The following is a 144,179-nucleotide window of genomic DNA, read 5'->3' on the forward strand; positions in this document are numbered from 1 at the left end:
TGGTGAAATTGAATGAAAAATGCTGAGAAATAGTCGGCAGGATTCGAACCTACGCTGGAAAACCCCAATGGATTTTTAGTCCATCGCCTTAACAACTCGGCCACGACTACTGTGTTGCTGCCTTTTGCAAACGTTACTCAGAAAAAACTCAGTCATCCATCTCTGTGCAGCAGACGGCCAAAGATTCCTGAAAAAGTCTCCATCTGCTCAAACTCTGTAAGAGGCAATCTCCTTTACCTATATTTTTACAGCTCGATATTGCTCTGCAACTTTTTAATATGAATCTCTTCCAAGAAACAGAAGTAAAATTCTACATTTTGAAACAACTGCCTCCCCGTCAGGGAATTGAACCCCGGTCTCTCGCGGGACAGGCGAGATATACCCACTAAACGAACGAGAAACTAATGGGTACCAGATCTGTCAGAGCAGGAATCGAGCTGTGAACAGAACTGGACACCATGAGAAGTCGACAGATTGAGAGACAGAGACAAACCGACAAACAGGGAGAGACAGACAGCGAGATAGAGACAACGATAGACAGAAAGTGTGAGACTGAGAAAGAGAGGCAGACTGAGTGAGAAAAAGAGTCAAACACAAACATATACAGACATGTGTGTGTGTGATCTATTAAGAGAGAAAGGGAAAGAGTGAGAAAAAGACAATGAAAGAGACAGTGACAAGGAGAGAGACAGGTAGAGATAGAGAGATAGAGACTAAAACAGAAAATGATGGAAATACTTTTCAGGTTAGAGACAGGCAAAGAGATGGAAAGACCGAAATGATGGGAAAGAGAGAGCCAGTCAGATAAAGAGTCTGAGAGAATCCCTTTGGAACAGAAGTGGACACCGTGAGGAAGAGACAGATTGAGAGACAGAGATAAGCAGAGAAACAGGGACAGACAGAGTGAGTCAGACTGAGAGAGACAAAGACTCAAACATACAAACACAGACACAGCTCTCTGAAGAGAGAGAGAGGCAGAGACCGAGCGACACAGATATATTTCACAATTTCATTTCGTTATCAGCTCAGAGTGTCACATACCTACAGAAAATTGCAGATTCAACAGATGAAAATCCGGGATCACTGAACAGAATGGGAGGAAATCCGTGTTAAATTAAAGGATAGAATAAAAGGAAAAGGAGGTGGGGTAGCATTGCTGGTTAAAGAGGAGATTAATGCAATAGTTAGGAAGGACATTAGCTTGGATGATGTGGAATCTATATGGGTAGAGCTGCAGACCACCAAAGGGCAAAAACGTGAGTGGGAGTTGTGTACAGACCTCCAAACAGTAGTTGTGATGTTGGGGAGGGCATCAAACAGGAAATTAGGGGTGCATGCAATAAAGGTGCAGCAGTTATGATGGGTGACTTTAATATGCACATAGATTGGGCTAACCAAACTGGAAGCAATACGGTGGAGGAGGATTTCCTGGAGTGCATAAGGGATGGTTTTCTAGACCAATATGTCGAGGAACCAACTAGGGGGGAGGCCATCTTAGTCTGGGTGTTGTGCAATGAGAGAGGATGAATTAGCAATCTCGTTGTGCGAGGCCCCTTGGGGAAGAGTGACCATAATATGGTGGAATTTTGCATTAGGATGGAGTATAAAACAGTTAATTCAGAGATCATGGTCCAGAACTTAAAGAAGGGTATCTTTGAAGGTATGAGGCGTGAATTGGCTAGGATAGATTGGCGAATGATACTTAAGGGGATGACTGTGGATTGGCAATGGCAGACATTAAGAGACCACATGGATGAACTACAACAATTGTACATTCCTGTCTGGCATAAAAATAAAAAAGGGAAGGTGGCTCAACCGTGGCTATCAATCAGGGATAGACAGGCTGAATCACTGTCGTAACTTTAATTGATTGTTGCGTATTTCTCTCCGTATGTATCGTGAATATTGCAGATTAATAAAAATGAGAAAAAATGTCAGTGTTGAAAGGTGTGGGACGTTATTCCATCGATCCCAGGATCAGTTTTGCAGGGACCGGGTTCACTTGTGAAATGGAATGTGAAATGCTGAGATCTGTAGTTATCAGGATTTGAAGCTGCGCCAGAAAAGCCAATGGATTTCGAGTCCAGCGCCTTAACCACTCGGCTACGACTACTGCATCTGGGCCTTCGTAAACGTTACTCAAAAAAAACTCAGTCATCCATCTCTATGCAGCAGACGGCCAGAGAATCCTGAAAAAAGTCTCCGTTTGCTGAAAATCTGGAAGAGGCAATCTCCTCTACCATTATTTTTACTGTTCTATCTTGCTCTGGAACTTTTTAACATGAATCTCTACCAAGAAACAGAAGTAAAATTCTACGTTTTGAAAAAACTGCCACCCGGTCAGGAATTGAACCCCAGTATCCCATGTAACAGACAAGGATATGCACCACTATACTAACGATGAATTGAGGCTGATTAGCTCTGTCAGAGCAGGAATCGAGCTCTGAACAGAACTGGACACCATGAGAAGTCGACAGACACATTGAGAGACAGAGACACACCGACAAACAGTGAGAGACAGAAAGCGAGATAGAGACAACGAGAGACACAAAGTGTGAGACTGAGAAGGAGAGGCAGACTGAGTGAGGAAAAGACTCAAACACATACATATACAGAGATGTGTGTGTGTAATCCATTAAAAGAGAGAGGGAAAGAGTGAGAGAAAGACAATGATAAAGACAGTGACAAAGAGAGAGACAGATAGAGAAAAAACAGAAAACGATGGAAATATTTATCAGGTTAGAGACAGGGACGAACAGAGAGAGGCAAAGACATGGACAGTCCGAAATGATGGGAAAGGGACAGCGGGTCAGACAAAGAGAATTCCACTTTGAACCGAAGTGGACACCGTGAGAAAGAGACAATTTGAGAGACAGAGATAAACAGAGAAACTGGGACAGTCAGAGTGAGACCAATACTCAAACATCGAAACACATTCACAGCTCTCGAAAGAGAGAGAGAGGCAGAGACCGAGCGACACAGATACATTTCACAATTTAATTTCATTTTCGGCTCAGAGTGTCACATCGTTACAAACAATTGCAGATTCAACAGATATCACTGATCAGAATGGGAGGAATTCCGTGTTAAATTAAAGAGACAGCAGGAGTGGAGTACGAACTCACGCGGGAAAAACCCATTGAATTTCTTAGGCAAACGTCTTAACCACTCGGCCATCCTGGTCCTGTCAGCATCTGGATTCTGTCTATGTGTGCATGTGAACCTGGGCTTCAACTCCAAACCCACATACACACACACACACAGAGGCTTTCAGTCAGCATTTACGAACATTTTTCGTCACATTGACATGGGGGCAACTCTCCTATTCTTTTTCGAGTAATGCTCTGGGACCTTTCACATCCACCCGAGGGTGCAGACGGAGCTTCAATTTTACATTTCATCCAAAAGTCAACAGCTTCAACAATGCAAAATTCCCTAAGTGGTGTACTTGTGTGTTAGCCAAGATTATATGCTCAAGTTTCAAAAGTGAGGCTTGAACACACAAACTCCTGATTCAGTCGCGAATGCTGTCACTGAACCAAAGCCGATACAAAAGTTCACCACCGTATTATTTTCCCCAAGTCTTTTTTGTACGTACCAGGACATACAAAATTCATAGCGATGATTTCCACAGACAGTTGCACATACACAGAGACGTATATACAGATAGACAGACAGAGACACACACACATATATAACCAAACAATTACACGCACCAACAAACATGCACAGATGCCTTAGACATTTCGAGGGATAGACAGGCTGAATCACTGTCGCAACTTTGACTGATTTTTGCGTTTTTCTATCCGTATGTATCGTGAATATTGCAAGTTAATATAAATGAGAAAAAATGTCAGTGTTGAAAGGTGTGGGACGTTCTTCCATCTCTCTCAGGATCAGTTTTGACGAGATCTCGTTAAATTGTGAAATGGAATGAAAAATGCTGAGAATCGTAGTGGGCAGGATTCGAAGCAGGGCAGTGAAAATCCAAGCGGTTTCAAGTCCATCATCTTAACCATTCGACCACGGATAGTGCTTCTCGGCTGTCTTAAAAGTTTCTCAGAAAAAACTCAGTCATCCATCTCTATGCAGCAGACGGCCAGAGAATCCTGAAAAAGTCTCCGTTTGCTGAAAATCTGGAAGAGGCAATCTCCTCTACCTGTATTTTTACTGTTCTATATTGCTATGGAACGTTTTAACATGAATCTCTACCAAGAAACAGAAGTAAAATTCAACATTTTGAAAAAACTGCCTCACCGCGTGAGAGGCGAGGATGCGTAATACTCTACTAACGAGGAACTGACGAATATCAGTTTTGTCAGAGCAGGAATCGAGCTATGAACAGAACTGGACACCATGAGAAGTCGACAGATACATTGAATGACATAGAAACATAGAAACATAGAAAATAGGTGCAGGAGTAAGTTATTAGGCCTTTCGAGCTTCACCGCCATTTAATGAGTTCATGGCTAAACATGCAATTTAATTACCCCATTCCTGCTTTCTTGCCATTCCCCTTGATCCCCCATCTAACTCCTTTTTGAATACATTTAGTAAATTGGCCTCAACAACTTTCTGTGGTCGAGAATTCCACAGGTTCACCACTCTGAGTGAGGAAGTTTCTCCTCATCTCTGTCGTAAGTGGCTTGCCCCTTATCCTGAGACTGTGACCCCTGGTTCTGGACTTCCCCAACATTGGGAACATTCTTCCTGCATCTAACCTGTCTAAACCCGTCAGAATTTTAAACGTTTCTATGAGATCCCCTTTCATTCTTCTGAACTCCAGTGAATACCAGCCCAGTTGATCCAGTCTTTCTTGATATGTCAGTCACTCCATCGCGGGAATCAGTCTGGTGAACATTCGCTGTACTCCCTCAATAGCAAGAATGTTCTTCCTCAAGTTAGGAGACCAAAACTGTACACAATACTCCAGGTGTGGCATCACCAAGGCCCTGTACAACTGTAGCAACACCTCCCTGCCCCTGTACTCAAATCCCCTCGCTATGAAGTCCAACATGCCATTTGCTTTCTTAACTGCCCGCTGTACCTGCATGCCAACCTTCAATGACTGATGTATCATGACACCCAGGTCTCGCTGCACCTCCCCTTTTCCTAATCTGTCACAATTCAGATAATAGTCTGTCTCTCTGTTTTTACCACCAAGGGGATCATCTCACATTTATCCACATTATAATTCATCTGCCATGCATTTGCCCACTCACCTAACCTATCCAAGTCACTCTGCAGCCTCATAGCATCCTCCTCGCTGCTCACACAGCCACCCAACTTAGTGTCATCCGCAAATTTGGAGTTACTACATTTAATCCCCTCGTCCAAATCATTCATGTACAATGTGAACAGCTGGGGCCCCAGCACAGAACCTTGCAGTACCCCACTAGTCACTGCCTGCCATTCTGAAAAGTATCCATTTACTCCTACTCTTTGCTTCCTGTCTGACAACCAGTTCTCAATCTATGTCAGCACACTACCCCCAAAACCATGTGCTTTAACTTTGCACATTAATCTCTTGTGTGGTACCTTGTCGAAAGCCTTCTGAAAGTCCAAATATACCACATCAACTGGTTCTTCCTTGTCCACTCTACTGGAAACATCCTCAAAAATTCCAGAAGATTTGTCAAGCATGCTTTCCCTTTCACAAATCCATGCTGACTTGGACCTATCATGTCACCTCTTTCGAAATGCGCTGCTATGACATCCTTAATAATTGATTCCATAATTTTACCCACTACTGATCTCAGTCTGACCGGTCAAAATTCCCTGTTTTCTCTCTCCCTCCTTTTTTTAAAAGTGGGGTTACATTGGCTACCCTTCAGTCGATAGGAACTGATCCAGAGTCTATGGAATGTTGGAAAATGACTGTCCATGGTTCCGCTATGACAGAGTCAAACCGACAAACAGGGAGAGACAGATGGCGAGATAGAGACAACGAGAGACAGAAAGTGTGAAACTGAGGAGGAGAGGCAGACTGATTGATAAAAACACTCAAACACATACATTTTCAGAGATGTGTGTGTGTGTGATCTATAATGAGAGAGAGGGAAAGAGTGAGAGAAAGAGAATGATAAAGACAGATCGAGAGAGAGAGATAGAGACAAAACCAGAAAATGATGGAAATACTTATCAGGTTAGAGACAGGGACTAACAGAGACAAGCAAAGAAAAACAAACAGACAGAGACAGAGACAGATAGAGAGAGACGATGGGAAAGAGAGTGACAGTCAGACAGAGAGGGATAATGGGAAAGAGCGAGCCAAATAGACAGGGAGAATGAGAGAATCCCATTGGAGCAGACCTTTGTCACCGTGAGAAAGAAAGAGACAGATTGACAGACAGAGACAAACAGAGAAACCTAGAAACTTAGAAAATAGGTGCAGGAGTTGGGCATTCAGGCCTTCGAGTCTGCACCACCATTCAATAAGATCATGACTGATCATTCACCTCAGTATCCTTTTGCTGCTTTCTCTCCATACCTCTTGGTGCCTTTAGCCATAATGGCCATATCTAATTCCCTCTTGAATATATCCAATGAACTGGCATGAACAACTCTCTGCGGTAGGGAATTCCACAGGTTAACAACTCTCAGAGTGAAGAAGTTTCTCCTCATCTCGGTCCTAAATGGCCTGCCCTTATCCTTAGACTGTGTCCCCGAGTTCTGGATTTTTTATGTTTCTATGAGATCCCCTCTCATCCTTCTAAACTCCAGCGACTACAGGCGCAGTCGATCCAGTCTCTCCTCATATGTTAATCCTTCCATCCCGGGAATCAGTTTGGTGAACCTTCGCTGCACTTCCTCAATAGCAAGAAAGTCCTTCCTCAGATTACGAGACCAAAACTGAACACAATACTCCAGGTGAGGTATCACAAAGGCCCTGTACAACTGCAGTAAGACCTCCGTGCTCCTATACTCAAATCCCCTAGCTATGAAGGCCATCATACCATTTGCCTTCTTCACCGCCTGCTGTAACTGCATGCCAACTTTCAATGACTGATGTACCATGACACGCAGCTCCCGTTGCACCTCCCCTTTTCCTAATCTGCCGCCATACAGATAATATTCTGTCTTCGTGTTTTTGCCACCAAAAATGATAACCTCACATTTATCCACATTACACTGCATCTGCCATGCATTTGCCCTCTCACCTAACCTGTCCATGTCATCCTGCAGCCTCTTAGCATCCTCCTCACAGTTCACGCCGCCACCCCTGTTAGTATCATCTGCAACCTTGAAGATATTACATTCAATTCCTTCATCTAAATCATTAATGTATATTGTAAATAGCTGGTGTCCCAGCACTGAGCCCTGCGGCACCCCACTAGTCACTGCCTGCTTTTCTGAAAATGAACCGTTTATCCCGATTCTCTGCTTCATGTCTGCCAACCGGTTCTCTATCCTCGTCAGTACATTACTCCCAATACCATGTGCTTTAATTGTGCACACCAATACATGTGTGGGACCCTGTTGAAAGCCTTTTGAAAGTCCAAATACACCACATCCACTGGTTCCCCTTGTCCACTATACTAGTTACATCCTCGATAAATTCCAGAAGATTAGTCAAGCTTGATTTCCCTTTCATAAATTCTTGCCGCTTGGACCGATCCTGTCACTGCTTTCCAAATGCACTGCTATTTCATCTTTATTAATTGGTTCCTACATTTTCCCCACTACTGATGTAAGGCTAACCAGTCTATAATTATCCGTTTTCTATGTCCCCTCTTTTTTAAAAGGTGGTGTTACATTAGCTACCCTCCAGTTCATACAAACTGATCAAGAGTCGATAGACTTTTGGAAAATGATCACCAATGCATCCGCTATTTCTAGGGCCACTTCCTTAAGTACTATCAGGCCCCGGGGATTTATCAGCCTTCAATCCCTTCAATTTCCCAAACACAATTACCTGACTCATAAGGATTTCATTCAGTTCCTCCTTCTCGCTACATCGTCGGTGCCCTAGTATTTCTGGAGGGTTGTGCGTGTCTTCCTTCCTGAAGACAGAACCAAAGTAATTGTTCAACTGGTCTACCATTTCTTTGTTCCCCATTATAAATTCACCTGAATCTGACTGCAAGGGACCTACGTTTGTCTTCTCTAATCTTTTTGTCTTCACATATCTATAAAACTTTATTATGTTCCCAGCAAGCTTCCTCTCATAATCTATTTCTCCCCTCCTAATTAAACCCTTTGTCCTACTCTGCTGAATTCTAAATGTCTCCCAGTCCTCAAGTTGCGGCTTTTTCTGGCCAATTTATATGCCTCTTCCTTGGATTTAACACTATCCTTAATTTCCTTTGTTAGCCACGGTTGAGCCACCTTCCCCGTTTTATTTTTACTTCAGACAAGGAAATACAATTGTTGAAGCTCATCCATGTGATCTTTAAATGTTTGCCATGGCCTATCCACCGTCAACCCTTTAAGTACCATTCGCCAGTCTATTCTAGCCAATTCACGTCTCATACCATCGAAGTTACATTTTTTTAAGTTCAGGACCCTAGTCTCTGAATTAACTGTGTCACTCGCCACCTTAATAAAGATTTCGACCATATTATGGTATCACTCTTCCCCAAGGGGCCTCGCACAACAAGATTGCTAATTAGTCCTTTCTCATTACACATCACCCAGTCTAGGATGGCCAGCCCTCCAGATGGTCCCTCGACATATTGGTCGAGAAAACCATCCCTAATACGCTCGAGGAAATCCTCCTCCACCGTATTGTTTTCTGTATGGTTAGCCCAATCTACATGTAGAGTAAAGTCGCCCTTGAATAGCTGCTGTATCTTTATGGCACGCATCCCTAATTTCTTGTTTGATGCTGTCCCCAACCTCACTACTACTGTTTGCTGATCTGCACGCAACTCCTCTTGCGTTTTCTTCCCTTTGGTATTCCGCAGTTCCACCCATACATGTTCCACATCATCCAAGCTAATGTCGTTCCTTATTATTGGCTTAATTTCCTCTTCAAGCAGCAACGCTACCCCACCACCTTTTCATTTCTGTCTATGCTTCCTGAATGTTGAGTTCCCAGCTTTGGTCACCCTGGAGCCATGTCTCCGTGATGCCAATTATATCATATTCATTAATTGCTGCTTGTGCAGTTAATTCGTCCACTTTATTACGAATACTCCTCGCAATGAGGCACAGAGCCTTCAGGCTTGTTATTTTAACACACTTTGACCCTTTAGAATTGTGCTGTAAAGTGGCCCTATTTGATTTTTGCCGTGGGTTTCTCTGCCCTCCACCTTTACTTTTATTCTTTCGCTTCTGCGCCCATTCCACTTCCCTCTGTCTCCCGTCGTCCTGCCATATTATTTTAAACCCTCCCCAACAACACGAGCAAACACTCCCCCTTGGACATTGGTTCTGATCCTGCCCAGGTGCAGACCGTCCGATTTAGTACTGATCCCACCTCCCCAAGAACGGGTTCCAAAGTGCCAGGAACTTGAATCCCTCCCATCTGCACCACACTTCAAGCCACGTATCCATCTGAGCTATCCTGCGATTCCTGCTCCGAAGAGCAGGTGGCACTGGTAGCAATCCTGACTTTGCGACCTTCGAGGTCCGACTTTTTAATTTAACTCCGTGCTCCATGAATTCAGCTTGTCGGTCCTCAGACAGAGTGAGTCAGAGAGTGACAGAGACTCAAACACATAAAGATACACAGAGCTCTCTAAAGACAGAGAGTGAGAGGCAGATATACACAATACCATGTCTTTGTCAGTTGCGAGTGTGACAAAGTTTCAGATTCAACAGAAGGCATTCGGGTATCACTGAGCAGGATGGGAGAAAATTGGTGTTAAATTCAAGTGTTACCATAAGAGGGGTTCGAACGCACGCGGGTATAAACCCATTAGATCCTAAATGCAACAACTTATACACTCGGCCATTCTGGACTTGGGAACCTTCGCATTCTGTCTCTGTGGAAATCTGGGCTTGAGCTCCACCCTCACAGACACACGCATACACACAGGTTTTCAGTGAGCATTTCCAGTAATATTGACACGGAGGCAACTCATATTCTTTTTCGAACAATGCTGTGGGTACATTCACATTCACCCGAGAGAGCAGACGGAGCTTCCATTTAACATTTCATCCGAAAGTCAACAGCTTCAACAATACAAAATTCCCCAAATACTGCACTTGAGTGTCAGCCAAGATTATATGCTCAAGTCTCAGGAGTGGGACTTGAAGTCGAAAATGCTGCCGCTGATCCAAAGTCGATATCAAATGTCACAACCGTATTATTTTCCCCAAGTCTTTTTTAAAAGTTCCAGGGCATACCAGATTCATGGTGATGATGTCTACAGACAGTTGCACAAACACAGTGACATACTATACAGATAGACAGACACAGAGACACACACAAACATAACCAAAAATATACACGCACCAACGGACATGCACAGAGTACCTTAGACATATAGAGGGATAGACAGGCTGAATCACTGTCGCTAATTCGGCTTATTTTTGCGTTTTTCTCTCCCTATGTATCGTCAATATTGCAGATTAATGAAAATGAGAAAAAAAATGTCAGCGTTGAAAGGTGTGGGACATTATTCCATCTATCTCAGGATCAGTTCTGCAGGGATCTGGTTAAATTGTGAAATGGAATGAAAAATCCTGAGATTCGTAGTCGGTAGGATTCAAACCTGCGCGGGAAAACCCCAATGGGTTTCTAGTCCATTGCCTTAACCACTCGGCCACGACTACTGGATTGCTGCCGAATTAAATGTTACTCAGATAATACACAATCATCCCTCTCTCTGCATCAGAACGCCACAGAGTCCTGAAAAAGTAACCATTTCCTAAAAATTTGGAAGAGCCAATCTCCTCATGCTGTATTTTTACTCTTCTATGTTGCTCTGGAACTTTTAATATGAATCTATACTGAATAACAGAAGTACAATTCTACGTTCCGAAAATGCTTCCTCCCGCGTGACAGGCGGGGATACTCACGACTATACTTAAGAGGTACTGACGGGTGTAGATTTTGAGACAGCAGGAATCGAGCTGTGAAAAGAACTGGACACCATGAGAAAGAGACAGACTCATTGAGAGACAGACACAAACAGAGAAACAGGGAGAGACAGACAGCGAGCGAGAGAAATAGAGAGAGAGCAAATGTGAGACTGAGAGGGATAGGCAGACTGAGTGAGACAATGTCTCAAACACACACACATACACAGAGATGTGTGTGTGTGTGCTCCATAAAGAGAGGGAGGCAAATAGTGATGGAAAGCCAGAGACAAAGACAAAAACATGGACAAAGAGAGCGACAAAGAGAGAGCCAGATAGTGAGAGATGAGACAGAGAGAGAGAGAGAGAGAGAGAGAGAGAGAGAGAGAGAGAGATAAAAACAGAAAATTATGGAAATACTCAACAGGTTAGAGACAGGGTCAAGCAGAGACAGGTAAAGAGAGACAGACAGGCAGAGACATAGACAGACAGTGATGATGGGAAAGCGAGAGACAGCGAGACAGAGAGACTGAGAGAATCCCATTGTAATTTAACTGGACACTGTGAGAAAGACACGGGCAGATTGAGAGACAGAGACAAACAGAGAAACAGAGAGAGACGGAGTGAGTCAGAGAGAGGCAGGGTGAGGGAGACAAGGACTCTAACACGGAAACACATGCACAGATCTCTAAAGAGACAGAGGTAGAGAGTGAGGCAGAGACTGAAAGGCACAGATACATTTCTCAATTCCATTTCTTTATCGGTTCAGAATGTCATCGAGTTACAGTAAAATGCAGATTCAACAGATTCTTACTACAGTTGCACAGGGCCTTGGTGAGGCCTCATTGGAAGTTTTGGTCTCCTAATCTGAGGAAATACATTCTTGCTATTGAGGGAGTGCAGCGAAGGTTCACCAGACTGAATCCCGGGATGGCTGGACTGTCATATGAGGAGAGACTGGATCAACTGGGTTTTTATACATTGGCGTTTAGAAGGATGAGAGGGGATTTCATAGAAACATAAAGATTCTGTCGGGACGGGACAGGTTAGATGCGGGTAGCTTGTTCCCGATGTTGGTGAAGTCCAGAACCAGGGGACACAGCCTTAGGACAGCCATGTCTCCGTGGTGCCAATTATATCATATTCGTTAATTGCTGCCTGTGCAGTTAATTCGTCCACCTTATTACGAATACTCCTCGCATTGAGGCACAGAGCCTTAAGGCTTGTCTTTTTAACACACTTTGTTCCTCTGACTTTAGCTGTAATGTGGCCCTTTTTGAAAGGAATGAAAAGGGTGTATGTGGTTACAGGATGATGTGAGGAGAAACAAACATAATACGAGGGGAAGAGTACATCCGCGATGGACCAGTATGAGATCAAAACGAATGGAAATATAAGGGGAATATCTTTATCCATGTGCCGGAGAGGGGAAGCCTAACTATAGGCCCTCACCCAGTGGGAGATGGGAGCAAGGATAGCTGCGGGTTTGAAAATACTACGGAAGGATGTGTCATTGGAATAAACTCTGCCCGAACCGAACCCACACATTACAACTATCAAGTGTGAGGAGAATATGGTGTGGTAACTAGCCTCTGAATTTATGTTACTCCAAGACTGTCGGTGGCAGTGGGAAGAGCACGCATGACATGCCAGGAAGAAAATGACATGAAATATAAGCGGTGAGATTAAGCAAGATATTGATGTTTACATGGAAGAGCAAGCACAATCAATTCCCCTGTTACTTGAAGATTTAACTGAGCTCAAGAAATAACATTAAAATATATTAAAAACTGAAGGATAAAGCAAAAGAACTGGACAGTGAAATAAAGGATGACCTGAAAAACCCGCCTTGGTGCTTGAGATTCTATGTCCCTGGATAACGATCCTTTCACATACCCTAGTGGCAGTAAGATAGTAATAGCTTTGAGTTGGTTGGTGATGTTATGTAACAAGTGCAAAGACAGGCGAGGCTTACCCGAGCAAAGTTACAAGATAGGGATTAGAATTATATCCCATGTGTTAGTCCTAGTGCAGCTGATAGTGGTGTTGATGCTCCTGGGAGACTGTGCAGGCAGATACAAGAGACGCAGAAAGAAAAGGTTGGCCAAGGTCCGTAACCAAGAACACAGAAAGCCTTTGCTAGATCCAAAGAGGGTTAATCAAACAAAAAGACGGCATGAATACCTGATCTGAGTCGTGAGTGTCACAATCCTATCGCCTGATCAACGAAACCGAGGCGGGACACTAACGAATCAAGACAGGATAAGGCAGGGAAAGGAAAATTGTTGTTCATGATGGGATATTTTTAAGGGCTGGTCACCTAAAGCCTACGTGGTCCTCAAATTGATGTGGCATTCAATTGTGGCAATAATGGTAGACTTAGGGATATGTATCGTGATCCAACTATATCTGATGTGTAAGATCAGAGAGATATCCAACCACATGGTTCGAGCCGAACAGCAAACAGCCTCATTAATTATGTAATGTAGGCATGATAGGGATGCGAATGACTTTGTAATGCGTTAGGGAAACAACCAAGACCCCCGAGCTTATGCACTGTATGTACACAAAGAAATATCAGTGGCGTGCCAATATCCCAGGGAAATGGTCAGGGGTAGTATGTAAAGACTCCACAAAAGATGGAACTACAAGCGAGCCCAGGGAAAGGGACTTGCTATCATCATTTCCAGCAGATGACTCAGAACATATATGTGGTCAGCTGATTATTTAGAAATAATCAGGGAGCAACAGGAGGGACTGAAAGGGCAGATTACAAATTGTAATTACAATTAATAATAATAATGGCGATGTTTTAAAATGGAGTTAACAGGTTTTTAAAATGGAACCCACAGCCTGTTTTTCAGACTGTGGTAAGTGTGTGTGGGATGCCTTCCACAGAGGAGCAGTGTTCCAATTCATAGACCAAAGGCCTTGGGAGCTGGGCACGGACACAGATAACATAGAATTTGAATTGTATAACAAGATAAGAGTTAATTAAAAAGAATCATAACAACATGTATTTGGAATTACCAATTAAGGCATATAGAAGCCAGATTGGAGGAAGCGCTGTACCAATCAATCCTGTATTAATCAATCAGCATGTATTAATTGTAACTTGTGTAATGACGTAATGCTATAATCTGAAACTGTATTATGTAAGATGTCTCTGGCAGTATCTTCGAGCATTCCTTCAAGGATAGCTCCCCTGCCGGCTTGTATTAATAAAACCTGCATTTACTTCAAGTCTCACAGAATCCTAGTGGTGTTTTGAAGTTAATCCTAACAAGGTAAGAGAGACAGGGAGGGGTGTAGGGCTGTAGGAGGTTACAGAGATAGGGAGGGGCGTAGGGCTGGAGGAGATTATAGAGATAGGGAGGGGTGTAGGGCTGAAGGATGTTACAGAGACAGGGAGGGATGCATGGCTGGAGGAGTTACAGAGATAGGGAGGGGTGTAGGGGCCGGAGGAGGTTACAGAGATAGGGAGGCGTGTAGGGGCCGGAGGAGGTTACAGAGATAGGGAGGGGTGTAGGGCTGGAGGAGGTTACAGAGATAGGGAGGGGTGTAGAGGCTGGAGGTGATTACAGAGATAGGGAGGGCGGAGCCATCGAGGGGTTTGAACAGGAGGCTGAGAATTTTAAAATTAGCACCTCGCTGGGGCCGAGGATGGGGGAGAAGTGCAGGAACACAACCCCCTCACTACCTACCCTGCACTGACCCCCATCATCTGTTATATCACCTGGAGTTCCAGCGACACTCCTCCCCCTCTCTCTCGGTATTTATCTACTCACTGCCTCACTCAAAGCTTATCTCCCATTGACAGTCCGTGTGAGAGCCCCGTTGTCCCAGAATTGCTCCCCGTGGACACCGACTGACCTTCCTCATGCCTCCGTCGCCCTCCTCCTGTTCTGTGACGGCCGACAAATTCAGCAAGCAAAAGATAAGGGCTGGGGGGAGGAGGGGTTATATAAATTAAAACACGTGGCGGCCGGAGGAAGGGGCTTGCGGGATCGTGTACGGCCTGCGGGCCGTATGTTTGACACCCCTGATCTACACTGTCAAATCCTATAAGAATTGTTAATGTTTTAAAATTAGATCACCTGCCATTCTTCTAACCTGTACAGAATATAGGCTACTCAAACTCTCCTCACAGGACAATTCCCCCATCCCAGGAATCAGTCTGGCGAACCTTCATTGCTACCCTCAATGGTAAGTACATCCTTCCTTAGGTAAGCAATCAAAACTGTATACAATACTCCAGGTGTAGTCTCACCAGGGTCCGATATAATTGCAGTAAGATGTCTAGGAGCAAGTTATTATTTAAATGGAGAAAGATTGCAAAGTGCCGCAGTACAGCAGGTCTGGGGTTACTTGTATCTGCCTGCACAGTCTCCCAGGAGCATCAACACCACTATCAGCTGCACTAGGACGAACACATGGGATATAATTCTAATCCCGTGGTCATAACGCCGTTCAAGTCAGCGGAGTAAAGAGGAAAAAATGCGGCATCTTTGTGCGGGGTAACATCAGAGAGCGCGGCAGAGGGAGGGAGCGGGGCAGGAGGGAGGGAGCAAGGCAGAGGGAGGGATCGGGAGCGGGGCAGAGGGAGGGAGGGGGAGCGGGGCAGAGGGAGGGAGCGGGAGCGGGGCAGAGGGAGGGAGGAAGAGGGAGGGAGGGAGGAAGAGGGAGGGAGGGAGGAAGGGGGAGGGAGGGAGGAAGGGGGAGGGAGGAAGGGGAAGGGAGGGAGGAAGGCAGAGGGAGGGAGGAAGGGGAGGGAGGGAGGAAGGGGGAGGGAGGGAGGAAGGGGGAGGGAGGGAGGACGGGGGAGGGAGGGAAGGTTCTGTGCTGGGGCCCCAGCTGTTTACATTGTACATTAATGATTTGGACGAGGGGATTAAATGTAGTATCTCCAAATTTGCGGATGACATAAGTTCGGTGGCAGTGTGAGCTGTGAGGAGGATGCTATGAGGCTGCAGAGCGACTTGGATAGGTTAGGTGAGTGGGCAAATGCATGGCAGATTAAGTACAATGTGGATAAATGTGAGGTTATCCACTTTGGTGGTAAAAACAGAGAGGCAGACTATTATCTGAATGGTGACAGATTAGGAAAAGGGGAGGTGCAACGAGACCTGGGTGTCATGGTACATCAGTCATTGAAGGTTGGGATGCAGGTACAGCAGGCGGTTAAGAAAGCAAATGGCATGTTGGCCTTCATAGTGAGGGGATTTGAGTACAGGGGCAGGGAGGTGTTGCTGCAGTTGTACAGGGCATTGGTGAGGTCACACCTGGAGTATTGTGTACAGTTTTGTTCCAAACATGAGGAAGGACATTCTTGCTATTGAGGGAGTGCATCGATGGTTCACCAGACTGATTCCAGGGATGGCGGGACTGACCGATCAGGAAAGACTGGATCAACTGGGCTTGTATTCACTGAAGTTCTGAAGAATGAGAGGGGACCTCATAGAAACGTTTAAAATTCTGATGGGTTTAGACAGGTTAGATGCAGGAAGAATGTTCCCAATGTTGGGGAAGTCCAGAACCAGGGGTCACAGTCTAAGGATAAGGAATAAGCCATTTAGGACCGAGATGAGGAGAAACTTCTTCACCCAGAGAGTGGCGAACCTGTGGAATTCTCTACCACAGAAAGTTGTTGAGGCCAATTCACTAAATAGATTCAAAAAGGAGTTAGATGTAGTCCTTATAACTCGGGGGATCAAGGGGTTTGGCGAGAAAACAGGAATGGGGTACTGAAGTTGCGTGTTCAGCCATGAACTCATTGAATGGCGGTGCAGGCTAGAAGGGACCAATGGCCTACTCCTGCACCTATTTTCTATGTTTCTATGTTTCTATGAAAATGGTTGTGGTTGGGAACATTAATTTTAGGGGGATAGATAGGGTTCTCTGCAACCTAGAGCATGGGTCCTGAAGATTTTGTTTCATACCCGGTGCCAGGATAAAGGACATCTCTTCCGGGCTGAAGAAGAAGTTTTAGTGGGAGGGGGAGGGTCCATTTGTCGTGTTGCACGTAGGTACTAATGATATAGGTAGGACTAAGAAAGAGTTTTTGCTGAGAGAGTCTGAACAGCTAGAAACATAGAAACATAGAAAATAGGTGCAGGAGCAGGCCATTCAGCCCTTCTAGCCTGCACCACCATTCAATGAGTTCATGGCTGAACATGAAACTTCTGTACCCACTTCCTGCTTTCACGCCATACCCCTTGATCCCCCGAGTAGTAAGGACTTCATCTAACTCCCTTTTGAATATATTTAGTGAATTGGCCTCAACTACTTCCTGTGGTAGAGAATTCCACAGGTTTACCACTCTCTGGGTGAAGAAGTTTCTCCTTATCTCGGTCCTAAATGGCTTACCCCTTATCCTTAGACTGTGACCCCTGGTTCTGGACTTCCCCAACATTGGGAACATTCTTCCTGCATCCAACCTGTCCAAACCCGTCAGAATATTAAACGTTTCTATGACGTCCCCTCTCACTCTTCTGAACTCCAGTGAATACAAGCCCAGTTGATCCAGTCTTTCTTGATAGGTCAGTCCCACCATCCCGGGAATCAGTCTGGTGAATCTTCGCTGCACTCCCTCAATAGCAAGAATGTCCTTCCTCAAGTTAGGAGACCAGAACTGTACACAATACTCCAGGTGTGGCCTCACCAAGGCCCTGTACAACTGTAGCAACACCTCCCTGCCCCTGTACTCAAATCCACTCGCTATGAATGCCAACATGCCATTTGCTTTCTTAACCGCCTGTTGTACCTGCATGCCAACCTTCAATGACTGATGTACCATGACACCCAGGTCTCGTTGCACCTTCCCTTTTCCTAATCTGTCACCATTCAGATAATAGTCTGTCTCTCTGTTTTTACCACCAAAGTGGATAACCTCACATTTATCCACATTATACTTCATCTGCCATGCATTTGCCCACTCACCTAACCTATCCAAGTCACTCTGTAGCCTCATAGCATCCTCCTCGCAGCTCACACTGCCACCCAACTTAGTGTCATTCGCAAATTTGGAGATACTATATTTAATCCCCTCGTCTAAATCATTAATGTACAATGTAAACAGCTGGGGCCCCAGCACAGAACCCTGCGGTACCCCACTAGTCACTGCCTGCCATTCCGAAAAGTACCCATTTACTCCTACTCTTTGCTTCCTGTCTGACAACCAGTTTTCAATCCACGTCAGCACACTACCCCCAATCCCATGTGCTTTAACTTTGCACATTAATCTCCTGTGTGGGACCTTGTCGAAAGCCTTTTGAAAGTCCAAATATACCACATCAACTGGTACTCCTTTGTCCACTTTATTGGAAACATCCTCAAAAAATTCCAGAAGATTTGTCAAGCATGATCTCCCTTTCACAAATCCATGCTGACTTGGACCGATCATGTCACCATTTACCAAATGCGCTGCTATGACATCCTTAATAATTGATTCCATCATTTTACCCACTACTGAGGTCAGGCTGACCGGTCTATAATTACCTGCTTTCTCTCTCCCTCCTTTTTTAAAAAGTGGGGTTACATTGCCAACCCTCTACTCGATAGGAACTGATCCAGAGACAATGGAATGTTGAAAAATGACTGTCAATGCATCCGCTATTTCCAAGGCCACCTCATTAGATACTCTGGGATGCAGTCCATCAGGCCCTGGGGATTTATCGGCCTTCAATCGCATCAATTTCCCCAACACAATTTCCCGACTAATAAGGATTTCCCTCAGTTCCTCCTCTTTACTAGACCCTTGACCCCTTTTATATCCGGAAGGTTGTTTGTGTCCTCCTTAGTGAATACCGAACCAAAGTACTTGTTCAATTGGTCTGCCATTTTTTTTTGTTCCCCGTTTAAGACTTCCCCTGATTCTGACTGCAGGGGACCTACGTTTTTCTTTACTAACCTTTTTATCTTTACATAACTGTAGAATCTTTTGCAATCCGTCTTAATATTCCCTGCAAGCTTCTTCTCGTACTCAATTTTCCCTGCCCTAATCAAACCTTTGTCCTCCTCTGCTGAGTTCTAAATTTCTCCCAGTCCCCAGGTTCGCTGCTATTTCTGGCCAATTTCTATGCCACTTCCGTGGCTTTAATATTATCCCTGATTTCCCTTGATAGCCACGGTTGAGCCACCTTCTGTTTTCTATTTTTACGCCAGACAGGAATGTACAATTGTTGTATCTCATCCATGCGGTCTCTAAATGCCTGCCATTGCCCATCCACAATCAACCCCTTAAGTATCATCCACCAATCTATCCTTGCAAATTCACGCCTCGTACCTTCAAAGTTACCCTTCTTTAAGTTCTGGACCATGGTCTCTGAATTAACTGTTTCATTCTCCATCCTAATGCAGAATTCCACCATATTATGTTAATTTATCCCCAAGGGGCCTCGAACAATGAGATTGTTAATTAATCCTCTCTCATTACACAACACCCGGTCTAAGATGGCCTCCCCCCTAGTTGGTTCCTCGTCATATTGGTCTAGAAAACCATCCCTTATGCACTCCAGGAAATCCTCCTCTACCGTACTGCTTCCAGTTTGGCTATCCCAATCTACGTGCATATTAAAGTCACCCATTATAATTGCTGCAACTTTATTGCATGCACCCCTAATTTCCTGTTTGATGCCCTCCCCAACATCACTACTACTGTTTGGAGGTCTGTACACAACCCCCACTAACGTTTTTTGCCCTTTGCTGTTATGCAGCTCTCCCCATAAAGATTCCACATCATGAAACTAACATGAAACTAAAAGTCTAACACATCATTGTTGCGTTTACATAGGATATGGTTATACATCACACTACTGGATTAATTCGTTCATATTATTGGTTATTGTCATGTATATTTATTGCTTTATGTGAAGATATTATAGAATAGTGTCATATATCGCTATTTACTTTAAGTAGAGGCATTATTGATAATTGTCATGTATCTGTATTGCCTATGTTTAGACGTATTATAGAATATTGTCATTTATCCTTATTGCTTTAATATGAAGGTATTAAAATTCATCATGCATTCTTTACCTGTAACACAAGTTCGAAAAATGGAAAACAATTAAAAGATTATTTAAAGCTCCTGCATTTATATAGCGCCTTTCATGAACCGCAGATGCACCAAAGCGCTTTACAATCAATAAAGTTCTTCTGAAGTACAATCGCTGTTGTAATGTAGGAAATCAATTCAAAGAGATAATAATACACACCAATTATGCACAATGCATATGAGATCGGTAGTATTTATAAATAATTTGCAAATGATTGGTCATCAGGAGATTACATGCGTGTTGTGTTTGCTTTTTACACTAGCCTCAGAAGAAGCAGATTGAAGATTTTCCAGCAGCTTCAGACAGTGGTATTTTTCTAAAGAATGTTTGTACCAAATGTTAGGACGACCTCTCTGCGTAAATGCTATTGATACAGTTGCACTCATTTTGTCCTAAGTTTAACTGTCACTATTTGTTGTGCATGTGTTGATGTCTTATCTCTTCAAACCTTTATTTCATAATATTGATTTTCTCTTTTCTAAGCTGGCAATCGAAATTCCTTCTTCACACTCCCCTCTGATAAAAGCTCACTTCTACAGCTTTGCATCTCGCTGTTGTCTGTTTTAACCTTACAATCTTACAGTACTTTCGTTTAATTACACACAATACCAACTAAGTTATTTTATTTCATAATCTATACGTGCATCTGCTTATATTCAATAATCTGACTATCTCAATTATTAATGTCGAGATTGTCAAGGGTGATTGGCGCTCTAAAATCTGTGCAAAAGTAAGACAGCGCCTGCAGAATGGATAGAATTACATAAAACCTAATCAGAGCTTTTTACACGATTCGATTTGGGAGAAATAGTTAAAATACCCTCAAACATGCCCACGTTGTGTGTATGTGGAACAATCTTGGAGCGAGAGGCAATCTGGGAGTTCCGTGTGAAAGCAAAGGTAGTGAGTGCATATGTTTGGTAAAGGTCTGCATCGTGGGATATTGGACAGAATAAATGTTACAATCTATGTAATTATGTAAATCATTTAACAAGTAGATTGAGAGGAAACGTCACCATATTCTTCAACTGTTGTCTGAATTTATTCTGGATAATGGCATAAATACAGGTTTTGGTGTAGGAACTCAAAAGCTTCAGCATAGTTACAAATAACCTGAAAATAAACTTTGGCTCATTGAAGTTGAAACCCACGGAATAATTACCTTTTGTAATTTCAACAAATAATACCTTTGCAACATAGCCATCAATAAAAAGTTAAAACTTCATGACATGGCGAAGAGTAAAACGATGGAATTTCTGCGGTTCTCTGTTTCTAGCTCACTCTGAGTATCTTCATTGCCGTGGGCTCGAAGTCTCCTGCGGGCTCTACTGGCCTAGAATGCGTCTAACGGTCAGAGCATTGAGCAGCAAGATCAGAATCAACGGGAGCCACGGGGCTAGAATGCAGCCACTCCAGTTAAACGCTGTCCATAAAGGAGGCGTATAAAAAAGTAACTTAACGTTGCAGTAACACGATATCTTGTTAATTATATACGATGATTTATAGATAAAATCAAAATGGATGTAAAGCACAGCGCACAGACCGTTCAAAAACCACAGCCGCCGTTTTCTCGATGCTGTATTTTGTTTTACGATTTTGCAAGAAATGGCTACAAATTGATCGAAAGTGAAAGCGATGTGTGAACCAGGCCGAACTGGCTGCAAATATTAATACACTACTGACATTAAACAGCGGGGTAATGGATAGGAAGCTACCTGGGGAATAAGTAATACTGATCCTATTTCATATTACAGCGATGATAATGACCAGGAGATCGGTCAGCCCCATCGACACCAGATACAAAATGATACATCTGGAGAGACCACACCTTCCTTGGGAAGGGATCCCTTTCGTCACAAAATTCGCTGCAAGTAAGAGAAATGGCAGATTAGAATTCCAATATGACTTTGTGTGAATGATGTCTGAAGTTAGTAGCCTCTTTATTTTACAGAACTAACATAGTGTCCATTGATACCGATGCATGGCATATAACCAAGTGGTATAAGTGCGAAAGTAAATTGTGAGGACGACATGAAACATTGCAAAGACCTGCAGTACATAGGTACCTGTGGGGTCCTTGTGCATGAAAAACAAAGAGTGAGTATGCAGGTGCAGCAAGTAATCAGGAAGGCAAATGGAATGTTGACCTTTATTGCAAGAGGGATAGAACATAAAGCAGAGAAGTTCTCCAACAACTGTACAGGGTATTGGTGAGGCCACACCTTGAGTACTACGTACAGGTTTGGTCTCCGTATTTAAGGAAAGATATACTTGCATTAGTCGGTGTTCAAAAAAGGATATTTCCACTCATAGGGGAACTTAAACTAGTGGACAGAGATTCAGAATCAAGGCCGACCATTTAAAATTGAGGTGAGGAGGAATTTCTTCTCTCAGAGTGTTCTAAATCTAAGGAATTCTCGACCCCGGAGAGCTGTGAAGGCTGGGTCATTGAATAGATGTAAGGCGGGCAGAGACAGATTTTTGAGCGGAAGTGGTTATGGGGAGCGTGCAGTGACGTCCATGATCACATCAGCCATAAACTCATTAATTGGCGTTGCAGGCTCGAGGGGCCAGGTAGCTTAATCCTGCTTCTTTTTCACATATTCTTATGTTTTTATGGAATAATACAGTAACATTTGAAATTACAACTGAAGTTTGTCAAAAGACCTGAGTGAAAGTAAAATAACGTGAAAAATAATGGGTTAAAAGTGAAGGTAGTTTGTTGCAGTACATGGAACATTGAAGTTAATTGGAAAATAAGAAACTGTGAAATCATAATAAATTAAAAAGCAACGGTAAATGATGAAAATATAAAAACAGAAAATGAGCTTTCAACGTCAAGGTAAGAATTAATAATTTAATGAATCATCAATTCAAAATCAAGCAAATAATTTGGCCAGGATTTTGTCTTTTTAAGAATGACGAAACTCTCAGCGTTTGCCTTCATTAACGTATGAAACTACCAGCACATTCTAGTGTCCAAAGACGCAGATTTAAATGTCGAAATCTGGAAGTTGCTGCAAGTAATACCCTGCTCCTCCATAGGGTGCACTGATGAAGCTCTCGAAGAAAGAAATCTTAAAATCATCGGAATTAACGTGAACTTCCACTTTTACACTCTAAAATCGCATCTAAAAAACTGAAAACGTTATGCCTTGTTGAATGCGGCGAACGGCGGGTTTAAAGGCATAGCAAGTCATAATTACTGTTGAAAACGCTCTCTTGCATTGGATAAATACGTAGTAGACTGTTAGATTTCTGCATTGTGAAAAAAATCCTAGATTGTTAAATTAATACAATATATATTTAAAGTTTTTTTATTTATATTTCAACTTCATTCTTAATGCCATGAGTATGTCCCAATATCATTTGCGCTTGCTATTAAATGAGTAAAAAGTGAATGATAATCCATGCTTTCTACTTCCTGGGTTGCTGTTTAAAGAATTATTCATTGTCACCGTCTTCTTAGCCTGCTTGATGACATCACTGTCGCTGCACGCCAGTGATCCCCTATAGGTAACACCAGAATGAAATTAATGTTGGGAAAGGTGCAATCCATGCCACAGTGATCGCTAGATGATTGTGGGCAGTATTAATTGAGGGCAGCTAACTGCAAAATCCGTGCCTCTCCTTTATCCTCTCCTTTTTTTCCATCACTTTCTTTTGCTTTGTGTCCATGACTTGGCTTTTGATTAACTATTATAACTTACACTTCCTGGATCAAACTTGGCATGTCCGTGTAAGGATTTCTTTCAGTCTGGTTGGTTAAGGAGATACGCAGTTACTGGTCCTCTACACACACTGATCGGCGCTGTTTTGGATTTCTGCAGACCAAAAGTTCCAGTGCAAAAATTCATATAAAGTCTGTGGGCAAGTGTAAGTACAATGAACGGCTAGCGTTGTTCGTTGAACGCTGTCCACTATTAACCAATCAGATCGAACAATCCGCAGAATCTGAACCAAGAAGTGTAGTTAGAATAGTTACTTCAAAACCAATCAGGTAAAGCGAAATAAATTGAAGCAACGAAAGCTAGGATAAAGGGAGAGAGATAAAAGTGAAAGAAATAACAAATATTTATCTTTTACACTTATTGAACATCTCCAACAAAAATTAACAACTGAAGGAACAGGACTCTGCATATGTAAACGTTATGTTACAGTCCCAGAGAGATAGCTTGCCTGTCATTAATAATTATCTCGCCGTTAAAAATAATTTACATATCAATTGACTTACCCTAAATGATTCTGCGGTGTAAAGTGTGTATCTATCACATAACTATTCCTACTTCACGCCGTGTATTTGAAAGCCGAGTCTGTCGGCAAGTACCGGTTAAAGGATACAGGAAGCTCCTGTAGGAGCCAAGCAACTCGGATGGCAACTTTCTGATTTCACCATTTGATTCTGCATGTGTGGACGCCGCAAGTTGATGTCCGATTTACTTTTAATAAGAGTAAGCACTGATAGCCTCGCCTTTAATTGTTTTAGCAAAGTCAGGGCCAAAGCTTTTAAACCTCATTTCAAGGCACTGATCAGAAGTAAGACACAATGTCTCGGATTTTCCTGTAGAAACAACGGCAAGGCTATCAGTGCTGTGTTCCATAAACTGGGCGGGTTCAGATACGAGGCTGCAAATCGGTTGTGAAGGAGAATAATCCTGTATCCATTGTGTGCATGAGTGTGTATGAGTGTGTGTAAGAGTGTGAATCGGAAGTTAACTAATTGTTTAAAAAAAATAAAAAACAGAAAGCTGGGATACATTATTGTCTCAAAGGATACAACTTTAAGGGAGGAATTGGTGGTTAAGACAACGAGACAATTATAACTTAACTCCAACAAGTAAGCGATTTGTATCAATAATAAATTAATACAATAACTTACATGGCACTCCGAGAGCTGCAAGAACGATGTAGTAAATGGTATAAATCAGGCTCTTTTGTGGTGCATGCATTTTCTGTGAGCCATTCTCTGTGACACATAAAAAGGTACCTTTGTTTATATCTGGTGTTACTCGTCCGAGAGACGATTTGATCACATCATAAATTTATTTTTGTCAGTTATTTAAACAAACAAATTAACAATGATTTTCACGCATGGGAATTGAATACAGTGAATGAAACAAGCAGATGTGAGTCACTTTTACTCGAATGGGTTGGATGCATTAGACTGGATTCAAATAGAAATTATACAGGCCTAAAGCGATTTTAAGAGATTCTATGAAAAGCTTGTTGTGGAGTTGCCATGGTGAAACAAAGAGCCAAACATGAAAGGAGGTCACAGTAACACTGTTACTGTTCAAACCTATTTGGCAGAGGGAGGGAAACAAGGGTGATGTGTCAGAGAGGAGAAACATATCAAGAATATAACTGGGAGAGAAGGTACGTTAGTATAAAGAGTAGTCTAGAAAGAGAAGGAATCAGACAGAAGTTGCTGTCAGATTCACAGGATAAACGTGGTGAACGCTGACAGTTTCGCTGCAATTGCAACCGCAAAATCCGAGCCATTACGTCTACTGCATTACCCTTTATTTACTTCCTCAAATAAATTAAGCAGATTGGTTAGACATCATCGGACCTTTTGTATTCCGCAACGATTAATCTTTATGACATCTAGTTTCTAGTTTATAGATGTTTTTCTACTACATCTTTTGGTAAATGTTGAGGAAGTAGCAAGAAAGATAAAAACAGATTGTAAGACCTTTTACAAGTATGTAAAAAGGAAGAGATTAGCGAAAGTAAGTGTTGGTTCCTTACAGACTGGAACAGGTGAAATAATGAAATGGCATAGACTTTAAACAAATATTTTATTTCTGCCTTCACAGTAATAGACACAAAAACATAAAAAAGCAATGGAAAAACAAGGGAATATTAAGAGTGAGGAACTTTAATTCATTAATATCAGAAGAGAAAAAGTACTTGAGAAACCAAAATGACTAAAGGCCTACAAATCCATTCGACCGGATTGCCTACACCCTAGCGTTCTAAATGGGGTGATTGCAGAGATAGTGGATGCATTGGTTGTCATCTTCCAAACTTTTCTGATAATAGAATGGCCCAGTGGATTGGGAGGTAATAAATATAACGCCACTATTCAAGAAATGGAGCAAAGATTAAAAAGAAAGGGAACTACAGGCCAGGTAGCCTGAACTCAGTCGTCGGGCCCATGCTGGAATACATTACTGAGGAAATGATAAAAGAATATCATAACTCAAATAAATGTGTGAAACGTGATTTCCTTGGAGCAGCTGACTCCATCCCTCTGCCCAACTTCTGTCTGAGACTGAAGCAAACCTTGATATCATATTTTGACCCTGAAATGAGCTTCTGACGACGTGGCCACAGCACTTGCCTCAGCGCATCCAGTGCTGTAGCCCTCATCCATGTTTTTGTTACCTCTAGATGTGTCTGTTCCAATGCACTCATAGCTGGCCTCCCACATTCTACCCTACATAAACGATAGGTATCCAAAACTTAGTTGCCCGTTTCCTGCTCACCCATCGTCCCTGGGCTCACTGAGCTACATTGGTTTCTGGTTAAGTAATGCCTTAATTTCAAAATTACCATCCTTATTTTGAAATCCCTCCATGGCATTGCCTCTCCAATCTCTCTAATTTCTTCCAGCCTCTAATTCTGCCCTCTTGCGCATCCCTGATTATAATCGCACAACCATTGTTGGCTGTGGCTTCAGTTCCCTGAGCTTCAAGCTCTGGATCTCCCTCCCTAAACCTCTCCGCCTCTCTACCTCCCTTTCCTCCTTCAAGGCGCTCCTTAAAATCTACCTCTTTACCAAGCTTTTGGTACCTGCGCTAATTTCTCCTAATGCGGCTCGGTGTCAAATATTTCAGTAGCAAAATTCACATTCGGGTTTCTGACAGTTGCCCCTATCAAGAACCAACAAAGATTGGTGGAAAATTAGGTTTAATTTATTAACAAGTTTGATTATTGACATACGCATGCACTGCAGTCAAAGGTTAGCTGCGGGTGTATAGTTTTGACAGCTTTATTAAAACAAGATTAAAACTTGTAACCTCTACAGGGCATCAAATCCTGCAGTAGATTGATTGTACAGCCCGCCCTAATTTATTTATTTGTTAATGGGAATCAAATCGGATGGGGTATATGCTCTCTTGTAAGATCCATGCAAATTTGGGCGAAAGTTACTGGCGCCCAGATTGAGGCATATACTGGTTCATAGTTCAGCGTGATTGTTAAGTAACTAGGATCCAGGAAATTCCTGCTCGAAATTCAGGAGGAAGCCATGTGAAATACATTTTAAATGCAAATCTAGCAGTTAACTGGTTTATGTTGATGTGGGGTGAGGGCATTATGCGGTCTGGTTGCAAAGTCTAAAACCCACAGTTCCTGGATATAGCTCCTTGACCTAATCTGCAAGGGGAAATGATTTCCCAGCCCAATGGAGATCACACGCCTACAATGCGAGATGAATGGGAAAGCACTCTATTGGAATTGAACTGTATTGATGCAAAGTCTGGCAAAGAATGCTGAATATCATAGAACATAATAAATAGGCGCAGAAGTCGACCATACGGCCCCTTGACCCTGAGCGCCAATTAATAAGATCATGGCTGTTCTTCGACCTCAACCCCAATTTTCCACCTGATCCCCATATCACATGATTACATTTGCGTCCAAATATCTATCACTCTAAGCGTTGAATATAATCAACGACTGAACATCCACAGTCCTCTGCGTTACAGAATTCCAAAGAATCGCAACCCTCTGAGCGAAACAAAATCTCCTCATCTCAGTCCTCAATGGTCGACCCTTGTTCCTGAGATGAAACATCCTATTTCTAGACAATCCAGGCAAGGGAAACACCGTCTGAGCATCTAGCCTATCAAACCCTCTGAGAATCTTACGTCTTTCAATGAGATCATACTTAATGCCAATGCATTGAGATATAATCCAAAACCGGGCAAAACTGTGGCAGTTGGAGTTTAACGTGAGTATGTTTGAGATCATCCAATTGGACCTAAGAGAGATAGATCAGAGTATTTACTAAATTGTGAGTAGCTTGGAACTTGAGAGGAACAGAGAGGTTCCCACGTACAGGGAGCACTACAATTCAGTGGACAGGCACAAAATATATTCAGAAAGGCTAATGGAATATTGGCCATTATCGCAAGTTATTACAAGCGAACTGGAATACAAAAAGGTGGAAGTACAAGTACATATAAAAGACTGTAGGTAAAACACATTTAGTGTATTGTGTTCAATTCTGGACCTCTTTCAATTCCCATTCCAGCACTGTTACCTCTGGAGTTCCCCAAGTATCTATCCTTGGCAACTCATGCTTCCCATCTCCGTGCTGCCCCTCGGCGATTATATCCGAACACAATATTACAGATTGCACATGTATGCTGATGACACCACGCTTTACCTCATCATCTGGTCTCTCGACACCTAAACTCTCTCAGATTTGTCAAACAGCCTGTGCTACATCCAGTACTAAATATCATTGTCTTTGGTCTCTGGCACAAACCCCGTTCCCTAATTACTGACTCTACCTGGTAACTTTCTGAGCCTGAACGAGACTGATCGTAATCTTGGTGCCATAATTGAACATTGGATGTGCACCCTACCACATTACTGATCCATCACCACGACCGCCTACTCCGTACTCCATAACTTCGCAAAATCTATCTCTGCCTCAGCTCAGCTGCTGCTGAAAACATGAGCCATTGCTTTTTGACATCTAGACTTGACTTTGCAATGCACTCCTTGCAGCTTACCTACATTCTACCCCACCGTAAACTTTAGATCATCCAAGACTCTGCTGTCCATGGCTTAATTCGCTATAAATCCTGCTTACCAATCATCCCTGTGCTCGCTGACCCACGTTGGCTCCTCGTCTGATAAATGCTGGATTTTATAACATTAATTCTTGTTTTCCAATCCCTCTACGGTCTCGCCTCTCCCGACATCTGTAGTCTCCTCCAACCCGACACTCCTACGAGATCTCTGCGCTGCTCCAGTTCTGGCCTCTTGAATATCTCCGGTAACTGGGAGGCCAGAGGATTGGGAATTTTTTTTTAACAGCAAAGGATGACTAAAACAAAAACTCAGAGAGGAAAGATAGATTATGAGAGTAAATTAGCAAGAAATATAAACAAACAGATAGTAAGAGCTTCAACAGGTATAAACAAAGGACGAGAGTAGCAAAAGTAAATATTGGTCCATTACATGATGAAACTGGTGAAAAAATAATGGGGAACAGGGAAGTGGCTAATACTTTGAATACATATTTTGTATCGGTTTTTATGGTAGAATAAAAACATCGCAATAAAAATAATCAAGGGGGTATAGGGAGAGAGGAACTTTAAACTATCCTTATCACTAAAGTAAAAGCACTCGGTAAAATATGGCGACTAAAGATGGACAAGTCATCTGGACCTAGTGGCCTGCATCCTAGGATCTTAACAGAAGTTGCTGCGGAGATACTGGATGCATTGGTTCTAATCAAGTAAAATATCCTGGAGTTTGTAGAGGGCTCGGTGGATTGGAAAACCGCAAATGCAACACCACTATTTGAAAAGGAGGCAGATAGAAAGCAGTAAACTATAGACCAGTTAGACTAATGTCTGACGTTGATTAATTGCTGGAGTTCATTATTAAGCAAGCAATAGCAGGACATTTGGAAACCAATAATAAAGTCAAGCAGAGTCAGCTGTGTTTTATGAAAGGGAAATCATGTTCGACAAATTTTTTGGAGTTGTTTGAGGATATAAAAGGGGGAACCAGTGGATGTGATGTGTTTGGATTTCCAGAAGGCAGTCTATAAAGTGCCACATAAAGGGTTACTGCACAAGATAAGAGTGCACGGGGTTTGGGGAAATATATTACCATGGATAGCGGACTGGCTACCGAACAGAAAACATAGAGTCTGGAATAATGCAACATTTTCCGGTTGGCAAATGATAAAGACTGCGGTGCAAGTGTCTCAACTATTTACAATCTATAATAATTATTTGGATGAAGGGTCCATGTAATGTTGTCAAGTTTGCTAATGATACAATGATGGGTGAGAAAGCAAATTGTGAGGAGGACACAGAAAATCTGGCAGGAAACATAAAAAAGCAAATTATTATTTAAATGGAGAATAATTGCGAAATGCTGCAGTACAGAGTGAACTGGGGTCCGTGTGCATGAAACATAAAAATTTGGTATGCAGATACAGCAAATAATTGGGAAGGCAAATGGAATGTTAACCTTTATTGCAAGGTGTAAAGAGTATAAAAGCAGACAAGTCCTACAAATCTGTGTAAAGTATTGGTGAGAACACTCCTAGAGTACTGTGTACGAATTTGGTCTCATTGTACAAGCAGGGATATACTTGCATTGGAGGCTATTCAGAGATGGTTCACTAGGTTGCTTCTTGAGATAAACAGGTTGACTTGTGAAGAAAGGTTGAGCAAGTTGGGCATATACTCCTTGGCGTTTAGAAGAATGAGAGTTGATCTTATTGAAACATATAAGATACTGAGAGGGCTCGTCACGGTAGATGCAGAGAGGATTTTTCCCCTCGTGGGTTATTCAAGAGCTAGGGGGCATAGTTTTAAAATAAGGGGTCGCCCATTCAGAGCGGAAATGAGGAGGAATTTTTCTCTCTGTGTGTCTTACATCTCTGGATTTCTCTGCCAAGGAAAGCTGTGGAGGCTGGGTCACTGAATATTTTTAAGCGGAGATAGGCAGCTTTTTGAGTGATTAGGGTGTAAAGGGTGATGGGGAGCGATCAAGGAAGTGGAATTGATTCCGTGATCAGATCAGCCATGATCTTAATAAATGGCGGAGCAGGCTCGACGGGCCAAATGGCCTATGCTTGCTCCTATTTCTTGTGTTCTTAATCGCTCAACCTTTGACAGCTGTACCTTCAGCTGAAAAGGCATAAGCTTTCTAATTCCCTCCCTAAACATCTACGCCTCTCTGACACCTTCTCCTTCTTTAACACGCTCTTTATACCCTACCTCTTTGTCCAAACTTTTGATCACCTGCGCTAATATCTCCTTAAGTGACTCGTTGTCACATTTTGTTCGATAAAGATCCTGTGAAGTGCCTTGAGATTCTTTACTATGTTAAAGGCGCTGAATAAATGTAATTTATTGTTGTTGTGCACCGCGCAAGAGGAATGATATATTAGCCAGAATGACACGAAGCATTTATTTTTTGGTATCAGCGAATAGACACGGAAGAGAAACGTGTTGATTTGGTGAATTGCAAACATTCCTTTAAAGCCATAAAGTTCACAGTGTATATTTATACATTGAAGAAGTGCCAGTCAGTGCCTGGTAATCAGTTGGCCCAGTACATCACCATGTTTTCTCTAACATTTACCCTTCACGTTCCTATTTCACAGTCTCAGTGTATATATTCTTATCATTTCATTGGAACAGAGGCAGCTGGAATGGATAGGGGAGGTTCATCACATGTAAGACTGAAGAGTTGTTCTTCAAATTACAACAGGCAGAGATTGCGATGTCAAAGTGCGTGCTGTTTACATTAATCAACGATTAATGCAACAGAACAACATTACGAAAAAGCTGCGACCGAGATGTAGTCCCACTTTTGTGTGTAGACACTTTACAGTTTTATTTTTCGGAGATTTCTAGCGAAATATTGTACAAACATTCTTTCAATTTCGCTAGAACTAACGATGGAGAATATATTTTCTTATATTTACTGTATCAGTAATGGAGCAATTATTCCTTGCCCGTTTAGGCTATTCCAAGTGAAAACAACGAGGGACATTTTGTACATCCAAGTGAGCTGGCAGTGTTATGTTTAAGATTCGGGCCCATAGCTCTCTCATTAATGGATACAGCTACTTGTGTTTAAAGTGGAGACAGCAAATTTGGTAAAAAGGAGAACGAAAGAGGGATAATAAAATTATAGCTTATCTCTGCTAGAGGCAAAGTGACAGTATTCCATTTTCGGGACACAACTCACTCGCTGCAGTTTCAATCCTTTTCCCTTTCCTGATGCAATGTCCAATCTCAGCTGTACGGACAAAGAACTGCAGCTGAGCGGTGGGCAATAGGAGGATAGAACAACGAAGCTGTTCTCATCTGGGAGCAGTAATGAACTTGTCTGTCCAACCTATCGGGAGGCTCCAAAGGGCGTTGCAGCGAGGGTTGACCAAAAGAGTGTGACATGCAGGAAGGTACCAAAGAACTTTACAACCAGGGAGGTTCCAAAGCACTTTACACCCAGGGAGGTTCCAAAGGGCTTTACACCCAGAGACGTTCCAAAGTGCTTTTCACCTAGAAAGGTTCCAAAGGGCTTTACACCCAGGGAGGTTCAATGGAGCTTTACAGCGAGGGAGGTTCCAAAGTGCTTTACACCCAGAGATGTTCCAAAGATATTTACACCCAGGGAGTTTCCAAAGATATTTACACTCAGGGAGGTTCCAAAGTGTTTCATACCCAGTGAGGTTTCAAAGTGCTTCACACTCTGGGAGTTTCCAAAGAGATGTATCCCCAGGGAGGATCTAAAGTGTTTTACACGCAGGGAGCTTCCAAAGAGATTTATACCCAGGGAGTTTCCAAAGATATTTAAACCCCAGCAAGGTTCCAAAGTGTTTTACACCCGGAGGTTCCAAAGTGTTTCACAGCCAGGCAAGTTCCAAAGTGTTTTACACCCAGGGTGGTTCCAAAGTGTTTTCATGCAGAGAGGTTCCAAAGTGTTTTACAACCAGGGAGGTTCCAAAGAACATTTCACCCAGGGAGGTTCCAAAGCGCATTACACCCAGGGAGGTTCCAAAGGGCATTACACCCAGGGAGGTTCCAAAGAGCATTACACCCAGGGAGGTTCCAAAGTGTTTTACACCCAGGGAGGTTCCAAAGTGTTTTACACCCAGGGAGGTTCCAAAGTGTTTTACTCCCAGGGAGGTTCCAAAGTGTTTTACACCGAGGGAGGTTCCAAAGTGTTTTACACCCAGGGAGGTTCCAAAGAGCATTACACCCGGGATGGGGGGTGGTTCCAAAGTGTTTGACACCCACAGGGAGGTTTCAAAATGTTTTACATCCAAGGAGGTTCGAAGGCGATTTACACCCAGGGAGGTTCCCTGGAGCTTTACACCCAGTGAGGTTCCAAAGTGTTTTACACCCAGGGAGGTTCCAAATTGTTTTTCTCCCAGGGAGGTTCCAAAGTATTTCAGACCCAGGGAGGATCCAAAATTTTTTACACCCAGGAAGGTTCCAAAGTGTTTTACTCCCAGGGAGGATCCAAGGCGATGTACTCCCAAGAAGGTTCCATGGAGCTTCACACCCAGGGAGGTTCCAAGGTGCTTTATATTGAAGTGTAGTCACTGTTGTAATGCAGGGAAACGTGGCAGAGGATTTGCACTCAGCAAAGTTCCACCTACCGAGAAATAAATACAGGCGCAGATAATCAGTTTTGGTGATATTTGTTGAGCGATAAGCATTGGTCAGGGCATCGGCAGAACATTTACTCACTTCTTGAAAATAATACACTCAGATCCTTGGCATCCACCTGAGAGGGAAGACGGAACCTCGGTTTAAAGTCTCACTTGAAAGACAGCACCATCTGACAAAGAAGCATTCCATCAGTACTGCACTGGCGGGTCAGCCTGTAATGGGACTTGAACCCACATTATTCTAACTGAGGTGCAAGAGGGCTACCACGGCTGAGTGCATCCACCTCAAAAACCAAGTTATTCCTAAAGATACAACTGACTTACTGCACTAAGGTAAGTGTCAGCATCCATAGGACATGACGGGTCAATTGGAAATAAAATAAATCAGTTTACAACATTAAATTGGGTGATAAAGTGTATGTTTCCACTGTGGAGAATAGGAATGACCAGCGGGTTTGGAGAATTGGAACGAAAGACTACAGTGCAGAGCTTAATGGAGGTTGAGTGCTGGAATAGCTAGTTTCGTTATAGAAGTAATTTAACAACTAGATTCAATGGATATTTCAGCGCGTTCTTTAACTTCTGTCTGAAGTTACTCTGAGTCACTGTATAAATAAACGTGTTAGTGCAGCAGCTTAGGAGCTGAAGCATATTTCCACTTTCCTGCAGAATAAATTTGGGGTCATTGAAATAATTATTGTTTTCAATTCGGACATAGAGAAAATTGATAACATACGTCAACCACAACAGGATGAAACTTCCCGAGATGGTGAAGAGTAAAATTATGGACTTTCGCCGGCTCTCCATCTCTGGATCACTCTGACTCGCTCCATTGTTTTGGGCCCGGAGTCTCCTGGGGACCCTACTAGCCCCTAGAATGTATCTGACGGTCACAGCATTGAGCAGTAACATCAGGAGGAACGGTGCACACGGGGTTAGAATACGGTCCAGCCAGTCAAACGCTGTCCAAGCGGGTGAAACATAAAAAGTAAGTTTTATGTTGCAGTACCAGGCCACCTTATTAATAGTAAATAATGGCTCATACGTGAAGTAGAAAGGGATGTTTTTTAAACAACTCAGGGCACAGACCGCTCCTATCACCACAGCCGCCGTTGTCTCGGTGCAGTATTTTGTTTTCAGCTTCTAGCAACAAATGGCCACAAATCGATCAAAGGTGAACGCGACCGTTAACCAGACAGAACTGTCTCTTGATGAATAAATGAGCACAGTGCTGATGCTGCACGCTGGTGTGGTGGACAGAATGCTATTCCGGAAATAGATACCACCAATTCTATTCAATATCACAGCGGTGATAATGACCAGGAGATCGGTCACCGCCATGAACACCAGGTACCGAGTGATACACCTGGAGAGACCGCACCTTCCTCGGGACAGGATCACAATCGCCGCGATGTTCGCTGCAAAAAGGAGCAAAATGGAAATTACACATCAGACTACCATCATAAGAACATAAGCACATATGAAATAGGAGCAGGAGTAGGCAATTTGCCTCCCACCGCACCCCCCTCCCCCGGGCCTGCTCCGCCATTTAATAAGATCATGGCTGATTTGATCATGGATCAGCTCCACTTCCTTGCCCAACCCCCCGAAACCTTCTTTCACTTATCGCTCAAAAATCTGTTTATCTCCGCCTTAATTATCTTCGGTGACCCAGCCTCCATAGCCATTCAAAGTCTTAGTTTGACTGGACTTGGTTTCTGAGTTTATTACCTGATCAGTTGATGGAAACCAATCAATTTGCCAGATCAGCAGAGCTTTACTAAATACGGAACAATATGGAATCGCAGGGAAAGCGTTTTGCTCGATAGACTTGAAGCTATAATCGCCTGAACTCGGCACAAAAAGAGAAGGAGAGCGAAACTGACCATAGTAAAGAACAGACATAAACTAATAGTTAATGAATAATGTATCCCAACATTAAATAGGACAAGCTAAACATAATGTCACCTTGAAAATTGATGGTAGAAAGAGTGCGATCGACTGCTATTTACACCTCAGGAGAATCGTAAAATTCCCATATGGAATGACTCCAATTACGATTGTTGCTATCTGGTTAATGGAGCAGCCATTCTGCTAATGGGCGGTGAAAAAAGGCAATGAGATCATTGACCAGCAAACTGCACCTTTGTGATATTGTTTGAGGGACAAATGTTGGTCAGGGCACAACTCCCAGCACTCGGTCCATTTGTTCCTTGACCATTAGACAGTGTCATGGTATCCAGTATCACTGTAATGGCGGCACTGCAGAGAACCTGTCAGTGACAGCTGGGTTGAGCCTATAAACTGCAGGATAAGTGGTGAGGGAGCGTTGTATGGGAGCCACTCAGTGAGAGCCAGAGGTGAGTCCATAACCTGTGAGATAGAAGGTGAGGGAGCGTATAGTGTGAGCCACTTCGTGAGAGCTGGGGGTGAGTCTATAAATTACGCGATAAGTGGTGAGAGAGTGTTTAATCGGAGCCACTCAGTGAGAGCCGGGGGTGAGTCCATAACCTGTGGGATAGGTGGTGAGGGAGCGTTTAATGGGAGCCAGTCATTGAGCGCCTGGTGCGAGTACATAATCTGTGGGATTGGTGGTGAGGGTGCATTTAATGTGAAGCACTCAGTGAGAGCCGGGGGTGAGCCTATAAACTGTGGGATAGCTGGTGAGGGAGCGTATAGTGTGAGCCACTCCATGAGAGCCGAGGTGAGTCTATAAACTGCGGGATAGGTGGTGAGGGAGAGTTTAATGGGAGTCACTCAATGAGTGCCGGGGGTGAGTCTATAAAATGCGGGAAAAGTGGTGAGGGAGCATTTAGTGTGAGCCACTCAGTGAGAGCTGGTGGTGAGTCTATAACCCATTGGAAAGGTGGTGAGGGAGCGTTTAATGGGAACCACTCAGTGAGAGCCGGGAGTGAGCCTATAAACTGTGGGATAGGTGGTGAGGGAGCATATAGTGTGAGCCACTCCATGAGAGCTGAGGTGAGTCTATAAACTGCGGGATAGGTGGTGAGGGAGCGTTTAGTCTCAGCCAGTCAGTGAGAGCTGGGGGTGAGTCTATAACCCATTGGATAGGTGGTGAGGGCACGTTTAATGGGAGCCATTCAGTGACCGCCGGTGGTGAGTTTATAACCTGATGAATACTTGATGAGGGTGCGTTTAATGGGAGCCACTCAGTGAGAGCCGTGGTCAGTCTATAATATGCGTGATACGTGTTCAGGGAGCGTTTAACATGAGCCACTCAGTGACAGCCGGGGGTGTGTCCATAACCTGTGGGTTAGGTGGTGAGGGAGCGTTTAATGGGAGCTACTCAGTGACAGCCAGGGATGAGTCTATAACCTACGGGATAGGTGGTGAGGGAGTGTTTAATGGGAACCACTCAGTGAGAACCGGGGGTGAGTCTATAACTTGTGGCATAGGTGGTCAGGGAGCGTATAGTGTAAGCACTCCTTGAGAGCCGGGGATGAGCCTATAAACTGCGGGATATGTGGTGAGGGAGCGTTTAATGAGAGCCACTTAATGAGAGCTGGGGGTGAGTCCATAACCTGTGGGATAGAAGGTGATGGAGAGTATTGAGTGAGCCACTCCGTGAGAGCCGTGGTGAGTCCATAACCTGTGGGATAGGTGGTGAGGGAGTGTTTAATGGGAGCCACTCAATGAGAGCCGGGGGTGAGTCCATAACTTGTGGGATAGGTAGTGAGGGAGCGTTTAGTGTGAGCCAGTCAGTGAGCGACGGGTGTTAGTCCATAACTTGTGGGATAGGTAGTGAGGGAGCGTTTAGTGTGAGCCACTCAGTGAGAGCTGGGGGTGAGTCTATAACTCATTTGATAGGTGGTGAGGGTGCCTTTAATGTGAGTCATTCAGTGACAGCCGGGGGTGAGCTTATAACCTGCGGCATAGTTGGTGAGGGAGCGTTTAATGGCAGCCACTCAGTGAAAGCCAGTATCTGTCTAGAACCTGCGTGAAACGTGTTGAGGGAGCGTTTAATGGGAGCCACTAAGTGACAGTCGTGGATGAGCTTATAGACTGCGGGATAGGTGGTGACGGAGTGTTTAATGGGAGCCACCCATTCAGAATCGGACATGCAACAAGAAGCAGATTGTAAAAGACACGTTAAATGTTGTGAATCATTTCAGAGGTGGTGAATGTGGACCATTCCACAAGGGATGATGAACGGTCGGGTTAAATTTGTATTTTGGCTCCCGGTTTGAAGATGGGATGAGGAGTTACACGGAAACATCCTGGAGGAGCAAATGAGCCACTGGTTGACCGGCTCCAGCAAAATGACGAAGGGGTTGCTCCAATCTGAAGTAGGAGGCCGAGGGCCAAGCAGAGAATGATACAGCACAGAAGTAAACCATTCGGCCCATCGTGCCTGTGCAGGATCTTTGACAGAGCTATCCCCTGTTCTCCTCTCGGAACCGTGCTATTTCCATCTTAGAGTACTTATCGAATTCCCTTTAGAAAGTTACTATTGAATCTGCCTCCACCACCCTTTCAAGCATTGCATTCCAGATCACAACAACACGCTGCATCAAAAATGATTCCTCCTGATTCAGTCAAGAATGCTGCCACTGAACCAAAGCTGAGACAAAGGTTCCCAGCCATATTACTTTCTCCAAGTCTTTTTTTTAAGTTCCAGGACATACCAAATTCACGGTGATGATTTCCACAGACAGTTGCACATACACATAGACATTTTTATAGATAGACAGACACAGAGACACACACACAAAAATTTACACGCACCAACGGACATGCACAGATGCCTTAGACATCTCGAGGGATAGACAGACTGAATCACTGCCGCAACTTTGTCTGATTTTTGTGATTTACTATCCGTATGTATCGTGAATATTGCAGATTAATGAAAGAAAGAAAACAGCGGCGGCATTGAAAGGTGTGGGACGTTGTTCCGTCTATCTCAGAATCAGTTTTGCAGGGACCTGGTTAAATTGTCAAACAGAATGAAATATGCTGAGAAACGGAGTCGGCAGGATTCAAATCTATGCGGGGAAACCCGAATGAATTTTTAATCTATGGCCTTAACAACTGGGCCACGACTACTGGCTTGCTGTCTTTTTAAATGTTACTCAGTTAAAACTCAACCATCCATCTCTGTGCAGCAGACGGCCACAGAATCGTGAAAAAGTCACCGTTTGCTAAAAATCTGGAAGAGGCTGTATTTTTGCTGCTCTATATTGCTCTGGAACTTTTTTATATGAATCTATACCAAGAAACAGAAGCAAAATTCTGCATTTTGTAAAATGCAGCCTCCCCATTAGGGAAATGAACCGTGGTGTCCCGTGTGAGAGGCGGGGATATTCACCACTTTCCCACGAGGAATTGATGCGCATGGGTTTTGTCAACGCAATATTCGAGCTGTGAATAGAACTGGACATCATGAGAAGTCGACAGACAGATTGAGAGACAGAGACAAACCGACAAACTTGAAGAGATCGACAGCGAGATCGAGACAACGAGAGACAGCAAGTGTGAGACTGATAACGAGAGGCAGACTGAATGAGAAAAAGACTCTCAAACACATACATCTAAAGAGATCTGTGTGTGTGATCTATAAAGAGAAAGAGGGAAAGAGTGAGAGAAAGACAATGATAAAGACAGTGACAAGGAGCGAGACAGATGGAGAGAGAGCGACAGATAGACAGAGAGACAAAGATACAAAAAGAAAATGTTGGAAATTCTCAGCAGGTTACAGACAGGAACTACCAGCGACAGGCTAAAGAGAGACAGGCAGGCAGAGACATAGATAGACAGAGATGATGGGAAAGAGTGAGACAGTCAGACAGAGAGACTGAGAGAATCCCATTGGAACACAACTGGACATCGTGAGAAAGAGACAGGCACATTGAGAGACAGTGACAAACAGCAAAACAGGGAGAAACTGACAGCGAGGTAGAGACAGAGAGAGACAGAAAGTTTGAGACTGAGAGTTAGGGTCAGACTGAGTGAGGCAAAGACTCAAACACATACATATACAGAGATGTGTTTGTGTGATTTATAAAGAGAGGGAGGGAAAGAGTGAGAGAAAGACAGGGACAAGGAGAGCGACAAAGAGGGAGACAGATAGAGAGAAAGATAAATAGAGAGAGACATCGAGACAAAAATAGAAAATGATGGAAATATTCATCAGGTTAGAGACAGGGACGAGCAGAGACAGGCAAAGACATGGACAGACATAGATGATGGGAAAGAACGAGACAGTCAGACAGAGAGTATGACAGAATCCCATTGGAACAGAACTGGATACAGTGTGAAGGAGACAGATTGAGAGACAGAGACAAACAGAGAAACAGGGACAGACAGAGTGAATCAGAGAGAGGCAGACTGAGAGAGACAAAGACTCAAACACACAAATACATATACAGCTCTCTAAAGACAGAGCGCGAGGCAGAGACTGAGCGATACAGATACATTTCACAATTTCATTTCATTATCTGCTCAGATTGTCAACGAGCTACAGAAAAATGCAAATGCAACAGATGAAAATCAGTTATCACTGAGCAGAATGGGAGATATCACTGTTTAATTCAGTAATTACCAGGAGTGGGGTTCGAACCCACGCGGGTATAAACCCATTGGATCTTAAGTCCAACGCCTTAACAACTCGGCCATCCTGGTGCCGTCAGCGATTGGATTCTGTCTATGTGAGAATCTGGGCTTCAACTCCACCTCCACAGACACACACAAACACATCGGGTTTCAGGGATCATTTCCGAACATTTTTCGGAATATTGACACGGGGGCAACTCTCCTATTCTTTTTCGAGTAATTCTCTGGGACCTCTCACAACCACCCGAGTGCGCAGACGGAGCTTCAATTTAACATTTCATCCGAAAGTTAACAGTTTCAACACTGCAAAATTCCCCAAATGCTGCAGTTGAGTGTTAGCCAAGATTATATGCTCAAGTCTCAGGTGTGCGACTTGAACACACAAACTCCTGATTCAGTCAAGAATGCTGCCACTGAACCAAAGCTGAGACAAAAGTTCACAGCCATATTACTTTCCCAAGTCTTTTTTTTAAGTTCCAGGACATACCAAATTCATGGTGATGATTTCCACAGACAGTTGCACATACACATAGACATATTTACAGATAGACAGACACAAAGACACACACACAAAAATTTACACGCACCAACGGACATACACAGATGCCTTAGACATCTCGAGGGATAGACAGGCTGAATCACTGTCGCAACTTTGGCTGATTTTTGCGATTTTCTATCCGTATGTATCGTGAATATTGCAGATTAATGAAAGAAAGAAAATAGCGGCGGCATTGAAAGGTGTGGGACGTTGTTCCGTCTATCTCAGAATCAGTTTTCCAGGGACCTGGTTAAATTGTCAAACAGAATGAAATATGCTGAGAAACGGAGTCGGCAGGATTCAAATCTATGCGGGGAAACCCGAAAGGATTTTTAGTCTATGGCCTTAACCAATGGGCCACGACTACTGGCTCGCTGCCTTTTTAAATGTTACTCAGTTAAAACTCAACAATCCATCTCTGTGCAGCAGACGCCACAGAATAGTGACAAAGTCACCGTTTGCTAAAAATCTGGAAGAGGCTGTATTTTTGCTGCTCTATATTGGTCTGGAACTTTTTAATATGAATCTATACCAAGAAACAGAAGCAAAATTCTGCCTTTTGTAAAATGCAGCCTCCCCGTTAGGGAATTCAACCGTGGTCTCCCGTGTGACAGGCGGGGATATTCACCATTTTCCCACGAGGAATTGATCCGCATGGATTTTGTCAAAAGCAATATTCGAGCTGTGAATAGAACTGGACACCATGAGAAGTCGACAGACACATTGCGAGACAGAGACAACCTGGCAAACAGGGAGACACAGACAGCGAGATCGAGACAACGAGAGACAGCAAGTGTGAGACTGAAAACGAGAGGCAGACTGAGTGAGAAAAAGACTCTCAAACACATACATCTAAAGAGATCTGTGTGTGTGTGTGATCTATAAAGAGAAAGAGGGAAAGAGTGAGAGAAAGTCAATCATAAAGAAAGTGACAAGGAGAGAGACAGATGGAGAGAGAGAGCGACAGATAGACAGAGAGACAAAGAAATAAAAAGAAAATGTTGGAAATTCTCAGCAGGTTAGAGACTGGAACTACCAGCGACAGGCAAAGAGAGACAGGCAGGCAGAGACATAGATAGACAGAGATGATGGGAAAGAGTGAGACAGTCAGACAGAGACTGAGAGAATCCCATTGGAACACAACTGGACATCGTGAGAAAGAGACAGGCACATTGAGAGACAGTGACAAACAGCAAAACAGGGAGAAACTGACAGCGAGGTAGAGACAGAGAGAGACAGAAAGTTTGAGACTGAGAGTTAGGGTCAGACTGAGTGAGGCAAAGACTCAAACACATACATATACAGAGATGTGTTTGTGTGATTAATAAAGAGAGGGAGGGAAAGAGTGAGAGAAAGACAGGGACAAGGAGAGCGACAAAGAGGGAGACAGATAGAGAGAAAGATAAATAGAGAGAGAGAGACATCGAGACAACAACAGAAAATGATGGAAATACTCATCAGGTTAGAGGCAGGGACGAGCAGAGACAGGCAAAGACAGAGATGATGGGAAAGAACGAGACAGTCAGACAGAGAGTATGACAGAATCCCATTGGAACAGAACTGGATACCGTGTGAAGGAGACAGATTGAGAGACAGAGACAAACAGAGAAACAGGGACAGACAGAGTGAATCAGAGAGAGGCAGACTGAGAGAGAGAAAGACTCAAACACACAAATACATATACAGCTCTCTAAAGACATAGCGAAAGGCAGAGACTGAGCGATACAGATACATTTCACAATTTCATTTCATCATCTGCTCAGATTGTCACCGAGCTAAGAAAAATGCAAATGCAACAGATGAAAATCAGTTATCACTGAGCAGAATGGGAGAAATCACTGTTTAATTAAGTAATTACCAGGAGTGGGGTTCGAACCCACGCGGGTATAAACCCATTGGATCTTAAGTCCAACGCCTTAACCACTCGGCCATCCTGGTGCCGTCAGCTATTGGATTCTGTCTATGTGAGAATCTGGGCTTCAACTCCACCTCCACAGACACACACAAAAACATCGGGTTTCAGGGATCATTTCCGAACATTTTTCGGAATATTGACACGGGGGCAACTCTCCTATTCTTTTTCGAGTAATGCTCTGGGACCTCTCACAACCGCCCGAGTGCGCAGACGGAGCTTCAATTTAACATTTCATCCGAAAGTTAACAGTTTCAACACTGCAAAATTCCCCAAATGCTGCAGTTGAGTGTTAACCAAGATTATATGCTCAAGTCTCAGGAGTGCGACTTGAACACACAAACTCCTGATTCAGTCAAGAATGCTGCCACTGAACCAAAGCTGAGACAAAAGTTCACAGCCATATTACTTTCCCAAGTCTTTTTTTTAAGTTCCAGTACATACCAAATTCATGGTGATGATTTCCTCAGACAGTTGCACATACACATAGACATTTTTACAGATAGACAGACACAGAGACACACACACAAAAATTTGCACACACCAACGGACATGCACAGATGCCTTACACATCTCGAGGGATAGACAGGCTGAATCACTATCGCAACTTTGGCTGATTTTTGCGATTTTCTATCCGTATGTATCGTGAATATTGCAGTTTAATGAAAGAAAGAAAATAGCGGCGGCATTGAAAGGTGTGGGACGTTGTTCCGTCTATCTCAGAATCAGTTTTGCAGGGACCTGGTTAAATTGTCAAACAGAATGAAATATGCTGAGAAACGGAGTCGGCAGGATTCAAATCTATGCGGGGAAACCCGAATGGATTTTTAGTCTATGGCCTTAACCAATGGGCCACGACTACTGGCTCGCTGCCTTTTTAAATGTTACTCAGTTAAAACTCAACCATCCATCTCTGTGCAGCAGACGCCACAGAATAGTGACAAAGTCACCGTTTGCTAAAAATCTGGAAGAGGCTGTATTTTTGCTGCTCTATATTGCTCTGGAACTTTTTAATATGAATCTATACCAAGAAACAGAAGCAAAATTCTGCCTTTTGTAAAATGCAGCCTCCCCGTTAGGGAATTGAACCGTGGTGTCCCGTGTGAGAGGCGGGGATATTCACCACTTTCCCAGGAGGAATTGATGCGCATGGGTTTTGTCAAAGCAATATTCGAGCTGTAAATAGAACTGGACACCATGAGAAGTCGACAGACACATTGCGAGACAGAGACAAACCGACAAACAGGGAGAGACAGACAGCGAGATCGAGACAACGAGAGACAGCAAGTGTGAGACTGAAAACGAGAGGCAGACTGAGTGAGAAAAAGACTCTCAAACACATACATCTAAAAAGATCTGTGTGTGTGATCTATAAAGAGAAAGAGGGAAAGAGTGAGAGAAAGACAATCATAAAGAAAGTGACAAGGAGAGAGACAGATGGAGAGAGAGCGACAGATAGACAGAGAGACAAAGAAATAAAAAGAAAATGTTGGAAATTCTCAGCAGGTTAGAGACAGGATCTACCAGCGACAGGCAAAGAGAGACAGGCAGGCAGAGACATAGATAGACAGAGATGATGGGAAAGAGTGAGACAGTCAGACAGAGACTGAGAGAATCCCATTGGAACACAACTGGACATCGTGAGAAAGAGACAGGCACATTGAGAGACAGTGACAAACAGCAAAACAGGGAGAAACTGACAGCGAGGTAGAGACAGAGAGAGACAGAAAGTTTGAGACTGAGAGTTAGGGTCAGACTGAGTGAGGCAAAGACTCAAACACATACATATACAGAGATGTGTTTGTGTGATTTATAAAGTGAGGGAGGGAAAGAGTGAGAGAAAGACCGGGACAAGGAGAGCGACAAAGAGGGAGACAGATAGAGAGAAAGTAGAATAGAGAGAGAGAGACATCGAGACAACAACAGAAAATGATGCAAATACTCATCAGGTTAGAGACAGGGACGAGCAGAGACAGGCAAAGACAGAGATGATGGGAAAGAACGAGACAGTCAGACAGAGAGTATGACAGAATCCCATTGGAACAGAACTGGATACCGTGTGAAGGAGACAGATTGAGAGACAGAGACAAACAGAGAAACAGGGACAGACAGAGTGAATCGGAGAGAGGCAGACTGAGAGAGTCAAAGACTCAAACACACAAATACATATACAGCTCTCTAAAGAGAGAGCGAGAGGCAGAGACTGAGCGATACAGATACATTTCACAATTTCATTTCATTATCTGCTCAGATTGTCACCGAGCTGCAGAAAAATGCAAATGCAACAGATGAAAATCAGTTATCACTGAGCAGAATGGGAGATATCACTGTTTAATTAAGTAATTACCAGGAGTGGGGTTCGAACCCACGCGGGTATAAACCCATTGGATCTTAAGCCCAACGCCTTAACCACTCGGCCATCCTGGTGCCGTCAGCGATTGGATTCTGTCTATGTGAGAATCTGGGCTTCAACTCCACCTCCACAGACACACACAAACACATCGGGTTTCAGGGAGTATTTGCGAACATTTTTCGGAATATTGACACGGGGGCAACTCTCCTATTCTTTTTCGAGTAATGCTCTGGGACCTCTTACAACCACCCGAGTGCGTAGACGGAGCTTCAATTTAACATTTCATCCGAAAGTCAACAGTTTCAACAATGCAAAATTCCCCAAATGCTGCAGTTGAGTGTTAGCCAAGATTATATGCTCAAGTCTCAGGAGTGCGACTTGAACACACAAACTCCTGATTCAGTCAAGAATGTTGCCACTGAACCAAAGCTGAGACAAAAGTTCACAGCCAATATACTTTCCCAATTCTTTTTTTTAAGTTCCAGGACATACCAAATTCATGGTGATGATTTCCACAGACAGTTGCACATACACATAGACATTTTTACAGATAGACAGACACAGAGACACACACACAAAAATTTACACGCACCAACGGATATGCACAGATGCCTTAGACATCTCGAGGGATAGACAGGCTGAATCACTGTCGCAACTTTGGCAGATTTTTGCGATTTTCTATCCGTATGTATCGTGAATATTGCAGATTAATGAAAGAAAGAAAATAGCGGCGGCATTTAAAGGTGTGGGACGTCGTTCCGTCTATCTCAGAATCAGTTTTGCAGCGACCTGGTTAAATTGTCAAACAGAATGAAATATGCTGAGAAACGGAGTCGGCAGGATTCAAATCTATGCAGGGAAACCCGAATGGATTTTTAGCCTATGGCCTTAACCAATGGGCCACGACTACTGGCTCGCTGCCTTTTTTAATGTTACTCAGTTAAAACTCAACCATCCATCTATGTGCAGCAGACGGCCACAGAATAGTGAAAAAGTCACCGTTTGCTAAAAATCTAGAAGAGGCTGTATTTTTGCTGCTCTGGAACTTTTTAATATGAATCTATACCAAGAAACAGAAGCAAAATTCTGCCTTTTGTAAAATGCAGCCTCCCCATTAGGGAAATGAACCGTGGTGTCCCGTGTGAGAGGCGGGGATATTCACCATTTTCCCACGAGGAATTGATGCGCGTGGGTTTTGTCAAAGCAATATTCGAGCTGTGGATAGAACTGGACACCATGAGAAGTCGACAGACACATTGCGAGACAGAGACAAACCGACAAACAGGGAGAGACAGACAGCGAGGTAGAGACAGAGAGAGACAGAAAGTATGAGACTGAGAGTTAGGGTCAGACTGAGTGAGGCAAAGTCTCAAACACATACATATACAGAGATGTGTTTGTGTGATTTATAAAGAGAGGGAGGGAAAGAGTGAGAGAAAGACAGGGACAAGGAGAGCGACAAAGAGGGAGACAGATAGAGAGAAAGATAAATAGTGAGAGAGAGACATCGAGACAACAACAGAAAATGATTGAAATACTCATCAGGTTAGAGACAGGGACGAGCAGAGACAGGCAAAGACAGAGATGATGGGAAAGAATGAGACAGTCAGACAGAGAGTATGGCAGAATCCCATTTGAACAGAACTGGATACCGTGTGAAGGAGACAGATTGAGAGACAGAGACAAACAGAGAAACAGGGACAGACATAGTGAATCAGACTGAGAGAGACAAAGACTCAAACACACAAATATATATACAGCTCTCTAAAGACAGAGCGAGAGGCAGAGACTGAGCGATACAGATACATTTCACAATTTCATTTCATTATCTGCTCAGATTGTCACCGAGCTGCAGAAAAATGCAAATGCAACAGATGAAAATCAGTTATCACTGAGCAGAATGGGAGAAATCACTGTTTAATTAATAATTACCAGGAGTGGGGTTCAAACCCACGCGGGTATAAACCCATTGGATCTTAAGCCCAACGCCTTAACCACTCGGCCATCCTGGTGCCGTCAGCGATTGGATTCTGTCTATGTGAGAATCTGGGCTTCAACTCCACCTTCACAGACACACACAAACACATCGGGTTTCAGGGAGTATTTGCGAACATTTTTCGGAATATTGACACGGGGGCAACTCTCCTATTCTTTTTCGAGTAATGCTCTGGGACCTCTCACAACCACCCGAGTGCGTAGACGGAGCTTCAATTTACCATTTCATCCGAAAGTCAACAGTTTCAACAATGCAAAATTCCCCAAATGCTGCAGTTGAGTGTTAGCCAAGATTATATGCTCAAGTCTCAGGAGTGCGACTTGAACACACAAACTCCTGATTCAGTCAAGAATGCTGCCACTGAACCAAAGCTGAGACAAAAGTTCACAGCCATATTACTTTCCCCAAGTCTTTTTTTTAAGTTCCAGGACATACCAAATTCATGGTGATGATTTCCACAGACAGTTGCACATACACATAGACATTTTTACAGATAGACAGACACAGAGACATACACACAAAAATTTACACGCACCAACGGACATGCAAAGATGCCTTAGACATCTCGAGGGATAGACAGGCTGAATCACTGTCGCAACTTTGGCTGATTTTTGCGATTTTCTCGCCGTATGTATCGTGAATATTGCAGATTAATGAAAGAAAGAAAATAGCGGCGGCATTGAAAGGTGTGGGACGTTGTTCCGTCTATCTCAGAATCAGTTTTGCAGGGACCTGGTTAAATTGTCAAACAGAATGAAATATGCTGAGAAACGGAGTCGGCAGGATTCAAATCTATGCGGGGATTCCGAATGGATTTTTAGTATATGGCCTTAACCAATGGGCCACGACTACTGGCTCGCCGCCTTTTTAAATGTTACTCAGTTAAAACTCAACCATCCATCTCTGTGCAGCAGACGGCCACAGAATAGTGAAAAAGTCACCGTTTGCTAAAAATCTGGAAGAGGCTGTATTTCTGCTGCTCTATATTGCCCTGGAACTTTTTAATATGAATCGATACCAAGAAACAGAAGCAAAATTCTGCCTTTTGTAAAATGCAGCCTCCCCGTTAGGGAATTGAACCGTGGTCTCCCGTGTGACAGGCGGGGATATTCACCACTTTTCCACGAGAAATTGATGCGCATGGGTTTTGTCAAAGCAATATTCGAGCTGTGAATAGAACTGGATACCATTAGAAGTCGACAGACACATTGCGAGACAGAGACAAACCGACAAACAGGGAGAGACAGACAGCGAGATCGAGACAATGAGAGACAGCAAGTGTGAGACTGAAAACGAGAGGCAGACTGAGTGAGAAAAAGACTCTGAAACACATACATCTAAAGAGATCTGTGTGTGTGATCTATAAAGAGAAAGAGGGAAAGATTGAGAGAAAGACAATCATAAAGAAAGTGACAAGGAGAGAGACAGATGGAGAAAGAGAGCGACAGATAGACAGAGAGACAAAGAAATAAAAAGAAAATGTTGGAAATTCTCAGCAGGTTAGAGACAGGAAGTACCAGCGACAGGCAAAGAGAGACAGGCAGGCAGAGACATAGATAGACAGAGATGATGGGAAAGAGTGAGACAGTCAGACAGATACTGAGAGAATCCCATTGGAACACAACAGGACATCGTGAGAAAGAGACAGGCACATTGAGAGACAGTGACAAACAGCAAAACATGGAGAAACTGACAGCGAGGTAGAGACAGAGAGAGACAGAAAGTTTGAGACTGAGAGTTAGGGTCAGACTGAGTGAGGCAAAGACTCAAACACATACATATACAGAGATGTGTTTGTGTGATTTATAAAGAGAGGGAGGGAAAGAGTGAGAGAAAGACAGGGACAAGGAGAGAGACAAAGAGGGAGACAGATAGAGAGAAAGATAAATAGAGAGAGAGAGACATCGAGACAACAACAGAAAATGATGGAAATACTCATCAGGTTAGAGACAGGGACGAGCAGAGACAGGCAAAGACAGAGATGATGGAAAAGAACGAGACAGTCAGACAGAGAGTATGACAGAATCCCATTGGAACAGAACTGGATACCGTGTGAAGGAGACAGATTGAGAGACAGAGACAAACAGAGAAACAGGGACAGACAGAGTGAATCAGAGAGAGGCAGACTGAGAGAGACAAAGACTCAAACACACAAATATATATACAGCTCTCTAAAGACAGAGCGAGAGGCAGAGACTGAGCGATACAGATACATTTCACAATTTCATTTCATTATCTGCTCAGATTGTCACCGAGCTGCAGAAAAATGCAAATGCAACAGATGAAAATCAGTTATCACTGAGCAGAATGGGAGATATCACTGTTTAATTAAGTAATTACCAGGAGTGGGGTTCGAACCCACGCGGGTATAAACCCATTGGATCTTAAGCCCAACGCCTTAACCACTCGGCCATCCTGGTGCCGTCAGCGATTGGATTCTGTCTATGTGAGAATCTGGGCTTCAACTCCACCTCCACAGACACACACAAACACATCGGGTTTCAGGGAGTATTTGCGAACATTTTTCGGAATATTGACACGGGGGCAACTCTCCTATTCTTTTTCGAGTAATGCTCTGGGACCTCTTACAACCACCCGAGTGCGTAGACGGAGCTTCAATTTAACATTTCATCCGAAAGTCAACAGTTTCAACAATGCAAAATTCCCCAAATGCTGCAGTTGAGTGTTAGCCAAGATTATATGCTCAAGTCTCAGGAGTGCGACTTGAACACACAAACTCCTGATTCAGTCAAGAATGTTGCCACTGAACCAAAGCTGAGACAAAAGTTCACAGCCAATATACTTTCCCAATTCTTTTTTTTAAGTTCCAGGACATACCAAATTCATGGTGATGATTTCCACAGACAGTTGCACATACACATAGACATTTTTACAGATAGACAGACACAGAGACACACACACAAAAATTTACACGCACCAACGGATATGCACAGATGCCTTAGACATCTCGAGGGATAGACAGGCTGAATCACTGTCGCAACTTTGGCAGATTTTTGCGATTTTCTATCCGTATGTATCGTGAATATTGCAGATTAATGAAAGAAAGAAAATAGCGGCGGCATTTAAAGGTGTGGGACGTCGTTCCGTCTATCTCAGAATCAGTTTTGCAGCGACCTGGTTAAATTGTCAAACAGAATGAAATATGCTGAGAAACGGAGTCGGCAGGATTCAAATCTATGCAGGGAAACCCGAATGGATTTTTAGCCTATGGCCTTAACCAATGGGCCACGACTACTGGCTCGCTGCCTTTTTTAATGTTACTCAGTTAAAACTCAACCATCCATCTATGTGCAGCAGACGGCCACAGAATAGTGAAAAAGTCACCGTTTGCTAAAAATCTAGAAGAGGCTGTATTTTTGCTGCTCTGGAACTTTTTAATATGAATCTATACCAAGAAACAGAAGCAAAATTCTGCCTTTTGTAAAATGCAGCCTCCCCATTAGGGAAATGAACCGTGGTGTCCCGTGTGAGAGGCGGGGATATTCACCATTTTCCCACGAGGAATTGATGCGCGTGGGTTTTGTCAAAGCAATATTCGAGCTGTGGATAGAACTGGACACCATGAGAAGTCGACAGACACATTGCGAGACAGAGACAAACCGACAAACAGGGAGAGACAGACAGCGAGGTAGAGACAGAGAGAGACAGAAAGTATGAGACTGAGAGTTAGGGTCAGACTGAGTGAGGCAAAGTCTCAAACACATACATATACAGAGATGTGTTTGTGTGATTTATAAAGAGAGGGAGGGAAAGAGTGAGAGAAAGACAGGGACAAGGAGAGCGACAAAGAGGGAGACAGATAGAGAGAAAGATAAATAGTGAGAGAGAGACATCGAGACAACAACAGAAAATGATTGAAATACTCATCAGGTTAGAGACAGGGACGAGCAGAGACAGGCAAAGACAGAGATGATGGGAAAGAATGAGACAGTCAGACAGAGAGTATGGCAGAATCCCATTTGAACAGAACTGGATACCGTGTGAAGGAGACAGATTGAGAGACAGAGACAAACAGAGAAACAGGGACAGACATAGTGAATCAGACTGAGAGAGACAAAGACTCAAACACACAAATATATATACAGCTCTCTAAAGACAGAGCGAGAGGCAGAGACTGAGCGATACAGATACATTTCACAATTTCATTTCATTATCTGCTCAGATTGTCACCGAGCTGCAGAAAAATGCAAATGCAACAGATGAAAATCAGTTATCACTGAGCAGAATGGGAGAAATCACTGTTTAATTAATAATTACCAGGAGTGGGGTTCAAACCCACGCGGGTATAAACCCATTGGATCTTAAGCCCAACGCCTTAACCACTCGGCCATCCTGGTGCCGTCAGCGATTGGATTCTGTCTATGTGAGAATCTGGGCTTCAACTCCACCTTCACAGACACACACAAACACATCGGGTTTCAGGGAGTATTTGCGAACATTTTTCGGAATATTGACACGGGGGCAACTCTCCTATTCTTTTTCGAGTAATGCTCTGGGACCTCTCACAACCACCCGAGTGCGTAGACGGAGCTTCAATTTACCATTTCATCCGAAAGTCAACAGTTTCAACAATGCAAAATTCCCCAAATGCTGCAGTTGAGTGTTAGCCAAGATTATATGCTCAAGTCTCAGGAGTGCGACTTGAACACACAAACTCCTGATTCAGTCAAGAATGCTGCCACTGAACCAAAGCTGAGACAAAAGTTCACAGCCATATTACTTTCCCCAAGTCTTTTTTTTAAGTTCCAGGACATACCAAATTCATGGTGATGATTTCCACAGACAGTTGCACATACACATAGACATTTTTACAGATAGACAGACACAGAGACATACACACAAAAATTTACACGCACCAACGGACATGCAAAGATGCCTTAGACATCTCGAGGGATAGACAGGCTGAATCACTGTCGCAACTTTGGCTGATTTTTGCGATTTTCTCGCCGTATGTATCGTGAATATTGCAGATTAATGAAAGAAAGAAAATAGCGGCGGCATTGAAAGGTGTGGGACGTTGTTCCGTCTATCTCAGAATCAGTTTTGCAGGGACCTGGTTAAATTGTCAAACAGAATGAAATATGCTGAGAAACGGAGTCGGCAGGATTCAAATCTATGCGGGGATTCCGAATGGATTTTTAGTATATGGCCTTAACCAATGGGCCACGACTACTGGCTCGCCGCCTTTTTAAATGTTACTCAGTTAAAACTCAACCATCCATCTCTGTGCAGCAGACGGCCACAGAATAGTGAAAAAGTCACCGTTTGCTAAAAATCTGGAAGAGGCTGTATTTCTGCTGCTCTATATTGCCCTGGAACTTTTTAATATGAATCGATACCAAGAAACAGAAGCAAAATTCTGCCTTTTGTAAAATGCAGCCTCCCCGTTAGGGAATTGAACCGTGGTCTCCCGTGTGACAGGCGGGGATATTCACCACTTTTCCACGAGAAATTGATGCGCATGGGTTTTGTCAAAGCAATATTCGAGCTGTGAATAGAACTGGATACCATTAGAAGTCGACAGACACATTGCGAGACAGAGACAAACCGACAAACAGGGAGAGACAGACAGCGAGATCGAGACAATGAGAGACAGCAAGTGTGAGACTGAAAACGAGAGGCAGACTGAGTGAGAAAAAGACTCTGAAACACATACATCTAAAGAGATCTGTGTGTGTGATCTATAAAGAGAAAGAGGGAAAGATTGAGAGAAAGACAATCATAAAGAAAGTGACAAGGAGAGAGACAGATGGAGAAAGAGAGCGACAGATAGACAGAGAGACAAAGAAATAAAAAGAAAATGTTGGAAATTCTCAGCAGGTTAGAGACAGGAAGTACCAGCGACAGGCAAAGAGAGACAGGCAGGCAGAGACATAGATAGACAGAGATGATGGGAAAGAGTGAGACAGTCAGACAGATACTGAGAGAATCCCATTGGAACACAACAGGACATCGTGAGAAAGAGACAGGCACATTGAGAGACAGTGACAAACAGCAAAACAGGGAGAAACTGACAGCGAGGTAGAGACAGAGAGAGACAGAAAGTTTGAGACTGAGAGTTAGGGTCAGACTGAGTGAGGCAAAGACTCAAACACATACATATACAGAGATGTGTTTGTGTGATTTATAAAGAGAGGGAGGGAAAGAGTGAGAGAAAGACAGGGACACGGAGAGAGACAAAGAGGGAGACAGATAGAGAGAAAGATAAATAGAGAGAGAGAGACATCGAGACAACAACAGAAAATGATGGAAATACTCATCAGGTTAGAGACAGGGACGAGCAGAGACAGGCAAAGACAGAGATGATGGAAAAGAACGAGACAGTCAGACAGAGAGTATGACAGAATCCCATTGGAACAGAACTGGATACCGTGTGAAGGAGACAGATTGAGAGACAGAGACAAACAGAGAAACAGGGACAGACAGAGTGAATCAGAGAGAGGCAGACTGAGAGAGACAAAGACTCAAACACACAAATATATATACAGCTCTCTAAAGACAGAGCGAGAGGCAGAGACTGAGCGATACAGATACATTTCACAATTTCATTTCATTATCTGCTCAGATTGTCACCGAGCTGCAGAAAAATGCAAATGCAACAGATGAAAATCAGTTATCACTGAGCAGAATGGGAGAAATCACTGTTTAATTAAGTAATTACCAGGAGTGGGGTTCGAACCCACGCGGGTATAAACCCATTGGATCTTAAGCCCAACGCCTTAACCACTCGGCCATCCCGGTGCCGTCAGCGATTGGATTCTGTCTATGTGAGAATCTGGGCTTCAACTCCACCTCCACAGACACACACAAACACATCGGGTTTCAGGGAGTATTTGCGAACATTTTTCGGAATATTGACACGGGGGCAACTCTCCGATTCTTTTTCGAGTAATGCTCTGGGACCTCTTACAACCACCCGAGTGCGTAGACGGAGCTTCAATTTAACATTTCATCCGAAAGTCAACAGTTTCAACAGTGCAAAATTCCCCAAATGCTGCAGTTGAGTGTTAGCCAAGATTATATGCTCAAGTCTCAGGAGTGCGACTTGAACACACAAACTCCTGATTCAGTCAAGAATGTTGCCACTGAACCAAAGCTGAGACAAAAGTTCACAGCCAATATACTTTCCCAATTCTTTTTTTTATGTTACAGGACATACCAAATTCATGGTGATGATTTCCACAGACAGTTGCACATACACATAGACATTTTTACAGATAGACAGACACAGAGACACACACACAAAAATTTACACGCACCAACGGACATGCACAGATGCCTTAGACATCTCGAGGGATAGACAGGCTGAATCACTGTCGCAACTTTGGCTGATTTTGCGATTTTCTATCCGTATGTATCGTGAATATTGCAGATTAATGAAAGAAAGAAAATAGCGGCGGCATTGAAAGGTGTGGGACGTTGTTCCGTCTATCTCAGAATCAGTTTTGCAGGGACCCGGTTAAATTGTCAAACAGAATGAAGTATGCTGAGAAACGGAGTCGGCAGGATTCAAATCTATGCAGGGAAACCCGAATGGATTTTTAGCCTATGGCCTTAACCAATGGGCCACGACTACTGGCTCGCTGACTTTTTTAATGTTACTCAGTTAAAACTCAACCATCCATCTATGTGCAGCAGACGGCCACAGAATAGTGAAAAAGTCACCGTTTGCTAAAAATCTGGAAGAGGCTGTATTTTTGCTGCTCTATATTGCTCTGGAACATTTTAATATGAATCTATACCAAGAAACAGAAGCAAAATTCTGCCTTTTGTAAAATGCAGCCTCCCCATTAGGGAAATGAACCGTGGTGTCCCGTGTGAGAGGCGGGGATATTCACCATTTTCCCACGAGGAATTGATGCGCGTGGGTTTTGTCAAAGCAATATTCGAGCTGTGAATAGAACTGGACACCTTGAGAAGTCGACAGACACATTGCGAGACAGAGACAAACCGACAAACAGGGAGAGACAGACAGCGAGGTAGAGACAGAGAGAGACAGAAAGTATGAGACTGAGAGTTAGGGTCAGACTGAGTGAGGCAAAGTCTCAAACACATACATATACAGAGATGTGTTTGTGTGATTTATAAAGAGAGGGAGGGAAAGAGTGAGAGAAAGACAGGGACAAGGAGAGCGACAAAGAGGGAGACAGATCGAGAGAAAGATAAATAGTGAGAGAGAGACATCGAGACAACAACAGAAAATGATGGAAATACTCATCAGGTTAGAGACAGGGACGAGCAGAGACAGGCAAAGACAGAGATGATGGAAAAGCACGAGACAGTCAGATAGAGAGTATGACAGAATCCCATTGGAACAGAACTGGATACCGTGTGAAGGAGACAGATTGAGAGACAGAGACAAACAGAGAAACAGGGACAGACAGAGTGAATCAGAGAGAGGCAGACTGAGAGAGACAAAGACTCAAACACACAAATATATATACAGCTCTCTAAAGACAGAGCGAGAGGCAGAGACTGAGCGATACAGATACATTTCACAATTTCATTTCATTATCTGCTCAGATTGTCACCGAGCTGCAGAAAAATGCAAATGCAACAGATGAAAATCAGTTATCACTGAGCAGAATGGGAGAAATCACTGTTTAATTAAGCAATTACCAGGAGTGGGGTTCGAACCCACGCGGGTATAAACCCATTGGATCTTAAGCCCAACGCCTTAACCACTCGGCCATCCTGGTGCCGTCAGCGATTGGATTCTGTCTATGTGAGAATCTGGGCTTCAACTCCACCTCCACAGACACACACAAACACATCGGGTTTCAGGGAGTATTTGCGAACATTTTTCGGAATATTGACACGGGGGCAACTCTCCTATTCTTTTTCGAGTAATGCTCTGGGACCTCTCACAACCACCCGAGTGCGTAGACGGAGCTTCAATTTACCATTTCATCCGAAAGTCAACAGTTTCAACAATGCAAAATTCCCCAAATGCTGCAGTTGAGTGTTAGCCAAGATTATATGCTCAAGTCTCAGGAGTGCGACTTGAACACACAAACTCCTGATTCAGTCAAGAATGCTGCCACTGAACCAAAGCTGAGACAAACGTTCACAGCCATATTACTTTCCCCAAGTCTTTTTTTTAAGTTCCAAGACATACCAAATTCATGGTGATGATTTCCACAGACAGTTGCACATACACATAGACATGTTTACAGATAGACAGACACAGAGACATACACACAAAAATTTACACGCACCAACGGACATGCAAAGATGCCTTAGACATCTTGAGGGATAGACAGGCTGAATCACTGTCGCAACTTTTGCTGATTTTTGCGATTTTCTATCCGTATGTATAGTGAATATTGCAGATTAATGAAAGAAAGAAAATAGCGGCGGCATTGAAAGGTGTGGGACGTTGTTCCGTCTATCTCAGAATCAGTTTTGCAGGGACCTGGTTAAATTGTCAAACAGAATGAAATATGCTGAGAAACGGAGTCGGCAGGATTCAAATCTGTGCGGGGATTCCGAATGGATTTTTAGTCTATGGCCTTAACCAATGGGCCACGACTACTGGCTCGCCGCCTTTTTAAATGTTACTCAGTTAAAACTCAACCATCCATCTCTGTGCAGCAGACGGCCACAGAATAGTGAAAAAGTCACCGTTTGCTAACAATCTGGAAGAGGCTGTATTTCTGCTGCTCTATATTGCCCTGGAACTTTTTAATATGAATCGATACCAAGAAACAGAAGCAAAATTCTGCCTTTTGTAAAATGCAGCCTCCCCGTTAGGGAATTGAACCGTGGTCTCCCGTGTGACAGGCGGGGATATTCACCACTTTCCCACGAGAAATTGATGCGCATGAGTTTTGTCAAAGCAATATTCGAGCTGTGAATAGAACTGGATACCATTAGAAGTCGACAGACACATTGCGAGACAGAGACAAACCGACAAACAGGGAGAGACAGACAGCGAGATCGAGACAATGAGAGACAGCAAGTGTGAGACTGAAAACGAGAGGCAGACTGAGTGAGAAAAAGACTCTGAAACACATACATCTAAAGAGATCTGTGTGTGTGATCTATAAAGAGAAAGAGGGAAAGATTGAGAGAAAGACAATCATAAAGAAAGTGACAAGGAGAGAGACAGATGGAGAAAGAGAGCGACAGATAGACAGAGAGACAAAGAAATAAAAAGAAAATGTTGGAAATTCTCAGCAGGTTAGAGACAGGAAGTACCAGCGACAGGCAAAGAGAGACAGGCAGGCAGAGACATAGATAGACAGAGATGATGGGAAAGAGTGAATCAGTCAGACAGAGACTGAGAGAATCCCATTGGAACACAACTGGACACCGTGAGAAAGAGACAGGCACATTGAGAGACAGAGAGGCAAACAGCAAAACAGGGAGAAACTGACAGCGAGGTAGAGACAGAGAGAGACAGAAAGTTTGAGACTGAGAGTTAGGGTCAGACTGAGTGAGGCAAAGACTCAAACACATACATATACAGAGATGTGTTTGTGTGATTTATAAAGAGAGGGAGGGAAAGAGTGAGAGAAAGACAGGGACAAGGAGAGAGACAAAGAGGGAGACAGATAGAGAGAAAATAAATAGAGAGAGAGAGACATCGAGACAAAAACAGAAAATGATGGAAATACTCAACAGGGACGAGCAGAGACAGGCAAAGACATAGATGATGGGAAAGAACGAGACAGTCAGACAGTTGGAACAGAACTGGATCCTGTGTGAAGGAGACAGATTGAGAGACAGAGACAGAGACAAACAGAGAAACAGGGACAGACAGACAGAGTGAATCAGAGAGAGGCATACTGAGAGAGACAAAAACTCAAACACACAAATACATATACAGCTCTCTAAAGACAGAGCGAGAGGCAGAGACTGAGCGATACAGATACATTTCACAATTTCATTTCATTATCTGCTCAGATTGTCACCGAGCTACAGAAAAATGCAAATGCAACAGATGAAAATCAGTTATCACTGAGCAGAATGGGAGAAATCACTGTTTAATTAAGTAATTACCAGGAGTGGGGTTCAAACCCACGCAGGTATAAACCCATTGGATCTTAAGCCCAACGCCTTAACCATCGGCCAACCTGGTGCTGTCAGCTATTGGATTCTGTCTATGTGAGAATCTGGGCTTCAACTCCACCTCCACAGACACACACAAACACATCGGGTTTCAGGGAGCATTTCCGAACATTTTTCGGAATATTGACACGGGGGCAACTCTCCTATTCTTTTTCGAGTAATGCTCTGGGACATCTCACAACCACCTGAGTGCGCAGACGGAGCTTCAATTTAACATTTCATCCGAAAGTCAACAGTTTCAACAATGCAAAATTCCCCAAATGCTGCAGTTGAGTGTTAGCCAAGATTATATGCTCAAGTCTCAGGAGTGCGACTTGAACACAAAAACTCATGATTCAGTGAAGAATGCTGCCACTGAACCAAAGCTGAGACAAAAGTTCACAGCCATATTACTTTCCCAAGTCTTTTTTTTAAGTTCCAGGACATACCAAATTCATGGTGATGATTTCCACAGACAGTTGCACATACACATAGACATTTTTTACAGATAGACAGACACAGAGACACACACACAAAAATTTACAAGCACCAACGGACATGCACAGATGCCTTAGACATCTCGAGGGATAGACAGGCTGAATCCCTGTCGCAACTTTGGCTGATTTTTGCGATTTTCTATCCGTATGTATCGTGAATATTGCAGATTAATGAAAGAAAGAAAATAGCGGCAGCATTGAAAGGTGTGGGATGTTGTTCCGTCTATCTCAGAATCAGTTTTGCAGGGATCTGGTTAAATTGTCAAACAGAATGAACTATGCTGAGAAACGGAGTCGGCAGGATTCAAATCTATGCGGGGAAACCCGAATGGATTTTTAGTCTATGGCCTTAACCAATGGGCCACGACTACTGGCTCGCTGCCTTTTTAAATGTTACTCAGTTAAAACTCAACCATCCATCTCTGTGCAGCAGACGGCCACAGAATAGTGAAAAAGTCACCGTTTGCTAAAAATCTGGAAGTGGCTGTATTTTTGCTGCTCTATATTGCTCTGGAACTTTTTAATATGAATCTATACCAAGAAACAGAAGCAAGATTCTGCCTTTTGTAAAATGCAGCCTCCCCGTTAGGGAATTGAACCGTGGTCTCCCGTGTGACAGGCGGGGATATTCACGACTTTCCCACGAGGAATTGATGCGCATGGGTTTTGTCAAAGCAATATTCGAGCTCTGAATAGAACTGGACACCATGAGAATGCTATGGGACCTTTCACATCCACCCGAGTGTGCAGATGAAGCTTCAATTTAACATTTCATCGGAATGTGAACAGCTTCAACAATGCAAAATTCCCCAAGCACTGCATTTGAGTGTCAGCCAAGATGACGTGCTCAAGTCTCAGGAGTGCGACTGACACACACTACCTCCTGATTCAGTCGAGAATGGAGCCACTGAAAAAAAGCCGATACCAAAGATCACAACCGTATTATTTTCCCGAAGCTTTTTAAAATTTCCAGGACGCACCAAATTCATGGTGATGATTTCCATAGACAGTTGCACATACACAGAGACATGCATACAGACAGACATACACAGACACACACACACACAATAACCAAAAATATACACGCATCAACATAGAAACATAGAAACAAATAAATTAGTTGCAGGAGTAGGCCATTCGGCCCTTCGAGCCTGCACCATCATTCAATAAGATCATGGCTGATCATTCAACCTCAGTACCCCTTTCCTGCTTTCTCTCCATACCCCTTGATCACTTTAGCCGTAAGGGCCATATCTAACTCCGTTTTGAATATATCTAACGATCTGGCCTCAACAACTTTCTGCGGTAGAGAATGCCAGAGTGAAGAAGTTTCTCCTCATTTCGGTCCTAAATACCTTACCACTTAATCTTACACTGTCACCCTTGGTTCTCGAATTCCACAGCAATGGGAACATTCTACCCGCCTCTAACCTGTCCAATCTCGTCAGAATTTTATATATTTCTATGGGAGCGCCTCTCATTCTTCTAAACTCCAGTGGATACCAGCCCAGTTGATCCAGTCTCTCCTCATATGTCAGTCCTGCCATCCCGGGAATCAAGCTGGCGAATCTTCGCTGTACTCCCTCAATAGCAAGGACGTCCTTCCTCAGATTGTGAGAACAAAACTAAACACAATATTCCAGGTGTGACCCCACCAAGGCTCTGTACAACTGCAGTCAGACCTCCCTGCTCCTGTACTCAAATCACCCAGCTATGAAGGCGAACATGCCATTTGCCTGCTTCACCTGCGTGCCAACTTTCACTGACTGATGTACCATGACACCCAGATCAAGATATACACAGAGTGCCTTATACAAATAGATGGATCGACAGGCAGGTTCACTGTCGCTACTTTGGCTGCCTTTTGTTCCATCTATCTCAGAATCAGTTTTGCATGAACCTGGTTAAATTATCAAACAGAATGAAATATGCTGAGAAACGCAGTCGGCCGGAATCAAATCTGCACGGGGAAACCCCAATGGATTTTCAGTCCATCGTCTTAACCACTCGGCCACAACGACTGGTCCGCTGCCTCTTTAAATGTTACTCAGATAAAACTCAGTCATCCATTTCTGTGCAGCAGACGGCCACAGAATCCTGAAACAGTCTCCGTTTGCTAAAAATCTGGAAGTAGCAATCTGATCTTGCTGTATTTTTAATGTTCTATATACTCTGGAACTTTTCAACATGAGTCGATACCAAGAAACAAAAGTAAAACTTTGTATATTTGAAACAACTGCCTCCTCGTCGGCGAATTGAACCCCAGTCTCCCGCATGACACGCAGGGATACTCACCACTATACTAACGAGGAACTGACAGATATTGGCTCTGGAATCGAGATGTGAACAGAACTGGACACCATGAGAAGCCGACCGTCGTATTGAGAGACAGAGACAAACCGACAAACAGGGAGAGACAGACAACGAGATAGAGACAACGAGAGACAGAAATTATGAGTCTGAGGCAGACTGAGTGAGAAAAAGACTCAAATACAAACATATACAGAGATGTGTGTGTGTGATTTATAAAGAAAGAGAGGGAAAGAGTGAGAGAAATACAATGATAAAGACAGTGACAAGGAGAGAGACAGATAGCGAGAGAGAGATAGAGACAAAAAATGAAAATGATTGAAATACTTCTCAGGTTAGAGACAGGGACGAACAGAGGCAGGCAAAGACATGGTCAGACAGAAATGATGGGAAAGAGAGAGCCAGTCAGACAAAGAGTCTGAGAGAATCCCATTGGGACATACGTGGACACCGTGAGAAAGAGACAGATTGAGAGACAGAGACAAATCGAGAAACAGGGACAGATAGATTGAGACAAAGACTCAAACATACAAACGCATACACAGCTCTCGAAAGAGAGAGAGAGGCAGAGACCGAGCGACACAGATACATTTCACAATTTCATTTCATTATCGGCTCAGAGTGTCACATAGGTACAGAAAATTGCAGATTCAACAGATGAAAATCCGGTATCACTGATCGGAATGGGAGGAAATCCGTGTTAAATTAAAGAGATACCAGGAGTGGGGTACAAACCCACGCGGGAAATGTCCATTGAATTTTAAAGCCACCGCCTTAACCACGCGGCCATCCTGGTCCTGTCACAATCTGGATTCTGTCTCTGCGAGAATCTGGATTCAACCCCACTCCCACAGACACACACATACACATCGTTTTTCAGTGAGCATTTACGAACATTTTTAGTAATATTGACACGGGGGCAACTCTCCTATTCTTTTTCGAGTAATGCTCTGGGATGTTTCACATCCATACGAGGGTGCAGACGGAGCTTCAATTTAACATTTCATCCGAACGTCAACAGCTTCAACAATGCAAAATTCCCCAAGTGCTGCACTAGAGTGTTAGCCAAGATTATATGCTTAAGTCTCAGGAGTGGGAATTGAACACACATACTCCTGATTCAGTCGAGACTGCTGCCACTGCAACAAAGCCGATACCAAAGTTCACAACAGTATTATTTTTCCCAATTCTTTTTTATAAGTTCCAGGACATACCAAATTCATGGTGGTGATTTCCACAGACAGTTACACGCACCAACGGAGATGCACCGATGCCTTAGACATATAGAAGGATAGGCAGTCTGAATCACTGTATAAACTTTGACAGCTTTTTGAGTTTTTCTATCCGTATGTATCTTTAATATTGCAGATTAATAAATATCAGAAAGAGATGTCAGTGTTGAAAGGTGTGGGATGTTATTCCACCTATCTCAGGATCAGTTTTGTAGAGACATGGTTAAATTGTGAAATGCAATGAAAAATGCTGGGTATCGAAGTCTGCAGGATTCGAACCTGCATGGGGAAAACTCAATGGATTTCGAGTTCATCGCCTTAACCACTCGGCCACGACTAATGCATTTCTGCCTCCTTGAACGTTACGCAGAAACAACTCAGTCATCCATCTCTGTGCAGCAGACGGCCAAAGAATCATGAAAAAGTCTCCGTTTGCTCAAAATCAGGAAGAGGCAATCTCCTCTACCTGTATTTTTACAGTTCTATATTGCTCTGGAACTTTTTAATATGAATCTCTTCCAAGAAACAGAAGTAAAATTCAACATTTTGAAACAACTGCCTCCCCGTCGGGGAATTGATCCCCGGACTCCTCATGACAGGCGGGGATACTCACCACTTTACAAACGAGAAACTGACGAGCATCAGTTCTGTCAGAGCAGGAATCGAGTTGTGAATAGAATTGGACACCATGAAAAGTCGACAGACACATTGAGAGACAGAGGAAAACGACAAACAGGGAGAGACAGACAGCGAGATAGAGACAACGAGAGACAGAAAGTGTGAGACTGAGAAGGAGAGGCAGACTGAGTGAGAAAAAGACTCAAACACATATATATACAGAGGTCTGTGTGTGTGATCTATTAAGAGAGAGAGGGATAGAATGAGAGAAAGACAATGATAAATACAGTGACAAGGAGAGATACAGATAGAGAGAGAGAGATAGAGACAAAAGCAGAAAATGATGGAAACTCTTATCAGGTTAGAGACAGGGACTAACAGAGACAGACAAAGAGAGACAGACAGGCAGAGACATAGACAGACAGAGATGATGGGAAAGAGTGAGACAGTCAGAAAGAGAGACTGAGAGAATCCGATTGGAACAGAACTGGACACCGTGAGAAAGAGAGAGACACATTGAGAAACAGAGACAAACAGGGAAACAGGGAGTGACAGAAAGTGAGATAGAGACAGAGAGAGACAGAAAGTTTGAGACTGAGACGGAGGGTCAGACTGAGTGAGACAAAGACTTGAAAACATACATACACAGAGATGTGTTTGCGTGCTCCAAAAAGAGAGGGAGGCAAATAGTGATGGAATGAAAAGAAAAAGCCAGGGACAAAGAGAGAGACAAAGAGGGAGACAGATAGAGAAAAAGACAGATAGAGAGAGAGACAAAGAGGCAAAAACAGAAAATGATGGAAATACTCATCAGGTTAGAGGCAGGGAGTAATAGAGACAGGCAAAGACATGGACAGACAGAGATGATGGAAAGAGAGAGACAGTCAGACAGATAGTCTGAGAGAATCCCTTTGGAACAGAACTTGACACCGTGAGAAAGAGACAGATTGAGAGACAGAGACAAACAAAGTAAAAGGGACAGACAGAGTGAATCAGAGAGAGGCAGACTGAGAGAGACAAAGATTCAAATACACAAACACATACACAGCTCTCTAAAGGGAGAGAGAGGCAGAGACTTAGCGACACAGATACATTGCACAATTTCATTTCATTATCTGCTCAGAGTGTCACCGAGTTACAGAAAAATGCAAATGCAACAGATGAAATTCGGGTATCACTGAGCAGGATGGGAAAACAATCTTTGTTTAATTAAGCAATCACCAGGACTGGGATACGAACCCACGAGCGTAAAAACCCATTGGATCACCAGCCCAACGCCTTAACCACTCGGCCATCCTGGTCCCGTCAGCAATTGGATTCTGTCTCTGTGAGAATCTGGGCTTCATCTCCACCCCCACAGCCACACACATGCACATCGGGATTCAGGGAGCATTTCCGATCATTTTTAGCAATATTGACACGGGGGCAACTCTCCTATTCTTTTTGAAGTAATGCTCTGGGACCTCTCACATCCACCCGAGTGCGCAGACGGAGCTTCAATTTAACATTTCATCCGAATGTCAACAGCTTCAACAATGCAAAATTCCCCAAGTCCTGCAGTTGAGTGTTAGCAAAGATTATATGCTCAAGTCTCAGGAGTGCGACTTGAACACACAAACTCCTGATTCAGTCGAGAATGCTGCCACTGAACCAAAGCTGAGACAAAAGTTCACAGCCGTATTACTTTCCCCAAGTCTTTTTTTTTAAGTTCCAGGACATACCAAGTTCACGGTGATGATTTCCACAGACAGTTGCACATACACAGAGACATATATACAGATAGACAGACACAGAGACACAGTCGATTCAATCTCTCCTCATATGTCAGTCCTGCCATCCCGGGAATCAGTCAGGTAAACCTTTGCTGCACTCCCTCAATAGCAAGAAAGACCTTCCTCAGATTACGAGACCAAAACTGAACACAATATTCCAGGTGAGGTCTCACAAAGGTCCTGTACAACTGCAGTAAGACCTCTCTGCGCCGATACTCAAATCCCCTAGCTATGAAGGCCAACATACCATTTGCCTTCTTCACTGCCTGCTGGAACTGCATGCCAGCTTTCAATGACTGATGTACCATGACACCCAGGTCTCGTTGCAGCTCCCGTTTTCCAAATCTGCTGCCATACAGATAATATTCTGCCTTCGTGTTTTTGCCACTAAAGTGGATAACCTCATATTTATCCACATTATACTGCATCTGCCATGCATTTGCCCTCTCACCTAACCGGTCCAAGTCACCCTGCAGCCTCTTAGCGTCCTCCTCACAGCTCACACCGCCACCCTGTTAGTATCATCTGCAAACTTGAAGATATTACACTCAATTCCTTCATCTAAATCATTAATGTATATTGTAAATAGCTGGGATCCCAGCACTGAGCGCTGTGGCACCCCACTAGTCACTGCCTGCTTTTCTGAAAAGGACCGTTTATCCCGACTCTCTGCATTCTGTCTGCCAACCAGTTCTCTATCCACGTCAGTACATTACCCCCAATACCATGTGCTTTAACTTTGCACATCAATACGTGTGTGGGACCTTGTTGAAAGCCTTTTGAAAGTCCAAATACACCACATCCACTGGTTGCCCTTGTCATTATACTAGCTACATCCGCAAATAATTCCAGAAGTTTTGTCGAGCTTGATTTCCCATTCATATATTCATGCAGCTTGGACCGATCCTGTCACTGCTTTCCAAATGCGCTGCTATTTCATCTTTAATAAATTGATTCGTACATTTTCCCCACTACTGATGTCAGGCTAACCGGTCTGTAATTATCCGCTTTCTATCTCCCTCCTTTTTTAAAATGTGGTGTTACATTATTTACCCTTCAGTTCATATGAACTGATCTAAAGTCGATAGACTGTTCGAAAATGATCATCCGCTATTTCTAGGGCCACTTCCTTAAGTACTTTCCAATGCAGACTATCAGGCCCTGGGGATTTATCGGCCTTCAATCCCATTTATTTCCCGAACACAATTACCTGACTGATAAGGATTTCCTTCAGTTCCTCCTTCTCGCTAGATCCTTGGTGCCCTAGTATTTCTGGAAGGTTATGCGTTTCTTCCATCGTGAAGACAGAACCAAAGTGCTTGTTCAACTGGTCTACAATTGCCTTCTTCCCCATTATAAATTCACCTGAATCTGATTGCAAGGGACCTACGTTTGTCTTCTCTAATCTTTTTGTCTTCACATATCTATCGAACTTTATTATGTTCCCAGCAAGATTCCTCTCATAATCTATGTTCCCCCTCCTAATTAAACCCTTTGTCCTCCTCTGCCGAATTCTAAATTCCTCCCAGTCCTCAGGTTGAAGCTTTTTCTGGCCAATTTATATGCCTCTTCCCTGGATTTAACACTATCCTTAATTTCCTTTGTTAGCCACGGTTGAGCCACATTCCCCGTTTTATTTTTACTCCAGACAGGGAAATACAATTGTTGACGTTCATCCATTTGATCTTTAAATGTTTGCCATGGCCTATCCACCTTCAACCCTTTAAGTATCATTCGCCAGTCTATTCTAGCAAATTCACGCCTCATACCATCGAAGTTATCTTTCCTTAAATTCAGGACCCTAGTCTCTGAATTAACTGTGTCACTCGCCACCTTAATGAAGAATTCTACCTTATTATGGTCACTCTTTCCCAAGGGGCCTCGCACAACAAGATTGCTAATTGGTCCTTTCTCATTACACACCACCCAGTCTAGGATGGCCAGCCCTCTAGATGATCCCTCGATATACTGAGTGAGAAAACCATCCCTAATACGCTCGAGGAAATACTCCTCCACCATATTGCTACCTGTTTGGTTAGCCCAATCTACATGTAAAGTAAAGTCGCCCTTGATAACAGCTGTATCTTTATGGCACGCATCCCTAATTTCTTGTTTGATGCTGTCCCCAACCTCACTACTACTGTCTGCTGATCTGTACACAACTCCACTTGCGTTTTCTTCCCTTTGGTATTCCGCAGCTCCACCCATTCATATTCCACATCATCCAAGCTAATGTCGTTCCTTACTATTGCCTTAATTTCCTCACTATTGCCTTAATTTCCTCTTTAACCAGCAACGCTACCCTACCACCTTTTCATTTCTGTCTATGCTTCCTGAATGTTGAATTCCCAGCCTTGGTCACCCTGGAGCCATGTCTCCGTGATGTCAATTATTTCATATTCAGTAATTGCTGCTTGTGCAGTTAATTCGTCCAGCTTATTACGAATACTCCTCGCAATGAGGCACAGAATCTCCAGGCTTGTTATTTTAACACACGTTGTCCCTTTAGAATTTTGCTGTAAAAGGCCCTATTTGATTTTTGCCGTGGGTTTCTCTGCCCTCCACCTTTTCTTTTATTCTTTCACTTCTGCGCCCATTCTACTTCCCTCTGTCTCCCGTCGCCCTGCCATATTACTTTAAACCCTCCCCAGAAACGCTAGCATGCACTCCACCTTGAACATTGGTTCTGGTCCTGCCCAGGTGCAGACCGTCCGGTTTCGTTCTGGTCCCACCTCCTGCAGAACCGGTTCGAAAGTCCCAGAACTTGAATCCCTCCCATCTGCACCACACTTCAAGCCACGGATTCATCTGAGCTATCCTGCGATTCCTGCTCCGACTAGCAGGTGGCGCTGGTAGCAATTATGAGTTTGCGACCTTTGAAATCCTACTTTTTAATTTAACTCCTAGCTCCCTGAATTCAGCTTGTTGGTCCTCAGACACATTGAGTCAGAGACTCAAACACGTAAAGATATACAGAGCTCTCTAAAGACATAGAGTGAGAGGCACTTCACAATCCCATTTCTTGGTCAGTTGAGAATGTGACAGAGTTACAGTTTCAACAGAAGGCATTAGGGTATCAATGAGCAGGATGGGAGAAAATCGGTGTTAAATTCAAGAGTTACCAGGAGTGGGGTTCGAACCCACGTAACTATAAACCCATTGGATCTTAAATGCAACGACTTATACACTCGGCCATTCTGGACTTGTGAACCTTCACATTCTGTCTCTGTGAGAATCTGGGCTTGAGCACCACCCTCACAGACACACGCATACACACAGGTTTTCAGTGAGCATTTCAGAATATTTATATAAAAGTGACATGGGGGCAACTCAGTACTCTTTATCGAATAATGCTGTCGGAACATTCACATTCACCCGAGAGAGCAGATGGAGCTACAATTTAACATTTCATCCGAAAGTCACCATCTTCAACAATGCAAAATTCCCCAAGTACTGCACTTGAGTGTCAACCAAGATTATATGCTCAAGTCTCAGGAGTGGGACTTGAAGTCGAAAATGCTGTCGCTGAAGCAAAGCCGATATCAAATGTCACAACCGTATTATTTTCCCCAAATCTTTTTTAAAAGTTCCAGGACATACCAAATTCATGGTGATGATATCCGCAGACAGTTGCGCATACACAGAGACATATACACAGATAGACAGACACAGAGACACACACACAGATAGACAGACACAGAGACACACACGCATACATAACCAAAAATATAGATGCACCAATGGACATACACAGAGTGCCTTAGACATATAGAGGGATAGACAGGCTGAATCACTGTCGCGAATTGAGCTGATTTTTGCGTTTTTCTATCCGCATGTATCGTAAATATTGCAGATTAATGAAAATGAGAATAACATGTCAGTGTTGAAAGGTGTGGGACGTTATTCCATCCAACTCAGGATCCGTTTTGCAGGGACCTGGTTAAAGTCTGAAATTGAATGAAAAATGCTGAAATCCGTAGTCGGCAGGATTCGAACCTGCGCGGGTAAACTCCCATGGATATCTAGTCCATTGCCTTAACCACTCGGCCACGACTACTGCGTCTGTGTGTTTTTAAATGTTACTAAGATATAACTCAATCATCCATCTCTCTGTATCAGAACACCACAGAGTCCTGAAAAAGTCTCCGTTTCCTAAAAATATGGAAGAGCCAATATCGTCTTGCTGTATTTTTACTCTTCTATGTTGCTCTGGAACTTTTAATATGAATCTATACCGAATAACAGAAGTACAATTCTACATTTCGAAAATGCTTCCTCCCGCATGACAGGTGGGGATACTCACGACTATACTAAAGAGGTACTGACGGGTGTAGATTTTGAGACAGCAGGAATCGAGCTGTGAAAAGAACTAGACACCATGAGAAAGAGACAGACACATTGAGAGACAGATACAAAAACAGGAACAGGGAGAGACAGACAGCGAGCTAGAGAAATAGAGAGAGAGCAAGTGTGAGACTGAGAGGGATAGGCAGACTGAGTGAAACAAAGACTCAAACACACACATACACAGATATGTGTGTGTGTGTGCTCCATAAAGAGAGGGAGGCAAAGAGTATACCGTTGATGGTTAACATAGAAAATAAATGATTATGAAATGAAAAGTGTCCTTATATTTTAACAAGTTCTTTGCTGTCAGACTAACATTAACCTGGCATTTACAGAGAGCAGAACTTTGCACAGAATTCTCAGTGTAATATACAGACCAGAACTGTGCATAATATTCTCAGTGCGATATGGGGACCAGAACCATGCACATTATTCTAAGAGTGATATGGGGACCTGAACTATGCGTACTATTCTAAGTATGATATGGAGACCAGAACTTTACACCGTATTCTAAGTATGAGATGGAAACCAGAACTTGAAACAATATTCTAAATGTGATATGGAGAACAGAACTGTGTACAGTATTCTAACTGTGATATGGAGAACGGAACTGTGCATACTATTTTAAGTATGAAATGGAGACCAGAACTTTAGACACTCTTCTAAGTATGAGATGGAAATCAGATTTGTGAACAATATTCTAAATGTGATAAGGAGACTAGAACGATGCGCAGTATTCTAAGTATGATATGGAAACCACAACTGTACACAGTACTCTAAGTGTTGTCTAACCAAATTTCTACACAAGTTGAACATAATTCCTCACCTTATCATAGTTTGCCCTGTAACCCATATCACTAACCTCGCATTGTGATGGCCCAGACCGATACACCACGTCGAACCTCACAGTAGATTGTGCTGTTCCCCACATCTGTCTCGTTGATGGTTAACTGGCTGCTCTGGGTGTAGGTTCCCTTCTTGGTGAGCATTGATGGGTAGGTCTTCAATCCAGTGGTGATTGGCACTTTATCTTTCTTCCAGGAAATGCTGGTTATATCGGGGGAGTAGTCCATCGCCAAACAACCATATGTGATGGAGCCATCGGTGCTTGGTTGTTCACAAGAGGAGAGCAGGGCGTAGAGGGTGGGGGGTGGCGGTGTTACTGGGAAAGAATGGCCCATTGAACAAGTTAGACTCTGTAATCCATGCTTATAAAAGAAATAAGCAACACGAAATTTGACTGCAGAATAATCTAATTCCACCATTTCCCCATCAAAGACTACACGGGCATTTGAGTTTCTGTCAGTTCCATCATAAGCACCTGTCGATGCCCTGGTGAGGAACACACCTTTTTATCCCCTAGCTCTATCATATTACACAACAAGAACCTTTACACAACTCGTCAATAAAGACTCCTTCATTGGATCATACAATAGAAGAACAGAGACGTGTTCCTGCTATTTCGGATTGCATTTATTTCTCAATCAGCACCATTTCTGGTCCTTTATTTAATTGCTGTTTGGGGAATTTTGCTCTGTGCACATTGCCTGCGGCATATCCCTACAAAACAACAGTGACTGTACTTCAAAGTAACAGCGGAATTCCTGCTTCGGATGTTAACAAAAAAACCCTCTAAATTTGCCTACCACATAATTCAACATAGTCTACTTTCTAAGATTCAAGTTGTAGGTGAATCGCGATTGAGTCTAATTTCTCCCTTATTTTCTCAGCATTTGCGGGAGAGCGATGTCGCTCAGTGCACTGTGATCTGGGCTCTATCCCATCCTATTGAATGCATGTCTCTTGAGTTTCCTCCTCCCTCCCATTCAATTAATAATCCGAATAAAATACCATTCCAAAATCTGGTTAATTGGAAGTTTCTCCTTAAATGGCCCATTTCAGTTCCCATTGTTGTTCCTGTTATATAACAATGACCTGGGCTTGGTTATAGGGAATACAATATCGAATTTCGAAGATGATGCAAAACCTGGCAATGTAGCCAATAGTGAGCATGAAAGCAGCAGACTCCATGAGGAGACAGATGGACCAGTGAAATAGGCTGGGACATGGCAATTGCAATTTAATGCGAATCATTGAGAAGCGATGCACATTGGGTGGAAGATGGAGAGGCAGTATAATCTAAATTGTATTGTTTTGAGGGGATGCATGAACAAAGAGATCTAGATGTACATATTCACAAATATTTGAAGGGGGCAGGGCAAACTGGTAAGACTGTTATGAAAGCGTATGGGATACTTTACTTTGTAAATGGGGCATTGACTACAAACACAAGGCGGTTTTGATAAACGTACAGATCACGTGTTAGGCCTCAGCTGGAGTATTGTGCACAATTCTGGCACAACAATGTAGGAAGGATGTCAAGCCCTTGGGGAGTGTATGTAGAGGGGAGGCTTTTACCAGGATGATGCCAGGGATGTGGTCTTCAGTTATATGGAGAGATTGCAGAAGCTGGGATGTTCTCCTTGGAGCAGAGGTTAAGAGGAGACTTAAGAGAGATATTAAACATTATGACATGTTTTGACAGAGCAAGTAATGAGAAACTGCTTCCGCTGGAAAGTAGGTGGATAACCAAAGGTCACAGATTTAAAATAATTGGCAAAAGATCAAAAGGGGAAATTGGGGTAATTTTTTCACACAGAGGGTTGGTAATTTCAGGAATGCTCCAGACATTTCCTCCTGTAAGTCAGGATGACTCAATTGCACGGTTACAAGCAAAACCCTGGGGGGTTGGTATAAATTGGACAGCTCTTTCAGAGCCGGCACAGGCACGATGCCTGAATGGCCTTTCCAGTGCTGTGAGATGCTATCATTCTACACGAGTCAGTGGGAATAGTTCTTCTAGATTTAATTAAAGGAAACGCTTCATATTTTGGACACCTCTACCAGATCTATTTTTATTGTTCGTTATAATGAAAGAGGATATTTAAAATAAAGGGATCTTATAAATCTGACACAAATTAGTCAATCGCATGCTGTTATAAAGGCTTAACGTTCATTGTGAATGATGACTTATTGCAGGTTGACTCTATCTCTTTAAATGTTTCACAGAATTACAGCTCAGTGATTGTGTGCCTTGTGTTGTGACCCAGGCCAATAGCTGCATCTCGTCATAGTTTGTCCCTGCCTTTAACCTTCTCAGGAAGAATTGAACAACATAATGTTTCTAAACATGAGGTCCCCATGACGGTTATTTGAAGCGGGAATCTCGATATTCTCCATTTAAATTGTGAAAATATCTTACAGCCTCCCAACAGATTAGAACAGGCGCTGCTTTCTGGACCGTTATTCACTTCCTAAAACGGTTTGTTCTGAAAGTGAGCTGAGGATCAGGCCAATCGTGTTCAATAGTAATCTGATGCTTAAAATGTTCAAAAATTAATAATTCATATAAATTTGGGCTTTTTTTCAGAAAGAATATAAACATCAATGAATGTGCGTTGTTTAATCTGGGCAATGGAGCGATTTATTGTATATATCTGGCACGAGCAGTTTATCTGCTATCTGTTAGTCGCATATAACGGTGCCTTGAACACTGCCTGACCAAGCACTCTCAGGTCCGATACAGCACGGATAAGAGAGCAAAGCTCCCGCTGTGCTGCCGTGTGTGTCAGGACAGGTATAGCAAGGGTTGCATACAGAGTAATACGTTATCTGTATTATCCCGTCAAACATTCCCAGCTCAAGTACTGCAGAGATGTGCTACGAAATGCCTTCCCTTAAAATGTGTTATCAAATTGACCGATTAGATTAAGCACAATTATCACAAGTACAAAGAAAAGCTTCCTATACACTGATCCATTAAAGCGCACCAGCTCACCTCGAGCTCTGATTAAATAGATCAAGCTATATTGAAGGACCCAATTAAGCTCCACGTCCTTGTAAATAAAAGGTTAAATACTGATTAAAGCTATCTCTGCAATGTCCCATCAAGCACTGCCATTTAAGGTAAAGCACGGGTTAGTTGCAGAGTAAAGCTCCCTCTTCACTGTCACATCAAACACTCCCAGGGCATGTACGGCACGAGTTAGATAAAAAGTAAATTTCCCTCCACACTGCCAATTAAACACACTCAGAGCAGGTATAGTAAGGCTTGGATAAAGAATAAAGCATTCTCTACACTGTTCCATCAAACACTGCCAAGACAGGTACAGAGTAAAGCTCCCTCTACAGTGTCCCATTAAACATTCCCAGGGCATGTTCAGCATGGGTTAGATACAGAATAAATCTCCCTCTACGGTGTTTCATCAAAAAATCCCAGTGCAGGTACAAAATTGCCAAAATAAATTGGAGTACCCAGCAGATCAGACGAGATGCTGCTATCCTGAAAGTGTTTGTTCTGAAAGTGAGCTTCGGATCAGACCAATCTCATTCAATAATTATCTGATGCTCAAATTCTATAAACATTACGAATTCGATATCTTATTAGTTAGAAGCAGATGAGGTTCCTTCAATATTTTTGGGAAATCACTCAAATCAGATACAGGATCGATCCGATAGAGTAAATCTCCCTCTTCACCGATCTATCTGGGGCTTAAGGTCATGTAAAGCAAAGGTTGAATGAACATTATACTTCACTACCCTGTATGACGGGTCAAATATAGCAAGGTTTGGATTCCGAGTAAAATTATTTCTGCACTGTCCCATTAAACACTCCAAAGGCATGTAGAGCATGGGCTAGATACAGAGTAAAGCTCCCTCTACATTGTCCCATCAAACACGTCCACAGCAGGTACAGCATGGGTCAGATACAGAGTAACACTCCCTCTACACTGTCCCATCAAACACTCTCAGGGCACGTACAGCACGGGTTAGATACAGAGTACAGAGTAAAGCTCCTTCTTCACTGTCCCATCAAACACTTCCAGGGCAGGTACAACCGGGTTAGAAACTGATTAAAGCTCCTTCTACTCTCTCCCCATGGTGTTTTGGAACTGCTCCTTCTGACTATCCTAATCTGGGTTACCGATCTCATTTCTGCGGCGACTCCACAACCTTAAAGTCAATCTTTCACGTTTCTCACATATGCCAGTTTCTTAAATAACTGAGTTAAATTACACTCCCTGCAATACAGGATCACAATCCAGAAGTTTTACAATCCGTCAGGAGGACTCCTGATTCTCACGCAGTGAGCAGGCGCACAGAAACGGAACAGAGAGACCAGCTCACTCTGTAATTTCAATGACGCTGCTTGATTTCTTATTTACTTCTTGTCAATTTCCAACCACCTCAACTCTGCAGATTCTTTGAAATTCAACTGATATTAATTTGAGAGATTCTTCAACATCCAGCCATTTTTCCATCTCTGTCAACTATGTTGTAAACCGTGTAAAAAAGAACTTCCCTGAAAGCAAGTATCTGGAAATAATTCACATTCCACGGGAATTTGCTGCCCGTCACACGGGAATCAGTGACAGAATAAGAATATCACAATCCAGGGGACATCTACAATGAAACCTGATCACCCACTGATTTTATATCTTTTCATCAGTAAATATAACCTGTAAAATCATCGAGGCAAAACAGGAAGTTAATTCACTAAAATCTGCAGCGACACCTTATCGAACTCAGCACAGCCGGGTTATACATGCATTGTTTTCTAAATTATCTTATGAATTAATTAAACATTATCTGCAACCCTTGAGATTTTGCAATAAGTGTAATACTGACCAGTATGCAACACAATTGTAATGGACCGTTTATGTTTAATGAAATAGCACTGATGTTACTGTCTAAGTTAATGTTCATGTTAGCTGATTATTGAAAATAATCTGAGTGCCTATCTGGTTCTTCCTGCTCAGAAGCACACGTACCTGGAACTTTTGAAATTAAATTAACGTGCTTGAATTTCAGCCTTACTAATACAATTAATTAATAATAATTTTAAAACCTTTTTCTGCCTGGTAACTTGTGATATATTAAGGTTAACTTAACTTATTATAACAATTCATGAATATTAAAATATTAAGCAGCATATTAATATATCAATACTCAGAAAAATACCTTTTTTTTTACTTAAATCGAAACAAATTTGAATAATTGACAATAATCGCTGTCCCGCTCTCGACCGACATCTTTTTAAACTCTGCATGTTTCTGATATTGGATAAACTGCGTCTATTCGCAGAGAACATTTCACATGATCGATTTAAGGGTGGACTATTTTAAATAGTTCTCTGTCCAGCCGGGGTCACAACTCCAATGGTTGTAAACCGCTTGTTTACTAATGCTGGAATCTCGAGCTGAAAGATTCTCCTCAATCTTAAACCCCAAAAATGTCATTATTGATTAAAACCCACCCGTGTAGTTTACAGTTAGTAGCAGATCCTCCGCTGTTTAGTAACACAGACAATCTTTTATAGTTCACTCCCGTTATTCACACAATGCCCCAATTTAATGATTAAATATATTCTGCTACTTCTTTAAAATAGTTTCCCGAATGGTCAGTGAAAACTGGAGGATAACAAATCATTCAGACCGTATGCGACATTGAAACTGAATGAGCAAATGGAGGAGAAACTTTGTTCATCAATTTAATATTCATAAGAATTAAACATAACTCTCAGATATTATCTGTACTTTGTCTACTATTCTATTCCGCATACAGCAGCGTATTGGGAGAATAGATTTTGTTTTAAATTCAAAATAAGATGAACCTTTTGTAAGTAAATTAATCTGCTTGAATGCAGTATTTGCCTGTCTCCAGCCATACGCAGTCGGAACCTGCCTTGCATTTAAATATAATGACATGAACAATTCTTTGACTGCCAGCGACGCCTGTCTCTCAGCTTTTGGTCTTGCAAAGTGTTCAAGATTAATTTAGTAATAACTCTATCAAACAACACACAATATTGAATCAATAACAAATTTCGGCTGCACAGTGAGAATGTCATACCCCGGCAGATATATTAAATTGACAAAATGCAATTTACAACACGGCTTTAAGTTATAATTAATTGCCCTCAATCATTCATCTGTGTAAACAGGAGGTAGCAAGTAATTGAACTCCTGACACAACTGAATACAGCGGTGGAATCAATATGTTGTCAGTGAAATAATTGCAGGCATAATTAATAACTGTGTCCAGCCTCTAAAAAATTCTGCTTCCCTTAATGGATCCCAGTGCAGAGCAGAATTTTGGAAAGCGAATAATATTGAGGAAATTAACATTAGACTTATAGCATATTTTAACAACACTGGGAGATATTATCGCATTATAATCGGTTGCTTAATATTCATTTAATTCAACTACAACCTGAACACATTAATTATGTAGATGGCAATTAGTTACATTTCACACAATAAAATATCAGCATCGTAAAGATAGATTAATAGTTGAATATATATTTATCACTTGTATAATTGTTATGTTAAAATACCTTTCAATGATTTCTGATTTCTAAACCCGTCCTGTTCTCTGCCTATAATCTGTTTTCAAACAGTTTCAAACACATATCGTGTTTGCATTCGAGCAGAAACCTGATGCTACCCGCTGACACTGATATTAAACATTGTAGAAACGCCAAACAGTTTCACAAATTCTAGGTATTCTGAGTAACACAGGCATACCTCTCCTCAGCAGATCAACACTAAATCACATCACTGAGGGGCGAAATCCCTCGACAGAACCTTTCATGGAGCAGACGCTTCATTTTATAAACCCTTTCAGCAGAATCAAATGTATCATTGCAAAAAATCTCATTACACAATCACCAAACCCGCCTAACACTGAAATAACTAAAGATTGAATTCAACAGAAATATAAAATAATGAAAGCAGAATTGCGATCAAACGGATCATGTTAAATACATTAATGTTGATATTATAGCATATTTAATAAAACGTGTTGATATTGCTACATTATATTAATGTTAATAATATTAATTTAACTGTGTCCTAGCGTGAAATATGTTAATTTTCCAGTTCTTAAGTACAGTAGCAGCTCACGTATTGAATCTGAGCGTTCGGAAACATTCGGTCAGTAGATGACAATGCAATTTCATTAAAAAAAACTTAAAATTCCTTAAGCTTATTTACTGATCGCTAAGCTTTCTGTTTTGTGCCTACAATGTTCTTTTAAACATATTTATACACAATGTTTGCATTCGATCAGAAAAACTGCAGCAATTAGAGATCACCAAAATTAAACATTGCAGAAACATCAAACAGTGTAAAAACCATAACGTATTTAGAGTAACCCAGGCACATGTCTCGTCAGCAAATAAATACCAAATCACATCAACAACATTTTCAGTGGAGAAACAGTTGAATTCTATAATCACTTTGCAGCAGAATCACATTGAACATTGCAAAAAATCTAAAAACAAAATCCACCGAACCCAAATTTCAGTGAACAAAATAATTATTAAAATAAACAGAAATATAAAATAAAGACACAAATACAAGAGTCACTGAATGAGTGAATGTTCCTTACTTGCAGTCACCGTCACCATGGTCCCTTGTCCCCAGTAGTCCATTTCGTTACACAGTGAGACACGTCATGTCAAATACTCCGGTGGACTGTTAACTGTAAAATACAGAGATTAAATTCCACCCAGCTCTAAAAACCCGATTCCGACTCCTGTAAGAGTGACTCAGCGAGATATTTCATTTTGTACCGTTCATTATATTTACAAAAATGATTGGAATACTTCTGAAGCATCTGTGCAGATTCAGCATGGCAATCAATAGTAATAAAGAAGAAAACATTTTTATGCATTTAAATATATATATAGATAGATAAATATTTTACTTCTATTTATTTTTATTTAAGCCTCAGTTCCTTCGACGCTCCTGGCGTTTTAATGATCGCAGGTTTGACCAAACTCCCTGTCTGGGGTTTTTGTATAGAGAGCTCGCTCTGTATACCACCGTGGCCCACTGCTGTAGTCCCACAGTGACAGGAACCCGCGCATATACTGCACTCACTCTCTGCTCAGTACTGACTCTCAACATTCACGTCAAATAGACATTCACTTCACATGCACATTCGCTTCTGATCAAGTTTAGAATTTAGCCAACAGTTTGCACAACACACTAGAGAGTAAACACAGTTCTACCCAACTCCCTGCATGTACCAGGCACAGTGAATCGAGTATCATTTCCAGCTCTGCAATTGCTGACACTTTAACATTAAACAGGAGCACAATCAAACCTCCCCTCCGTCGATGGGTTAGTGTGTTAGATTTTCCCATTTAATTCTCAGTGTGTTAGTTTTGTAAGAAGCGGTGTATGGTATTGTTCTGTACACTGCGGGTAACATTGCATTTGACACAATTACTGACCGTTATGATGGAAGTTGTTGAATTCCGCCTCGATCTGTTCTTGTACGGGTCCAGCCCTGGTTCATCTCGCTGTGGGTCCCTTGCACAGTAATAGATGGCGGTGTCTTCGCTCTTCAGTTTCTTCATGTCCAACGTGAAGATATTGTTTGAAGTGTCTTTGGACGCAGTAAATCGGCTCTCAATCCCTGGGACGTAATACTTGCTCGATGGACTGTCGTAGTAAACCAGCCACTCTAGCCCCTGTCCGGGAACCTGGCGGACCCAGTACATCGAGGTGCCACCAAGATTGAAGCCGCTGGTTTTACAGGTCAGTCTCAGGGAGCCTCTGGGAATCCTGGTCTCTGCCTCGGACTGAGTCAACACCACATCCGAGTGGACACCTGTAAAAATAATCAAAAACTCCGAGGATCAATCCTGGTGAAATCATTCCTGACTCTGTAACATTCCAGAGAGAGACTAACACTGAGACAGTAACAGTGAGAGATTGGAGGATAAAAACTACTCACGGGAAAAGAAAGCCAGCAACAGACTGAGCGCAATCGCCGACCTCATCCTCCTGGCAATGTGTGGTGAATGGTTCTGGCAAGAACTCACTGGGCAAACCCACTCCCGGACTGTTGTATTGCGGTCCCAGTGACAGCAGTTAAATACCCGGGAGCTGGGGGCGAGGTTACAGACGCCGCCCATTGATTCCCTGATAGGGGCGGTTTCTGGAACCACGTCACACCTTCCACATCACCAACAGAATGGACTCACATCTGGACTGTAAATTAAATATTTTTATTTCCTCACTGTTTCACAGGAGATGTGGATCTCTGAGATTGAATTACATTATCAGGTTCTAAAGACACTGCCAGTTTGTGTTTCTCTATCTCCCGCTATCTATCCATGCATCTGTACCAATAACTTGTCCCCTATAATCTGAACTGTTATCACTCTATTTAACCGAGTGCGGGAGATGAGTAATGTGATTCTGTTTACGGTGTAAGTGGCTAAAGCTACACTTTTGGTCTGGAGATGAAATGATACTCTTCACATTATACAATTGTCTCTCATTGCATTTCACGAACTGCCCCTGAGTCTGTGACCCTAAGTCCGCCGTTTGTAAAATAAGCTGTAAAATAAGTCCGCTTGACTGATGATTAAGGAGTGAGTTGACGGAGACACATAAGAATGTGGGGCCCGCCCGCTTCAAACCTGCGTTTCATGAGAGAAGCTTGTGAATCAGAACCGATAATGTGATCAGCAAACCTCGACATCCAAATCCTTGCTGCTAACTTTAATAGCGACCGAATGTGTAACAGACACGGGGAACATGAACACGGTGTATGAGGAGATAGCGGTATGTTACAGAATATCACAGGAATAAATGCTTAATCTGCAGCAGAAACAGATCACAATCTGGACATTTCACCACCCAATGGTAGCCGGGCTATGAGAGGGGTTGTTCAGGGATCCAAATCAGCTCAAATTACACCGCAAACTGCGCGGCTACTAATCAGGAATAATGGAGAGATTAGTTTAGACCAGGCACAAAATTCGGTGAGAATATTAAAGAAGTGCAGCTGGCACTTCTCTGTGAGAATATTCAAGGCAATACAACTTGTTTTAGTTACTTTGCGAATCCCAGTCATCACATTACAGTGTGGGGCGGTACCATTAAACCTCTCTCCAGCACTTTATGCTGTACTGAATAAAGGGACTGAATAATCTGGAATGTTCTTTATTTGGAAATGGTTTTCATTAGATACTGTGTGGATCAATTCATTATTTTCCGATCCTATTTTATAATATGGTGAGCATGGAATTTACGGAAAATCATTCTTGAGATGTTATACCATGTAAAATGTTTCATATTTTAAAAGTTCGACTGAATAATTTAATGTTCAAATAGTTAAATATCATCTTCCTCCCATTCTTGTTCACGCTAATCTGACCCACACAATATTTAGCAGTAGCCCAACCGACTGCCGTCAGCGAGCCTCGAACACCAGTGTCATTTATAGGAAGCATGTGGGGTTTTGTGCAGTCCATCAAAGGTCTCTTTTCTCACTACTGACCGCATGCCTGGAAGCCAACTTCAATATCTTTACATTGTCAAAAGACCTATTTATATACACATTTACGCAGTAACAGTGCTGGAGATAAGTTTAATTTTTTCGTTGTGTAAATGTGTGTAACTATTCCCATATCTCAGGAAAGGAAATATATCCAATGTCTCAGACACTATGTCAATAGCAGCAGTCAGCTGGAGTATCAGTACCACACATAATCCTGTAATAGATAGATAGATAGATAGATTGATAGATAGATAGATAAAAAGATAGACAGACAGACAGACAGAGAGAGAGAGAGAGAGAGAGAGAGAGAGAGAGAGAGAGAGATAGACAGATAGATAGAGAGCTAGAAAGAGGGACACCACAATGACCTGTGCTGGGTCCACTATTGTTCACAACTTATATTAACAATTTAGATTTTGGAGTTAAAAACACAACTTCTAAATTTTCGAATGCACGAAGGGCGGGCGGGTCGGGGGGTCAATACTGTGGAACACTGTAACGAATTACAAGAATACATGAATTGACTAATTTCAACACAGACAAGTATTAGGTATTACATTTTGGTGAGAAAAATAAGGAGGTCACTTATCACTTTTAAAATAAGAATCTCAGTGGGATGGAGGAACAATACACACATCACTAAAAGTATTGACGCAGGTTAATAATGCCATAAAAAGAAGAAAACCTGCACTCGGGTTTATTTCTAGAGGGATAGAATTGAAAAGTGCAAAAGTTATGCTGAACTTGGTTAGACGATACTTGAAGTACTTTGCATAATTGACCCAATCCCCTGCCCTTTTCCCGAAGCCCTGCATATGTTTTCATTCAGAGTTCTGGATAGTGCAGGGAAGTGGAGTTGAGGTAGAAGATCAGCCATGATCCCGTTGAATGACGGAACAGGCTCGAGAAACCGTATAGCCTAATCCAGCTCCCAATTCTTATGTTCTTATGTTCTGATTTTCTAGTCAATATGGACATTAGATACTCAATAGCTCCTCATAGGACAGCCCCCAACACCTGCACCCTATCCGCCCCCCACCCCGCCGCCGTCCCAGGAATCAGATCAGTCTGATGAACCTTGATGCACTCCCCCCAAGGCAAATGTATCCATCCTTAAGTAAGAAAAACAAAACTGTACACAATAAACCAGGTGTAGTCTCAGCAGGGCCCGATATAAGTGCATGAAGGCTTCTTTGCTCTAATACTCCAATCCCTTTGCAATAAAATGTTGCTGACCATTTGCTTTCATAATTGCTCACTTTGGCTCTATGTTAGCTTTCTGTGATTCGTGTACAAGGCCATCCAGGTCTTTCTGAAGAACAACATTACCCAGTTTCTCAGCATTCAAAAAATTATCTGCGTTTCTATTTGTCCTACCAAGGTGCGTAACTTCACACTTCTCCACATTATACTCAATCTGCCACGTTCTTGCCCACTCACTTAACCTGTCAATATCCTTTTGCAGCCTCCTTACTTCTTCCTCACTGTTTACTGTCCCACCTAACTTTGTATTGTAGAGGACACTAATTTAAGTCATCTTTCTGTACACGTGTAGACGCTCTAACAATCTGTTTTTAGGTTTTTGATAGCTTATTTAATTTTATATTTTCTGCCATGTTATCATTTGCATGTGCATCTTTTGCTGCATTGAAAAATCTTCCCAATTGTCGGTCTTACTATTCTTTTTGTCAACATTCTAAGCCTGTTCATTTAATCTAATACTATCTTTAACTTCCCTTGTTAGCCACGGTCGCACCATTTTTCCTGTGAGGTTTTTATTCATTATGGAAGTTTATCTAATCTGACGGCTATGTATGATGAGCTGAAAGTGAAGTTGCAACAATAATGTTGCTAATTCCGCCCTTGATACTACCTGATCATCTGCACCTCTTGTGGTTTCTTCTAAAATAAATCCTCTGGGTTAACGTTCAAGCAAGTTATTGTGGTTGGAATTATGAATCATGTTTAAAGTAAGCTCTGGGGCATGCAGTAGATGTCATTTATCAGCAGGTGGCGACAGTGATCATATTGATACATGAGTCATGTGGAGACGGATGTTGCTGAGCATTTCAGTCACCGTCTACATTGTCAAAACAAGTAAAACAATATAATTAATGCTATTCAGTCAGTCAAATTTGAAGGGAGCATGTATCCTTAGAAATATTCTGAAGGGCAAATAAAGATTGCATTTATTTCAATCCACATTTTAGGAAGATTGTCGGGCTCTTGACGAGGATGCAAAGGAGATTGGTATACAGTTATGTGGAGACGAGAGAGGATGGGATTATTCTTATTACAGCAGGGAATGCTTAGGGGAGAATTAACAGATGTTTTCAAAATTGTGAAGGGGTTTCATAGAGTTGATAGTAAGGTATGGTTTCCATCGGCAGGTCTATCGGTAACCAGAGGATAAAGATAAAATAAATCCAGACGGGCGATAAGGAGATATTTTAAGAAGCGAGTTGTAATAACCTGGAATGTAATGCCAGAAAGGGTGATGGCAGCAGATTCAATTATAAATTTCAAATAGGGAAATCAATATATATTTGAAAAAGAAAGATGATCTGCTGTAATACAAAGAGAGACAGTGTCGAGGATAATATAAACAGGGATAGTGTCTGGAAGAATATAAACAGAGACAGGGTCTAGTGTAATATAAACAGAGACAGGGTCCAGTGTAATATAAACATGGATAATGTCTGGAAGAATATAAACAGAGAAAGTGTCTCGTGTAATATAAACAGAGACGGGGTCTAGTGCAATATTAGATAGAAGTACCCATAGATGGATAGAAGTACGAATCGACGGACGGACGGACAGACGGACGGACCGACCGACCGAACGACAGACAGACAGACAGATAGACAGTCAGACAGACATGAAGATTTGCATGGCTAGAATGTTGCTATCAATTTACTCTAGACGTTATATATGTTTAGATTACTCTCGACCGTGTTTAATTATAACTGCACTAGATCATCTCTCTATTCAGATTGCACAAGGTCCTGTCTCAGTTAGTACTGCACTAGTCTCGGGATCTATTTTAATACTGTAAATCCTGTCTCAGTTACACTGCACTGGACCCTGTCTCTTTTTGTATTATGCTAGGCTCTGTATCAGTTATCACAGTACTAGGCCCTCCGTTATAATACGTTTGAACCATTCTCAGTTACTATTGAACTGGATGCTGTCTCTGTTTATATTACCGTACAACCTATTTATATCAATATTGCACTAGTCCCTGTCTCCCTTTATATTACACTAGACACTGTATCAGTTTATATTGCACTAGAAAATGTCAATGTTTCTAATACAATAGATCATGTATTAGTTATTATTAGTGCACGATATCCTTTGTTATATTACGTTGGACCCTGTCACTGTTTATATTATACTATCCCATGCCTCTTTATAATAGATGGGTCCTGTCTCGGTTTATATTATCCTAGACCCTGTCTCTATTTATATTACACTAGACCCGGTCTCTATTTATATTACACTAGACCCTGTCTCTGCTTATATTATACTAAACCCTGTATTTTTTATATTACACTAGACACTGTCTCTGTTTATATTGCACTAGACACTGTCTCTGTTTATATTACACTAGACACTGTATTTTTTATATTACACTAGACATTGTCTCTGTTTGTATTACACTAGACCCTGTCTCTGTTTATATTACACTAGACACTGTTTATATTTCACTAGACCCTGTCACTGTTTGTATTACACTAGACCCTGTCTCTGTTTATATTACACTAGACACTGTTTATATTACACTAGACCCTGTCTCTGTTTATATTACATTAGACACTGTCTCTGTTTATATTACACTAGACACGTCTCTGTTTCTATTACACTATATCCTGTATTTTTTATATTACACTAGACACTGTCTCTGTTTATATTACACTAGACCCTGTCTCTGTTTATATTACACTAGACACTGTTTATATTATACTAGATCCTGTCCCTGTTTATATTATACTGGACGCTGTGCCTGTTTATTTTACACTAGACCCTGTCACTGTATATATTACACTATATCCTCTCTCTGTCTATGTTACAATTGGACCTATCTCGGTTGTTACTGCACTGGACGCTGGAGTATAGATGTGTCTATATAGGTCAAATCGAGCAATGCGTGTGGCTGAGTGTCAGAGTTTGCACTGATGTAGCTATGGCGAGCAAGTCACGTTGATGACGCTGCATTTTTGTAAACAATGACGTCACCCATTGTTTCGTGTTGCTGACGTGATGATGTTAAACACGTAAAAACGAAATGCAATATACAGGAAGTTGCACTGATAATAAAATCTTTCTGCGATAGGGATGTCACACTGTGCCATCAAACATTCCCAGGGCAGAGACAGCGCGGGTCTATGCAGAGAAAATCTCCCTCTACACCGTCACATCAAACACTCCCAGGGCAGGTACAGCACGGTTTAGATAGAGAGTAAAGCCCCCTCTACACCGTCCCATCAAACTCTTCCAGGGCAGTTACATCACTGGTCGATGCAGAGCAAAGCTCCCTCGAAGCCGTCCCATCAAACACTCCCAGGGCAGATACAGCACGGGGTTAGATGCAGAAAAAATTTCCCTCTACAGAGTCCCATCAAACACCCAGAATCTTTGAATTCACACGACATATTTTATTATAAAGCTGCCTCTCCGCACACCCACCAATTTGGTTTGAGGCCTGGAAATAGATCTTAGGGAACAATTTTGTTAGACTTTGACTTCTTATTGTGAGATAAAGATAATGAGGCATTCTTTAAAGCAAGGCAGAAGGTGGGGATAGTAGAGAGAGGCAGAGAGGGAGGGGATACAGGGAATTGCCACTAATACATTTGAGCTGTCACTGTATACGGTGAGTAGAATCTTTCCCCATTCTGACCGTGGATATCATCGTTGATTGGTTCACCAATAACTGAAATAAATATCCGAAACATCAATTGTTGCTGGAATCCGTTGAGACATTAGCATTTCTCTCTCCATTTATTTCTATTCTGTATTGATGAGGAAACATTTATTCTGTTTCTGCCGTTCAATATTCTAATCTGGGACTTCTATTTCTGTGTTTATTTACATAAACACCTCATTGGTTTCCATGAAGTGTTTATGGGAGCAAAAGCAGATCCACAAAGTCATTACTGATTAGTTTTAACTCACAGCATGGGTTTATTTTATGAATATTGTTAGCTGCTACAAAGAAATGGAAATATCTCCAGCAGTGACGTCGGTTTTTGGTTTGTTCGACTAGAAGAGATGTGATTTATATCAAAGGGAAAATATTAAAATTAAAAATTAATTTCTGAAAATTCTGCTACAAAGTCAGTGGAACTTCTCTGAACAGATCAGTGATACTCTGGATGTCCATTTAGCGTAAGATTCCAGTCAGTTAAACTAAACAAGTTAGAACAGCGACCAGAGTAGTGACCCATTGCAACGTGTATTTTAAATGTTGATATTGAGAAATAACTTTCACGACTTTCACGTCCTCGGAATGTCCAAAAGCACTTTACAATGAAGTACGTTTGAAGTGTAGTCACTTTTGTAATGCAGGAAACGTGGAGTCAAATTGCGCACAAACGTAATGTGATAATAACCACAGAATCTGTTCTTTAGTGATGCTGGGTAATGGATAAATATGTGTAATGGACACCGAGGTGAACTCCACTGCTGTTTAAAATAGTGTCATTCAATCTCTTACATCCAACTGTGAGGGGAGACTCAACAGATATAACGTCTCTTCCGAAAGACTGCACTACCGAGAATATAGTCCCCCCACCCTTCGCCTTCGGTACTCGTACCGGGAGTGCCAGCCGAGATTATGTGCTCAGTCTCTGGAGAAGGGTTTGAACCCACAGCTTTCTCAGTCAGAGGCTAGATTGATCCCATTGTACCGGGGCTTTAGTACATCACAGCTTTATTTTTTAGATGTTGTCATTTCGTTCAGAGTGCCCAAAGTTCAGTGCCTGAGACGAGTCTTGCACAGTCAGTTGAATTCCCGGGGATAATGCTCTTATTTTGCCTGGGATGATATTCTGGCACTGATGTAAAATGGGATTTACATATCAAATCTTCGCGACTCCCCATCTGGATGTTCATGAGGTGCATCAGTAGAGCAGCTGGAAACTGGGACGGTGCTCCTGAGATCCGAGAATTTTAAGGCTGTTTTAATAGTGGCGATCAAAATTATGAGGAGTTTTAAACGAGTAAATAGTGAGAAACCTTTTCCACTGGTAGGACGTACAGTAACCACAAGCCAGAGATTTAAAATGTATTACTGCACTTGACCCTGTCTCTGCTGAGATTACACAAGCTCCTGTCCCTGCTTACATTATACTAGACCCTGTCTCTGTTTATATTACACGGGACCCAGTCTCTCTTTATATTACACTAGACATTGTCTCTGTTTATAGTACACCAGGCCCTGTTTCTTTTTTTATTACACTAGAACCTGTCTCTGTTTATATTACCCTAGACCCTGTCTCTGTTTATATTACACTTGACCCTGTTTCTGTTTATATTACACTAGACCCTGTCTCAGTTTATAATACACTAGACCCTGTCTCTCTTTATATTACACTAGACCCTGTCGCTCTTTATTTTACCCTAGACCCTGTCTCAGTTTATATTACACTAGATCCTGTCTCTGATTAGAGTCCCCTGGACCCTGTCCCTGCTTATATTACACTAGATCCTGTCTCAGTTTATATTACACGACCCTGTCTCTGTTTATATCACACTTGACGCTGTCTATGTTTATATTACACTAGACCGTATCTCTCTTTATATTACACTAGACATTGTCTCTGTTTATAGTACACCAGGCCCTGTTTCTTTTTTTTATTACACTAGACCCTGTCTCTGTTTATATTACACTAGACCCTGTCGCTCTTTATATTACTCTAGACCCTGTCTCAGTTTATATTACACTAGATCCTGTCTCTGATTATAGTACCCTGGACCCTGTCTCTGCTTATATTACACTAGATCCTGTCTCAGTTTATATTACACTACCCTGTCTCTGTTTATATTAACCTAGACCCTGTCGTTGTTTATGTTACACTCGCCCATATCTCTGTTTATAATACACTAGAACCTGTCTCTTTTTATGTTACACTAGAGCCTGTCTCTGTTTATCTTGCACTTGACCCAGTCTCTATTTAAATCACTCTAGACACTGGCCACTTATTAATGTATTGCAACATATCTCTGCTTATATTAGGCCTTAGATCTCAGATGGAATATTATGGCCAATTTTGGGCACCACATTTCCATAACGATGTACAGACACTAGAAAGGGTACCGGAGAGGTTTAACGGGCTGTTACCAGGGATGAGGGACTTCAATTAGAGAGTTCAAAAGTTTGAACTGTTCTCCTTGTAACAGAGAAGTTTAATTAGGGACCTAATAAATGTCTTCAACAAGCTAACTTGTTTTTATAATGTAGAGGAGATATGAGGGGACATGTCTTCACCGAGAGGGTAGTGGGGGTCTGAAACGCACAGCATGAAATATTGATAGAGGCAGGAATCCTCACCATATTTAAACGATACTTGGATGTTCAATTAACGTGTCGTAACCTACAGGCTACAGAACACGAGCTGGAAAGTGGGATTAGGCAGGATAGCTCTTTGTCGGCTGGCGCTATATAATGAACATAAGAACATAAGAATTAGGAACAGGAGTAGGCCATCTAGCCCCTCGAGCCTGCACCGCCATTCAACAAGATCATGGCTGATCTGGCCGTGGACTCAGCTCCACTTACCCGCCCGCTCCCCATAACCCTTAATTCCCTTATTGGTTAAAAATCTATCTATCTGTGATTTGAATACATTCAATGAGCTAGCCTCAACTGCTTCCTTGGGCAGAGAATTCCACAGATTCACAACCCTCTGGGAGAAGGGATTCCTTCTCAACTCGGTTTTAAATTGGCTCCCCCGTATTTTGAGGCTGTGCCCCCTACTTCTAGTCTCCCCGACCAGTGGAAACAACCTCTCTGCATCGATCTTGTCTATCCCTTTCATTATTTTAAATTTTTCTATAAGATCACCCCTCATCCTTCTGAACTCCAACGAGTAAAGACCCAGTCTACTCAATCTATCAGCAGAATGTAACCCCCTCATCTCTGGAATCAGCCAAGTGAATCGACTCTGTACCCCTCCAAAGCTAGTATATCCTTCCTTAAGTAAGGTGAACAAAACTGCACGCAGCACTCCAGATGCAGCCTCACTAATACTCTATACAGTTGCATCTTTTGTACTCTCTGCTTTTGTACTCCATTCCTCTCGCAATGAAGGCCAACATTCCATTTGTCTTCCTGATTACCTGCTGCACCTGCAAACTAAATTTTTGGGATTCTTGCACAAGGACCCCCAGGTCCCTCTGCACCGCAGCATGTTGTACTTTCTCCCCATTCAAATAATTTTCCCTTTTACTGTTGTTTTTCCCAAGGTGGATGACCTCACACTTTCCGACATTGTATTCCATCTGCCAAACCTCAGCCCATTCGTTGAACCTATCTAAATCTCTTTGCAGCCTCTCTGTGTCCTCTACACAACCCGCTTTCCCACTAATCTTTGTGTCATCTGCAAATTTTGTTACACTACACTCTGTCCCCTCTTTCATGTCATCTATGTATGTTGCAAACAGTTGTAGTCCCAGCACCGATCCCTGTGGCACACCACTAACCACCGATTTCCAACCCGAAAAGGATCCATTTATTCCGACACTCTGCATTCTGTTAGCCAGCCAATTCTCGATCCATGCTAATACATTTCCTCTGACTCCGCGTACCTTTATCTTCTGCAGTAACCTTTATGCGTGGCACCTTATTGACTGCCTTTTGGGAATCTAAATACACCACATCCATCGGTACATCTCTATCCACCATGCTCGTTATATCCTCAAAGAATTCCAGTAAATTAGTTAAACATGATTTCCCCTTCATGAATCCATGTTGTGTCTGCTTGATTGCACTATTTCTATTTAGATGTCCCGCTATTTCTTCCTTAATGATAGTTTCAAGCATTTTCCCCACTAAAGATGTTAAACTAACCGGCCTATTTTTACCTGCCTTTTGTCTGCCCCCTTTTTTTTTAAACAGAAGCGTTACATTAGCTGCTTTCCATTCCGATGGTACCTCCCCAGAGTCCAGAGAATTTTGGTAGATTATAACGAATGCATCTGCTATAACTTCCGCCATCTCTTTTAATACTCTGGGATGCATTTCATCAGGGCCAGGGGACTTGTCTACCTTCAGTCCCATTAGCATGTCCAGCACTACCCCCTTGTGATAGCGATTGTCTCAAGGTCCTTCGTTCCCACATAGCTGTGACCAGCAATTTTTGGCATGGTTTTTGTGTCTTCCACTGTGAAGCCCGAAGCAAAATAATTGTTTAAGTTCACAGCCATTTCCACATTTACCGTTATTAAATCTCCCTTCTCATCTTCTAAGGGACCAACATTTACTTTAGTCACTCTTTTCCGTTTTATATATCTGTAAAAGCTTTTACTATCTATTTTTATGTTTTGCGCAAGTTTACTTTTGTAATCTATCCTTCCTTTCTTTATTGCTTTCTTAGTCATTCTTTGCTGCCGTTTAAAATGTTCCCAATATTCTAGTTTCCCACTAACGTTGGCCACATTATACGCATTGGTTTTTAATTTGATACTCTCCTTTACTTCCTTGGTTATCCACGGCTGGTTATCCCTTATCTTACCACCCTTCTTTTTCACTGGAATACATTTTTGTTGAGCACTTTGAAAGAGCTCCTAAAAAGTCCTCCACTGTTCCTCAATTGTGCCACCCTTTAGTCTGTGTTCCCAGTCTAATTTAGCCAACTCTGCCCTCATCCCACTGTAGGCCCCTTTGTTTAAGCATAGTATGCTCGTTTGAGACACTAATTCCTCACCCTCAAACTTAGTTACAAATTCAACCATACTGTGAACACTCATTCGGAGAGGATCTTTTACTAGGGGATCGTTTATTATTCCTGTCTCATTGCACAGGACCAGATCGAAGATAGCTTGCTCCCTTGTAGGTTCTGTAACATAATGTTCGAAGAAACAATCCCGTATGCATTCTATGAATTCCTCCTCCAGGCTACCCCGTGCGATTTGATTTGACCAATCGATATGTCGGTTAAAATGCCCCATGATTACTGCCGTTCCTTTTTCACATGCCTCCATTATTCCCTTGATTATTGCCCGCCCCACCGTGAAGTTATTACTTGGGGGCCTATAACCTACGCCCACCTGTGACTTTTTCCCCTTACTATCTCTAATCTCCAACCACAATGATTCAACATTTTCTTCATTAGAGCCAATCTTGTCTCTCACAACTGTCCTGATATCATCCTTTATTAACAGAGCTACCCCACCTCCTTTCCCTTCTTGTCTATCTTTCCGAATTGTCAGCTGAGCTGAAATGGCCTCCTTCTGTGCTGTCAATTTCTAAGATTCTATGATAGAGTGTATCGGCTCTCACTAAGCAGAGGTCCTAGATTTACAAGCATTGGAAAAAGATCTAGAGCGGAGAAGAGCAGAATTTGTTTTCACTCAGAGTCAGCAGAGGCATGATGGAACGAATGGCTTCCTTTATGCCGTAATTGTCTGTGACACCATGAAATCACAGCAGATTGTTTCTCAGTTATTACTCCACGACACCATGTCTCTGTTCATATTGCACGAGACCTTGTCACTATTTATATTACATTAGACCCTCTCTCTGTTTATATTACGCTAGACCCTATCTCTGTTTATATTACACTAGAGCCTGTCTATATATATTGTATGAGATCCTGTCTCTGTTTATATTACCCTCGACCCTGTCTCTGTTTATATCACACTCGACACTGTCGCTGTTTATATTGCACCAGACGCTGTCTCTGTTTATATTGCACTATACCCTGTCTCTGTTTATATTACACTGGACCCTGTCTCTGCTTATGCTACACCATACCCTCTCTGTATATAATATACTAGACCGTATCTCTGTTTATATACCGTGTCTCTGTATACATTAGATTAGACCCTATCTCTGTTTATATTACACCAGACCCTGTCTCTGTTTATATTAGACTAGACCATGTCTCTGTTTATATTATCCTAAACCATGTCTCTTTATATATTACACTAGACCCTGTCTCTGTTTATATTAGACTAGACCCTGTATCTGTTATATCAGACAAGACCATGTCGCTTTATATATTACACGAGACCCTGTTTGCCTAACCTCTGTCGTTGGGAAAATGCTGGAGTCTATTAATAAGGAAGCAGTAATTCAATCAAGCAGAGTCAGCATGGTTTTATGAAAGAGAAAACATGTTTGACAAATTTGATGGATTTCTTTAAGGATGTAACGAGCAGGGTGGATAAAGTAGAACAAGTGAATGTCGTGTATTTGTATTTCCAGAAGGCAATCGATTAGCTGCTACATAAAAGGTTACTGCACAAGATAAAATTTCACAGGGTTGGGTGTAATATATTAGAATGGATAGAGTATTGGTTAAATAACAGAAAACAGAGAACCGGGATAAATAGGTCATTTTCCGGTTGGCAAACTGAATCATGTGGTACCGCAGGGATCGTGCTGCGGCTCAACTATTTACATTCTATATCAATGACATTGATGAAGGGACTGAGTGCAATATAGCCAAATTTGCAGATGATAAAAAGATGGGTGGAGAACACAAAACATCTGCAAAGCGATATAGCCAGGCTAACTGAGTGGTGAAAAATTTGGCAGATGGAATATAATGTGGGAAAATGTGATGTTTCCACTTTGGCAGAAAAAATAGAAAAGCAAATTTTAATATAAATGGTGAAAAATTGAAAAGTGCTGCAGTACAGAGGGACCTGGGTGTCCTTGTGCATGAAACACAAAAAGTTAGCATGCAGTTACAGCAAATATTCAGGAAGGATAATGGTATGTTGACCTTTATTGCAAGGGTATAGAATATAAAAGCAGAGAAGTCCTGCTACAACTCTACAGGGTATTCGTGAGTGTACATCTAGCGTACTGCATACAGTTTCGGTCTCCTTATTTAAGGAAGGATGTATTTGCATTGGACGTTGTTCAGAGAACGTTCACTCGGTTGATTCCGGAGAGGAGGGGGTTAATTATGAAGATAGGTTGAGTAGGTTGGGACTATACACAATTGAGTTCAGAAGAATCAGAGGTGACCTTATTGAAACTTTAAGGTACGGTGGGGACTCGACAAGGTGGAAGCAGAGAGAATATTTCCACTCATAGGGGAAAATAAAACGAGGGGACATAGTCTCAAAATAACGGGCCGCCCAGTTAACCGGAGATGAGGAGGAATTTCTTCTCTGAGAGGCCTGTAAATCTATGGAATTCTCTGCCATGGAGAGCTGTGGAGGCTAGGTCATTGAATATATTGAAGACGGAGATAGATCGATCTTTGAGCGATAAGGGAATACATGGTAATGGGGAGCTGGCAGGGAAGTGGGGCTGAATCAGTGATCAGATCAGCCATGTTCTTATTAAATGGCACAGCAGGTTCGAGGGGACAGGCGGCCTACTCCTGTTCCAGGATATTATGTTCTTATGTTCTTATTTTTGTTACACTATATCGTGTTTGTGTTTATATTACACTAAGCCCTGTCTCTGTTTGTATTACACTGAGCCCTATTTCTGTTTAGATTATACGAGGCCTTGTCCCTGATTTTACTAAGCTTGGCCATCTTTTTTTTATAATAAACTCGACCCTCTCTCTGTTTATATTACACTAGACACTGTCTGTGTTCATATTGCACTGTGCCCTGTCTCTGTTGACATTACACTAGCCGCTGTCACTGTTTATACGACACGAGGACATGTCTCTGTTTATATTATGCTAGACCCTATCGCTGTTTATATTACACGAGACCCTGTCTTTGTTTATATTAAATTGGCCCTGTCTCTTTTTATATTTCACTGGATCCTGTCTCTGTTTATATTACACTAGGCCTTATCTCTGTTTATATTATACTGGATCCTGTCTCTGTTTATATTACATTATACCCTGTTTCTATTTGTATTACATTAGACCATGTCTCTCTTTATATTACACTAGACCCTGTCTCTGTTTATATTATACTAGACCGCGTCTCTGTTTATATTGCACTAGACACTGTCTCTGTTTATATTCCACTCGACCCTGTCTCTGTTTATATTACACTAGGCTCTGTTGCTGTGTCTCTGTTTACATTACACTAGACCCTGTCTCAGTTTATAATACAATAGACCCTGTCTCAGTTTGTATTACAGTAGACCCTGATCAGTTTATTTTACACTAGTCCCTGTCCCCGTTTATGTTATGTTACGCCTGTCTCTCTTTATGTTACACTAGACCTTGTCTATTTTCATATTACAGTAGACCCTGTCTTTGTTTATATTACACTAGACCCTGTCTCTGTTTAAATTACACTAGACCCAGGCCCTGTGTACATTACACTCGACCCTATCTCTGTTTATATTAAACAAAGCCCTTACCCTGTTTATATTACACGAGACCCTGCCGATGTTTACATTACACTAGGCTCTGTCCCTGCTTATATTATACTATATCTTGTATCTCTTTATATGGCACTAGACCCTGTCTATGTTAAATTACACTAGACCCTGTGCGGATTCAATACTTTTTTGGTTTGAAGTATATGTTTAGTTTTGTTAACAGCTATCAAGCGCTGTCTGCAATTTCTGCTTGATCTGGTATTGTTTCGTTAATATTTGTTTTGAGAAGATGTGATGAATTTTGTAACAATCTCCAAGAGATGGACTGGGATTGAGGGACAGGACTGAAGTTGAGGAATAGTGCACTGCACTTTGTACTACTTCGTGGCACTCTGTGTGTTAAAGGTTGCTAATTCGCACGTGTGTTGTCCTGTGCCAATTCCTTCGAGTTCTTTAATGTTAATGATTGTTTTTCCTGCAGTATTTGCTCGTTAGCTTTCACGTGACCCACTGATTATGTCAGGCAGAGCCTGGAAACTTGACCTCACAGCACCGCCGGATGGGCGGCCGCATGGTCCTAATATCCACCTAAACGAATCCTCTCGTATCGTTAAGATGAACAACTTAAAAGAGCACACACAAACTTTTTGCTAAATGTGTATGTGTATGTGTAGGTGTATATGTAGAAAACACATCATTCATTATGTGTGCATTCCACAAAGATAAATGATTTGCTTCGACCATTATTTTTCAGCATTTTATTGTATTCAAAATGCAATTGCATGTCGTTTAATAACTTTAATATTTATTGATAACCCAGTGTCCTGTATGCTCTTGTTTAGAAAGTGATGTCGCACTGACCATTCCGTTACCAAGGTGACCATGTCTGTCGCTGTATTCAGTGGAAAAGGGGATTAAATCCCACCGAGGATAATGAGCAGCCCCCCGCTGGTCTCTGTGCTTTATTGTCTAGTGATCACCTCACCGTCACACAGAAGCTCCTGAGATTTACCTCCACTGTGGATGATTAGTGTAAGTGTTGGCAAAAATGAAAATGCACCTGTAGCTTGCATGAGGTTAATAAATCTGTAATTATCTGATGTGCTGTTTCTCTCGTTACACCAGACCCCATCGCAGTTTTTACTGCACTAAACACAATCTCAGTTTATATGGTTGAAGTGTCTTGATAATATCCTTGCCGGCAAAGTTGAAGCCCATAAAATAAAAAGAACAGTGGCAGCATGGATATGAAATTGGCTGAGTGACAGGAATCAGAGAGGAGTGTTCTTATTTAGACTGTAGGAAGGTACACAGTGGTGTTCCGCAGTGGTAGGTAATGGGAACTCTGCTTATCTTGATTTATATTCATGACATAGATTTTGGTGTGCGGGGCACAATTTCAAATGTTCATATCATTCAAAGCTGGGAGGCATAGTGAACAGTGAGGAGGATAGTGCTGACTGCAAGAGGACATAGATATTCTCGTGGAATGTGTGGACACGTGGCAAATGAAACGGAGAACATTTTGAAGTGATTCTTTTTGTAGGAAGAACGCGGAGAGGGAAAATAAATCAAAGGGTACATTTCTAAAAGGTGTGATGAACAGAGAAACCTGGAGGTATGTTTGCACAAATTATCGAAGATGGCAGGATAGGTTGAGAAAGTGTTTTATAAAGCATGCGGAATCCTGGGCTTCATAAATAGAGGCCTAGAATACAAAAGCAAGGAAATTATGATGAACGCGTATAAAACACTGGTTAGGCCTCAACTGGAGTATTGTGTCCAATTCTGGGCACCGCACTTTAGGAAGGATATGAAGGTCTTAGAGAGGGGGCAGAAAAGATTTACCTGTTGTTCCAGGGATAAGACGCTTAAATTTTGTGGATAGACTGGAGAAGCTGGGATTGTTCTCCGTGGAGCAGAGAAGGTTGAGATCAGATTTGAGAGAGGTGTTCAGAATCATAAGACAGAAAAGCTGGGGAGAAACTGTTCCCATTGCCGTAAGGGTCGAGAACAGAGGATAGCGATTTAAGGTGATTGCAGAAGAACCAAAGGCGACATGAGGAAATCGTTTTTACACAGCTAGTGGTTGGGATCTGGAATGCACTGCCTGAAAGGGTGGTGGAGGCAGAGTCACTCATGGCATGACAAAGGGAATTCGATAAGTACCTCAATGAAGAAAATTCGCAGGGCTAGGGGAAAGGGCGGGGGAGTGGACTGGCTGACATACTCATGCAGAGAGCGGCATGGGTTATATGGGGCAAATGGCCCTCTTCTGTGCTGTAACCATTCTATGATTCTATAATAGAGCAGAACCTGTCTCAGTTATTACTACACTAGTCCCTGTTCCGGTTTATATTACCCCATCCACCACGTTAAATATTCACTACCTCCACCACCGGCGCACTATGGCTGCAGTGAGTACTATCTACAAGATGCATTGCAGCAACTCGCTAAGATGTCTTCGACAGCACTTTCCAAACGTTCGACCTCTTCCACCGAGAAGGACAAGAGCTACGGGCTCATGGGAGCACCATCACCTCCACATAACCCTTCAAATCACACACCATCTTAACTTGGAAAGTTATTACCGATCCTTCATAATCGCTGGGTCAGATTTGTGGAACACCCACACTAACCTTCACCACACGGGCTGCAGCGCTTCAAGGTGGCAGCTCACCAAATGCTTTTCAAGGCTAATTAGGGATAGACATTGCCAGCGACACCCACACCCACATGCCAGGAACCAATACACAATGTCCCAGTATCAGTACTTACTGCACGAGCCACTACCTCAGTTATTACTGCACTAGAAACACTAATATTGTACTCGGCCCTGTTTCAGATATTACTGGAATATGCCATGCCTTTGTTCCCATTACATAAGACCCTGTCTCTGCTTATAGTAAATTAGACAAAGACACTCTTTATATTACACTAGCCCCATTCTTTCATATTAATAAACTAGACCATGCCTCTGTTTATATTAAACTAGACCCTGTCTAAGTTATTACTGCACTAAACTATGTAACTCACAGGGCAGGACCAGCATATGTCAGATACAGAGTAATGCTCCCTCTGCACCATTCCATCAAACAGTCCCAGGGTAGGTATAACACAGGTTAGATACAGAGTAAAGCTGTCTCTACACAGTCCCATCACACACGCCCAGAGCTGGTAAGCACGGGTTAGATACAGTGTAAAGATCCCTCTACATTGTCCCATCAAAAACTGCCAGGTAATTAATTGCACATGTCACATTTTGGATTAAAGCTCCCTCTGTGCACTCTGATCAATTTGGGTCGAGGCATATCATTAGGGCTCAAGGAAAACGTTTGTTGGATTTTGACATCTAGTTGTGGGGGAAAGCCAATTATCCATTCTTGAGAGACAAGACGGAAAGTGGAAATAAGAGAGGGAGTGGATACAGGAAATCTCCACTGACACATTTGTGATGTCACTATTAGATTGAGAATCTTTCCCCATTCTGTCCATGAGGATCATCTTTACTTTATTCACCTTTAATTTAGAGAAAGGTACCAAAAAACAATTGTTGCTGGAATCTGTTGAGAGATTTGCATTTCCCTCCATCTTTATTTCTGTGCTGTGTTGGTGGGGAAACATGTATTGTCTTCCTGTCGCTGAATACTCTAATCTGAGACTGTTTTTCTGTGTTTATTTACATAAACGTCTCACTGGTTCCCATGAAATGTTCATGGCAGCAAAATAAGATCAACAGACTCACTTATTGATTCTTTTCAACTAACAACAAGGGCTTATTTTAAGAATATTGACTGTTGGTACACAAAAATATACATATCTCGAACAGTGACTTTGGCTTCAGTTTTCTTCAATTAGAACAGATGTGATTTATATCAAAGGGAATAAATTTTAAAACGAATAAGTCAGTTCTGAAAGTTCTGCTGCCAAACTCAGTGGAACATCTCTGAACAGGCTGCTTTTCCACTGGATCTCCACTTAGTGGAATATTTAATCCATTGAAACTTAATACGTTAAACCAGTGAGCAGAGGGGTGTCGGACAATCACAGTAATATCTGAATTTTTCACATCTCAAATCTTGTATTTTCCAATGTTGACATTTAGAAACACCTTGCATTTATATAGCACCTTTAATGACCTCAAGTTGTCCCAAAGTGCTTTATAGCCAATGAATTATTTCGGAAGTGTGGTCATCGTTGTAATGTACGAAACGTGGCCGCCAATTTGTGCACAGCAAGATCCCATAAAAAGCAATGAAATAATGATCAGATAATCAATTTTTCAGATGTTGATTGAGGGATAATTTTTTCCGCTGGAAACCCTGGAGAACTTCTCTGCTCTTTACGATAGTGCCATGAGTCCTTTAAATCCACCTGAGTGGGAAGACTGGGACTCAGTTTAATGTCTGCCCCGAAAGACAGCACCTCTGATCGTGCAGCACTCCCACAGTACTGGCACCAGGCGTGTCAGTTTAGATTATGGGTTCAGATCTCTGGAGTGGGGTTTAGTATCTGTGACCAGAGGGCTGAATGTGCACGTTATGTGCTGTATCATTCTTCCATTCTGTGATTCTATATCTACATGATGTCTCGGTTCATATTACACTAAGACCCGTCTCGGTTTATAAAACACTAGTTCCTGCCACAGTTATTATTCAAGGCACCTTTTTATATCACGCTAAGACCTTAGAACACAAGAATATAAGAATATAAGAAATAGGAGCAGGAGTAGGCCATTTGGCCCCACGAGCCTACTCTGCCGTTTAATAAGTTCATGGCTGGTCTAATCATGGACTCAGCTCCAATGCCCAGCCCGCTTCCCCTAACCCTTTATTCCCTTATCGCTCAAAAAATCTGTCCATCTCTGCCTTACATATATACAATGACCCAGCCTCCACAGCTCTCTGTTGCAGAGAATTCCGCAGATTTACAACCCTCTGAGAGCAGAGATTCCTCCTCATCTCAGTTTTAAATGGCAGCCCCTTATTCTGAGATGAAGCCTCCTAGTTTTAGTTTCCCCTGTGAGTGGAAATGTCCTCTCTGCATCCACCTTCTCGGGCCCCCCATTATCTTATATGTTTCGCTAAGATCATCACTCATTCTTCTGAACTCCAACATGTATAGGCCCAATCTAGTCAACTTTTATTCATACATCAACCCCATCTTCTCCGGAATCAACCCAATGAACCTTCTCTGAAAAGTCTCCAATGCAAGTATAACCTTCCTTAAATCCGGCGAACAAAACTTTATGCAGTACCCCAGATGTGGCCTCACCAATACCCTGTAGAGTTGTAGCAGGAATTCTCTACTTTTGTACTCCATCCCCTTTGCAATAAAGGCCAACATTCCATTTGCCTTCCTGATTACTTGCTGTACCTGCACAGTAACATTTTGTGTTTCATGCACAACTACACCCAGGTCCCTCTGTACCGCAGCACCTTTCAATTTTTCTCCATTTAAATTATAATTTGCTTTATTATTCTTTTCTGCCAAAGTGGATAATCTGAGATTTTCACCATTATACTCCATCTGCCAAATTTTGTTCACTCACTTAGCCTGTCTATATCCCCTTGCAGATTTTTTTAGTGTCTTCCTTACCATTTGCTTTTGCACACAAAATTTATTTTTACACACTCACTTGAATGGCTCCATTAACTCCGTGTTGTGGTCAGTTTACTCATCCTCCCAGCAGTCCCTCTCTTGATTATCGATGCCCTGGACTCTGTCACAGTTATAACTGCACTAGACCCAGTCTCTGTTTATATTACACTGGACCCTGTCTCTGTTTAATTTACACTCGTCCCTGTCTCTATTTATATTACACTAGACATTGTCTCTGTTTATATAACATTGGACCCTGTCCCTGTTTATATGACACTAGAACCTGTCTTTCTTTATATTACACTAAACCCTGTCTCTGGTTATATTACACTAGACCCAGCTACTGTTTATATTACACTAGCCCTTGTCTCTGTTTATGTTACATTAGACCCTGCCTCTATTTATATTACACTCGTCCCTGTCTCAGATTATATTACACTATACTCGGTCCAATTTTATATTATACTGGACCGTCTCAGTTTATATTACACTAGACCATGTCTCTGTTTATATTACACTAGGCACTGTCTTAGTTATTCCTGCCATAGACCATGGCTGAAATATATTATGCTAAATGCTGTCTCTCTTGATATTAAACTCGATCTTGTCTAAACTATTCGTGCACTGGATCCTGTCCCTATTTCTTATACCATAGACCCCGCCTCAGTTATTTCTGCACTTGCACATGCGTCTGTTACATAGGCAGACGATATAAAGAGGGATCGACAGATATTAATATAAATAAAGATGTATATATGTGTGGCTGTGAGGATGCAGTATTTTTTTGTTTGGAAGTATATGTTTAGATTTGTTAACAGCTATCAACAGCTGTGTGCAATCTCTAATTGATAAAGTATTATGACGGTAATATTTGTGTTGAGAGGATGGGGTGAATCTTGTAACAATCTTCCAGTGATGGACTTGGATTGAGGGACAGGACGGAAGATGAGCAATCGTGCACTGCACTTTGAACTACTGGCAACATCTGTGTGTTTGAGGTTACTAAATCACACTTGTGTTGTCCTGTGCCTATTTCTCCAAGTTCTTTAACGTTAAGGATTGTCTTTCGTCCAATATTTTCTATTTAGCTGTGACGTGGCCCACTGATTATATAAGACAGAGCCTGGAACCGTGACCTCAGAGCACCGCCGGATGGCCGGCCGCAGTGTCCTAATATCCACCGGAATAAATGTTCTCACCTTGTGAAATGAACAACTGAAAAGAGAACAGTAAAAAGTGTTTGGTATATGTGTATGTGTGTTTGCGTGTATGTGCGTTTGTGGGTTTATGTATGTGTGTGTGTGTGTGTGTGTGTGTGTGTGTGTGTGTGTGTGTTTGTGTGTGTGTGTGTGTGTGTGTGTGTGTGTGTGTGAGTGTATGTGTGTGTGTACAAAATACTTGCAACGTTAATAATGTGTGGAAGTGCATTCCACAAAGATAAATGATTAGCTTCACCATTATTTTTCAGCATAATACTTTATTCAAAATGCAAATGCAGGTCGTTTAATAGATTAAAAATGTATTGTTAAACCATTCTCTTGCGTGCTCTTGTTTAGAAAATGAAGTCAGTCTGACCATTCTGTTACCAGGTGAACATTTCTGTCCGCAGTATCCAGTATGAAACGGGATTAAATCACACCGAGGATAATGAGCAACCAGACGCCAGTCTCCGCGCTTTATCGTCTAGTGATCACCTCAGCATCACCCAGAAAACACTGATATAGACCTTGAGGGAGTGCAGCCAAAGTTCACCTGACTGGTTCGCGGGATGGCAGGACTGACATATGAAGAATGATTGGATTGACTAGACTAATATCCACTTGATTTAGAAGAATGAGAGGGGATCTCATAGAAGCATATAAAATTCCGACGGGATTGGACAGGTTAGATGCAAGAAGAATGTTCCCGATGTTGGGGAAATCCAGAACCAGGAGTCACAATCTAAGGATAAGGGGTAAGCCATTTAGGATAGAGATGAGGAGAAACTTCTTCACCCAGAGAAATGTGAACCGATGGAATTCTCTACCACAGAAAGTTGTTGAGTCCAGTTCGTTGGATATATTCAAAAGGGAGTTAGATTTGGCCCTTACGGTTAAAGAGATCAGGGGGTATGGAGAGAAGACAGGAGTGGTGTACTGAAGTTGTATGATCAGCCATGATCATATTTAATGGTGCTGCAGGCTCGAAGGGCCGAATGGCCTGCTCCTGCACATATTTTCTATGTTTCTATGATTAGTGCCCATGATGGTAAAAATGAAACTGCACCTGTACCTGGTAGGAGATTAATAAATTTGTAATTATCTAGCATTATTTCTGTCATTACACCAGACCCCGTCGCAGTTTTTACTGCGCTAGACACAGACTTAGTTTATAAGGTTGATGTGGTGGATTTGTAAAAGGTGTTTGATAAAGTGCCTTAATAATATCCTTGCCAGCAAAATTTAAATCCAAAGAATGAAGAGGACAGTGGCAGCATGGATATGAAATTGGCTGAGTGACAGGAACCACAGAGTAGTGGTGACAAATTATTTTTTGTTGGACTGGGGGAAGGTATACTGTGGTATTCTGCAGCGGTTGGTACTAGGAACACTGCGTTTCTTCATTTATATTCATGACTTAGACTTAGGAGTACAGGGTAGAATTTCGAAATTTGCAGATGATGCAAAACTTGGAAGTAGAGTGAACAGTGAGGAGGATGGTGATGACTTCAAGAGGACATAGACATGCCGATGGAAGGCGTGCACTCGGGGCAAATGAAACGGAGAAAAGTGTGAAATGAATCATTTTTATGAGACGAATGAGGAGAGGAAAAATAAACTAAAGTGTACAATGCTAAAGGAGGTGCATGAACACAGTGACCTGATGGTATATGTGCACAAATCATTGAAGGTGGCAGGGCCGGTTGAGAAAATGGTCAAAAAAGCTTACATGATCCTGGGCTTCATAAATACACGCATAGAGTACAAAAGAAAGGAAGTTATGATGAACGTTTATAAAACACTGGTTAAGCTTCACCTCGAGTATTGTGTCCAATTCTTTGGAAGGATATAAGTCCTTGGAGAGGATTCAGAAAAGATTTACAATTGTGGTTCCAGTGATACGGTACTTCAGTTACGTGGATATTCTGCAGAAGCTGGAATTGTTCTCCTTAGAGCAGAAAGGTTGAGATGAGATTTCATAGAGGTGTTCAGAATCATAATGGGTCTAGACAGAGTAGATAGAGAGAAACTTCCGATTGGTGGAATGATCGAGAACAAAGGACACAGATTTAAGATGATTAGCAGATTGGAAAACTGCAAATTTAATGCCCCTATTTACAAAAGGTTGTAGGCAAAAAGCAGGAAACTATAAACCAGTTAGTCTAACATCTGTGCTGGGAAAATGTTGGAGCCCATTATTAAAGAAGCAGTGGCAGGATATTTGGAAAAGCAAAATTCGGTCAGGCAGAGTCAGCATGGATTTATGAAGGGGAAGTAATGTTTGACAGATTTTCCGGAATTCTTTGAGGATGTAAAAAACAGGGTGGATACAGAGGAACCAGTGGATGTGATGTATTTGGGCTTCCAGAAGGCATTTGTCAAGGTGCCATATAAAAGGTTACTGCACAAGATAAACAGTCACGGGGTTGGGGCTGATATATTAACATGGATAGAGGATTAGCTAACTAACAGAAAACAGAGAGTCAGGATCAATGGTTCATTCTAGGGTTGGCAATCAGTAAATAGTGGGGTGCTGCAGGGATCAGTGCTGGGAACCCATCTATATACAATCTACCGACTTTAAAGAAGGGATCGAGAGCAACATAGCCAAGTTTTCTGATGAAACAAAGATGGGAGAAAAAGCAATGTATGACGAGGACACAAAAATACTCCACTACACTACAGTAGACCATTCTCAAGTTTATTTTACTCCATCCAACACGTTAAATATTCCATCCCTACCCCAACGGTGCACCATGCCTGCAATGATTAACATCCCCAAGATGCTTTGCAGCAACTCCCCAAGACATCCTCGACAGCCCTTTCCAGACCTGCGACCTCTTCCACCTAGAAGGACAAGGGCAGCGTGCTCATGGGAACACCATCACCTGCATGTATCCCTCCAAATCACACATCATCCTGACTTGGAAACTAATTACCGTTCCTTCATAGTCGCTGGGTCAAATTCGTGGAACCCCCTCCCGAACAATGTGGGGGTCTCTTCACCACATGGACTGCAGCGGTTCAAGGTGGCAGCTCGCCACCTGCTTTTCAAGGCCAATTAGGGATAGACCATCAATGTTTGCCTTGCCAGCGACACCCACACCCATATGCCAGGAGCGAATAAAGAACTGTCCCTGTATCAGTAATTACTGCACGCGGCCCTGTCTCAGTTATTACTGCACTAGAACTATTAATATTGTACTAGGCCCGGTATCAGATATTACTGGAATATGTAATACCTTTGTTCCTATTACACAAGACCCTGTCTCTGTTTATAGTAAACTAGACCAGGACATGGATTATATTACACTAGCCCCAACCTTTTACATTACTAAACTAGACCATGTCTCTGTTTATATTCCACTGGACCCTGTCTCAGTTATTACTGCACGAAACTCTGTAACTCCCAGGCCAGGTTCAGCATGTGTTAGCTACAGAGTAAAACGCCCTCTGCACCGCACTATCAAACAATCCCAGGCCAGGTACAGCATCTGTCAGGTACAGAGTAAAGTGCCCTCTATACTACCCCATCACATATTCCCAGGGCAGCTAGAGTACGGGTTAGATACAGAGAAAAGCTCCTTCTACACTGCTCCATCAAACATTCCCAGGGCAAGTACATCATATGTCAGATACAGAGTAAAACTCCCTCTACAATGTCCCATCACAAACTCCCAGGGCAGGTACACCTTTAAGCATAAACCTCCACTATCACATTAGTGATATTGCTGTATATTCTGACGAGAAGGAGTATTTCCCCATTCTGTCCATGGGTATCATCTTTCCTTTATTATAATAAAATTTAGTGAAATGTACCAAAAAAACAATTGTTGCTGTAATCTGTTGAAAGATTTGCATTTCTGTCTATCTTTATTTCTATGCTCTATTGGTGGGGAAAAATTTATTGTGTCTCTGATGCTCAATACTCTAATCTGGGACATCTATTTCTGTGATTATTTACATAAAGGCCTCAATGTTACCTATGAAGTGTTCACGACAGCAAAATCATGACAACAGAGTCACTTATTGATTAGTCTCAACTCACAGCAAGGGCTTATTTTAAGAATATTGACAGTGGGTACACAGAGTTAGCAATTTGTCGAACAGTGACGTTGGCTTCAGTCTTATTTAATTAGAACAGATGTGATTTATATCAAAGGAAATAAATATTAAAATGAATAATTCAGCTGTGAAAGTTCTGCTACTGAAACTAGTATTCCACTGGATCTCCATTTCGTGGAAGATTTAACCCATTGAAACTAACTAAGTTCAACCAGCGACCATCAGTAATATCTGAGCGTTTCACAAATCGCAACGTGTATTTTAAAATGTTGACATTTAGAAACAACTAGCATTTATATAGCGCCCTTCATGACCTCATGATGTCCCAAATGCTTTACAACCAATGAATTACTTTGGAAGTGTTGCAACGCAGGAAATGTGGCAGCCAATTTGTGCACAGCAAGATCCCATACACAGCAATGAAATAATGACCAGATAATCTGTTTTTCAGATGTTGTTTGAGGGACAAATGTTTTCCGTGGAAACCCTGGAGAACTCCTCAGCTGTTTAAGATTGTGCAACGAATCCTTTAAATCCACCTGAGTGGGAAGATGGGGCCTCAGTTTAATATCTGCCCCGAAAGACAGCAGCTCTGACCGTGCAGCATTCCTCAGTCCTGGCACCGGGCATGTCGGCATACATTATGGGCTCAGGTCTCTGGAGTGTGGTTTAGTATCTGTGACCTTCTGAGTCAGAGGCGAGAGTGATCCCACTGAGCGGAGGCTTGAACATATCACAGCTTGTATTTTAAAATGTTGCCATTCAGTTCATCCTGCCTGAAGTTCAGGGCCTGAGCCCAGTCTTACTCTGTTCCAATTTATTATCACGGGCGAGTTCTCTTTTCTTGTCCGGGATGTCATTCCCACACTGGGGTTTCCACTGGGTCTAGATAAAAGCGATTCCACAAGGAACATATGGAAGTGCCCGAGGCAGAAGGACTCACGTACTTGAGTTTTACACTGTGTGAGCTGCAACATCAGAGCAGCTGGAACCTGCGATTGTTCTCCTTAGAGCCGAGCAGGTTATGGGGCACTTACTAGAGGTGCTCAAGAATATGAAGAGTTTTGATCAGGTAAAATGGGAGATACTCCATCACTCCCTCCCACTATCCTTCCCTCCCACCACACGTCTCTCTTTCCCTCCCACACATCATCCCTCCCTCCCTCCATCCCTCCCACGCTCAACCTGTCTCTCCGTCCCTCCCTGTCTTCATCACTCCCTCCCACCATCCCTGCCACCCTCCTTCCATTTCCAGCCTTCCATACCTCCATCCCTCCCTCCATCAATCTCTCCCTTCCCGCACCCATCGCTCACACCCTCCGACCATCCCTCCACCCCTCCATCACACCACCCCTTCCTTGCTCCACTCCCCTCTACCTGCATCGCTCCCTCAGCTCAGCCGATTCTTATTTTCCCTTTGCAGTGTTTCTGCTTCCATCGATGAGGATTCCTCAGCTGGAATGTTCTGCACACAATTCCTTCACGGGCTTTCATGTATATTAAAAAATAAGATAATGAGTGACAGCAAATGTATATATTTAACCCCCCTGCCTAAAAAAATACTCATGATAAATAAAATGGTGACTTTTCCAGAGAGGCAGTTGGCTGGGGAACTGGCATTGGGTAGAAATTCTAGTTGGGGCAGTCGGGATATTTTTACTTTTCATAAATAACAAAAAGAAGGGTAACAGCTTTAAAAATTGTTTTAAGTCATCGTCAACTCTCAGCTTCTCGTTTTCCCTCCCCATTCTGGCTGTTGAGGATGGGCCAGTGCCCTCCTGGAGCTTGTTGCCATTGTATGTACGGTATGGTAGCTCGCAAGCTCTCGCTACACGGACAGACTTGGAGAAGCTGATGCTGTTCTCCATACAGCAGAGAAGGGTGAGGGGTGATTCAGTAGATTGGTACCTGCATGAGGGACTTCAGTTAAAGCGGAGACTGGAGAAGATTTGATTGCTCTCCTTGGAGGAGGCAAGGTTGAGGGCATGTCTAATAGAATGGTACCAGGGATGAGGGACTTCAGTTAATGTGGAGAGACAGGAGAAGTTGGGATTCTCCTCTTTAGAAGAGAGAAGTCGAAGAGAAGATTTGCTGGACGTTTTTGAAAATATCAATCATTTAACAGAGTAAATAAACAGAAACTGTTTCAGATGGGTGGTGATTGACAAAAGAACAAGAAGCGATATGTAGACAAAATTTCTATGCAACCACTGGTTAGAATTTAGAGTGTACTGCATAATAGGGTGGTAGATGCACATTCAATAGTAGCCTTCAAAAGGAAATTGTGTAAGTATTTGAAGGATAAAAAATGCAGGGATATAGGGAACGAGCGGGCGATTGACATTAATGGGATTTCTCTTCGAAAGAGCCGGCACAGACTCTATGGGCTGAATGGCCACACTGTGTGCAGTACTAATCTATGAATGACCATAACATGGTTGAATTTCAAATTCAGTTGGGGGTGGGGGAGGTGGTGGGGTAGAGTTGGTTCACAAACCAGTGTCCTAAGTTTAAATGAAGGATACTATGAGTGCAGAGTTGGCTAAGGTGGACTGGGAAAATAGATAAAAGGATGGGACAGCTGATGAGCAGTGGCCGACATTTAAGGAGATATTTCATAACTCGAAAAAATATATATCCCAATGAGAAGGCAAGACTGCATGAGAAGGGATAACCATCTGGGGCTAACTATGGAAATAAGGGAAGGTATCAAATTGCAAACAAATGCATACATTGTGGCCAAGACGAGTGGGAGGTCAGAGGAATGGGAAACTTTTGAAAGCTAGCAAAGAAACAATAAATGATAAAGAGAGGGAAGATAGATTATGAAAGTAAACTAGCTCGAAATATAAAAACAGATAGTAAGAGTTTCTGCAGGTGCATAAAAAATAAAAGTTTGGCTAAAGTAAATATTGGTCACCTAGAGGATGAGACTGGGCAATTAATATTGGAGACCAAGGAAATGGCAAAGTCGTTGAATAAATATTTTGTATTTGTCTTCACGGTAGAATACATTAAAAACATGACAATAGTGGAACATCAAGGGGCTATAGGGAGGGAGGAATTTATTACAATCACGATCACTAATGAAGTAGTACTCGGTAAAATAATGGGACTCAAGACGGACAAGTCCCCAGGACCTGACGGCTTACATCCTAGGGTCCTAAAAGAAGTGGCTGCAGAGATAGTGGATGCTTTGGCTGTAATCTACCAAAATTCCCTGGATTCTGGGGCGGACCCAGCAGATTGGAAAACTGCAAATATAACGCCCCTATTAAAAAAAGAAGGCAGACAAAAAGCAAGGAACTATAGATCAATGTGCCGAACGTCAGCCATTGGAAAAAAGATGGATTCCATTCAGGTAGCGGGACATTGGGAAAAGCATCATTCAATCAAGCAGAGTCAGCATGGTTTAATGAAAGGGAAATCATGTTTGACAAATTTGCTGGAGTTCTTTGACGATGTAACGAGCAGGGTGGATAGTGAGGGACCAGTGGATATGGTGTATTTGGATTTCCAGAATGCATTCGATATAAAAGGTTACTGCACAATATAAAAGTTCACGGGATTGGGGTTAATATACTAGCATGCGTAGCGTATTGGCTAACTAGCAGATCGGCGAGTCGGGATATTTGGGTCATTTCCCGGTTGGCAAAAAGTGACTAGTGAGGTGCCGCAGGGATCGGTGCTTGGTTCTCAACTATTTACAATTTATAGTCATGATTTTGGATGAAGGCACTGAGTGTAATGTAGCCAAGTTTGCTGATGATATAAAGATGGGTGAGAAAGCAAATTGTGAGGAGGACAAAAAAAAATCTGCAAAGGGATATAGACAGGCTAAGTGAGTGGGCAGAACTGTACAGGATATTGTACTAGAGTACTGCGTAAGGTTTTGGTCTCCGTATTTAAGAAAGGATATACTTACATTGAAGGTTGTCCCGAGAAGGCTTACTAGGATGAGTCCGGAGATGAGGTAGTTGACTTATGAAGATAGGTTGAGTAGGTTGGGCCTTTACAGATTGGAGTTCAGAAGAATGAGATGTGATTTTACTGAAACATAGGTTAACGAGAGAGCTCAACAAGGTGAATGCAGAGTGGATATTTCCACTCAAAGGGGAGAAAGAAACTCGGGGACATAGTCTCATAATAAGGGGCAGCACATTTAAAACTGAAATGAGGAGGAATTTCTTCTCTGCGAGGATTGTATATCTATGGAACTCTCTGCCCCAGAGAGCTGTGGAGGCTAGACATGCAATATATTTAAGGCGGAGACAGACAGATATTTGAGCGATAAGGGAATAAAGAATTATGTCGAGCGGGCAGGGAAGTGGAGCTGAGTCCATGATCAGCCATGACCTTACTATATGATGGAGCAGGTTCGAGCAGCCAGTTGGCCTATTCCTGCTCCTATTTCTTATGTACTTATGTTTTTAAATTTATATTGCACTGGGCACTGTAGCTATTTATATTACACTAGACCTTGTCTCTGTTTATAATACACTAGACCCTGTCTTTTTGTATATTACACTAGGCCCTGCCTCTGTTTATATTACACTAGACCCGGTCTCCCTTTATGATGGACTAGGTCATGTATCATTGCACTTCACAAGAAGACCCAGAAGATTGGAAAACTGCAAATGTAAGACCCCATTTTAAAAAAGGAGGCATCCAGAAAGCAGGAAACAATAGATCAGATAGCCGAAAATCTGTGTTTGGGAAATTGTTGGAATACATTATTAAAGAAGCTGTCGCAGGATATGAGGAAAAGCATAATTCGGTCAGGCAGAGTCAGCATAGGTTTATGGAGAGGAATTCATGTTTGCCAAATTTGCTGGAAATCTTTGAGGATGTAACGAACAGGGTGAAGAAAAGGGAACCAGTTAATGTGGTGTATTTGGACTTCCAGAAGGCATTTGACATGGTCCCACATAAAAGGTTCCATCACAAGGTAAACCTTCAAGGGGTTGGAGGTAATATATTAGCATTGATAGAGGATTGTCTAATTAACAGAAAACAGAGAGTCGGGCTAAATTGTTCATTCTCGGTTTGGCAATCAGTAATTGGTGGCGTGTCGCAGGGATAAGTGTTGGGGCCCCAGCTATTTACAATCTATACTAACGACTTGAATGAAGGGACCGAGTATAAAACAGAGAAGTTTGTTGACGATACAAAGATGTGAGGAAAAGCAATGTGTAAGGAGGACACAAAAAATCTGCAAAAGGACAGACAGGCCATGTGAGTGGGAAAAAAATTGACAGCTGGAATATAATGTAAGAAAGTGTCAGATCATGCACTTTGGCAGAACAAATCAAAGAGCAACTTTTTAATTAAATGGAGAAAAATTGCAAAGTGCTGCAGTACAGCGGGACCTGGGGGTATTTGTGCAAGTAAAGGAAGTGATCAGGAAGGCCAATGGAATTTTGGCCTTTATTGCAAAGGGGAAGGAGTATAAAAGCAGGTTGGTCTTGCTACAGGTATACAGAGTGTTGGTGAGGCCACACCTGGAAAACTGCGTACAGCTTTGTTTTCCACATTTACGAAAGGTTATACTTGCTTTGTAGGCAGTACAGAGAATGTTCACTAGGTTGATTGCGGAAATGAGGGCCTTGACTTACGAGGAAGGGTGGAGGAGTTTGGGCATCTACTCATTGGAATTCAGAAGAATGAGTGGTGATCTTATCGAAAAGGTGGATACATAGACGATGTTTCCACTGATAGGGTAGACTAGAACTAGGGGCATAATCTTAGAATAAGGGCCGCCCATTTAACTTTGAGATGAGGAGGAACTTCTTTTCTCAGAGGGTTGTAAATCTCTGGAATTCACTGCCTCAGGGAGCTGTGGATTCCGGAAAATTGAATAAATTTAAGACAGAGATAGACATTTTCTTATGCGATAAGGGATTAATGGGTTACGGCGAGTTTGCAAGGAAATGGATCTGAGTCCATGATCGGATCAGCCATGATCATATTGAATGACGCAGCAGGTTCGAGGGGCCATATGGCCTACTCATGCTTCTATTTCTTATATCCTTACGGTCTTCTAATGTTACAATGTCTGTTTGTGTCAGCCGAGGCACAGTGTGTCTCACTTCGCCCCGTCTAAGATAGTTTTGGGATAAACTCCCACTCCAAGGAATATATCTCTATTTATTGTACAATAGACCATGTCTCCGTTATTTCTGTACTTGACCATGCGTCTGTTAGATTGACAGAAGATAGAAAGACGATGGATAGATATTGATATAAATAAAGATATTTATATGTGTGGTTAGGAGGATTCAATATTTTTTGGTGAGAACATACGTTTAGTTTCAATAATAGGTAACAAGAGTTGTGTGCAACGTCTAATTGATCTGGTATTGTGTCGGTAATATTTGTGTTGAGGGGATGGGGTGAATCTTGTAACAATCTCCCACAGATGGACTGGGATTGAGGGACAGGACTGAAGGTGAGCAATTCACTGCACTTTACTCTCCTTAGTGGCACTCTGTGTGTTAAAGGTTACTAACTCACACTTGTGTTGTCCTGCGCCAATTGCTCTCGGTTCTTTAATGTAAACGATTGTTTTTCTCGCAGTATGTTCGATTGAACTTTCACGTGAACCACTGATTGTGTCAGACAGAGCCTGGAACCGTGACCTCACAGCACCGCCGGATGGACGGCCGGAGGGTCCAAACATCCACCGGAATAATAACTCATCTGCTTAAGACGAACAACTGAAAAGAGCACACACACAGTGTTTGCTATATTTGTGTGCGTGTGTGTTTGTATGTATTTGCGTGTATTTGTGTGTGTATGTGTGTGTGTATATGTGTGTGTGTATGTGTGTGCATGTATGTGTGTATGTGTGTTTATTTTGTGTGAGTGTGTGTAAGTGTGTGTAAGTGTGTGTATGTAATTGTGTGTGTATGCGTGTGTGTGTGTGTATGTGTGTGTGTTTGTGTGTGTGTCTATGTAAAAAGCACATCATTCATAAGGTGTGCAAGTGCATTCCACAAAGATAAATTATTAGCTCCAAACATTATTTTTCAGCATTTTATTTTATTCAACAGCTAATTACAGATCGTTTTATACCTTCAAGTGCATTCCACAAAGATAAATTATCAGCTCCAAACATTATTTTTCAGCATTTCATTTTATTCAACAGCTAATTGCAGATAGTTTAATACCTTTAACATTTATTGATAACACCTGGTCTTGCGTGCTCTTTTTTACAAAGTGATGTTACACTGACAATTCCATTACCAAAGTGACCATGTCTGTCTGCAGTATTCAGTGGGAAAGTGGATTAAATCACTCCGAGAATAATGAGCAGCCTGTCACCAGTCTCTGCACTTTAGTGCCCAGTGATCACCTCACCATCACACAGAATCTGCTGAAATACACCTCAAGTGTATGATTATTGGTGCAAGTGATGGTAAACATGAAACTGCACCAGTACCTGGCATGAGGTTAATAAATCTGTAAATATCTGACTTACTGTCTCTCTCATTACACCAGATCCCATCGCAGTTTTGCTGCAGTAGACCCAGTTTCAGTTTATGATGGACTTTCAAAAGGCATTTGATAAAGTGCCTTGATAATATCATTGCCAGCAAAGTTCAAGCCCATAGAATAAAAGGGACAGTGGCATCATGGATATGAAATTGGCTGAGTGACAGGAATCAGAGAGCTGTGTTTTATTTAGGACTGGAGGGACGTATACAGTGGTGTTTCGCAGCGGTTGGTGCTAGGAACGCTGCTTTTTTTGATTTATATTCATGACCTAGATTCGGGTGTACTGGGCACAATTTCAAAATGTTTAAACTATTCAAAGCTTGGAAGTTTAGTGAACAGTGAGGAGAGGAGGATAGTGATGACTTCAAGAGGACAGCGACATGCTGGTGGAATAGACGGACACGTGGCAAATGGAACGCAGAAAAGTGTGAAGTTATACATTTTGGAAGGAAGAACGAGGAGAGGAAAAGTAACCAAAGGGTACAATACTAAAAGCTGTGATGAACGTAGGGACCTGGGGGTATATATGCAAAAGTCCTTGAAGGTGGCAGGGCAGGTTCATAAAGTGTTTTAAAAAAACATATGGGATCCTGGGCTTCATAAATAGAGACATAGAATATATAAGCAAGGAAATTATGATGAACCTGTGTAAAACACGTTTTCTGCCTCAAGCTATTACTGTGTCCAATTCTGGGCACCGTATTTTAGGAAGGATGTGAACGCCTTTGAGAGGGTGCAGAAAATATTTCCCTGTGGTTCCAGGGATAAGGTACTTCAATTATGTGGATAGACTGGAGTAGCTGGGGTTGTTCTCCTTAGAGCAGAGAAGGTTGAGATGAGACTTGATAGAGGTGTTAAGATTCATAAGGGGTCGAGACAGAGTAGCTGGAGAGAAACAGTTCCCATTGGCGAAAGGGTCGAGAAAAGAGGTGTAGAAGAAAAAACCCAATCCTTGTCCTAGGTTAAAGGAAGGGTTAAATTCGCTTTTGCTGACTCTGTACAATTCACGAAGCTGGAGAGAATTACCGAACCTTATCAACCTCAAAGAACAGAAAATTCTATATACATGACTATCTGGTGTTTACATGAGTATCCAGATAGCTGGTTATCAACAAAAGGACAGGGAGAAACTATGCAAGAAAGAGATAAAATGTGCCTACCGGGATGACCTTTGTAATGTATGAATAATGCTCATGTATAATAGATGACCTTTGTACTCACGGAATATATGAATAATGTTTATGTGTGGAGTTTTAGATAAAGATCTTGCTTTGATGTCATTTACAAAGAATGTTTGAATAATGTACTTGAGTGGTAAGTTACAGATAAAATTCCTGTTTCAATAGTATAAGAATAGAGCATATTTGCCTGTTACACTTCAGAGTTCTGCCTTGGTACGGACTAAGCGGGCTCTCCAAGATATCTTGCTAGTTTTAGGAATAAACTTCTCTCGAAGCAAATTCTGAAAGTCTCCGCCTGAGTTAATTTAAGCTAAATTTCCTCGACAGTTTTTGGTGTAGTCGGCAGGATCTCTTTTAAACGAGATCCAAAAAAGAACTAAAATTTAACTTTTAAAGAAAAGAGGAATTAAAAAGAGGACTTTCCTAGCTGAAAAGATCAAGGTACCTAGGCAGTCTAAAAGACAAAGGACAGGCCGCCGTGATCCCCTGGACGGGGTGAGGCATTTAAGATGGCTACCGTAAAGAAGCTAAAGTAACAAAAAGGCAAAAAGGAGACCCCGAGCTGAGCAGAAAAGAGAACACAGGTGAGCGCTTTTCTAAATTATTGTATATTTTGTAGGAGCGTTCTAACTCTCATTTCAGAAAAAAAACCGCGAGAAGTTGCACCCGGAAGAATGGGAAATGGCTCTAGTCGAGCAGGGCGCTTACACCCAGTTCCTAGAGAAGGAAAGAAGGACGATCCCTCGACTGAAAGAATGAAGTTAAATCCTCAAACCGAGAAGAAAATCCGTAAGGTAGTAAAGCAACGAGAGAAGGTAGGAGATCCCATCGTGCCGCCCGGCTCGCCGGCGGACACTGTCATTAAAGAAACCGGAGATGACAGATACGCGGTAACGTTTAGCAGCGATTTGTACGGTTGGTCTGATGGGGACTGGCCGTACGGAGGAAGCTTTAAGTTATGCTTAATAGAGGAATGGAGAAAAATAACCAGAGAAGGAGGGAGAGATCATACATGGGATAAGGACTACATGGAAAACTGTTTTAAAAAATGGACAGAGGTTGCCAAGAGGTATCAACCCCCCAAAATTAAACCGGAAGGAAAAGAAAAGGGAAAAGGTGAAAACCCTCCCTCTTACAGTCCTCCGGGTTTTCCTATCCCCTCAGCACCTGTAGTAGGACTTTACCCTCGCATAGAACCCCCAAAACAAGATAGCTGGCAGGAACTTATAGAAATAATCACTGCCCATAGAAATCAAGCTCCGAGGGAACTAGCAGCCCCTCCGGCTCGCTCACCTAATGACGGGGCCGGTGGAGTAAACCCGGAAGCATCAGGGGCAGGGGAAGCTAGACCTATAGAGCACGGAGAAGTTAGTCGGGACCAGGGAGAAAGAAATCCCTATCCAACAAGGCTGCAAACGGCCAGAGAACGAGAAGGAGAACAGGCACAGGCCGATTCTACTGTACAACTGCCTCGGGTAATGAGAGGATCTACTGCAGTCTTAAAACCATGGTCCCCCGGAGAAGCCAGAGATATGATCTCGGCCGCCCGAAATCCGGTGAAGAAACCGGTAGCATTTCACAACTGCCTTGAGCAAACATGTACAATTTACAATCCACTCCCAGGAGATGTTAAATTACTATTGCAAGCAGCCTATGGATCTTCCTGGCAGGGGGTAAAGGATATGTTCCCCATCCCAGCAGGGGAACACGGAGACTGGAGAGTTAATGATGACTTGGTAGAGGCCGGCAATGAGTCATTAAACCATTTGCTGAAACACCGAGGAAAGAACGCAATTATGCAAGGGGCTAAAAAGCATGGGGATGTAGGGGAAGTCACCCGCTGCTTACAGAAGGCGGAAGAATCAATGATAGACTTCGCCGGCAGATGGAAAAATAGCTGGGACGAACATGCCGGAATACCCATGGATCAACATGAACCATTGGCAGTACAAACCTTAATAAATTGTACGTTGCCACAACACGCGAGAACCTATAAAATAAAGGTTCTAGACTGGCAAGGAAAAGGTTGGAAAGAGACCATTACAGTACTAGCCAATATGGATAGAGAGGAACTATTCACCTATAGAGACAATAAGGCCAAAACGACAGGTCAATACTATCAGCAAAAAGGAAAAGGGTACACATAGAATAATAAAGGAGGGTTTCGGGGACAAGGACGAGGAAGGGGAAGAGGACAGTGGCCCCCACGAGATCGATCCCAAGATGAGTGTAGAAATTGTGGAAGAAAAGGACATTGGGCCCGGGATTGCAGATGCCCACCGAAGCAGCCTGGAAGGTTACAAGGGAACTTCCCCGAACCTCCACCTTCATTGATCCCTCAGTTTTCGTTCTCGAACCCCAACCCACACCAATCAGCATAGGGATGCCCCGGAGGCATAGTGGTACAAGCGGCAGCCCTCCGCTTATCAGCCGACATAGAAGAAAACCCTCTAGCAGTAGTAAAAATAGGGAACACTTATGTGAAGTTCCTGGTGGATACCGGTGCTACTATGTCTTCTGTACCACCCTCTGTGGGATTACCTGTAAGCAACACAACCGTCTTAAGCATCGGCGTGGCCGGTATCCCCATGAAATAATTTTTATCTGAACCTAACAGATTGATTATTGAAGGACAATAGGTTAATGACGAGGCTTTGATAGTCTCTAAAACAGCGCATCTCCCTTTATTAGGACGACAGACTTTATGTAAATTGGGAGCCACAATTTATTGTACACAGGAGGGAATGTTCATGGAACTCCCACCTAATAAAATCCATCAATTCCTCAAAGGGATTGAGGGGGAAAAGGGGGAAGAGAGCAAAGAAACGGCTACTCTCTATTATTGGCAGTTGAATGGCAACTTCCAATCCCCTTTGATACATGAGATTATACAAAATTGCAAAACTAAATTCGACTCTAATACCGAAGAATTGATGTATATAATTTTAACAAGCTTTGAGGCAGTTCAGCTTCACTGCACAGCCTGGTACACTCGACAGAAAGCTGAAACTTACCAGTGCTTAATACAGCCCTCTCTCAACAACGAATGGATAATAGAAGCCACACCCCGTATCTATTTCGGAACAGAAGGATTAGGGGTAGCCATGGATTAATGATCGTGGAAATCGATAAGGAAAAACAGCAACCAGGTTATAAACCTTGGGCAGTAATAGGATTACAAAATGTTCAGATGGAATTTATCACCCGCAATAGGGGGATTCTCTGGTGGAAGGGTAAGGGTCATGCCTCCACTTTAAAAAAAACAGCAGTCCCCTGAGCAACCGAGCCCTAAGCTGCCCATGGCATTGAATCAAGTATCTTCGGAACTTTGGGCAAAGCATAAGAATCATGTTGGGAAAGTACACTCTGCAGTACCCCATCGGGTACAATTGATAAAGAACGCCGTGTTACCAAGCATTAGGCAGTACAGACTGCCTCCAGAGGCGGAAGATGGGATAAAGTCAGTCATTTCTGCATTGTTGGATCAAGGAGTTCTAGAAAAGACACAGAGCCCGTGTAACACTCCGATACTGCCCATACCGAAGGTTACTAGGCCAAATGAGTGGAGATTTGTGCAAGATCTGAGAGCTATTAACAAGATAGTGGTCCCTATCACCCCTGTGGTACCGGACACCAACATTATACTATCTGCTATTCCACCAACAGCAACTGTCTTTACGGTGGTAGATCTGTGCTCAGCCTTTTTCTCCATCCTATTAAGTCAAGAGAGTCAGTATCTGTTTGCCTTCACCTACAAAAAACCGCAGTACACCTGGACCAGGTTGCCCCAAGGGTATACAGAAAGCCCCGCAGTATATGCCGCTGCAGTAAAGAGAGACCTCGAAGATTTTACCCTATCAGACCAGTCCATACTGCTGCAGTATGCGGACGATTTGCTTGTGGCTTCCAGCCACGGATATAGTTGTATGCAGGACTCCCTGAAACTATTACAACACCTATGTGAAAGAGGGCACCGAGTGTCGTTACAAAAGTTACAATTTTGTCAGACTCAAATCCAGTACCTGGGTTTTCGCATATCTCGAGGGCAAAGGCAGTTAGGACCAGAAAGAATTCAGACAATTCAAAAAGCCGCCATACCTAAGAGAAAGAAGGATATCTTGTCATTTTTGGGGATGGTTGTGTACTGTAGACAATGGATCCCTGATTATCGGGAATATGATGCAGTCCTAAGATCAGCTGCACTGAATGATGCCCCACCCAAGGTGGAATGGACCCCTGAGAGAGAGGAAGCATTCAAACAGTTAAAGAAAGCGATCACTAATGCCCCGGCGCTGGGACTTCCAAATAATGGAAAACCTTTTCAACTGTATGTAAATGAAAAGGAAGGATTCGCAACAGCCGTACTAACCCAAGAACACGGTGGGGGAAATAGACCACTGACTTATTATTCGGTTTTGCTGTCTCCAGTGGTAAGGGGAATGCCAGCATGTCTGCGTGCCGTAGCAGCCATCGCGGTCATGGTAGAGAAGTGTATTGTTTTGGACTATCCATGCACTGTCGTGACAGCCCACGCTGTGTTATTACTGTTGAATTCCGCTGCCACACAACATTTTACAGCATCTAGAAGAACCGGTTATGAGGTATTACTGCTGTCACATCCTAATTACACCTTTCGGCGCGCACCAGTAGTAAACCCAGCCACTTTCCTTCCTACTACTGAAGTAGAAGATCCAGACCAGCATGATTGTCTATTAACAGTGGAAATAGCCACCTTGCCAAGACCAGATTTGCTCAGAGAGCCTATGGACAATCCTGATCTCATTCTCTACACAGATGGATCGTCGAACAGGCCGTCAGATGATTTACTCTTGGCAGGCTATGCAATCGTAAACCCCCATGAAACTGTTGAAGCATTTGCCCTGCCTCCCGGAAACTCGGGTCAGGCTGCTGAATTGTTTGCCCTCACCAGAGCTTGTATAATAGCAAAAGATCAAACTGCCAATATCTATACTGATTCTAGATATGCATTTGGTGTGGTCCATGATTTTGGACAACTATGGAAAAACAGAGGCTTTATCACCTCTGGAGGAAAGCATATTAAGCACTCTCAATTGGTGCTTAATTTATTAGACGCCATTCAGTTGCCAAGTAGGGTGGCCGTTATCAAATGTGCAGCTCACACAACCGGTAAGGATGCAGTGTCGGTAGGAAATAGGAGGGCTGACGAGGCAGCCAAACAGGCCGCTTTGGCACAGACAAACTGCCTTCAAGCAGTCTCAGTCTCCTTTCCACAGACACTTGACACCCAACTACTTAAAACAGCCAAACAACAAGTTACCATGCAAGAAAGAAGGACTTGGGAAAACCAGACTTGTTTTCTGAAAAACGACATCTGGTATCACCCTGATGGGCGATCTGTTTGCCCTAGATCTCTATTTTTGCCCCTGTCTCGCCTAGCACACGGTCAGGCTCACATGGGCAAGCGAGGGATGATACATGCTATTAATGCACAGTGGTATGCACCAGGAATAACAGTGATAATTGAAAAGGTTGCTAGAACATGCCAAATTTGTCAACAAAATAACAGAGGTAAAACACCTGCTGAATATGATCATCTACCCCAACCAAGTATGCCCTTTGAAAATTTACAAATTGATTTTGTTCACATGCCTCCAGTATCAGGTCTCAAGTACCTATTAGTCATAGTAGATATGTTCTCGAGGTGGGTGGAAGCATACGCCACCAGGAAAGACGATGCCCGAACAGTAGTAAAAATTCTATTTAAAGAAATAGTACCAAGATATGGGATACCTATGGGAATTAACAGTGACAGGGGAACACACTTCACAGGAAAAGTAGTGAAATATCTTGCAGAATCATTAGGATTCCAGTGGAGGTTACATATAGCATATCAGCCACAGTCCTCAGGAATTGTAGAGCGAGTAAATGGGATAATAAAATCTACCCTCACCAAGGTATGTCAGGAGACAGAACTAAAGTGGCCAGATGCCTTACCTTTGGTGCTGTATACGATAAGAAACCAAAGAAACCGAAATACCGGTTTGACACCACATGGGAAGACCCATGCCGACCGGCGTAAAACCACCATTGGTGGCTATAAAAATAGCATTAATTTGGAATGATGAAAATTCACTAAAGTATGCTCAAGCCATGTGTGAAATAGCAAGGAGTCTGCACGAACAAATAAAGCAGACACAGGTGCCCCCGTCGGAAGGAAATATGCACCCTTTTAGGCCTGGAGAGCAAGTGTTAGTAAAAACTTTAAACAAAGAATCCTTTTCTCCTAGGTGGAAAGGACCATATCAGATCATCCTCACAACACGAACCGCTTTGAAGTTGGAAAAGCACCCGAACTGGGTGCATGCAACCCGTTGTAAATATTATTTCCCCGACGAATCACAGCCGAAAGCAAAGAATTGAACCAGGACGAGCTACGGTTGCCCGACTAAGAAAACAGCCATCTTCTCGCTAAAAGAACTGTACCTGCCCTTATATCCAGGGCCGAATATCCAAACTCATTTGTGCGCCAACTTGGGCCTTCATTGTTCTGGTTACTGTTACTTTCGTGCTTCCGTGTGGTTATTGTAACGAACAAGTTCAAGAGTGTTATAGGAATAAACAGAAAAGAGAAGATGAGGTGGGATTGTTGGAAGAACTATAAATGGAAACGGGGCGTTCGAATCCTTTTAGCAGTAAGGAGAGTCAGACAGGAGGAAGAATTACTTGAAGAAGGGAAGGTATGGAAGGGAGATGTGAAGTGGGAGAAAATTGATAAGACGACGCAGCAAGGCAACTTTATATGCCCAGAACGAAAAAACTGCAAGATGGGAATTTCACAGTGAGGTGTAAAGCTTGCGGAGTAGGAATAGATCAGCGATCAGGAGAGGTGAAAGTGACCAGTGAGGAAGGATTTAATATATCTCTAAACTGGGAGGTGGACATGAATTGCCTGAGCAGCACGGACCAAGGTGAGAATCAGGAAACCAATGGCACATTATGTGGACCAGAGGAGAATTGTCACTTCTTAATAGGAAGATGGGAATGGGTAAAGTGTATGAATCTCACAAAAATAATAAACGGAATAACTTATATTAAACAGTGGACCCACAACCAAAATAAGCATTCCCCAAAAGTTCCGGGACACTTGAAAGGGATGCTGACCACCTGCATCCCCGTGGTAAGGTCCCCAGGAGTATTAAATTTAACAGTTCAAATCAAATATCCTCCAAAAGAAAAAGGCGGCTGCAACACCACTAATGTTGAAGTGTCCTTTAGAAAAGAGAAGCCTCCGAGAAAGAAACGGGATGTGTTAGGGACTGTGCTAGGTGGGGTAGGAGCCTGGATAGGAGCACTAAACACTATGGACATTGAGGCCCTACAAAATAAGATCCAGGTCGTCGGAGGACTGGTAGGAGAAGGCATAAGAATAAGGAACGCCTGGGATGAAGGGTTGCAACAACTACAAGTATCAGGTTACGTAACGGACAAAATGACCTGGAAGCAGAATGAAAGGATAGAAAAGGAGATAGAGAACCTGATGAAGGAGCAGCAGGGAATAAATAAGTACACCCAGTGCATGTTTAGAGAACTGACCAGGCAGCTATTGAGAGCCGAGCTGGAGAGGAAAATATTGTCCTTCCATGCTGACACATGGGAAAGGTTGTTAAGAATCAATCAGAAGGATAAGCTTCTTAATTTAACTATTAAGCCCCAAGAAAGATATACCAGTTGTGATTCAAACGGATGTAATATAACTATGGAAATAGTAAATAGGACAAAGCAAGACATTTGGTGTCAGTTTCAAGTAATGCCCCAGTTGTTTGGACAGAATTTCTGGTACCCGGAGTTTAAAGGAGATTGGGTCGATGAAAAGAATTTGACTCATCACCATAGGGGATGTGATAGATGGCCATTCGGGATGGTGTGCCCCTATCAGACTGTCATTTACGAACCATGTACATTGAAACACCCCACGGGAGTATGTAAGTGGGAACTGAGGCCGACAAATGACACTGAGATTGCAGAAATTGGTCCGAATGAAGTCTGTATGACGGGAAATAAATCGGTCTATCTGGATGGAATTCTATATAGGCCCCCCATTAATACTTGTGTAAGAGGAGTATACACCTTGTATGACCCTGAAGAAAAAATAACCTATACCTTTGGGCAATGGCAAAATGTAGACAAATACCTCTCTGTGCACAGGATTGACCCCCTCCCCACTATAATTAATCTGACCAGACTGCACAATTTGATACGTAATGACAAGCAAATTGAGGAAGCTCTTTCTAAACGAGGCAGAGACATCCACCAGTTTAGAATTGAAATGACTTACAGGAAGGGACAACTAGTAAGAATCGCTGATGAGGTCACCGCCTTAACAGTACACCACTGGTGGGATGTGTTTTACGGATGGTCCCCAAGGGCCTCAGCCATATTGAAACTGGCTATACACCCCATAGTAATCATGGGTGCAGTTATGCTTGCGCTATTGATAATCATTTGTGCAATATGGTTAAAAGTGAAAAAATTGATGGGTCAAGTAATGAGCCTAGTATCCAGAGTAGAAAGAAAGGGTGTGTTCATAAAAGAAAGGTTAAATCGCATCGAAGAAAATATCGATGATTACGATGAGGAGAAATGCCTGGAAATGCGACCCTACCCGGATGGATATGAGCCCCCTTTTTCCAACATATGGGAAAATGTTGATCTGAAAAGGATCAACAAGGAGGGAGTTGTAGAAGAAGAAACCCAATCCTTGTCCTAGGTTGAAGGAAGGGTTAAGTTCGCTTTTGCTGACTCTGCACAATTCACGAAGCTGGAGAGAATTACCGAACCTTATCAACCTCAAAGAACAGAAAATTCTATATACATGACTATCTGGTGTTTACATGAGTATCCAGATAGCTGGTTATCAACAAAAGGACAGGGAGAAACTATGCAAGAAAGAGATAAAATGTGCCTACCGGGATGACCTTTGTAATGTATGAATAATGCTCATGTATAATAGAAGACCTTTGTACTCACGGAATATATGAATAATGTTTATGTGTGGAGTTTTAGATAAAGTTCTTGCTTTCATGGCATTTACAAAGAATGTATGAATAATGTACTTGAGTGGTAAGTTACAGATAAAATTCCTGTTTCAATAGTATAAGAATAGAGCATATTTGTCTGTTAAACTTCAGAGTTCTGCCTTGGTACGGACTAAGCGGGCTCTCCAAGATATCTTGCTAGTTTTAGTAATAAACTGCTCTCGAAGCAAATTCTGAAAGTCTCCGCCTGAGTTAATTTAAGCTAAGTTACCTCGACCAGAGGATACAGATTTAGCGCAATTAGCAGAACAACCTAAATCAACACGAGGAAAAATTAGGATCTGGAATGCACTGCCTGAAAGAGTGGTGAAGACAGATTCAATCATGGCATGGAATTGGATAAGTTCCTGAAGGAAGAACAATCATAGGGCTTCGGGGAATGGCAAGGGAGTGGACTAGCTGAAATACTCTTGCAGAGAGCGGCATGGTCTATATAGGCCGAATGACTATTTTCTGTGTTGTAATTCTATAGTTCTATAATACACCAGGAACTGTCTCAGTTATTACTATGCTAGACCCTGTTCCAGTTTATATTACCGCAGCCACCACGTTAAATATTCCCTCCCCCCACCACCAGCGCACCATGTCTGCAGTGATTACTCTCCACAAGATGCATTGCAGCAACTCGCCAAAACATCTTCGACAGCACTTTCTAAACCTACGACTTCTTTCACCTAGAAGAACAAAAGCAGCAGGCTCCTGGGAACACCATCACCTACAAGTTCGCCTCCAAATCAAATACCATCCTGACTTGGAAATTTATTACCATTGCTTCATAGTCGCTGGTTCAAATTCGTGGAACACGCTCCCTAACACTGTGGCAGTGCCTTCACCACACGGTCTACAGCGGGTCAAAGGGGCAGCTCACCACCTGCTTCTCAAGATCAATTAGGGATAGACAATTAATTTTGGCCTTGATTGCACTGCCTGAATGAGTGGTGGAGACAGATTCAATCATGGCATGGAATTGGATAAGTTCCTGAAGGAAGAACAATCACAGGGCTACGGAAAAGTGCGGGTGGGTGGACTAGCTGAAATACTCTTGCAGAGAGCGGCATGGTCTGTATGGGCCGAATGACTCTCACACCCGCATGACAGGAACGAATAAAACAATGTCCTTGTATCAGTAATTACTGCACTAGGTCCTGCCTCAGTTATTACAATACTCGAACTATTAATATTGTACTAGGCCCTGTCTCATATATTACTGGACAATATATTAAACTAGACAAGGACGGTGTATATATTACTCTCGCCCCATCATTTCACTTTACTAAACTAGGCAATGCCTCTGTTTATGTTAAATTAGACCCTGTCACCGTTATTAATGCACTAAACACTGTAAATCACAGGTCAGATACAACATGTGTGAGATACAGAGTAAACCGACCTCCACATTGTCTAATCAAACATTCCCAGGACAGGTACAGTACGGGTTAGATACAGAAAAATGGACTCTATACACTGCCCCATCAAACACTTCCAAGGTAGGTACAGTACGGGTTAGATACATTGTAAAGCTCCCTCGACTCTGTCCCATCAAACACTCCCAGTACAGGTGCAGCATGTGTCAGATCCAGAGTAAAACGACCTCCACAGTGTCCCATCAAACACTCCCAGGGACACTGTAGAGCACACTTTAAATACAGAGTAAAGCTCTCCCTACACTGTCCAATCAAACGCTCCAAGATCGTTTAATGCACAGGTCATATCTTGGATTAAAGCTCCCTCTGCGCATTCCAATGAAGTTGGTTCGGGGCGTATCATTAGGGTTCAAGAAAAACTTTTGTTAGATTTTAATATCTAGTTGTGGGAGATGGCCAATTATTCATTCTTGAGAGACAATACACAAAATGGAAATAGGAGAGGGAGAGTGTACCGGAAATCTCCACTGACACATTTGTGATGTTACTATATACGGTGAATAGAATATTTCCCCGTTCTGTCCCTGAGTATCATCTTTATTTTATTCTCTTATAATTTAGAAAAATGTCCCGCAAAACAATTGCTACTGGAATCCGTTGGAAAATTTGCATTTATTTCTCTGCTTATTTCTATGCTGTGTTGGTGGGGAAACATTTAAATTGTTTCTGTCACTCAATACTCGAATCGAGGACTTCTATTTCTGTGTTTATTTACATAACCGCCTCACCGGTTCCCGTGAAGTATTCATGGCAGCAAAATCAGATCAACAGAGTCACTTTTTGATTAGTCTCCTCTCACAACAAGTGTCTATTGTAAAAATATTGACAGTTGGTACAACTTTAATAGAAAAATCTCCAAGAGTGAGGTTTACTTCAGTTTTGTTCACTTAGAACAGATGTCATTTATATCAAAGGAATACATAGTAAAATGAATAATTCAGTTCTGAATGATCTACTGCCGAATGTGATGGAACATCTCTGAACAGGCTGCTATTCTACTGGATCTCCATTTCGTGGAAGATTTAACCCATTGAAACTAAACATTGAAAGTAAAACCAGTGACCAGAGAAGTGTCCTACAATCACATTAATATCTGAGCTTTTCACATATCTCAACTTGTATTTACAAGTGTTGACATTTAGAAACACCATGCATTTATATAATGCCTTTCTTGACCTCATGATATCCCAAAGTGCTTTACAGCCAATGAATTACTTTGGAAGTGTGCTCACTGTTGTAATGTAGGAAACGTTAATGTGCACAGCAAGCTCCCAAAAAGAGCATGAAATATTGATCAGGTAATTTGTTTTTCAGTTGTTGGTTGAAGAATAAATATTTGCGCTGGAAACCCTGGAGAACTCATCTGCTCTTCAGTATAGTGCCCTGAATCCCTTAAAACCAACTGAGTAGAAAGATGGGGCCTCATCTTATTGTCTCCCCCGAAAGACGGTATCTCTGACCGTGCAGCACTCCCTCAGTACTGGCACCGGGCGTGTCGGCATAGATTATTGGCTCAGGTCTCTGGAGTGTGGTTTAGTATCTGTGACCTTCTCAATCAGAGGCGAGAGTGATCCCACTGAGCCGAGGCTTGAACATACCACAACTTATATGTTAAAATGTTCACATTCAGCTCATCGTGTCTGACGTTCAGGGCCTGAGCCCAGTCTTAAACCAATCTATTTATTATCAGGGGCGAGTTCTCTTATCTTGCCCGGGATGTCATTCCCATACTGGTATTTCCACTGGGTCCGTATAAAAGTGACACCGAATCCGCAAGGCACATCTGGATGTGCCCAAGGCAGAAGGACTCACGGAACTTGAGTTATACACTGTGTGAGCTGCACCATCAAAGCAGCTGGAAGCTGGGATTATTCTCCTTCGAGCCGAGCGCGTTATGGGCCACTTGATAGAGGTGTTCCAAATCATGAAGAGTTTAGATCGGGTAAATTGGGAGATACTCCATCACTCCCCCCACCATCCCTCTCGCCCTACACCCGTCTCTCCTTCCTTCCCTCCCTTCATTCTTACCTCCGTTCATATATCCATCCCTCCCTCCATCAATCGCTTCCTCCCTGCAGCCATCCCTCCCTCCTTCCATCCCTCCACCATTCCATCACTTCATCCCTCCCTTGCTCCACTCCACCCTCCACTCTTTCCTCCCTCAGCCCAAACGATTATTATTGTTCCCTTTGTAGTGTTTCTGCTTTTATCGATGACGATTCCTCAGCTGGAATTTTCTGCATCCAATTGACAAGACATGAAATGCTTACCTTTCAGGAGATGGAGTTGGCTGGGGAACTGGCACTGGGTAGAAATTCTGGTTGGGGCAGTTACGATATCTTTCCTTTTTTAAATAAAAAAAATAAGGTAACAATTTTGAAAACATTTTCAAGACATCGTCGGCTTTCAGCTGCTCTTTTTCCTCTGCCTTCTCGCGGTTGAGGACGGGGCAGTGACCGCCTGGAGCTCGCTGCTATTTTGTGTATGGGATGGTAGGATTCAAGCTCTCACTACGCGGACAAACTTGGAGAAGCTGGGGCTGTTCTCCTTATAGCAGAGAAGGGTGCGGGGTATTTACCAGACTGGTACCAGGAATTAATGACGTCAAACACTAGTTCAGCCCCAACTGGAGTATTGTGTCCAATTCTGGGCACCACACTTTAGGAAGGGCGTGAAAACTTCGAGAGGACGCAGAAGAGACTTACTGGAAACGCATCAGGGATGGGGGAATAAAATTTTGTGGAGAGACTGGAGAAATTGGAGCTTTTCTACTTTGACCAGAAAAGGTTAAGACGAGATTTAGTAAATTATAAGAACATAAGAACATAATAAAAAGGATCAGGAGTAGACCATACGGCCCCTCGAGCCTGCTGCACCATTCAATACGATCATAGCTGATCTGACCATGGAATCAGCCCCTTATCCACTTATCTTTTAAGAAACTGTCTATCTCTGTCTTAAATGTATTCAATGTCCCAGCTTCCACAGCTCTCTGAGGCAGCGAATGCCACAGATTTACAACCCTCTGAGAGAAGAAATTTCTCCTCATATCTGTTTTAAATGGGCGGCCCCCATTCTAAGATCGTGCCCGCTAGTTCTACTCTCCCCCATCAGTGGAAACATCCTCTCTGTATTCACTTTGTCAAGCTCCCTCATAATCTTATACGTTTCGATCAGATCACCCCTCATTCTTCTGAATTCCAATGAGTAGAGGCCCAACCTAATCAACCTTTCCTCATAAGTCAAACCACTCATCCCCGGAAGCAACCTAATGAATCTTCTCTGAACTGCCTCCAAAGCAAGTACATCCTTTCGCAAATATGGAAACCAAAACTGCACGCAGTATTCCAGGTGTGACCTCAACAATACCTTATATAGCTGTAGCAAGACTTCCCTGCTTTTATATTCCATCCCCTTTGCAATGAAGTCAAAAATACCATTGGCCTTCCTGATCACTTGCTGTACCTGCATACTATCCTTTTGTGTTTCATGCACAAGTACCCTCAGGTCCCGCTGTACTGCGGCAGTTGCAATCTTTCTCCATTTAAATAATAATGCTGTTCGTTTTTTTTCGGCCAAAGTGCATGACCTCTCACTGTACAACATTATACTCCATCTAGCAATTTTTTTCTCACTTATTTAGCCTGTCTGTGTCTTTTTGCAGATTTCTTGTTTCCTCCTCACACATTACTTTTCCTCCCATCTTTTTTATCACCAGCAAACTTGGCTATGTTACACTCAGTCCCTTCTTCCAAGTAGTTAATGTAGATTGTAATTAGTTGAGGTCGCAGCACTGATCCTGTGGCACGCCATTAGTAACTGGTTGACAATCAGAGAATGGGCCATTTATCCCGACTCTCTGTTCTCTGTTCCAATCCTCTATCCATGCTAATATATTACGCCAGGCCCCTGAGCTTTTATCTTGTGCAGTAACCTTTTATGTGGCACCTTGTCAAATGCCTTCTGGAAGTCCAAAGCACCCTATCCAATGGTTCCCCTTTATCCACCCTGTTCGCGACATACTCAAGGAACGCCAGCAAATTTATCAAACATGACTTCCCCCCTTCATAAATATATGCTGACTCTCCCTCACCGATTTTTGCTTTTCCAAATGTACTGCTACTGCTCTTTATTAATGGGCTCCGACATTTTCCCACCAATATTCGTACCAGGCATGAGGGACTTCAATTAACGTGTAGAGACTGGAGAATATGGGATTCTTCTCCTTGGAGGAGAGAAATCTAAGAGGAGATTTGACAGATCTATTGAAAATCATCAAAGGTTTAGATAGAGTAAATAAATAGAAACTGTTTCACATGTAAGGTGATTAACAAAAAAACCAGAGGCGATATTTGGACGCAATTTTCTATGCAAGCACTGGTTAGGATTTGTATTGTACTGCCTGGTAGGGTGGTAGATACAGACTCAATAGTTTCCTTCAAAAATAAATTGTACAAATACTTGAAGGAGGAAAAAATGCAGTGATATAGGGAAAGTGCACAGGAATGGGATTAACTGGGTTGTTCTTCGAAAGAGCCGGCACAGACTCTATGGGCTGAAATATCACCTTCTGTGCTGTACTAATCTATGAATGACCATAACACGGTTGAATTTCAAATTCAATTGGAGAGTGCGAGAGTTGGTTTTCAAACCACTGTCCAAAGCTTAAATAAACGAGCCGACAAAGGTATAAGGGCAGTGGTGGCTAAAGCGGACTAGGAAAATAGATAAAAATATGGGACGGTTGATGAGCAGTGGCAGACAATTAAGTAGATAATTCATAGCTCGCAAAAAAAAATAACGCAATTCGAAGGCAAGACTGTAAGAGAGGGGGTAACCATCCGTGGCTAACTCAGGAAATCGGGATGGTATCAAATTGGAAACAAAGGCATACAATGTGGCCAAGACTAGTGGGAGGCCAGAGGACTGGGAAACATTTAAAAGCTAGCAAAGAACATCTAAACAAATGATAAAGAGAGGGAGGGTAGATTATGAAAGTAAACTGGCGCAAAATATAAAAACAGATAGTAAGAGTTTCTACAGGTACATAACAAGCAAAAGAGAGGTTAAAGTAAATGTTGGTCATCAAGCGGATAAGACTGGGGAATTAATAATGGAGAACAGGGAAATGACAGAGACGTTGAACAAATATTTTGTATCGGTCTTCATGGTAGCAAACTCTAAAACCATCCAAATTGTGGAAAATGAAGGGGCTATAGGGGGGGAGGAATTTATTACAATCACTATCACTAATGAAGTCGTACTCGGTAAAATGATGGGACTAAAGGCGGACAAGTCCCCAAGGCCTGATGGGTTATATCCTATGGTACTAAAATAAGTGGCAGCAGAGATAGTTGATGCATTGGTTGTAATCTACCAAAATTCCTTGAATTCTGGGGCTGGCCCAGCGGATTGGAAAACTACAAATGTAGTGCCACTATTTAAAAAAATAAGCAGACAAAAAGCAAGAAACTATAGACCAGTGAGCTGAACATCTGTCATTGGGACAATGCTGGAGTCCATTAAGGAAGCAGTAGTGGGAGATTTGGAAAAGCAAAATTCAATCAAGCAGAATCAGCATGGTTTCATGAACGGGACGACATGATTGACAAATTTGCTGAAGATCTTTGAGGATGAAACGAGCAGGGTTGATTAGGGGGATCCACTGGATGTGGTGTATTTGAATTTCCAGAAGGCATTCGATATGGTGCCGCATAAAAGGTTACTGCACAAGATAAAAGTTCTTGGGGTTGAGGGCAATATATTGGCATGGATAGATGATTGGCTAACTAACAGATCGGCGGGTCGGGAGAAATGGGTCAATTTCCGATTGGAAAACAGTATATTGTGGTATGCCGCAGGCATCGGTGGAGGAACCTGAACTATTTACAATCGATAGTAATGACTTGGATGAAGGGACCCAGTGTAATGTAGCCAAGTTTTCAGATGATAAAAAGAAGGGTGGGAAAGAAAATTGTGAGGAGGACACCAATAATCTGTAAATAGATATGGACAGACTAAGTGAGTGGACAAAACTCTACAGGATATTGGTGAAGCCACATCTAGAGTACTGCGTCCAGTATTGGCCCCTTTATTTAAGGAAGGATATAGCTGCATTGGAGGCTTTCCAGCGAAGGTTGATTCCGGAGATGATGGTATTGAATTATGAAGATATTGTGATTAGGTTGGGCCTATACACATTGGAGTTCGGAAGAATGAGAGGTGATCTTATTGCAAATTATAAGATAATGAGGGCACTCGACAATGTGGATGCAGAGAGGATACTTCCACTCATAGGGATAATTAAATCTAGGGGACATAGTCTCATAAAAACAAGCTGCACAGTTAAAACTGAGCTAACGGGGAATTTCTTCGCTCAGAGGGATGTAAATCTATGGAATTATCAGCCCAAGAGAGTTGTGCAGTCTAGGTCATGGAATATATTTAAGGCGGAGATAGAAAGATGTTTGAGTGATAAGAGAATAAAGGGTTATGGGGATCGGGAAGAGAAGTGGAGCTGAGTCCATGATCAGATCAGCCATGATCTTATTGAATGGCGAGCAGGCTAGAAGGGCCAGGTGACCTACTACTTTTCCTTTTTCTCATGTTCTTTTGTTTACATTACACTAGGCACTGTCTCTCTTATATTACACAAGACGCTGTATCTGTTTATATTAACCTAGACCCTGTCTCTTTTAAATTACACTAGACCCTGTATCTGTTTATATTACACTAGACCCTGTCTCTGTTTGTATTACACAAGACCCTGCCTCTGTTTACATTACACGAGACTATGTCTCTTTTTATATTTCACTAGATCCTGTCTCTGTTTGTATTACACTAGACCCTGTCTCTGTTTATATTACAGTCGACCCAGTCTCTTTATATTACACTAGACCCTGTCTCTGTTTATATTACACTTATCCCGGTTCCTCTTTCTATTTTACGAGACCCAGTCTCTCTTTATATTACACTAGACCCTGTGTCTGTTTAAATTACACAAGACTTCGTCTCTGTTTATATTACACGAGACCCTGTCTCTGTTTATATTCCACAAGACCCTGTCTCTGTTTATATTACACTAGCCCCTGTCTCTGTTAATATACACTCGATCATGTCTCTGTTTAAATTACACTAGACCTTGTCTCTGTTTATATTACACTAGACCATGTCTCTGTATATATTACACTAGACCCTGTCTCCGTTTGTATTACACTAGACCCTGTCTCTGTTTATATTACACTAGACCATGTCTCTCTTTATATTACACTAGACCTTGTCTCTGTTTATATTACACTAGACTCTGGCTCTGTGTATATTACACTAGACCCTGTCTCTGTTTATATTACACGAGACCCTGTCTCTGTTTATATTACACAAAACCCTGTCTCTGTTGATATTACATTAGACCCTGTCTCTGTTTATATTACACTAGACCCATGTCTCTGTTTATATTACACTAGACCTTGTCTCTATTTATATTACACTAGACCATGTCTCTGTTTATTTTACACTAGACCTTGTCTCTGTTTATATTACACTCGACCCAGTCTCTGTTTGTATTACACTAGATCCTGTCTCTGTTTATATTACACTAGACCATGTCTCTGTTTATATTACACTAGACCATGTCTCTCTTTATATTACACTATCTCCGGTCTCTGTTTGTATTACACAGGACCTTGTTTCTGTTTATATTACACTCGACCTGGTCTCTGTTTATATTACACTAGACCCTGTCTATGTTTATATTACACTAGACCATGTCTCTGTTTATATTACAATAGACCTTGTCCCTCTTCCTGTAACACTGGGCCCTGTCTGCCTTTATGTTAGACTGGGCCATGTATCCATTGACTTCACAAGACAATGCCTGTTTGTGTCAACCGAGGCTCAGGGTGTCTCACTTTCTCCTCGGTCTGAGATAGTTTTGGATGAACTCCCTCTCCAGGGACTATATTTCTATTTATTGTACATCAGACACTGTTGGCAGTTATTTCTGCCATGCGTCTGTTAGAGAGACAGAAGATATATCGACGATGGATAGATATTAATATAAATAAAGATATTTATGCCTGTGGGTACGAAGATGCAATACTTTTTTTTGGTTGGAACATACGTTTAATTTCGTTACTAGCTATCAAGAGTTGTGGGCACTGTCGAATTGATCCGGTATTGTGTCTGTAATACTTGTGTTGAGACGATGGGGTGAATCTTGTAACAATCTCCCAGAGATGGACTGGGAGTGAGGGACAGGACTGAAGGTGAGCAATTCACTGCACTTTGCACTACTTAATGGCACCCTGTGTTTTAAATTTCAATAATTCACACTTGTGTTGTCCTGTGCCAATTGCTCCCAGTTCTTTAATGTTAAGGATTGTTTTTCCTGCAGTATTTTCTGTTGAGCATTCACTTGAACCACTGATTGCGTCAGACAGATCCTGGAATCGTGATCTCAAAGCACCGCCGGATGGGCGGCCACAGGGTCCCAATATCCACTGGTGTTCATTCCCTTACGACGATCAACTGAAAAGAGAACACACACAGTGTTTTCTATATGTGTATATATATATATATATCTGTGTGTGTGTGTATGTGTGTGTGTGTGTGTGTTTGTATTTGTGTGTGTTTGTGTGTGTGTGTGTGTGCTTGTGTGTGTTTGTGTCTGTTTATGTGTGTATGTGTGTACGTGTGTGTGTGTGTGTGTACGTGTGTGTGTGTATGTGTTTATGTGCATGTTTATATGTGCGTGTGTCTACAAATTATAATGTGTGCAAGTACATTCCACAAAGATAAATTATTAGCTTCAACCATATTTTTCAGCATTTTATTTTATTCAACAGCTAATTGCAGATCGTTTAATACTTTTAACATTTATTGATAACACATTGTCTTGCACGCTCTACTTTAGAAAGTGATGTCACACTGACGATTCCATTATCAAGGTGACCATGTCTGTCCGCAGTATTCAGTGGGAAAGTGGATTAAATTACACCGAGGATAATGAGCAGCCAGCCACCAGTCTCTGCGCTTTATTTTCCAGCAATCACCTCACCATCACACAGAGTCTCCTGATATACACCTCAAGTGTATGATGATTGGTGCAAGTGATGGTAAACATGAAACTGCACTTGTACCTGGCATGTAGTTAATAAATATGTAATTACCTGACTTATTGTTTCTCTCATTACTGCACTAGACCCAGGCTCAGTTTAAATCGTTGATGTGGTGGACTTACAATAGGTGTTTGATAAAGTGGTTTGATAATATCCGTGCCAGCAAAGTTGAAACCCATAGAATAAAAGGGACAGTGGCAGCCTGGATGTGAAATTGACTGAGTGACAGGAATCAGAGAGTAGTGTTTTTTTTGGACTGGAGGAAGGTATACAGTGGTGTTCTGCAGCAGTTGGTGCCAGGAACACTGCTTTTCTTGATTTATATTCTTGACTTACATTGGGTTTAAGGGCACAATTTCAATATTTACAGACGACTCAAAACTTGCAAGTATAGTGAACAGTGAGGATGGTTGTTATAGACTTCAAACGCATATAGGCTTGCTTGTATAATAGACGGACACATGGAAAATGAAACACAGAAAATTTTGAAGTGATACATTTTGGTAGGAAGAACGAGGAGAGTCAAAGTGAACCAAAGGGTATAATTCTAAAGGGTATGATGAACACAGAGACCTCAGGCTATCTGTGCATAAATCATTGAATGAGGCAGGGCAGATTTAGAAATTGGTTTAAAAAGCATAGTGGATCATGGGCTTCATAAATAGTGCATAGAATACAAACGCAAGAACTTATGATGAACTTGTATAAAACACTGATTGGGCCTCAACTGGAGTATTGTGTCCAATTCTGGGCACCGCACTTTAGGAAGGATGTGAAGGCCTTAGAGAGGTGCAGAAAAGATTTACGTGTGTTTCCATGGATAAGGTACTTCGTTTATGTGGTCTAGTCTGGAGAAGCTGGGGTTGATCTCCTTAGAGCAAAGAAGTTTGAGATGAGATTTGATCGAGGCGTTCAGAATCATAAGTGGTCTAAACAGAGTAGTTGGAGAGAAGCTTTTCCCATTGGCAGAAGGGTCGAGAACAGAGGACACGGATTAAAAGTGATTGACACAACCAAGGCTACATGAGGAAAACGATTTTATGCAGCGAGTGGTTATGATCTGAAATGCATTGCCTGAAAGGGAGGTGGGCGAAGATTCAATCATTGCATTCCAAAGGGAATTGGATAAGTACTTGAAGGAAGAAAATTCACAGGGCTACGGGGAAGGGCGGAGGACTGGACTAGTTGAAATACTCTTGCAGAGAGCGGCACGGGCTATATGGGCCGAATGGCCCTCTTCTGTGCTGTAACCATTCTATGATTCTATAATACACCAGAACCTGTCTCAGTTATAACTACACAAGACACTATTCCAGTTTATATAACCCCACACACCACGTTAAATATTCACTCCCTCCACCACTGGCGTACCATGTCTGCAGTGATTACTATCTACAAGATGCATTGCAGTAACTCGCCAAGACATCTTCAACAGAACTTTCCAAATCTACGACCTCTTCCAACTAGAAGGACAAGGGCAGCAGGCTCATGCAAACATTATCATCTCCACGTACTCCTCCAAATCACACACTAATCTGGCGTTGAAATTTATTGTCTTTCCTTCATAAACACTGGGCCAAATTCTTCAACTCCCTCCCTAACACTTTGTGAGTACCTTCTCCACACGGTCTGCAGCGGTTCAAGGTGGCAGCTCACCAATTGCTTCTCAAGGCCAATTAGGAAAAGACAATCAATGTTGGCCTTGCCAGCGACACGCACACCCACATGTCAGGAACCAATAAAACAATGTCCCTGTATCAATCGTTACAGTACTAGCCACTACCTCTGTTCGTACTGCACTTGAACTACTAATATTGTACTAGACCCTGTCTCAGATATTAATGGAATATGCCATGCTTTTTTCCTATTACAAAAGACCCTGTCTCTGTTTATATTAAGCTAGACAAGGACATTGCTTATATTACAGTAGCCGCATCCTCTCACATTACTGCCTTATACCATGTCTCTTTTTTATATTAGACTAAACCCTGTTACCGTTATTACTGCACTAGACCATGTGTCTCTTTATATTACACTACACGCGATGTCAGTTATTACTTCTCGAGATCCTATAACTCCCAGGGCAGGTACAGCATGTGTCAGTTACAGAGCGGAGCTCCCACTATGCTCTCCCATCACACATTCACAGAACAGTAACAGCACGGTTTAGGTACAGAACAATGCTCCCTCTATAACATCCCATCAAACAATTCCCAGGACAGGTAAAGCACGTGTTAGATACAGAGTAAAGATCCCTCCAAACTGTCCCATCAAAAACTCCCATGCCATTTAATGCACAGGTCACATTTTTGAATAAAGCTCCCTCTGTGCACTCCAATCAATTTGGACCGAGGCATATTCTTATGGCAGAGGGAAATATTTTGTTAGATGTTGACATCTAATTGTGGGGGAATGCCAATGATCCATTGTTGAGAGATAGGAGGAAAATGGAAAATTGAGAGGCAGAGGATACACAAATCTCCACTATCACCTTTGTGATGTTGCTGTACATGCTGACGAGAAGCAATCTTTCCCCATTCTGTCCGGGGGTATCATTTTTACTTTATTCTCCTATAATTTAGAGAAATGTACGAAAAACAATTGTTGCTGGAATCTGTTGAGAGATTTGCATTTCTCTCTGTCTATATTTCTATGCTTTGCTGGTGGAGAAACGGTTATTGTGTCTCTGTCGCTCAATGATCTAACCTGGGACTTCTATTTCTGTGTTTATTTACATAAACGCCTCACTGCTGGCCATGAAGTGTTCATGGCAGCAAAATCAGATCAACAGAATCACTTATTGATCAGCCTCAACTCACAACAATGGCTTATTTTAAGAATATTGACAGAAATAGAAATATGTCGAACAGCGACGTTAGCTGCAGTTTTGTTCAATTGCAACAGATGTGATTTATATCAAAGGGAATAAATATTAAAATGAATAATTCAGTTCTGAAAGTTCTGATTCTGAAATCAGTGGAACATTTCTGAACAGACTGTTATTCCACTGGATCTCCATTTAATGGAATATTTAACTAACTGAAACTAAGCAATTTAAACCAGTGACCAGAGGAGTACCGGCAATCACAGGATTATCTGAGCATTTCACATATCGCAACTTGTATTTTGAAATATTGACATTTAGAAACACTTTGCATTTATATAGCGCATTTCATGATCTCATGATGTCCCAAAATGATTTACAGACAATGAATTACTTTGGAAGTGTGGTCACTGTTGTAATGTAGGCAACGTGGCAGCCAATTTTGCACATCAAGATCACGCAAACAGCAATGAAATAATGATCTGATCAGCTATTTTTCAGATGTTCGTTAAGGGATAAATATTTGCGCTGTAAACCCTGGAGAACTCCTCTGCACTTCAATATAGTGCCATGAGTCCTTTAAATCCACCTGAGCGGGAAGATGTGGCTCAATTTAATGTCTGCCCCGAAAGACGGCACCTCTTACCGTGCAGCACTCCCTCAGTACTGGCACCGGGCGTGTCGGCATACATTATGTGCTCAGGTCTCTGGAGTGGGGTTTAGTATCTATGACGTTCTGAATCAGAGGCGAGAGTGATCCCACTGAGCAAAGGCTTGAACATGTCACAGCTTGTATTTTAAAATGTTGCCATTCAGCTCATCGTGTCTGAAGTTCAAGGACTGAGTTCAGTCTTACTCCGATTGGTTTATTATCAGGAGCGAGTTCGCTTATCTTGCTTGGGATGTCATTCCCTCACTGGTATTTCCACTGGGTCCATGTAAAAGTGTCAGCGATTCCGCAAGGAACATCTGGAAGTGCCCGAAGCAAAAGGACTCACGGAACCTGAATGTTACACTGTGTCAGATGCACTATCAGTGCAGCTGGAAGCTGGGACTGTTCTGCTTAGAGCCGAGCAGGTTATGGGCCACTTAATAGAGGTGTTCAAAATCAGTCAGAATTTTGTTCGGGTAAATTGACATATACTCCATCACTCCGTTCCTCCATCCCCCCACGCTCCACCCGTCTCTACTTCACTCCCTCCCTTCATCGCTCCCTCCCACCATCTCTTCCACCCTCCACCCGTCTCTCCTTCCCCCCCTCCGTCCATCCCTCCCGCCCTCCATACCTCCATATGTCGCTCCGTCAATCTCTCCCTCCCTGCACACTTCCCTCCCTTTCTCCGTCCATTCCTCACCCCTCCATCACTAAACCGCTCCCTTGCTCCACTCCATTCCTCCCGCCATCCCTCCCTCAGGCCAACCGATTGTTATTATTTCCCTTTGCAGTTTATCTGCTCCCATCGTTGAGGATTCCTCAGATGGAATTTTCTGCACCCAATTCCTTCAGCGAGCTTTAATATATATTATCAAATAAGAGAGAGAGCGATGGCTAATATATATATATATTTAATCCCCCTGCCTAAAAACACTGACACGTAATAAAATGGCGACCTTTCTGGAGAGGGAGTTGGATGGGGAACTGGCACTGGGTAGCAATTCTAGTTGGGGCAGTCAGGATATTTTCCGTTATTTAAATAAAAAAGATAAAGGTAAGAATTAAAGACATTATTTTAAGACATCGTCGACTTCAGAAGTTCATTTTTCCTCCCCCTTCTCGCTGTTGAGGACGGGCCATTGCCCGCCTGGAGCTCGCTGCCACTCTGTGTACGGAATGGTAGGATTCAAACTCTCTCTACGCGGACAGATTTGGAGAAGCTGGGGCTGTTTTCCTTACAACACAGAAGGTTTCAGGGGAGATTTTCCAGATTAATACCAGGGATAAATGACGAGAAATCCTAGTTCAGCCCTAGCTGGAGGACTGTGTCCAATTCTGCGCAGCACACTTTAGGAAGGACGTGAAGACTTTCGAGAGGATGCAGAAGAGATTTAATGGAAATGCATCCAGTATGGGCGATTAAAATTATTTGGAGAGACTGGAGAATTCTCGGGCTGCTCTCCTTAGAGCAGAGAAGGTTAAGAGGAGATTTAGTAGATTATAAGAACACAAGAACATAAGAAAGAGGAGCAGGAGTGGGCCATACGGCCCCTCGAGCCGGCTACAACATTCAATACGATCATGGCTGATCTGATCATGGACTCAGGTCCACTTACCCGCCCGTTCCCGCTAAACCCATATCCCCTTATCGTTTAAGGAACTGTCTATTTCTGTCTTAAATGTATTCAACGTCCAAGCTTCCAAAGCTCTCTGAGGCAGCGAATTCCACAGATTTACAAACCTTTGAGAGAAGACATTTCTCCTCATCACTGCTTTTAATGGGCGGCCCCTGCTCTAAGTTTGTGCCCACTAGTTCTAGTCTCCCGCATCAGTCGAAACATCCTCTCTGCATCCACTTTTTCAAGCCCCTTCATAAACATATACCTTTCGTCAAGATCACCTCTCATTCTTCTGAATTCCAATGAGTAGAGGGCCAACTGACTCAACCTTTCCTCAAAAGTCAACCCCCTCATCCGCGGAATCATCTGAGTGAACATTCTCTGAATTGCCTCCAAAGCAAGTTGATCCTTTTGTAAATATGGAAACCAAAACTGCACGCAGTATTCCAGGTGTGATCACAACAATACCTTATATAGCTGTAGCAAGACTTCCCTGCTTTTATACTCCATCTCTTTGCAATAAAGGCCAAGTTACCATTGGCCTTCCTGACCACTTGCTGTACCTGCATACTATCCTTTTGTATTCATGCATAAGTACCCCCACGTCCCACTACATGGTGGCATGTTGCAATATTTCTCCATTTAAATAATAAATTGCTGTTTGAGTTTTTTTCTGCAAAGTGCATGACTTCACACATTCCAACATTGTGCTCCATCTGCCAAGTTTTTCCCCACTCACATAACCTGTCTATGTCCTTTTGCAGATCGTGTGTGTCCTCCTCACACATTGCTTTTTCTCTCATCTTTGGATTGTCAGCAAACTTTGCCACGTTACACTCAGTCCCATCTTCCAAGACGTTAATGTAGATAGTAAATAGTTGGGGTCCCGGCACTGATCCCTGCATACACCATAATTTCCGGTTGCCAACCAGAGAATGACCCATTTATACCGAATCTCTGTTCTCTGTTAATTAACCAATCCTCTATCCATGCTAATATATTACCCGCTAAGCTGTGAACTTTTATCTTGTGGCGTAACCTTTTACGTGGCACCTTGTTAAATGCCTTCTGGAAGACCAAATACACCACACCCAATGGTTCCCTTTTATCCACCCTGTTCACTACATACTCAAATAAATCCAGCAAATTTTTCAAATATTACTTCACCTTCATAAATCCATGCTGCCTCTGCCAGACTGAATTTTGCTTTTCCAAATGTCCTGCTACTGCTTCGTTAATAATGGACTCCAACATTTTTACAAGCAAGATTAGTTCTAGGCATTAGGTGCTTCAATTAATGTGGAGAAACTGGAGAAGATGGCATTGTTCTACTTGGAGGAGAGAAGTTAAAGTGGAGATTTGATAGACGTGTTTAAACTCATCAAGGGTTTAGATCAGTGGTTCTCAACCGGTGTCCCGCGGCACATTGGTGTGCCGTGAACCCTTCACAGGTGTGCCACCAAATTGTGTAAAAGTATGGTGGACTTTAGCTAATTTTACAATGAAACGCAAACCACTTAACTCTGAAACAGAAGGTTAGGGGGAGAGAGAGGGATAGGCAGACACATATGCACATATGTCATCTACCTATATGTATGATGCCACTGCTGTAATAAACATTGCCAATATTGACAAATAATTATCTATTTATCTCTACTATTGTCAAAACACTATGTTCTAGAGTTGTACAAGTAATAATGACAAGAGACAACACACACAAACAACTTATATGTCCATACTCAGAACAAAATCCTTTGGAAAATGTGTTTCCCTTTAGTACTGAACACCGCCATCCACCACCCTCCCTCTCTCATTCCCTTACTCCCTCCCATTGATAATAGAGAAGTGTGAGTGCCTCCCATCGAATGAGTCTGTGTGTGTGTGTGTGTGTGTGTGTGTGTGTGTGTGTATGTATAAGAATGTATATTTATGTTTGTGTGTGTAAGTGGGTCTGTACCAAGGGCGTAGCCAGGGGGCAGTTGGGTAATGGCCACACCCAATCCAAAATAATAGTATTAAATTGTTCATGTGAAAAGCTTACAATGTCATTATTATATAGGATGAAAGAAATGACAGACGAGTCTAACACATATGCAGTAAAACGTGTAGTTTTTATAATAAAATGTTAGAAACTATTTAATTACATTTAACCACATTCTACTTTCTATTTTGTTATTGTTGTTTATTGATCTGCAGCTTGATGTGTGGCCGGGACTGGCGACATCTTTGATGCTTTGACCTGATACAGCGCCAATTAGTGGCTCCTTTGATGTAGGCGACATCCAATTGGAACTGGCCTCGCAACCCTAGCGGTTACTTTGATTTCTGAGAGTTGGCTTTTAGCATATTTTGATCATAGTCAAAATCAAAACTTCCTGCTCAACTCAAGGTTCATTTCTGTCTGGACTCTCTGGAGTTTGGAAATTGGAAGTCTCAGTTCGTGTCTGCCTGGAGTTTGGATCATTCAGCCGAATAAAGTTTGTCCCCGCAATGGACAAATTCATTTTAAGAAAACGTAAAAATGAGCAAGGAGATGTCAATGACAGTGCCACTACAAGTGGCGCTAATAGGCCGACAACCAAAGCCAGTACAAGCGGCGTCGAACCAAATCCTAAAAAATCCAAAATTCATCGTCAATATATGGAGGATTATTTGAGGTTCAGTATTTCATGGACAGGATAAGAAGAATGTCCCATTCAATTGTGTGTTTGTGCAGAAAAAAACTGTAGAACAGTGCAATGGTTCGCAGTAAATTGAAACGTCATTTTACTTCGAAGCATGCACATCTTTCAACAAAAGATCAGAGTTATTTTAGGAAATTAATGTTGACGCAATCAAAAGAAGTGAAATATTTTGAAAAAAATGTTAAGGGTGTCAGATAAGGTTCAAATTGCTTCTTATGAATTTGCTGAATTAATAGCGCAGAAAATGAAGTCTCATACTTTAGCTGAGTCACTTATTTTGTCTGCAAGTCGTAAAATTGCCAAAATATTGTTTGGTGATGCAGCAGAACAAGACATTGCAAAGATTCCGCTGTCTGATGATACAATTCGGAGAAGCATAAATGAAATGTCACCTTACATTGAAGAAAATGTAGCCAAGAAGCTGACAAACTCGAATTTAGCTCTGCAAATCGACGAGTCCACCGACATTAGTGGTAAAGCACAATTATTAGCATCTGTTCGATTCATTCATGAAAACGAGATATTTAACCAATTTCTGTGCTGTAGAGAACTTCCAGAAAATACTAGAGGTCAAGGCATATTTGATTCTGTGAATTCATAATTAGAAGACTTGAACATTTTATGGTACTCATGTGCTTGGACCTGCACGGACAGTGCTCAATCTATGGTGAGATGTGTCAAAAGATTCAATATGCTCACAAAAAAACATAATCCAAATATATTATTCACCCATTGCGTTTTGCATAGAGAAGCACTTGCTGCAAAGACATTACTGCTAGAATTAAAATCTGTGTTAGATCAAGTTGTTAATATTGTAAATTATATAAATTCAAAATCTTTAAAAACTTGCTTGTTTAAACAGCTCTGCAAAGCTATGGATGCACAGCACGAATGTTTACTTTTGCATACAGATGTAAGATGGCTTTCAAGGGGGAAAGTCTTAATGTCGTGTATTTGAACTTAAAGAAGAATTGTCAGTATTTTTTGAAAGAGAAGGAAACGATACCTTTTGCAAATACCTTAAGAGTGAAATGTGGTGTGCTACGTTAGCATATTTGGCAGCTATATATAATTGTCTTTGCAGCGTTAATACCAGTATGCAAGGGCGAAATGAAAACATTCTCACCTCTACAGACAAGCTATTAGCTTTTCAGAAAAATAATGATATCTGGAAAAAGAGAGCAACAGAACAAAATCTTGAAATGTCCCCTTTGATAACAAATCACAGTATTAAAAGTTTGCTCCTATCCTGATGGAGCATTTGGCATCACTGGAAGACAACTTCAAAAAATATTTTCTATCTTTGGATGTAGAGAAGTATGATTGGGTAAGAAATCCATTTTCTCCAACTAGTAAGTCAGATTTTGATTTGACATTGCAAGAAGACGAAGAATTAATTTCTATTTCTATAGACCACGGTCTTAAAATGAAACATTCAGATATGTTTCTTGATGCATTCTGGATTTCTATTAAAGAACAATAACCTGCAATATCAAAAAAAAGCTTTGATAATTCTGATGCAGTTTTCAACATCATATCTCTGTGAATTAGGATTCTTACCTCTTACGAACATCAAATGCAAAAAAAGGGACAAAATTTAGCGAACTTGAACACGAAATGAGAGAGGCCTTATCGGTTATAGGCCGTAATATCAGTGACAGAACTAAAAAAACGTCAGGCTCAAGTAGCACATTAAAATACTAATTAATCTGTAATTAATGTGAGGAATTATTATTATAGTTTATTATTGTGTTGTTTCATTCAGAATAAAAAATAGTTAATAACATACATGTATCCAATGTTGTATATCTCATATACTGTGACTAATAAAATGTTTTTTAAATTTTCTGAAACTTGATTTTTTAACCTTTTAATCCCTTCAAGTGTGCACCAAAAGTTCTAGTATACGAAATTGTGCCGCGAATACAAGAAGTTTGAGAACCACTGGTTCAGATGTAAGGTGATTGATTCAGATGTAAGGTGATTGACTAAAGAACCAGAGGCGATATTTGGACGAAATTGTTTGTGCAACCACTGGTTAGGATTTGGGTTGTACTGCCTGATAGGGTGGTAGATATAGAATCAATAGTTGCCCTCAATATAAAATTGTACAAATACTTGAATGAGGAAAAAAATCCAGAGATATAGGGAAAGTGCGCTGGAGTGGGACTAACTGGATTGCTCTTCAAGAGAGACAGCAGAGATTCTTTGGGCTGAATGGCCACCTTCTGTGCCGTACTAATCTATGAATGACCATAACATGTTTGAATTTCAAATTCAGTTGGAGGGTGAGAGAGTTGGTTCTCAAAGCAGTATCCAAAGCTTATATAAAGGAGACTACAAAGGTCTGAGTGCAGTGATTGCTAAAGCGTACTGGGAAAATAGGTAAAAGTATGGAACGGTTGATGAGCAGTGGCAGACATTTAACGAGATATTTCATAACTCGCAACAAAAATATATACTAATGCGCAGGCAAGACTGAAAGAGTAGGGATAACCATACGTGGCTAACTAACGAAGTAAGAGATGGTGTCAAATTGGAAACAAAGGCATACAATGTGGCCAAGACTAGTGGGAGCCGAGAGGTTTGGGAACCTTTATAAAGCCAGCAAAGAACAACTAAACAAATTATAAAGAGAGAGAAGACAGATTAGGAAAATAAACCAGCACGAAATATAAAAACAGATGGTAAGACTTTCTACATGTACATAACGCAAAAGAGATGCTAAACTAAATGTTGGTAAACAAGAGGATCTGACTGGGGAATTAATAATGGAGAACAGGGAAATGGCAGACGCATTGAACAAATATTTTGTATCGGTCATCACGGAAGCAGACACTAAAAACATCCAAATAGTGGAAAATCAAAGTACTATAAGGAGGGAGGAAATTATTACAATTATTATCACTAATGAAGTAATACTCGGTAGAATAATGGGATTTAAGGCAGACAATTCCCCAGGACTTGGTGGCTTACATCCAAAGGTCCTGAAAAAAGTGGCTGCAGAGATGGTGATGCATTGGTTGTAATCTACCAACATTCCTTTGTTTCTGGGGCGGTCCCAGCGGATTGGAAAACTGAAAATTTAGTGCTCCTATTTTAAAAAATAGGCAGACAGAGGGCAAGCAACTATAGACTAGTGAGCCGAACATCTGTCATTGGGAAAATGCTGGAGTCCATTCAGAAAGCAGTAGCGGGACATTTGGAAGAGCATAATTCAATCAAGCACAGTCAGCATGGTTTCGTGAACGGGAAATCAAGTTTGACAAATTTGGTGGAGATCTTTGAGGATGTAACGAGCAAGTTGGATAAAGGGGCTCCATTGGATGTAGTGTATTTGGATTTCCAGAAGGCATTCGATAAGATGCCACATAAAAGGTTACTGCACGATAAACGTTCACGGGGTTGGGGTTAATATATGGATAGAGGATTGGCTAACTAACAGATCGGAGAGTCGGGATAAATTGGTCAATTTCCATTTGGCAAACAGTAACTCGTGGTGTGTCGCAGGGATCAGGGTTGGAACCTCAACTATTACAATCGATAATAATAAATTGGATGAAGGCCTGCAGTGTAATATAGCCAGTTTGCAAATGTTACAAAGATAGGGATAGGTGGGAAATAAAATTGTGAGGAGGATACAAAAGATCTGCAAAGGGATACGGACAGACTAAGTTCATGGGCAAAACTGTGCAGGATATTGATGATGCCACACCGAGAGTACTGCGTCCAGTTTTGGTCTCTGTATTTAAGGAAGGATATATCTGCATTGG

The 144,179-nt window shown here is 42.2% G+C and overlaps 11 non-coding genes and 1 pseudogene across 11 annotated transcripts; all 12 read right to left on the minus strand.

Moving 5' to 3' along the window:
• Positions 1–28: 28 nt before the first annotated feature.
• Positions 29–110, minus strand: trnaf-aaa (transfer RNA phenylalanine (anticodon AAA)). The gene has a single exon. It is a non-coding gene; the product is annotated as a tRNA-Phe (tRNA).
• Positions 111–33,939: 33,829 nt separating this feature from the next.
• Positions 33,940–78,494, minus strand: LOC139235548 (uncharacterized; annotated as a pseudogene).
• Positions 39,971–40,053, minus strand: trnal-uaa (transfer RNA leucine (anticodon UAA)). Its single transcript has one exon. It is a non-coding gene; the product is annotated as a tRNA-Leu (tRNA).
• Positions 42,378–42,460, minus strand: trnal-uaa (transfer RNA leucine (anticodon UAA)). Its single transcript has one exon. It is a non-coding gene; the product is annotated as a tRNA-Leu (tRNA).
• trnal-uaa (transfer RNA leucine (anticodon UAA)) lies at positions 44,779–44,861 on the minus strand. Its single transcript has one exon. It is a non-coding gene; the product is annotated as a tRNA-Leu (tRNA).
• trnal-uaa (transfer RNA leucine (anticodon UAA)) lies at positions 46,717–46,799 on the minus strand. Its single transcript has one exon. It is a non-coding gene; the product is annotated as a tRNA-Leu (tRNA).
• trnal-uaa (transfer RNA leucine (anticodon UAA)) lies at positions 49,121–49,203 on the minus strand. The gene has a single exon. It is a non-coding gene; the product is annotated as a tRNA-Leu (tRNA).
• trnal-uaa (transfer RNA leucine (anticodon UAA)) lies at positions 51,059–51,141 on the minus strand. The gene has a single exon. It is a non-coding gene; the product is annotated as a tRNA-Leu (tRNA).
• trnal-uaa (transfer RNA leucine (anticodon UAA)) lies at positions 53,463–53,545 on the minus strand. The gene has a single exon. It is a non-coding gene; the product is annotated as a tRNA-Leu (tRNA).
• Positions 55,421–55,503, minus strand: trnal-uaa (transfer RNA leucine (anticodon UAA)). Its single transcript has one exon. It is a non-coding gene; the product is annotated as a tRNA-Leu (tRNA).
• On the minus strand, positions 63,732–63,814 carry trnat-ggu (transfer RNA threonine (anticodon GGU)). The gene has a single exon. It is a non-coding gene; the product is annotated as a tRNA-Thr (tRNA).
• trnas-aga (transfer RNA serine (anticodon AGA)) lies at positions 68,261–68,342 on the minus strand. The gene has a single exon. It is a non-coding gene; the product is annotated as a tRNA-Ser (tRNA).
• Positions 78,495–144,179: the final 65,685 nt, after the last annotated feature.

The sequence above is a fragment of the Pristiophorus japonicus genome, chromosome 23 (assembly GCF_044704955.1).
Source record: "Pristiophorus japonicus isolate sPriJap1 chromosome 23, sPriJap1.hap1, whole genome shotgun sequence".
Classification (NCBI taxonomy): domain Eukaryota; kingdom Metazoa; phylum Chordata; class Chondrichthyes; family Pristiophoridae; genus Pristiophorus; species Pristiophorus japonicus.